Below are 144179 nucleotides of genomic sequence, written 5' to 3' on the forward strand. Positions count from 1 at the left end.
ACCTCCAACCCAAGCACGGTACTAAGTATTATAGGTTCTAATACTTCTCGTGTTTGGGATTCACATAAAAAAAACAAAAAAAAAAACCAACTCAGCACCAAGGACGACACAAATTGTGTCATTCAAAGTGTGTAAATTTGAATAAAATTATTTTATTAAATTAATTTTTAACAAATGGAAGTTTTATAAGTTCGTATAAGGCTAAAATTATTAATTCACCCGTTAAATTAAGTTAGAGTGGTATCCTGGGCCGTTCAGTCAATATTTTCACGAATTTTCGGCATCAGAACAAAAAGATCGAATTTTTCTTGAAAGGAACATCCAGTATAACTATCGATCTATAATCTATGTATAGGTAATTTCTAAGAAATATCAGCGTTGCCAATTCGCTCGTCAAAACACCTTTGTTTTCAAGGTAAGTGATTCCTCTCCTATTTCTTGTTGGTAACAGTGCGAAGAGGAACCGATGATAATTTCCAGGTTTATTCGCTTTTCTGGTTGTTAAACAAAACAAGGGCATTCATCTGATAACCCACAAGGTTTTCGGAATAGTATATTCGCTACACTTGGAGCGCATAATATACAATAATCGAATCAGATGATGGAAAATAATACACAAATGCTAGTATCCAACGGCCTTAAGTTAAGGAAACGTTAAACATCTTAGGCTCTGTTTTGCATTGCTTGAACAAACTTCAGTGACTAGATCATCGCATGCTTTTATCAAAACGAACTTGAAAACCCTACGGTTTACTGTATTAGTTAGGTAAAAATCAGAAACAAAATCAATGAAAAGTGAATCAGCTAATAACCCTGACTCTTGTCAATTCGAACTGGTAAATCCTAGCATTTACCGAATTTCTCAATGCCATAGCCTCGACATTCTTCAGCCACAGAAGAAAGAGGCTAGGTAGAAGCTATGATTATAGAAGCCTAATCATATACATATTTTTGAGCATGGTGTCACATAATTATCGAGTGTTATCACCGTCCCATGATGTAAAGGATTCGAAAAAGACCATAAAACGATCATTCTTCATCAACAAAGATTAGCTTCAAATTGCCAATAAGACCATCGCACATTCTGCAATTTCAGGAGAACATCCTGAACCCCCCCCCCCCATTAGCTTTGGGGTTCAAAAGTCAAGAACACACTGGGACAAGTGTGCAGATGTAGGATGCAGCTCCACAAGCCTGCCCAATGTGAAACAAGTAAAAAGATTTAATAACACGCTATGAACCCAGATCAATTCCAAGCCAACTGTACACTTACTGCATAAAAAATCAAAACCTTTAATCAGTATCAAGTAGGACCACTTTTTTCCCGAATTACAGCGCGTACACTTACGTCGTTATTCCACTCTGTGCCTAAGGGAGTCTAGCTCTAGATTTGACCATTCTTCCATCAGTATTTTTCAGCTACTGTACTGTGATACAGAGAACTGCAAGCCAAACTGCCCATTCCAAGATATCTCAGAAATTTTCAATTGCTTTGATGCGGAGCCCACGTGGGTAGCACCCGAGTGGATTGCGACATAAAAGGAGAAGCCCTCCACCTCCTTCATGATAATGTTTGTGTTGTAATCCTGACATATGCAGTTGGAGCTTGTGGAAAATAAGTTGAACGCACTCATGTCCATTGCGCTCTTCTCAATGCTCAACGGTTTACTCTTCTGGCCTTGCAAAAACGTAGCTACAGAGCCTTTATGTGTCCTTGCGGATAAATGTGTCCTACCTGCTGGTAGCTTCGTCCACTTTGCGTTATGCTTTGAAGAAAGGAGTTCCCATACAGATGTTTGGTGTCCGATCGTGCCCGGTGGAGACGGCGGCTGTTGTCCCTGATTTTCCATCCCAGCGGAGGAGAATCAATGACGAGTTGGGTTCCATATGGAAGGCGCAATGGACCAGTTCTGAGAAAAGTACGCACCTGTACTCCTTTAAGCCCTCCACACTGTCGACTGACGGCGTAGTCCGTGGTTACAGTTTGGGGTGGCTTCCACCCCCGTCTTGACTGGACATGGCCTGAGATCAACGCTTTTCAGCTGGAACTGGTGACCCAGACCTGTGCTCCTGTGGTGAGCCAGAAACTATCTTCACATCATGCTTACATATCCCTGTTTTGGGGATTTAAGAGCAAGGTTGGAGATAGGGACGTTCGCTCTCCAAGAATCCACTTTGGTGGAGTTATCCATATCAAAGGGCATGTTCAGTAGATTTGCTGAATAAGTCCAACAAGTATTTTCTTGACAAGCACTTGTTGCCAGGCAGTAGCGACTTATCTACTGATGGTGAGGACGGTAACTCGTGCTGGGGGTGTGATGACCCATCCTAATCGCGAGGCCAAATGATCGATAAAAGCTGAATAACCATATATTATCATTTGTATTGAATTTGGGGGTTTGTGTTATTTTGTTGCTTTTACCATTTTCTTTTTGGGTGACAGGTCCTATAGCACAGAACTATTCGCATATGGGAGAAAGCCCAGCTGGCCCAATAGGCTAGCTGTTCACTCGAATGAGAAATGACTCCCAACTGATAGTTCTGCTGGAAATGAGTATTTCTTTGGTAAATTGAATTTTTTCGTCATTTGGTGCATACTAGACCTTTGTATTCTGATCCGCAATCTTTTTAAGTTCCTGCTGTCTCGCTCTTGGAGTATCAACGTTCTGCCTCATTGCTTCCTTTTGGAGCAGAATTCTCTTGTCGCGTTCCACTCATTTTATATACTTTTGAGATGATTGCTTTCGACACCCTAGTGATTTCCTTGTTTTCTCAATTGTGGCTCATGCCAAACATGCTGCAACAATACCTTTCTGACACCTCTCTAAGAATCGGAACTCGCAAAGATCATCTGTCTTGCCCATGGCTGTGCATCGGGAACAAGCACACTTGAATAATTCATGCAAATAAGGACGGAAGACAAGAAATAAAACTATTAAAATATAGTTAAAAATGAATGAAGTACTCATACAGTATAACATCATAATGAATAGAAGCTAAAACATAGAAATAACAACATACATCAAGAATGGAAGCCCCACAAAGGCTTCCATGTTATTAATTCAAAAATATCAATTGACAATTCAAAGGAATCGCAACTGACCGAACAATAAACTCAATTTACAGATACAATACACTGGTGCCTCATAGCCTCAGTTATTCTGGCGCTCAGTCCACACCTTACGTTCAACTGACTCTTCAGATTGGGCGACTTTATCCCCTGAAAACTCGTTCTGGAAGTTTACCAATACTTTTTCAACAGCCCCGTTTATTTTTAATTTAGTTTATTATTATTTTTTATCATAAATTTTTGCTAGAATAGAAAAGGTGAGTAAACGAATGTTTATTTTGATATGTAAATAAAAGAAGCAGTCACTAGGTGACTGCTTTTACTTTTTGGATTTTGTTTAATACTTTAAGGCAACGCACGCCAGTAGAAGTACGTTTTCCAGTGGCATGAAGAAATTCCTGAACGAAGCTTTAGGTTAAGAGAGCGTTATTAATCATCCAGGCTAAAAATAGCCTCTGTGGAAGACTATAGGATCTTTTTTTTTTGAGAACGGGCATTCGACATAGGTGGGTTGTTTAGAAAATTGCTGGTTTTGTTGTAATAGAGTTTTAGGAGCATCAGAAGCTAAGGCCATATTGCTCTATGTGCGCTGTCTGTAAATTGCCTGTGTTCTGAGGTCGATTTTCTGTTTGCTGGACGAAAACCCGGATTTTCCGGGAGGGAAAACCATGTTCTCTTGGCTGAGACCGGCTAACTCAGCCAGGTTGTGCAAAAAGGCCCATGAAAATTCCTCACGTCATCGATAGGACTCCAATTCAGGTGTTTTCCACCAGGTGTTGGAAGGTTGGCGATCCTACCAACTGACCAACGAGGGTGTTTGGAAAGTAAGGCGCCAGATTAAGAAATCGCACATTACAATGTTAAATACTGTTTCATTACTTTTATTGGCAGAAAAGGGACCAGATTCTTTCTGAATTCCACATTAAAACTGCCTTCAGGCGAAGTTTTGGACACTGGAATGAATCCTGACTATTTGTTCTTTGTAGCAGTAACATTCGCTCACGTTTTGTTGCCATTTATTTCAAACGCAGGCTGTATCCTTGAAACTTATCAGTAATCTCCTGAAATACAGAAGTTAAGAATGTATTTGGTCACCTGCGATAGGGTTGTGTCAAGAAGAGACCAGCATAAGATCCAAAAAAATGGGAAAAGCGGTGAAAACAAATTCCAAGTTCTGATTTATGTATTCCGATCAACGACGCCTTCGCGTTACTTCAAGGTCTTTCAGCCTTTTAAACCTTGATAAATAATAATTATGCCTTAATCGTTTACCATATCACGCACGTTTCTTGTAAATCTTCCAAAAAAAAAGGAATTCTGCTTTTAAGTTTTCTTCATTACTTCATTCAAGTCATGTAACACCAATTGCTCTTTCTAGTGTAAAAATAAATTACTTTTAGCGTATTAGGAAAATAAACGTAATCCTTGAAATGCGAAGACCAAGAGTTGATTATCGATAATATAATAACATCAAGTAATTTCAGAAGGCAGAAAAATTACTCCATTCCCAGAATTCATTAACTATTCTCTCCATGTCATCATAAGCTGAACAGCCCTTTTCAATATTTCATGAGGTTTGAAATGGAGAAGAATATTGCGAGCTGAATTTGCACTTTATCAGAATATATATAAGTCCTGCGACTATATGAAAACCACTTCTTTCTGTAAAGAACAGAAAGATTCAACTGAAGTGGTACCGCCAACACGAACACTGGACTGTGAAAGTGCAAAAGATCAAGTCCGAAGTGTGTTAGTTGCCTGACGGCACCAGGGGTTTCCCCCATCTCTGCGTTGTGTACTCTGTTTGTGTAGCGCAGAACTCTATGAAGGACAAAGATTTAAAAAGTGTGTGGGGAATGGACGGATGTGTAGCGTTGTGTACCGTTGTTCTTTTGACCATTTAGCCGTTGGGCCCCTGTTGGGACCCACCGTTACCGCACTTGGCCACGGGGAGGCAGGTCGGGTACCCAGTAGATTTTTTGTACTCTGGCAGGCCCTGACCTAGTTTCCAAAGATTTCTGTGGCAAGGGCCTATGTGAAAATTAAAAATAATAATAAATAAAACGCTAGAATATAAAAGGCCAAAAGAGATTTATGTAAGCACGGTTTAAATTTGGACGTTATTAATTGATAAGTTGTGTGGGGTGTACACTGCGAGTTAGACAGAGTAGGGGGAAGACTGAAGGCTGGGGGAAAAGACAGAGGTATCACCAGGCGGAAGAATGGGGTGGCAAGGGGGAGACAGGGACAAATTCCGCCTCCCCCAGCCAGGAAGGAGAGTAAAAGAAAACCAGGTTAGGGTGCTCTGTTTGATTGCCAATGTGGCTTGTGGCAGAAAAGCTGCTGGTGTCTCCAGTGTCTGGGTTTGGAGTCTTGAGTGGGATCAGGCACTGGTCAGGCGATGGAACTTGAATGATGGAAGTAAATTTCAGTTCAACTGAACTTCCAATAAATTGGCTGTTGATGCTACTGGAGAAGGCGCCCAGAAACTGTCTCAAGTTATTGGTCTTGGTGGTTTAGACTCCTTAATGTTCTTCGTCTATTGAAGACATCCTGTGCAAAAGTGGTGAAGTATTTATAATTGTCGTGGGTATGAATTTGTATATGTTCTTAGTTCTTTGGCAAATTAATAATCTTTCTGATCAGAATAGATCTCAAGTCTTCATAGTTAGGACAGGCATACATTATATGGTGCCAAGATTCGTCAGTGCCACAGTGGCAGCGTGGATCAACATCGATCCATGACCTGTGAGGAGGTACGTTATTTTCAGGCTAGGGGAAATCAGCTTGGGGCTTTTGGGAACGTGAACGTTACTTCAGGGATGAATTTCTTTGTAATTGCTCTCTTAGTGGATGTCGTCCATTTGTCCTGCTATGCCTGCTGCAGGTAAGGGAGAAGGCTCCTTTTCTCTGTCTTGCGATTGATTGCTGGGTTGGTGGTGAATCCAATGGTGGTAGTGGAGATTCCTTTGTATAGATGATACAACATGCCGCATATAATTATTTCAAGGTCCAGAGGGAGGACTCTAGCTAGGATTTGAAGAGCAGGAGTGCCCACCGTGCAACAGGCTCTGGTGATATTAAGTAGTATTGCTCTTTGAATGGTGACTAATTTCTTCTGATTTGTGACAATAGTTGTCCGGTGATACTAGACCCCTGCAGCATATGAGATGGCTGGAATAAAAACTGCTTTGTAAAACAGGGCTAGCGTACGTTGGTTTAGACCTCAGTCCCTGCGGGTGACTCTTGCCACTAGTGCTGAGTAATTTCTTATCTTCTTTTGGACATACCGTAAGTGTGGGAGGAAGGACAGTTTTGAGTCCAGGATTACACCAAGGTGCTTAAGCTGGGTGCGATTCTTGATGATTGTGGCATTTATTTTAATCTGTGGTGGTCTGGTTGGGCTTAGGTTCCCTTTCAGGAGGATGCTGGAGGTTTTCTCAGCCGGGATTGTCAGGTTGTGCTGGGTAGCCCACTGCTGGAGGAGCCAGAGTGCTCGGTTAGCAGAAATTTCAAGCTGGGCTCTCGAGCTGGCAGTCACGGAAAGGATCAAATCGTCTTCATAGGCTTGGGACATAACATGCCCAAGATCTTGATTTAGGAACTCATTCAGGACCATGTTCCAGAAAGTTGGTCCTAGGACCGAGACCTGTGGACATCCCCTGCGGATCTTTCGGATTACCCTGGAGTAGAGAGTCTCTCCACTGACGGATCTGTCACATAGATAGCTTTTAATGCAGTAGTAGAGATTTAGAGGAATCTGTGCTTGCCTGAGCCTGCCAAGGACGTTCGGCCACCAAAGTAAGTCGAACGCCCCGGCGAAGTCGACTGCAATTACAAGGAAGTGTTTTTTGGTGTGGATTGAGCAAATGTTATCAGGTTATTTAGTGCGTCTACTGTCGAGCGCCCCTGACGGAATCCATACTGGTTGTCGGCCTGATATATAATACTTGTGAATTCGGAAGAAGATGAGTCTCTGAAAGAGATTGCTGAGAACAGTTAGGAGGGCGACTGATCTGTATGATGTTGGCTGTTGTGGCGGATTATTCGGATTCTTGAGGAGAAGTCGAAGATTAGCTGTCTTCCAATCAAGTGGAAAGGATCCTTTTGCCAGACAGTGGTTGAAAAGGTTCAGCGGTAAGTATGGCTCGTGGTCTGCTACTCTTCTGACAATCTCGGGCTCCAGAACGTCAGGACCTGGGCATTTCCTGTCCTTGAGTTTCAATACTGCTCGATGAAGTTCCTCCAGCGGTAAGAGCTCTTCGGTTTCCTGCGTGGTGTAGCACTCATTGGAGGCACACAGTTGGGCTTGCATGAGTGTGAGGTCAGAAATTGGTGGCTGGAAAATGGTATTCAATATATTATTAATTGACTGCTCCCAGGTAGTGGTTATTGTGCCTTGTGGTGTGAGAGTGGTTGTCAGAACCTCTCCCCTGGGGAGTCTATTGATGGTAATTTTATATACAACCCCCCCCCCAAGGGTCGGTATTCCCAGTCAATGCCACTAGATGTTCCCAAGTTGTCCTTTTCCTTTGGCGGATTAGAGCCGTATAGGTGTTCCTGGCTATTCTATATTGTCTCAAGACCTGCACCTCTGGCTGCGGCCATGGTTTCCTTGCTATTTGGAAATCTTTCCTTTTACTATTTACTTCTCTGCGGAAGCGCTGCACTCTGGGGACAACCAGGGAACAGTGCTGGGGAGCAGATTTTTTTCGTTTAAAGGTTATATATAGTACAGACGTTTGTAATGACCCTGGCAAAAGTTCTCTCTAGTGCACTTCTGGATCCAGCAAGTTACAATTTCCCGCTGAGAGTTGCACGAAAGAGATGTCCAGAGCTGCTATGAAGTTGTCCCCGTTAGCATTTTCTGTTTCAAATCTGTTCAGTGTGAGTTTGGGATTCAGTGGTTGCTGTTGGATTCTAGACATTTGGAAGGTTATGGCCCAGTGGTCTGAGGTGGTCCAGGCCTCCTGGACACACCAGCCAGAGTGAAAATGATAAAAAAAAACTATTATTTTTAGGCACCCGAATAATTAAATTCATCTGCCGTGCTGTGTCTTATGTCTGTTAATTACGTGTGTTCTTTGATCGATTTTTCTGTTTTGCTGGACGAAAAACCCCAGTTTCTGGGGGGAAACCTTGCTATTTATGCCTGAGACCGACTAACTCAGCACGAAGTGAAAAAAGCCCATTAATGTTCCTCGCGTCATCAACGGGATTCGAACCCGGGCCTTTTTCACCCGGTATGGGGAAGAAGGTGACGATACCACTGTGCTACCGCGGAGACAGTGAAAAAGATCATGTGGTCTCAGGAGTATTGATTTACAATTTTTTACACGTGCGGCGTGAACTTCATAAAGTCATGCATCCAGAGTGTCTGGTATCCGCCACTCAAGCGGCTGGAGGGTATCGTGGTATGGGGTATGTCCTGTTGGTACAGACTGGGTACATCTAACTGGTATGTTCTGTTCTGTTGGTACTCCCGCTCTTGACCACCCGGCCTGCGTAGCCGAGTGGTCAAGGGCAGGAGTGCAGTAGAACACGCTCTTTGAGTAGACCGGGGTTCAAGCCCCTGACTGCTAAATATAGTCGATCTGCCAACCCGCATTGGACCAGCGTGTTAGATTATGGTCCATTTCCTTCGAAATGAATCGTTGAGGAAGCTTTCATCATGCAGTGGGTTGATAATGACTTCCTTCTGAGTAGAAATCGCCAATATGGATTCCCTCAGTGTCGATCCACTGGTGATATACAGATTTAAGTCACCTATGTGAGCAAAAATTTGGTGAAACTCAAGAAGTTGCTCTTGGAATTTTTTATATGAATGACCATCTTCCATTGACTGGAAATCCCATCCATTGTTTTGCTTATGATAACATGTCCTGCAAAAACAGCTTCGACTTCTCAAACATCCGCCACCAATTCCTTAAATGCTGATCTCCAGGTAATTCTCAATCGGGGAAAAGATATCTTAGTTAAATGCAATAGTGGCGCCATCTATTGAACCTAATACCAAGTATTATATATCACTTAGGTCACATAAGATTCTAAATAGGCGTTTATTGGAAATGCTTAAAAAACAAAGGATAAAGTAGGAGAAATAAAAGCAGATAACAAAAAGATATTTTTAACCGGTTTTCTGTTATAATGTACCTACGTAATTAGCAAATAGAAAACAATACGTCCATTTATTTCCATAGCTAAAATTTTAGGTGAGACACTAGTGCCATCTATCGAGCATAATAGTAAACATTTCTCAACCCACGTTTCGTTAAATATGTTAAATAACAGATAGAATAAATGTGCTACAAGGAGAGCTAGATATGTCAAGTTGTTATGCTCGAAGAGGGTGCTCTGAAAGCCAAAGTTGGGAAAAAGAAGAAGAAATGACAATGACAATGAGTTATATCTGAAGAATGCGGATGGGAGGGGGTTGGGCAAAAAAAACCATTATTTTTAAAATACACTCGACAAGCTTTTTGACCAAATCTCAAGCTGGTCATAAAGGATATTATTGATTTAGCAATAATATAATAACTCAAATTCTACAGACTCCCGGAAAGAAATGGGTTATTGGCATTGTTATCAGAAGTTTAGAATCTTATCAATATTTAGTTCTGTCTTTAGAAATTGTGTAAGTTACAACAGCTTCGAGCTTGTCAGTTGAATTCTGACATGCGCACGATGGACTGTCTGCCTTAGATTGCTTGGGGTTGTTCAGGAATCTTTGTGAGTCAGTAGGAGTGAAATTGGATGATTTAGTTCATTAACTCTCCGTTTCCAAACAAAGATATATATTAATAATAAATAAATGTCTTTTATTATAAGTCAAAGATATATAAAGGGACATATTTGCAGTCGTAGATGCTGTGAAATGCAAAAGACCAGAGTGAGTACTCACATTCCAGTTTCCACAACGTTCAAAGACAATGACTGAATTCAAGGAGTAGTGCTGATGTAGTACCAACAGATAAATGCGATTCCAAGCGTAAAGTGGGTAACTACAGCCCGGACAATTTGAACTCAGTGGTAGGGAAAATCGTGTAAGCTTGTAAGCTGTTATAGTAAGTTTTTAGGAGCATCAAAGCTAAAGCTATATTGATCTGTATATACATTCTGTAAATTACGTGTGCTCTTTGGTCGATTTTCTGTTTTCTTTTGCCAACTGAAAACTCTGGAAAAAACAGAGGTAAAAAACTCAGGTTTTTTCAGAGTTTCCAGTAAAAAAACCCATGCTACACTCGCCCGAGACCAACTAACTCATCCACCTTGTGAAAAAGGTCCACAAAAATTCCTCACGTCAGAGACGAGACTCAAACTCAGGTCTTTTCCGCCCGGTGTAGGGAGCATGGTGATTCTACTAACTCTGCTACGCGCGAGTGCATCACGCAAGCAATGATACAGCGCAATACAGAAAGGGTGCAAGAATATTTGCTGATGCTATCGAGGCAGTGTTAGGTGGGTCGGAAAACTGCTAGCTTGGGGGGAGACAAAGACCAATAGATTGACAGTAGCCACTGGCAGAGGTGAAAGAGATTCTTGCACTGCTTCTATTAGAATGAGCAGAAGCCTGAAAAACAAGATGCATGGTATTTCAGAGACTGCTGGGAGCCATTGCGGTACAAGTAAACACATGGGTTGTGTTAGGGTAGCTAAGAATAGAAACAGGTGCATGCATACTTGCGTGTACACCAATGCTAGGAGTTTAGTAAATAAATTTGATGAATTTGAGGTATTGCTCAAAACATCAAAGGCAGATATTGTTGGGATATCAGAGACGTGGTGTCACACAGATATAAGGGATGCAGAACTGCAATTTGGGGAATACAACGTCTACAGAAAGGATAGACAGGATAGGAAGGGGGGAGGGGTTATGCTATTAGTTAAGAAATACATAAAATCCAAGGAAGTGAAGCCAGCCGACATCGCTGGACAGTGCAGTGTGGAGTCAGTTTGGTGTGACATAAGCATTGGGAGATCAAAATTGAGAGTAGGAGTGTGCTATAGGCCTAATGACTCTGATGAGTATAATAAGGAACTGTACAGGGAAATAGAGTGGGCCAGTAAATCAGAGTGTCTTATAATGGGAGATTTTAATTTCCCAGATATTGACTGGAATTTGGGGGCTGGTTACTCACACACTAGCAGGGCTTTTGTGGATTTATTGGATGATTGTTTTCTACATCAGCATGTTCGGGAGGCAACTAGAGGGAGGAATACTCTTGATTTGATTATCAGCAGTGATTCTTCATGCATTAAGAATCTGCAGATAAATGAACCACTAGGTGGCAGTGATCACAGTGTGCTGAAGTGGGATTTACTGAAAGAGGTAACTACCATTAGGGGTAAAGGGAAGGCTTATTGCTTTCGTAAAGGCGACTACGATGGACTGAGACAGTATTTAAATTCTATACAGTGGGACCAACTGATGATGTTACCAACAGCAAATTCAAAATGGGAAGCATTCAAGGAACTAATCTTGGAAGCTACCAGGCTTTACATACCAACTAAGAAATATTGTTCAAGGTTTAGGCCAAAATGGATGTCAGATGAACTAATGAGGCATATGGCAGAGAAGAAAAATGCATGGGATACTTACAAATTAACACATAACACAGAAGCCTATGATAGATACCAGTTGATATGCAACCAAGTTACAAAGGAGGTTAGGCAGGCGAAGGCAGATTACGAGAAATCCTTGGCAAGGGATGCAAAGAAAAACAGCAAAGAGTTCTTTACTTATGTAAACTCTAGAAGGAAGGGGATGAATCAGATTGGTCCACTTGATATTGATGGGTCAACTGTTGATGATCCTGCTCAGGTAGCGAACAAACTAAATGAATATTTTGCATCGACATTCACACATGAGGAGTTATTCAGCGAGGGGAATGCCAGAGGTGTATTCAACTCTAGCAGTAAGCTACAGAATCTTGAAATAACTGGGAGTAAAGTGGAGGAGAAACTGTTGAAGATAAACACAAGAAAGGCACCCGGGGTGGATGGGATCTATCCAGTTATATTAAAGGAGGCAGCAAAGGAAGTAAGCAAACCCTTAGCCATAATTATGAGAGCTTCCTTGGACTCAGGGGAGGTACCCATAGACTGGAAATGTGCAAATGTGACCCCAATTCACAAAGGGGGATCAAAGGCTGACACAAGTAATTATAGACCTGTGAGCTTAACTTCTGTTCCAGGAAAATTAATGGAGGCACTGGTTAAAGAAGCACTGCAGGATCATTTAGACAAGACTTCAGTTATAGCTCAGACACAGCATGGTTTTGTTAAGGGGAAGTCTTGCCTGACCAACTTGATTGGATACTATGAGGCAGTCACAAAAGAACTGGATGCAGGGAATAACTTTGATATTATATACTTGGATCTTAGAAAGGCTTTTGATACTGTTGCACATGGAAGATTGCTACACAAATTGGAGCAGTGTGACATTGGAGGCAAATTGCTGCTATGGATAAAGGGGTGGTTGAGGGGGAGAAGACAGAGAGTGGTAATCAATGGACACTGCTCATCGTGGACTAATGTTATTAGTGGAGTCCCTCAGGGCTCAGTGTTGGGTCCATTATTGTTTTCTGTATTTATAAATGATATTGATGATTGTATATCAAGCTTAATGTCCAAGTTTGCAGATAATACAAAGGTTGGCAGGGTTGTCAAGGACACTACTGACACTATGCTGCTGCAACAGGATCTGGAGAGGTTGAGCAGATGGGCTGAGAGGTGGCAAATGAAGTTTAACATTGACAAATGTAAAGTACTACACATGGGAAACAGCAACCCCAGAGCAACGTATCAACTCTGTGGTACTACACTGACAGTGGTAGAGAATGAAAGGGACTTGGGGGTAATTGTGCAGGCAGATATGAAGTTCTCTGAGCAGTGCAGACGGGCTGCAAGAGTAGCTCATGGAGTATTGTCGATGATATACAGGAATTTTTCCAGCAGGGATAAGGAGGTGATTATTCCATTGTATAAGGCAATGGTCAGGCCACACCTAGAGTACTGTATACAGGTCTGGAGGCCTCATTTCAAGAAGGATGTAGAGCTGCTGGAACGAGTACAGAGAAGGGCAACAAGATTAGTGAATGGAACAAAGGGGTGCTCTTACGAAGAAAGGCTTAAGTTTTGCAAATTACAGTGTCTGGAGACTAGACACCAGCGAGGTGATCTGATTGAGGTGTATAAAGCCTTGAATGGATTGAGCATGCTCAATGCTGATGGGATTCCTCGTCTTGCTCAGAATAATCACCTGAGAGGGCATAAATTCAAATTGAGGAAAGACAGATGTAGGATAGACGTGCGGAAATTTGCCTTTAGCCAGCGGGTGGTTGGTTGGTGGAACAGACTGCCATCCCTTGTGGTGGAGGTTGATAGCCTAAATAAGTTTAAGGCTCAGCTGGACAGGTATTTTGAACGAACAGAGGGGTGAAGTGGAAGTGGGTTTTTTTTTTTTTTTTGGCTGATGCTGCATAAGCTTGCTTTCTTGCATCAAATGCCTCTACTAATGCTAATGCTAAATACAGGGACAGATAGATATAAACGAAATTCTGAAGGATAACTAGCACGGTTTTGTTAAGGAAAAATCATGTTTAACTAACCTGATCAGCTATTTTGACTGAGTTACTCATGAGCTGGATGTAGGAAATAATTTCAACAATGTTTATTTGGATTTTAGCAAGGCATTTGACTCAATCCCTCAGGAGAGGTTAATATACAAGTTGAAACACGTTGAGATCATGGATAAGATTCTAAAGTAGATCGCAGGTTGCAGAAGGTTGTGATTATGGATCTTAATGATCAGTTCCAAACAGCGCATAACTTAAGGACGACTTGAATGGCCTTCAACGATGTTAATGAAGTGTCAGCCATGTTTTAATGAAGGATTTTACAAGATCTCACAGACCCAAAATAACTTCATGCACTTTGTGGGATGGCAAAAAGTAGAGGAAGAAAGGGGTATGGGAATTATGATACCTAAAGTTGAAATCAAATTCGAACAGCGTAGACAGGCGGCAAGGCAGGCCGACGGTGTCCTATTTACGATTTATGAAACATTTGTTTGCGGAGGTCATACTCTCGCTTTATAAAGCAATTGTAAGAAAAACATTTTGAATATTGTGTTCAAGTATGTAAGAACATCGATCTTCTTGTAAAGGTCCAGAGATGGGCAACCCACTTAGTGAGATCTTATAAATCTCACTAACAGATTTTTCCTTTCCAGTATATTAGTGAATATCTCAATATTAACACCCAGAATACAAACAACAAAAATTATCTTTAACTTAAAAAAACACAAACACGAATAAACTTAATATTATTAACTGTTGCCCCACTGCCCCATTGAGCAGTGAATTAATTGATCAAAGAAGCAAAGAGCAAAGCACGAACCATCCTGAACAATCCCATGAAAATGCAACTTCTATATCTTCTTCTTCAAACAGAACCTGATCGTCACAAGAGAGAACCACTGTGAGATTAAAAAAAGTTATAAGGTCAAGAACAACTAAAGTCCCTGGAGTAGAAGCACTTTCTTACTATAGCGAATATAAGAGAATGGGTGAGTAGGAATTTCTTCGGTTAGAAGAGGAAGTAACGCTTGTTTGAAGTAATTCGAACAGAGAAGAAGCTATAGAGGTTTATGGATATAGAAGTAGGTTTAGAGATATAGAGGGTCGTGTAAAGTTCTTAGACACCCTTGGTATTCTTAATTTTAAAGTAGATAGCCATTACAAAAAGCCAGGTATCGGGTAAAATATCTGACTTTTAGAGATTCATTAAAATGTGAGAAAGGAAGTCCTGAATTCTGAGTAGGACTGGCAGGTCCACATTCCCAGTACTGGAATGGTCTGGGCCAAACATAAAGCTGGACTATACGGTTTCTTTAAGTAGATGAAGTAGTTCGCTGCTTGTGTTGAAATTTCTCCACCCGAATCTGCCCACAATAACAGTCTTCCTTTAAGTGACCTTGTCACTGATCCATCATACTAGACAATTCAAATATGATAAACGTTAGGTTCGAACTTACAGAAAGGTTGAATCTGATGTCCAACTCACCCGTAAGACTAAATTACGAACAATATTGTTGACAATTCCGGCAACGTGATAAGCGTGCTTAGCACAGGATATTTCTCACGCATTGATTTCGGTTGATCATGAACAGCTTCGATTATCCGGTCGCCAATTAACTGATGTGCGGTAGATGGATTTCAAATTAGCAGCGAGCAGGTTGTTTTTGTTATACGGTTGAAGTGCATCAGCAGCTTAGGCCATATTGCGCTGCATATAATATGTCTGTAGGTTGCATGTGGTCTGTGGTCAGTTTGCTGTTTGCTGGACGAAAAACCCGAATTTCCGGAAGGAAAACTATGCCACTCTCTCCTGAGACCAACTAAATCAACTGGCTGCTATGCAGATTGATAGTTGAAAGCCATTTTACGAATAGCTTGATGGAATGATCGTTTTATTATTCGTAACAAGAAAATCTCTTGTCTTTATCTGGTTCCTTTAAAATTACCACACTCTTATGCTGTAGGAGTTAAGTTTTTTTTTTTTTAATTTATGCGCTGTCCATAATTCAAAGTCTGTACTGGGAGAAAAGATACCACAGTAGCATCCCTACTTTGAAAATGCAGAATACGAACATCCTTAACCGACTATATAGAAATGAAATTAATTAACAATTTCATTCTCAGCATGCGGATTTGATATCATACCTGTATTGCTCTCAATGGAGATGACACACACACCCACTTATGGTGCCCCCATGGATAATCGAGATGATATCTTTGAATGTTAATGAACTGATTTGCATAACTTTATAAAAATATGCTTTTGACAGTTGGACCAAAGTAACTACTGCTGAGGGAAGTGTATTTGTTTTCTTAAATTGCGTGTTCTCTGGTCGCTTTTGGTCTCCAATCTCCAAAATGCGCAAATGTTTTTGTTCATCCATCGGAAATTGGTTGGCATCTTTGTAGAGATTCCTGCTTTGAGAGTAGATGCCAAAAAACTAATTAAATTTCAGCTATAACATCTCAGATATCAAGAAAAATGTACATGAGTACTCATGGATTATTTTAAATCTTTTATGGAAGAGAACCCTATTAAAATGATAGTCATATTGAGAGTGTAAAGCAATATGCCTATGTTTCCATAAACCATAACTGTAAATAAATTACTATAGTAATTTATTCACAATTATGGTTGTCATCAAATTTCATCTTATGTATTCATGAAAATGTTCAAGTTATTCAGTATAAATAAAATCTTTAAATTGATGGGTTTAAATATGATTTAAAATCTTTAAATTCAACTTGTGTAAAGTTAATCATATATAAATTAAAACTTAATTAAAATTAACCCAAAAATGACAAATGACAATTTCAATTCAGTTTTTAACGAAATCCTTTTTTGTACATTCCTAGGATTCTTATTAGTCTCCAAAACCACCAATGTATAAAATGGTGCTTTTATTTTTGGGTCTGTGTCTTGTAGAACCAAACGGAAAAGCATTTCTGTTTGGTTCTACAAGAAAAGCATTTCCTCACGGACAAGAATATAGAGTATGTATCTGTTAGCTGTCCGAGAGCAGTATTTGCAATTCCCCAAGTGCTGAAAAATACATCCTGTAGAGTATCGTGTGAGGGGGCGAAGACTGGCAAGCAATCTAAGAAACTTTTACTAAGTTCACTTACGTTAATAACCTTCTCAGAAAGAGAGAGAGAGAGCTACTCAAAACAACCGAATCTCCGAGCTTCAATTTAGGATGCCTAACTTTCTGATGGTTCTTGAAAAGTTTCCTGTACAAATCTTCGTTGGCCAATGTAACACTTGCAGCAGACTTCCTAATTGTACGATTTGGGATTCAGTTCAAGTATCAGAAACATAAATGTATTCTGGACTCCCACAATATGTAATCCACCTATATATATATGTATATATATACAACGTTTTTTTCTGATCTTGCAGTGGATAAATTAAAGTTTAGAGATTTTAATATTAGCAAATTCTTTCCCTTGTTTTGTTTCTTAGCAAATTCTTTCTCTTGTGTTTATTAGTAAGTTTCATCCCTTGGTCTGTATTGACATAGTAAGGAATTTCTTCTTGTAAATTTATTTGAATCCATCAACCATTCGTCCTGAGTTTCTTTATTTTAAAGGTCTCAACCAAAGCAGATGTTGAGTAACAATGAATGCAAACCTGTGGTATTGAACACTATCATTAACTTCAGGCAGAGTCATTTTTCAATGTGACTTAGATGACATTGTGATGTCATCTAGGTCACATTGAAAAGTGTGATGCAAATCTCCAACTATTATTTGGTTCCGTTAAAATTTCATCCTTTAAAATTTATGACGTACATAAGTAGGCTGGCTTTCATTGGCCAGCCTGGGTAATTTTGTATAGTTTTTGAACTGCACGGATGCTGCTTCCTACTGCTGCCCGATTTTAATAATCTTCTAACATATTTCTTTCCTCATTCACAGAAAACGAAAACGACGGTGGAACATCGTTTCGTATTAGTAACTATAAATGACTAAAATTGCTAATACTGTATTCAGTTTTAAATGTATTAAACAAATTTTCATATAAAAATTTGAATTAAAATTTTGTAACTATTCTGTCAATTTAAAATCTCCTAATAGAACTAAGGATGCTTACCTTTATTTTAATTGAGCCAGAGCATACACTTGGTTATTCTGTTCTTTTGAATAATTTGATTCGAATAAGATTTAATCACGAATTTAAAAATAAAAGCAGGGAACTTTATCTCAAAGGATTAATTAATTGGTAATAATACAGTTCTACCTTTTTTTCTCACCCTTGTTAATTTTGTTGCATTATCCTTTCGTGTAAACCCTGGCTTGCAGCCGTGAAGAGTGTTCAGTATGGCGGTGTGCCTTGTGTGTATAATAAAGAGTTCTTCTTTTGCTTCTTCTAAATAAAATGTTTCCACACCCAAATGAATGTAAAACATCACAAAGAAATAATTAAACACGCAAAGATTCCCCCTCCTTCCCTTGCTTTATACCTTATACGCTTCAGACCCTCGCTGCTACCACATCTGTTTATATTTCTATACACCTGAAGGCCTACGGTTCGGATCCGTTTTGGTTTAAGTCACGTGGATCCGTGACCTTGAGTTTGTTTATTACGCGCAAATATCCACTAATATTGATGCAAAGTGTCACATGTGACAAAGATGGAAAGAGGCCACAATATTATGGACTTTGAACAATGTATGATCCTTGTGGAAGGTGAGGATTCGTATCCATCTTCCAGAGCGTGTTTAAAGTGTTGGTCGTGACCTACTGTTATGCAACTGTACTGGACCTATCAAATAGAACAACCAACCTATTCCAAACATATGTTGAGGAAGTGGTAGATGAACATTGGTCCAGTACCAATGTAGTGGACCTGGACACGAGTCATAATGCGAAACTTATCGCACGGTACAGCTCAGCACAGTCCAAAGCACTTCAGAACAGGAGTATTCATCAGATACTCCATTATCTGAGCTGAAGAGCGGATCATCATTCCTGTGCAGGAAATCAGCGTCAAACCGGATACCGCGAACACGAGTATAATTTTTAAAAGTTTAATGGATATCGGAAACTGTATTCTGGTCACAATATAAATATAAATATTTTATTATTTCCAGTAGCATGAGAATGTACATGAAATCTTAAGCATGGCACATAAGTTGGAACAATCATTTCATTATAGAGAGACTTATGAAAAAAGATTCGCAACACTTCTTCTTTCGGTCAAAGATTATAAACGGTACCTTGATAAATAGAAGTAATTTCGATGTCTAAATATCTCTAAACGCTAACTGAACAAGGTCGACCAAAGGTGTCAACACCAGTACAGATCACTTAACTTAAATTGATAATCTACGTTGTTAATAGATACTCGAGAGAAACACTTTCTACTAATTTCTGGAGTGAAATTTAAAGGAAGCGAAACAGTACTTCACTCTTGCTTCAAAACAACTGTGAGTTACACTAACGAAAAGCTTCCCCTCTTTCTGCATTTTAGTCTTTCCCAAAGATCTCAAAGATACGCTGTTTTTAAAGAGTGTATAATAGTAGCTTCTTGAGGTACTTTCGGCAGTATAATTGAAATGGAAGATGAAATTGAGTCTTTGGGTTTTTTCTTACAATGACAAAGTGTTCATCGGGTTTTTTTTTGGGGGGATAGTATTTTTTCAATGCCATCCAGCTAAACAGGTTGGGCAGAAACTTAAAATGACTTCTATTACAAAAGGAAAGTAATTTAGATGTAATTTTATTCGCTAGCATGACGAGGATTAAAGATATTTGTATTTAATGGTGGCTGAGTTAAAATAATAATCTTTATTGGCATTTGAAAGAATCAAACGATGTACAAAGGATGTTGTCACACTATTTAGCTTGTCTTCATTAAAAGCAAACAAACTTCTATTGATTATAAAATAAACTATTACTGAAAGCAACCGATTACAAAAAGTATAAGAAATAAAAGTAAAACTGTATAATAGACTCCTGATAATAGAATGTCGATAACTCTAATTATATTCGATGCTGTTCAGGTAATTCTGACTCAATCCGCAATTTATTATTTCGGATTGAGTCAGAATAAACTCAATCCGCAATAAGTAACAAATTGTTAAGTGCAGGTTATCGAGACAATTAAAGAAAGTGGTCTTTTCAGTGACATGTGCCGTGAACGTAAGTTTGGTGTCAAATATTATTAGCATTAGCATTAGCATTAGTAGAGGCTTTTGACGCAAGAAAGCAAGCTTATGCAGCATCAGCCAAAAAAAAAAAAAAAAAAGACCACTTCCACTTCACCCCTCTGTTCGTTCAAAATACCTGTCCAGCCGAGCCTTAAACTTATTTAGGCTATCAACTTCCACGACAAGGGATGGAAGTCTGTTCCACCTACCAACCACCCGCTGGCTAAAGGCAAATTTCCGCACATCTATCCTACATCTGTCTTTCCTCAATTTGAATTTATGCCCTCTCAGGTGATTTTTCTGAGCTAGAGGAAGAATCCCATCAGCATTGAGCATGCTTAAACCATTCAAGGCTTTATACACCTCTATCAGATCACCTCGCTGGTGCCTAGTCTCCAGACACTGTAAATTGGAAAACTTCATCCTTTCTTCGTAAGAGCAACCCTTTGTTCCATTCACTAATCTTGTTGCCCTTCTCTGTACTCGTTCCAACAGCTCTACATCCTTCTTAAAATGAGGAATCCAGATCTGTATACAGTACTCAAGGTGTGGCCTGACCATTGCCTTATACAAGGGGATAATCACCTCCTTATCCCTGCTGGAAAAATTCCTATATATCATTGACAATACACCATGAGCTACTCTTGCAGCCCGTCTGCACTGCTCAGAGAACTTCATATCTGTCTGCACAACCACCTCCAGGTCCCTTTCATTCTCTACCACTGTCAGTGTAGTACCACAGAGTTGATACGTTGCTCTGGGGTTGCTGTTTCCCATATGTAGTACTTTACATTTGTCAATGTTAAACTTCATTTGCCACCTCTCAGCCCATCTGCTCAACCTTTCCAGATCCTGTTGCAGCAGCATAGTGTCAGTAGTGTCCTTGACAACCCTGCCTACCTTTGTATCGTCTGCAAACTTCGACATTAAGCTTGATATACCATCATCAATATCATTTATGAATACAGAAAATAATAATGGACCCAACACTGAGCCCTGAGGGACTCCACTAATAGCATTAGTCCACGACGAGCAGTGTCCATTGATTACCACTCTCTGTCTTCTCCCCCTCAGCCACCCCTTTATCCACAGCAGCAATTTGCCTCCAATGTCACACTGCTCCAATTTGTGCAGCAGTCTTCCATGTGCAACAGTATCAAAAGCCTTTCTAAGATCCAAGTATATAATATCAAAGTTATTCCCTGCATCCAGTTCTTTTGTGACTGCATCATAGTATCTAGTATCCAATCAGATTGGTCAGGCAAGACTTTCCCTTAACAAAACCATGCTGTGTCTGAGCTATAACTGAAGTCTTGTCTAAATGATCCTGCAGTGCTTCTTTAACCAGTGCCTCCATTAATTTTCCTGGAACAGAAGTTAAGCTCACAGGTCTATAATTACTTGTGTCAGCCTTTGATCCTCCTTTGTGAATTGGGGTCACATTTGCACATCTCCAGTCTGCGGGTACCTCCCCTGAGTCTAAGGAAGCTCTCATAATTATGGCTAAGGGTTTGCTTACTTCCTTTGCTGCCTCCTTTAATATAACTGGATAGATCCCATCCACCCCAGGTGCCTTTCTTGTGTTTATCTTCAACAGTTTCTCCTCCACTTTACTCTCAGTTATTACAAGATTCTCTAGCTTACTGCTAGAGTTGAATACACCCCTGGCTTTCCTCTCGCTAAATAACTCCTCATATGTGAATGTCGATGCAAAATATTCATTTAGTTTGTTAGCTACCTGAGCAGGATCATCAACACTTGACCCATCAATATCAAGTGGACCAATCTGATTCATCCCCTTCCTTCTAGAGTTTACATAAGTAAAGAACTCTTTGCTGTTTTTCTTTGCATCCCTTGCCAAGGATTTCTCGTAATCTGCCTTCGCCTGCCTAACCTCCTTTGTAACTTGGTTGCATATCATCTTGTATCTATCATAGGCTTCTGTGTCATGTGTTAATTTGTAAGTATCCCATGCATTTTTCTTCTCTGCCATATGCCTCATTAGTTCATCTGACATCCATTTTGGCCTAAACCTTGAACAATATTTCTTAGTTGGTATGTAAAGCCTAGTAGCTTCCAAGATAAGTTCTTTGAATGCTTCCCATTTTGCATTTGCTGTTGGTAACATCATCAGTTGGTCCCACTGTATAGAATTTAAATACTGTCTCAGTCCATCGTAGTCGCCTTTACGGAAGCAATAACCCTTCCCTTTACCCCTAATGGTAGTTACCTCTTTGAGTAAATCCCACTTCAGCACACTGTGATCACTGCCACCTAGTGGTTCATTTATCTGCAGATTCTTAATGCATGAAGAATCACTACTGATGATCAAATCAAGAATATTCCTCCCTCTAGTTGCCTCTCGAACATGCTGATGTAGAAAACAATCATCCAATAAATCCACAAAAGCCCTGCTAGTGTGTGAGTGACCAACCCACAAATTCCAGTCAATATCTGGGAAATTAAAATCCCCCCATTATAAGACTCTCAGATGTACTAGCCCACTCTATCTCCCTGTACAGTTTCTTATTATACTCATCAGAGTCATTAGGCCTATAGCACACTCCTACTCTCAATTTTGATCTCCCAATGCTTATGTCACACCAAACTGACTCGACACTGCTCTGTCCAGCGATGTCCACTGGCTTCACTTCCTTGGATTGTATGTAATTATTCCTAGATCTTTATAAGTTTTGACAATTGGGACAGGTGTCCCATTTAGTTCTGGATGTACGAATGTAGGTGATTTTTTGAGAGATTACACAATTATTACAGTCTTCTGTGGATTTAGGGCTAGGAAAAATTTTTCTAAGTGTATTAATAGCTCTATAGGACAGCGACTGCAGTGTGATCGGATAGAAAACACGTCTCTGGAGGTACATCAATTAGACATTTACCTGAAGACATAATCAGGTCTAGCCTATTTTCACCTCTTGTAGACTGGTCATTGATAAAAGAAATGGAGCGTGGCTGCGACTTATTTAACATGGTGTCCAGCAGGTTATTGAGCTGTGGTGGAACATTGAAATCTCCACATATTATATGTGTGGCTGACACATGTAGTTCGTTGCGAAGCCAGTCTATTACGTTATTTATCAATTGTAGATTAGGAACAGGAGGGATGTAGACAACTGCTATATCCACAAGTGCAGTGTGAACTTTTAATGTGACAAGTACAGCCTCATAAAGCTCTGAATCCGAGTAGGAGGCAGAGATCATCTGAAATCCATTATCACGTAAAAACAGGGCTACTCCTCCACCCCTCGTACTAATTCTCGATTTGAAGTAGGCCTTGTATCCAGCAGTGTCCACAGCAGGTAGGGACTTTTGATTTGGCTGTAGCCAGGTCTCGGTGAGACAGACAATATCCGCAGAACACGACAAGGGTATTTGTTCTAATGTGTCTGACTTGTTCCGAATGCTTATAATATTTTGATAGAATATCTTCCTCATGGCTGCTGGTTTTAGAGGTATAGGCTTAGGATGTGTCATATGTCGTGTCGTGACTATTTTAGGAAGTTCACTGACATTTGACTGACGATCAGACAGCGGATGATGATCCTGCATTACTGACAGGGCATGGATATTCTCTGATGGCTCAGTTTCATGCCTGTGGCGTCATTCTTGCGAGTTTATGGTAGGTTTACTGGGAAATACATAGCGTGGTGTTTTAATTCTTGGGGACCGTTGTGATTAAATTGCCTGATGAGAGGTCCCTTCGACCAGAAGGAGGGGGTGGCAACATTATTAATATCTTTTGCACCACAAATAATTTTGAAGGACGCGTATGTGGATGTCCTCTTCAGTACGGTGACTCTTACGGTTATATTCATGAGTCGCAAGGATTCTGACCTAATTTCTTATAGGTCTTGAGATCATTAGCTTTATTCGAGAGGCGACTGATGCGCCCGACATCCTACTGCAGCTCCTATTGGTAGGGTGTTGTGTATTGGTTGTAGAGCCAGCGTTGTAGTGGCTTTTATTATTATTATTATTATTAAATCCTTTTATTAAAGTAGCAAATGTTTGCTTTCACCCCTTATACACAGCCGACCGGCTAGAAGGGTGTACAAAAATCAAGAATTACAATTATTTACAGTATTTACAATACAAGAAGGATGTGCAAAAATGCACGATTACAATTATTCTTCACGCTGTACTGCTTGCTTTCGTAGTATTTCACAGGGTCATCTATTACCAATGAATTGAAAATATTGACTAAGTTGTTTGGGAAGAAATTCTTCAGACAACACAGGTTGTACAGTATAGTATGCAACGGTAGGTAGGGGTTGTCATTACTGCGTCCAGCACGTGGAGTAGAGATAAGTCCTCGAAGACTGGAGTAGTCAATCACACCGGTAAGCATCTGAGAAAGAAGAAGAATATTCCTGGATGCAATGTGAACTCTCCAGGAGTGATATTTAAGTTGGGATATAAAACAACTCTGGAGATGGTGAATGCGTTGCCCGTGATCCTGTTCATCCATCGCATTACTGCCTCTTTCTGGCCAGTGGGAGCTCTCATCAGGTCATTTTATCACAACGGCCATCCGAGATTAAAACCAGCTCGCTATGTATTTCCCAGTAAGCCAACCATAAACTCACAAGTATGACGCCAAATGAAGGCCATCGCAGAATATACGCGCCCCGTAAGTTACACATGATAATGATCGCTAGTCAGATATCAATTGAATTTCTACAATAGTCACCACCCGACACATGATACAAAGCAAGACTATACCCAGTAAAAAAACCTACTAGGATACAGATATCCATGTCGAAGATTTTTTATCAGAATGTTAGGAGCATACGGAACAAGTTGGACAAATTAGAACAAATGCTCTTTTCGCGGACTGCTGATGTTATCTGTCTTACCGAGACCTAGCTCCAATCACATCAATGTCTCTAGTCGCTGTTGATACTGATGGATGCAAGGTCTACTTCAAATCCAGATTTATTACGAGGGGTGGAAGAGTAGCCCTGTTTGTACGTGACATAGCAGTTCAAATCATCTCGGTCGCCTACTCGGATTCAGAGCTTTATGAGGCATTACTTGTCACTTTAAAAGTCCACATAGTACTCTTAGATATAGCAGCCGTTTACATTCCACCAGTCCCTAGTCTAGAAATGATAAATAATGTAGTAGACTGGCTTCGCAACAAATTACATGTGTCAGCGACCTATATAGTATGTAGAGATTTCGACCTTCCACCACAGCTCAATAACCTGCTGGACACCATGCTAAATAGACTACAGCTATGCTCCATCTCTCTTATCAACGACCAGCCTACAAGTGGTGAAAATAGACTTGACCTAATTCTGTCTTCTGGTAAATGTATAATTGATGTACCCCCTGAAATGTTCTTTCCATCCGATCATAGCCCAATTGCAATGCTCATAATGCTACCGTATATGGACATCAATGCCAAGGACAAAACTAAGAGACAGCTTGTGACTTCGCCAGCCTTTCTGGACCCAAATAAATGCTTCTTTGCTGCAAAACGTATCCCGTGGGAATGTCTACTCAAATGTGATGCCTTATTTGCAACAATCTCTTAACTAGTTGGATCACATCTATTGCAGAATTTGCTGATTCCAAAGTTGTAAGGATATCATCAAGATCGAAAACCTGGTGGAATTCTAGCCTAACCATCTCCCTCAACAGTTAAGGACCACCCAGCTTTCTGAACAGCGTAAACTACAGAGTTTACCAGACATCATTACCTGAAGACGAATAATAACTACAATAAAAATGATGACTGGCATGATATCATCACCATGCTTCTGGCAGCTTTGTGAGTGGCACATTCCGCCATCTGCCTTAAGAGACACAAAATCCTTGAGAATGAAGACCAACAGACTGAAGATGGCCGACAGGTTTATACCAGCCAGTGCGTTGGAATCAGTTCAGTGCTTAACACATATTGGAATTGACCTACAAAGGCCCATAGAAGATCCAAAATATAGGAAACAAACCACAGTGTGATTCGCTAAGGCTACTGCTGCCTAGTAGTTGTGTACATTTCTGTCAAGAACTGTGTATACGCAATTGAACAAGTGTATATCTCCACAAGTTGTTTCAGTGGATGTGATGTTAAGATGACAATCCGACTAAGCGAATATATTAATTCAGTTTTTGAAAAACAATGATTAAAGATTTTACCTGAAACATATGACATAAAGAATGGAGATTACTGTAAGAAGGGTACAATACGTCCTGAAGACAAGCAAACTTTCAACACTGTTGGTGACCTAGATTGTTCCAAAAACTATGTGGATTACGAAGCACTGAACACGCGCGGCACACAACCACCCCACGATTAATACTAACAAAAATAATACAAATATAATTTCTAATATTAATACTAATATTAACATATTAGTAGGTTTTTGAGGGATTTTGTTTGGATAATTGTAATGGAAGAGGAAATAGAATCTTTGTTTGGATTTTTGACGTTAAAAACATTTTTACTGGCGTTATTCGAAAAATTTTGTAACGAAAAACCGTCACGCTAAAAGCGTTACGAACATTTATTCAAGTTTAATTTATCTTTTACCGTACCAAATTTAATGAAATTTTGCACGGGGCTTCATCTCAGCTCTGTACTAGAGGAAAAACTTTCAAACCTCCGAAAATTGCAGTAGTTTTTCCAGGATGGTGGAAAATATGAACTTGTGAGCAAGAAAAGTTTTTCACGTAATAAACTGGATAATGTGGACTTATAGCATATCGTTGGAAAGCTAAGGAATTTAGAAAATACTACACATAATGGAACAACTACAGATGGTGTATTTAGTCGTGAACTCTTCAATGTAAAAATTATATATCCTGCTTTAGTCATCAGAGATCAATACTTTCAGCAACCCATATGTAATTATTAATAAAATCAAAACATTGTTAATATTATTATCCACGAATTTTATTAATATCTGAAAATTAAAACGTTTTTAACGCCTGTTGATGACTCTTATTTAAATATAAAAACGTTAAATATGCTAGCGGCAGGACACAGTGAAAAAATGTTCATCCCGCGTTTACTTTTTTATTTTTGTTTTGAATGCCATCCTGCTAAACAGGTTGCTCAGAGATTTCAAATGTCATCCATTACAAAGGCTAGCAATTTATAAGCAATTTTATTCGCTAGCTAGCACGAAAGAAAAAAGTATTCACGTTCCATGGTAGCTGAGTTAAAATAATAAAATTAATCGACCTTGGGAAAAATCTGAAATATAATAAGTGTAATTACTAACATTATAATAATATAAAATTCTGATGATTTGCCGAGAATTTACCAGTTTTAGTTTTCTGAACTGGTAAATTGAAACTTAAGTTCTAAATATTTATTCACCTCACCAACCGTGTTGTTGAAACTCAAGTTCGATATTCAACCGTTGGCAAAAGATCCGCCATGATCAGCTGACTTCCATCCCACTCAGGACTGAAAAGAATACACTTCGTTTCTGTAAGTCTTGAGTGGAGTGGGATGGAAGTACGTGACCATGTAACATTTTGCCTACTAACGAAGCGAGCTTCTAGTTCGATTGCAGAGTCAGCAACCATAATTGTCGGATGTGGAGAAGGTCACCTCCTCGTGTCGTGTTGAAATTTCAATGCATTTTCATTGTGTATTGTATGGTGTGATTTATTTGCTAATTTTATCGTTATATTAAGCTTTTTCGCGTAGGTTCTTGTTAGTGTTGCCACTGCCATGAGAAGTACCGCATCCCGTGCAAGTTGTGGATTTTTAAAGTAGTGTTATTCTTAAAAAGCTGGCATATTTTTATCTTTCGTCTTACATGCAGGTTTTTTAATACCTAACGAGCGTAAAAATTCATATTCATGTTATCTTATGAAAGATGATAAGATACTAGGAGATCACCACTCATATGTAAACCAATACAACCAGGAGTCGATGTGTAGCCAGGGGGTAGAGAGAGAGAGAGAGAGAGAGACGGAGGATGTAACAGAAGATATCCTCCGTAGATTAGGTAGGAGAAATCCCACCTAGGCGGAAAGTGGAAGAAGAGGGCTCTCGAGAGGGTGGGAAAGACAGTCACTTATCAAGGGAGATACTAACTATTATATTATATTTACCCCCCCCCCCCCCGAATAATAAAAATCATCTGCCGTGCTGTGTCTTATGCCTGTTAATTGCGTGTGTTCTCTGGTCGATTTTTCTGTTCTGCTGGACGAAAAACCCCAGTTTCTGGGAGGAAACCTTACTATCTAAGCCTAAGACCGACTAACTCAGCCACAGAGTAAAAAAAAAAAATGCCCATTAAAGTTCTTCGCGTCATCGATGGGATTCGAACCCGGGCCTTTTCCATCCGGTGTGGGGAGGACGGTGACGATACCACTGTACTACCGCGCAGTGGTACCGGTTTAGGGTTTGGACATGTGTTTTTGTAAGGGGCGGCTCCTAGAACTTGAGTTCTTCTCTGCCTCGTATCTCTGTTAAGAACTGTATCATTACAAATGGGACAGATGTGTGTGACGTAGGTTTGTGTGTATTGTGTGTGTGTTCTGTTGTTATGTTCTGGCCTCTGGCTACCCAAAAGCATCAGTCACCTGGACAGATGATTCTGGATACTCATCCACACCACGGGATGGTGGGCCAGTTCCAGTGGAGCACATACTGTCTCGAAACGACACTTTGAACCACCTGTAGTTGCCAAAAGGTGGGCCAGATTTCTCTGGAGGCCCACTCCAGAGAGGGGAAAAAATAATAAATAAAAATCCCCGTGGTGAAAAAAAAAATAATAATAATAACTAAAAATAAATAATAATAAATAAATTCCCTGTGATAAAAAAAAAAAGCGAGCTGTCTGGCACCAGTGATAGCCCAAGTCCCAGGTATCAGAACAGAGCGCGAGTAAAAAAAAAAAAAAAAAAAAAAGCTAAATAAATCAAAAATAATAATTAATTAAATAATTTTAACCCCACACCCTGGCTACAGTGAAGAGGAAGATGTAAGTCGGGGTACCAGCAGAGAAAGAGAGAGAGTGAAAAAAAATAGGAGAGTGGTTTTCTGTAATACACGGAACAGAGTGAGAAAGTAGAAAAAGTGAGCCAAGGCTGCTCCTAGTTCCAGGGCAAGCCCCGGAAAAAGTGCAGAACGCAGGTTAGGGGAGGGGGGGGATTTTGCACTGAAGTAACAGTCAGTAGAAGAAGTGACTTTCAGTTGACAGTGGAATTGTTAATGATCGGGATTTCCACGTCGGTGAGTGGCGATCAGTGTCCTCCTCGAGGCAAATACCTCAGCTGCGAAGGTCTGGAAGGCTTCGAGGTTGTTCTGGGTACATATCAGTTGATGCAGATCTGCTGGTGGGAAGTCCTGGATCTTATTCTGGAGACGGTTTCTGATGTCGTGGTAATGTACACACTCGAGAAGCAAGCGGAAGAATTTTCTGGTAGAATTCTACTCAAGGGGTAGAATTTTTTTTTCAGCCTGGTCTGTACTTGTTAACAGGCGCCTCCGTAGCCAGGTGAGAAGGAGCAGCAGTGCGTAGCACACGCTTCTTGATTAGACCGGGGTTCGAGCCCGTCAACCAAATACGGAGGATGCGGAAAGGTCAGGGAATGACCACTGCATATCCCCGGAGCAATATGGCCTTAGTTGCTAATGCTCCTAAAAACCAAATAACAACAACTTGTTAATAGGAGAGGCTGCTTCTACAGGGATGGGATACACTTAAATAGAAAGGGTGCAAGAATGTTTGCTGATGCTATCGAGGCAGTGTTAGGTGAGTCGGAAAACTGCTAGCTTGGGGGGATACAAGGACTAGATAACAAGGACTAGACAATAGATTAACAGTAGCCACTGGCAGAGGTGAAAGTGATTCTTGCACTGCTTCTATTGGAATGAGCAGAAGCCTGGAAAATAAGATGCAGGATATTTCAGAGACTGCTGGGAATCATTGGGGTACAAGTAAACACATGGGTTGTGTTAGGGTAGCTAAGAAAAAGAACAGGTGCATATATACTTGCGTGTACACCAATGCTAGGAGTTTGGTAAATAAATCTGATGAATTTGAGGTATTGCTCAAAGCATCAAAGGCAGGTATTGTGGGGATATCAGAGACTTGGTGTCACACAGATATAAGGGATGCAGAACTGGAATTTGGGGAGTACAATGTGTACAGAAAGGATAGACAGGATAGGAAGGGGGGAGGGGTTATGCTATTAGTTAAGAAACACATAAAAACCAAGGAAGTGAAGCCAGTCGACATCGCTGGACAGTGCAGTGTGGGGTCAGTTTGGTGTGACATAAGCATTGGGAGATCAAAATTGAGAGTAGGAGTGTGCTATAGGCCTAATGACTCTAATAAGGAACTGTACAGGGAAATAGAGTGGGCCAGTAAATCAGAGAGTCTTATAATGGGGGATTTTAATTTCCCAGATATTGACTGGAATTTGGGGGCTGGTTACTCACACACTAGCAGGGCTTTTGTGGATTTATTGGATGATTGTTTTCTACATCAGCATGTTCGGGAGGCAACTAGAGGGAGTAATACTCTTGATTTGATTATCAGCAGTGATTCTTCATGCATTAAGAATCTGCAGATAAATGAACCACTAGGTGGCAGTGATCACAGTGTGCTGAAGTGGGATTTACTCAAAGAGGTAACTACCATTAGAGTTAAAGGGAAGGGTTATTGCTTTCGTAAAGGCGACTACGATGGACTGAGACAGTATTTAAATTCTATACAGTGGGACCAACTCATGATGTTACCAACAGCAAATTCAAAATGGGAAGCATTCAAAGAACTTATCGTGGAAGCTACTAGGCTTTACATACCAACTAGAAAATATTGTTCAAGGTTCAGGCCTAAATGGATGTCAAATGAACTAATGAGACATATGGCAGAGAAGAAACATGCATGGGATACATATAAATTAACACGTGACACAGAAGCCTATGATAGATATAAGTTAATCTGTAACCAAGTTGCAAAGGAGGTTAGGCAGGCGAAGGCAGATTACGAGAAATCTTTGGCAAGGGATGCAAAGAAAAACAGCAAAGAGTTCTTTACTTATGTAAACTCTAGAAGGAAGGGGATGAATCAGATTGGTCCACTTGATATCGATGGGTCAACTGTTGATGATCCTGCTCAGGTAGCTAACAAACTAAATGAATATTTTGCATCGACATTCACACATGAGGAGTTATTCAGCGAGGGAAATGCCAGAGTTGTATTCAAATCTGGCAGTAAGCTAGAGAATCTTGTAATAACTGAGAGTAAAGTGGAGGAGAAATTGTTGAAGATAAACACAAGAAAGGCACCTGGGGTGGGTGGGATCTATCCAGTTATATTAAAGGAGGCAGCAAAGAAAATAAGCAAACCCTTAGCCATAATTATGAGAGCTTCCTTGGACTCAGGGGAGGTACCCATGGACTGGAGATGTGCAAATTTGACCCCAATTCACAAAGAAGGATCAAAGGCTGACACAAGTAATTATAGACCTGTGAGTTTAACTTCTGTTCCAGGAAAATTAATGGAGGCGCTCGTTAAAGAAGCACTGCAGGATCATCTAGACAAGACTTCAGTTATAGATCGGATATAGCATGATTTTGTTAAGGGAAAGTCTTGCCTGACCAATTTCATTGGATACTATGATGCAGTCACAAAAGAACTGGATGAAGGGAATCACTTCGATATTTGGATCTTAGAAAGGCTTTTGATACTGTTGCACATGGAAGACTGCTGCATAAATTGGAGCAGTGTGGCATTGGAGGCAAATTGCTGCTATGGATAAAGGGGTGGTTGAGGGGGAGAAGACAGAGAGTGGTAATCAATGGACACTGCTCATCGTGGACTAATGTTATTAGTAGAGTCCCTCAGGGTTCAGTATTGGGTCCATTATTGTTTTCTGTATTCATAAATGATATTGATGATGGTATATCAAGCTTAATGTCCAAGTTTGCAGACGATACGAAGGTTGGCAGGGCTGTCAAGGACACTACTGACACTATGCTGCTGCAACAGGATCTGGAAAGGTTGAGCAGATGGGCTGAGAGGTGGCAAATGAAGTTTAACATTGACAAATGTAAAGTACTATATATGGGAAACAGCAACCCCAGAGCAACATATCAACTCTGTGGTACTACACAGCCAGTGGTAGAGAATGAAAGGGACCTGGGGGTGGTTGTGCAGGCAGATATGAAGTTCTCTGAGCAGTGCAGACGGGCTGCAAGAGTAGCTCATGGTGTATTGTCAATGATATATAGGAATTTTTCAAGCAGGGATAAGGAGGTGATTGTTCCCTTGTATAAGGCAATGGTCAGGCCACACCTAGAGTACTGTATACAGGTCTGGAGGCCTCATTTCAAGAAGGATGTAGAGCTGCTGGAACGAGTACAGAGAAGGGCAACAAGATTAGTGAATGGAACAAAGGGGTGCTCTTACGAAGAAAGGCTTAAATTTTGCAAATTACAGTGTCTGAGACTAGGCACCAGCGAGGTGATCTGATTGAGGTGTATAAAGCCTTGAATGGATTGAGCATGCTCAATGCTGATGGGATTCCTCGTCTTGCTCAGAATAATCACCTGAGAGGGCATAAATTCAAATTGAGGAAAGACAGATGTAGGATAGACGGTGCGGAAATTTGCCTTTAGCCAGCGGGTGGTTGGTTGGTTGGTGGAACAGACTTCCATCCCTTGTCGTGGAAGTTGATAGCCTAAATAAGTTTAAGGCTCTGCTGGGCAGGTATTTCGAACGAACAGAGGGGTGAAGTGGAAGTGGTTATTTTTTTTATTTATTTATTTATTTATTTATTATTATTTTATTTTTTTTTTTTTTTTGGCTGATGCTGCATAAGCTTGCTTTCTTGCATCAAATGCCTATGCTAATGGTAATGCTAAGTGTTTCCAACTTTCACTTTGTCCGCAAAAGCAGTAGGGAGTGTCAGTGAGTCCCAGTGTGTGCAGTTTCTCATTTAGATAACCGTGTCCGGTAATAACAAAAGAAGATTCGAGGCTGAGGGAGAACCATCGGGCTTTATGTTTAATGGTTGCAAAGGTTACCTCCGGAAGAAAACTCGAATTACCACCCCTACAGTAGAAGAATCCCATCTGGTCTGCCATACATCGAAGAGTTTATTGAGACATCGACATTTCTCCTGCTTTATATCTGTAGTTAGTGAGATTTCTATATCCAGGATGGTTGCCCGAATACCTTTTTTAATTCGAAAGCAGAGTCCCTTGTAGATTGTAAAAAGGTCGTTGGTCGTTCTGCCAACTCGTCGTTGGTCATTGAATTGGGGACAGTATCGATGAGAGGGAAGGTGCCTGCTATAACTTTGAGAGCTGCTGTAGAAACTGTACGGCAGATTCGATGGGTCGCCAGTAACATAGCTGTTTGTATAGAGTTTAGCTTTACTTTCATCTTAATGATGGGTACTCTGTGAAACCAGGCCCCGGCAACGTAGGTTACTACTGGGAGAAGGACAGCTTTATAATAAAGAAAGAGGGTTCGTTTTGAGAGTCCCCACTCACTTCTTCAGATCCGTATAATTGCGGCAGAGAACTTTTTGGTCTTGGGACTCAGATGCTGTAGATGGTGGGGGGGTTTCAAATCCTACCCTGGAGTCAACTGAAACTACCGGGATTAGTAATTCAAGCGACCTGTCAAGTCCAGTAGGTTGAAGTGGTCGCCATCTAGGTCAAGGTGGTCATAGTCGGATTAAGACCGACGAATCTGGTGGAATGTTCAATATCTGAAAAGAGGACGTCGATCAGTGTATATTGGTTCCAGGACGCTGTACCAGTGATCTTCTTCTAGTGAACAGATCATGGGCGAAGTCAGAGAAAGTGTGGTACTGCTCTTCCTCATTGATCAGAAGTTGTTTATTTCCTCGAGGCCAGGCATATAGTTTTGTTAGGAGCAATGTTCGCAGGTCCTCGTAGAGCGGTCAAACATAGAACAGGTGATCACCGCCTTTGTTTTCACCGGAAAAGCAGTGAGGGTCATCCACGAGAGTCATAGAGGCAAGTTTGTGATTCCTGGATCCATGGCCTGTTATCAGAAATGTGGTGTGTAAACCTAGGTTGTACCATGCAGGAGCGTTAGGATATATCTGGGCTATTTGAGGTAAGAATTTTTTTAGTGATGGAGCCTTTGGGGATGGTATTCCATCTGTTTTGCCAGTGTTAAGGTGGACTGCAAGGCGTTTTTTTTTTTTTCTTCTGCGATGATGTTTTCTGGGTTAGCAGTGAAAAAAAAAATCAAATTACTATATTAGGGTTACCCGTAAATGATTACATTAACCCATATTCGTGTCTGTAAATTGCATGTGTTCTCTGGTCGATTTGCCTGTTTTGCTGGACGAAAAAACCTCAGTTTCTGAGGGAAAAAACCTTGCTATCTGAGACCGACTAACTCAGCCACGGAGTGAAAAAAGCCCACTAAAGTTCCTCGCGTCATCGACGGGATTCGAACCCTGGCCTTTTCCACCCGGTGTGGGGAGATACGGTGACGATACCACTGTGCTACCCACGCAGACGGGTTAGCAGTGAAATCCAGGATGGTGATAGGGAACCCCTTAGAGAGCGAGTGATGCACGGCTTGGCGAATTACCTCCTAGTCGAGAGGGAGAACCCGCCAGAACTTGAAGCGCCGAGCTGCTGACCGTGCAGCAGGCATGGGTGATGGTGAGAAGGATATTACGCTGAATTGAGGTGCGCTTTCTTTGATTACGAACAATGAGTGAACGATGATACCAGAGGCCTGCACAGTAGGTTGCAGTGCGAATGAATACAGCTTTGTATAGCATTTGCAGTGAGCGCCGATTGAGACCCCATTCGGACCTGCTGATCCTCACTACCATGCGGCGTAGTTCCTGACTTTGCGATAAACGTGTCTAGATGCGGGTAAAACGTGAACTTGGAGTCGACAATGATCCCAAGATAATATAGCTCACTTGCCAGTTTGATGATCTTACCAGCAATTCCCCACAGCAGACCGTACATAACCCTCGCTGAAAAGAAGAAAAGACTACCAAAATGATCGATATAGTGGTACCTAACTCCAGCAGCCGCCAGAAAACCTATGAGGAGATGATTAAGAAGTACACAGACCTAAGACAGGAAGTCATAGAGATGTGGTATGTAGAACAAGTAACGACCATCCCGATAACCGGGTGAACCATCGACATGGTGCCAAAGAGCTTACATAAGATTCTAGTAGCAATTGGCCTTCCAGAGAACACGTACATGGAACTCCAGAAAATGGCGGTACAAACAGCTGTAGGATAATCAGAAAATTCCTCGACCAATAATAATAGTAACGGCCGGGCATAACAACTGCCCCATGCATTTCGTGCTAGTACCCGTAGTGGGGATGCGAAACACCCATAACGAGATAAAAGAAGATAATAATAATACAGTAAACTCTCTGGCACCCTCGCGGACTGAGAGACGTCAGTTTTTAGAGAAGCATACTTAGCAGTTGGGCAGTTTCAGAGGAGCACCTTTCGGTAAATATTAAGTACCATCAACTGGACTTATTTTCGTCTATAAGCGTTTATATTGACTAAGAGAGATTGACTATGACTTTCACAATAAAATTAATTGTTCTTCTTAAGGTATAATTACTATAACGAGCAATCTTTATCACTTTACATGACAATTTGCTTTTAGTAATGTACTGTGAAAAATTTATTCAATTTCTCGACTGAAAACCAAGTTCTCTAAGTTTCGTTTTTACAACCATTATAACCATAACATAAAGGAAAAACAACAAGAAGGAGGTGAAGGTCAGTCACTAAATTGCATTAGTATGGAGTGGTAAGCCAAGTGACTGATCTTGTGCAGCCTCTTGTTTTTCTCTCTACTTTAGGCATGCACCTGACGAGCTGTATGACTGGTTATAACTGCGGCAAAAACTTCGGGTTGTGTAATTACCTCTGTTGCCACAGGCGAGGGTAGAATTGTCTTTTATCTTAGAAACTCGGGTTTTTCGTCCAGCACACAGAAAATCCCACACCGACCCTGTGACCCACAAGGGTATGTGTGTGTGTTTATTCCGGATTTGAAATAATTTTAGACTGTAAAATGCCGGATTTAAAGAATTTTCGACTGTGTGATGTCGAATTTTACAGCAACTTGTTCCAGCAATTCCTGATTTTATACTTTACTTTGTAAGATTAATAATTAGAATGAATTTAGTGAAGAAGAACGAATACAAGGACAATGAATACGTACCCTTGGTGAAGAGCAAAGTGTTTCAAGGTTAAAAAATACATAAACTCGAAAAACAAAGAATTACCTTTGGTGTTAGTTGTAACAGGATTAGCGAACCACAACGGTTGGCTAAACACTGTACGTCATGGGTCCAATTTGACTCTACATGAAACTAAAATGGAAAGCGACTTCACCGGCAATCCCCATGTTCAATCCAACCATTCTGAAACGTAAGTGGGACACGTTTTACTTTCTTGGCACCTGACTAACCGGTTTCAGTGATTGTTTATAAATCCGAACTGTCTATTATGTCTTTCTCAATGCCACGTTTTTCATCATGGTCCCTCGAAAGAAGTAACTGTCCACATTGGTAAATCTGATAGTAATTTTAAGTATTGAAATTTAGCTGAGAATTCCATTCTGTTAAAGTATAACTCCTTTCTATCTTTTCTCTCCTACCCGCTGCATCCTTTGAGGAACAATTTTTCTTTATCAGTTAGAAAACACTGCTGTTCTAATGCGAGCAAGTTTTTGGACTCTCCTGAAGATTTTAATGTTAACAGACTTAGTGCAGTAAACGTATTTATGCAAATCTCGTAGGAAAATCCTTATTTTAAATGTTATCTCAGTTGGTCCAATATTAGTTGATACTTAACAGCACATCGGAATATCAGGTGAGTTGGTTCTTCCTTTATTATTACTGACTTTTTTATACCTGTAAACTGGTGTATAAAATAAGATAATTTGCATAATGTAGTATCTCCATCCAGAGGATAAATTGCGTGCATTTCAAAGTTAAAAGTATTTATTTATTAAATACCAATGAAAATACGAAACTTGCTGTATTATAGTACTGTTAATTTTCTTTTTCGATATTCACAGATTATAATTATTATGATTATATAAAGTTTAAATAGTTGTGTTCTAAAGCTTACTGAGCTGATTTTTTCCATAAGGCTTAGAAAATTGTCAAATCTCGACTTTAAGAAATCTGTTTCTCTGTTCTTAAGATATTTACATTTATGTTTTAAAGAAGTTGTCTATATTTCATTCTTGTTAAGAAATTTATGTTTATATTTCATGCTGTTTTTTTCATGAAACTTAGTTAAATTCATAATTTTAGAAATTACGAATTTCAAATTCAATAAACAAAAAAATAATATACGCAGGTTTCATGATTAACTGTTTCGATGAATAAATATTTCCTTTTATTCATCGAAAACAATTGCTCATATATCTAATTTGGTAATAAAATATATTTAAAAGTTGTCAATGAGTTTTTAGAAAAATAAGTTGTGAAAAGGAAACATCGCACAATAATCTTCAGTGTTGGAGGTAAATGAGCGGAATCTTCAGTGAAGGAAGTACTGCTTTCAGCAATACTGTAAGCTGTACCTCTGAAGTCTCCCTATTCAGTTCGAATGGATTCGTTTAACATATAGATTATATAAAGTTTTTTGATACAATAGAGCCTAATAATCTTTCATCCAGTAGAATGCTTAACAACTACAACTCCTAGAAATTCTACTGTAAATTCTATCCATAGTTTGGTTGATGATAGCACGCTGCATTCAGTCTTCAAGTTTGAGAAACTTTATCCTGCACAAACAGTTTCAACTTCTCGAATATCCATCACCAGTACCTTAAATGCTGATCTCCAGGTAAATGATTGTTAGTCACCATGCATCTACGAAGACACCATACCTTCAAAGAATTGATCTCGAACTAAGCCCAGTAAATTTGCACAGTTAACCTCCAACAAAGAAATAAAGGACCTTGGTCTCACTTAACAAACAATGGGACCTTTGTCTCCCTTGGAAAACAATGGGATCTTCGTCTCCCTTGGAAAACAATGGGATCTTCGTCTCACTTGGGATGAGAATATCACTTTTATTCACGTGGCCTTTGCGGGTTGCACTGTCGGTAGAATCGCCATCCTCCCCACAACGTGGCGAAGAGACTTGGGTTTGAATCCCGTGGATACTGTGAAGAATTTTATTGGCCTCTTTCACAACGTGGCTCGGTTAACTGATCCCAGGCGAGGGTAGGAAGCATGGTTTTTTCTCCCTAATTTGATATTGAAATTGTAAATGAAAAGCCCGAAAACTCAGTCTTTTCATCCAACACACACCAAATCGACCACAGAACACACAAAATTAACAGGCATATTATATATGGTACAATATAGCCTAAGTCGGTGATACATATAAAAGCCTACAATTAACAAACATTTTCTCATGTGGTGGTGATAGAAAACTTAAATTTTTATATCTCTATTTTTTTTTTAATATGCATTTCCTCTATTACCTTTTACACTTCCTAGTTCATTTCACAAATATACGTGGTCTCGGTTCTAATCTCAACGATGTCCATTTCCACTTTCAGACTGCCAAACCCCATGCACGTTTTCTGACAGAATCTCAGTTATCGGTTGATTCAACAACTGCTCATCTCAGTTGCCCATATTATTCGCTATATGATTCCTTTCACCTTAAAGGTGGTACCTGTGCATATGTCCGTTCTGATATCCCCTGTCAGAGACTTGGCAATTTGGAATCTCCTCTCTTTGATCTTCTCTGGCTTAAAATCTCTCTACCTCATTGTATCAAATTCATCTGTTCTCCCAACTCCACTAATCACTTGCAGCTCTTTGATTTCCTCTCTTTGCAACATGACTTTCTCCAGTCCAACTTTCATAATAGTGAGATAATTTTCCTTGGTGATTTTAATGTTCACAACTCCAGCTGGTTTCCGTTTTCTAGTCACACCGACCCAGCTGGTAGAGATGCTGAGGCTTTTGCAATTACTAATGACCTTGCAGAGATTGTTCATTTGCCTACAAGAATACTGGAAAATGCTAACCATACAGCCAACCCACTTAACCTTTTTCTCACAAACAACCTTTCTAAGTACGCGGTTAAAGTGAATGGTCCTTTAGGCACTTCAGATCACAACATGGTGATTGTCTCTTCTCCAATGGAACCTTTATCTCATGGCTATTCCCAACCTCGTATTGTTTGAAATTACAAGAATGCAAAATGGAATGACCTGCGAGATTTCTTTTCTTCTTTTCCTTGGTCTGATTACTTTTCAAAACTTTTGATGTCAACGTTAGCTCAGATAGTGTCAGTGAAATAATTCTTGTATGAATGGAATCCTTTATTCCACACTCCATTTTAAAATTTTGTCCTTTATCTAAACCTTGGTTTTCCAATAAATGTGCTAAGGCTGTTCAAGAGAAAAATGTTGCATATCGTAATTGGCTTGTTTCTAATTCTTCAGTTTCATTTTCTGCCTACACCAAAGTCTAGGCAGAAAGTGTAGGTTATTAATCAGTCCAAAGTAGATTTTGAACAGGCTAAGAGTAGAAAACTTGCTTCTTGCCCTAATGGTAGCCGAGCATTCTGGTCTCTTGCCAAAGCTATTGGCCGCAACTTTTGCCCATCTCTGCTCCCACCTCTGTCCAAACCAGATGGTTCTGTTGTCACTTCAGCCAAGGATAAAGCTGACCTGCTAGCATCCCATTTTTCTTCAAACCGATGTGTTCATAATCTTGGTAAAACATCTCCCACCATTCCCAACATGCTCCATTCAATGCCTCCTGTGGTCTTTCGTCAAAAGGATGTCAGAAGGATATTGACGAATCTTGATACTAAGAAAGCTCCAGGTCCTGATGGTATTTCTCCACTTATTCTCAAAACCTATGCTCCTGAACTTACTCCTATTCTTTGCCGCCTTTTTTCACTTTCATATTCCGAAGGTATTTTTCCTTCTGCTTGGAAATTTGCTGATATCCAGCCAGTTCCTAAAAATGGTGACAAATCCCTTTCATACAATTATCGTCCCATCGCAATTACATCTACTTTTTCTAAAGTAATAGAGAAATAAATTCACCGCCAACTCTTAAACTACCTAGAAACCTTCCGTCTGATCAACGATCGCCAGTATGGATCCCGTCAGTGTCAATCCACTGTTGATGTTCTGGCTTATGTTACCCATTTAAGGAAAAATTCAATGGAAACGTTTGGTGAAACACAAGCAGTTCCTCTTGACATATCAAAGGCTTTCGATCGTGTTTGGCAAAAAGGACTTCTAAACAAGCTTCCATCTTTTGGTTTGCCAACTGTTTTTTATAATTGGTTATCCAGTTTTCTCTCTGATCGCTCACTGAGGGTGATGGTAGATGGCTCTCTGGTTCTAACTTTTCCACTAATGCTGGTGTCCCGCAAGGCTCAGTTCTTTTCCCTAACTCTGTTCCTCTTGTATATTAATGACCTTCTTCCATTGACTGGAAATCCTATCCAAAGTTTTGCCGATGATAGCACATTGCATTCAACTTTCCATTTTGAGAAACCTTGTCCTGCTCAATCTGTTTCAACGTCTCGAAAATCTGCTACCAATTCCTTAAATGCCGATCTTCAGGCAATTCTCCAGTGGGGCAAAGACAACTTAGTTGATTTCAACCCTTCTAAAACTCAGTCTTGTCTTATATCTCGCAAAAAGGATTCTTCTGCTCCTATGCTTATCTTCGGTGACATTCCGATTTCTAAGCAAGTTGATATATCTCTTTTGGGATTACCCTGACTTATAATCTCTCTTGGCACAAGCACATTACAAATATTGCTTCCTCTGCATCTAAAAAACTTGTTTTTCTCTTTCGCTTTCGATGTTACTTTTCTTCCAAACAGCTGCTCATCCAAACAGCTGCTCACTCTGTATAAATCGCAAATCCGCCCTGCCAGGAATATTGTTCCCACATCTGGGGTGGTGCCCCCAAAACCTTTCTCAGGCTTCTTGATTCCATTCAGAAGAGGGCAGTTAGGTTAATTAATGATTCATCTCTAACAGGGTCTCTCCACTCGCTGTCTGATAGACGTACTGTTTCTGCTGCATGCCTCTTTTACAGATACTTCCATGGGCACTGTTCTTCTGAATTGGCTTCTATAATTCGCGCTCTCTCTTTCAAAACAGTCCGAACACGTGCCGCCACCAGCCAACATCCATTTACTGGTCCAACTTCAACCTCACAGAACCAACTTTTCATCTTCCTCGTTTATTCATTCAACTTCCGTTTGAATGAATGCAATGCACCTCCAACCCAAGCACAGTACTAAGTACTATAGGTTCTAACACCTCTCGTTAATGTTCTTTGATCAATTATTGTAATTATGGTGGCGACGGATTTCCTTAACGGATTAAGCCCACAATTCTTTCTGTTATCAAAATATCCAAATGAAATTTTCTATATAAGTACATATATTTGGCTAAAATTGGGAAATAGTCATGAGCAAATGAGATGTACAGAAACAGAAAAAAAAAGAAGTGATTCACACATAATAATAAATGGTATACAGCGCACACAATAAGGAGTAAGTGACAGACTTGATACACTATCACTTCATTCAATTTTCTAAAATCAATAGGACAACAATATGAAAATAGATTAGTCATTCGTCTTAGATTCCTATTGCATTTTATGTCAAAATATAATTTTTTTTAGATTCAAGCGTAATTAATCATCTCCAAACTGCCCTTGCTTTACATTCAAATTCAGAATATAAAATTACCGTTTTAATCAACGTTGCCCAGTTCAAACAAAACCTATATTTTTGTTCACTACCAAAACTGAACTCAGATAATTTCTTTCTTATTCAAACTTTCATGGCACTGCGAATAAACAATAACTGAAAGTAAATAAATGAATTAATTTCCTCTTTATATCGCTACAGTTAACGAGAAAGAAAAAATACAAGAACATCATATTTAAAAATCATGTTAAGCTTGAATCATATGTTGTAATAGGGTTTTAGGAGCATCAGCGACTAAGGCCATATTGCTCCATGTACATTGTCTCTAAATTGCTTGTGTTTTCAGGTCGATTTTTTGTTTGCTGGAAGAAAAACCATGCTACCTGCACCCAAGTCTGACTGATTCCGCCACGTTTTTAAAAAGGCCCATAAAAATTCCTGATATCACCGACGGGACTCTAACTCAGAACCGTTCCTCCTGGTGTGCTGGAATAAACTTTGAAAGTTACTAGGCATTTCTTACCAACCAAGAAATATTGTTCAAGATTCAGACCTCAGTGGATGTCAGATGAACTAATGAGACACGTGGCAGAGAATAAAAATGCATGGGATACATATAAATTATCAGCGACACAGAAGCCTATGATAGATATAAGCTGGTCTGTAATCAGGTCACAACGGAGGCCAGGCAAGCGACACCAGATTAGGAGAAATCTTTGGCACAAGATGCAATGAAAAACAGCAAAGAGTTCCTTACTTATCTAAAAACTCTAGAAGGAAGGGGATGAATCTGATTGGTCCACTTGATATCGATGTCGACTGTTGATGATCTGGTCAGGTAGCTGATAAACAGAATGAGTATTTTGCATCTACATTCACACATGAGGAATTCTGTGGGGAAGTGTAGGCTGGAAGTTTATCAACCTCTAATAGGGAGCTAAATTATTTTTAATAACTGAGAAGAAAGTGTTAGAGAAATTGTTGAAGTTAAACATAAAAAAGCGCGGGGTGGACGGGATCTATTCCCGTTATATTAAAGGAGGCAACAAAGAATTAAGTAACCATTAGCGATAATTATGAGAGCATCCTTGGATTCAGGGGTGGAGATGTGCAAATGTTTCCACAATTCACAAAGAGGGGGATCAAAGGGTGACACGAGTAATTACAGATCTGTTAGTTTGACTTCTGGTCCAGGGAAAATAATGGAGTCACTGGTTAAAGAAGCATTTCAGGATCATCTAGACAAGACTGCATTTATAATTCAGACCCAGAATAGCTTTGTTAAGGGAGGTGTTCTCTGACCAATTTGATTGGATACTACGATTATGGTCACAAAGTAACTGGAAGCAAAAAATAATTTTGATATCATATACTTGCATTTCAGAAAGCTTTTGATACTGTGGCATATGGAAGACAGCTGTACAAATTGAAAAAGTATGGCATTAAACTCCTCCTAACACCGGATGTAAAAGACCTGAGTTCGAATCCCTTCGATGCGGTAGAAATTTTTATGGGTCATTTACAAAACGTGACTGAGTTAGTCGGTTTAAGGCGTGGGTAGCATGGGTTTTTCTCTCAGAAACTAGGGTTTTTCGTCCAGCAAACAGGAAATCGACCACAGACACACACGCAATTTAAAGACAATATACACGGAGCAACATGGCCTTAGTCGCCGATGCTCCTAAAACCCAACAACAACTTCAGCATATGGCATAAGAGCAAGTTGCTGTATAGATAAAGGGACATTTGAGCGGGGGAAGGCAGCGAGTGGTAATCACTGTTCACTACTATTCGTGAATTAATGTTATTAGTGGAGTTCTCCATGGTTCAGTATTGAGCCCATTGTTGTTTTCTATGTTTATCAATGATATTGATGAGGGTACTCATTGATGACCAGCTGAACCATGAGGCCGAAATCAAAAGCAGAATTGAACAAGCCAGGCAGGCATTCACCAAATGGAGAACCCTCCTCACCGACAGAAGCTTGAACATCATGCTCAAATTACGCACATTGAAATGCTACATCTGGCCAATACTGCTCTACGGTGTAGAAACCTGGACTCTAACATCAGCCACTACAAAAAAGCTCCAGGCCTTCGATATGTGGCTCTACCGAAGAATGCTGAAAATTCCGTGGACAGCCAAGATAACCAACGCACAGGTCCTGCAGGACATGCACACGGAACGGGACCTGCTCAAAACCATCATCAGCAGGAAATGCAAATACCTAGGTCACATCGCTAGGAACCAACAAAAATATCACCTACTACCACTCATCCTGGAGGGAAAGATCGAAGGCAAGAAACGCCCAGGCAGATCGAAAATGGCATGGCTAGATAACATCAACACCTGGCTTCACATGACAACAGCACAAATTCTACACGCTGCGCTAGACAGAGAACAATATCAAAACGAAGTCGCAAACGCCATTCGGCAGCATTAAAGAAGAAGAAGAAGAAGATTGATGAGGGTATATATCAGGCTTAATGTACAAGTTTGCAGACGATACGAAAGTTGGAAGAGTCGTTAATGACAGTACCCTGCAGCACCAAAGGATCTAGAAAAGTAAGGTAGATGGGCTGAGAGGTGGAAACTGAAATTTAGCATTGACAGCTGAAAATTTGTCAGTGTTAAACTTCAGTAAATCACTTTAGTTAAACAGAAGTTTAAATTTAGCTAAACCTCTCTCAGTTTTACTTCATATGGATAATTGCAGAATAACGTATCAACTATGTGGTACTACACTCAGGGAGATGGAGAATGAAAAAGACCTGTGGTAAGTGTGCAGTCAGATATGAAATTTTCTGAAAAGTACAGACAAGCTGTCCGAGCAGCTCACTGGGTCTTGTCAATGATATTCAGAAATTTTGCTAGCGGGGATAAGGAGGAGATTATCCCCTTGTACAAAGCAATGGTCAGCCACACCTTGAGTAATGTATACAAGTCTGGAGACCTCATTTTAGGAAGGATGTAGAACTGCTGGAACGAGGACAGAGAAGGGCAACGAGATTGATGAGGAGAACAAAGGTTTGCTCTTACCAAGAAAGACTTAAGTTCTGTACGTTGGAGACTACGCACCTGCGAGGCGTTCTGATTGAGGTGTATAAAACCTTGAATGGTATGAGCAAGCTCAATGCTGATGGGATTTTTCATCTTTCTCAGATTACGCATTTGAGGAGGCATAAATTCAAATTGAGGAAAGATAGTTCTAGAATAGATATGCGGATATTTGCCTTTAGCCAGGGGGTGGTTGATTGCTGGAAGAAACTTCCATTTGTCGTTGTGGTAGTTTAAGTTGATAGCTAAAATAAATTCAAGGAAGAACTAGACAAACTTTCGGACAGATTCCTTACTTCATATGCCTCTACTGATGCTAATGCTAATGATTTGTAATAGCATAATTCCATTGCATCGAATCACTATCCAGTTCTCTTAGATTACGCCAAGTGCCATACATTATTTTGGCACCCTAGCAGCATTATAAATACAGTGTATATGCTACGAACCCAGTATTTATCTGGCGCTATTGCGATGTCTAAATAATATATGAAAAGTGTTGCTAATACTTTGAATTCAGAAAGGCATTCTACACATGAAATAGGTGAAAGGATTCACTGTAATCAGTTAAGAATTGCACGTTTATTATGACAATTATCAGAAACTGGCAGTCTACACAGAAAGAAAGAAAATGGACATCCACGAATATGTTTTGAAGCGCGAGACAGATTTCTTCTCTGTGTGTGTGTCGGAAACAGGAGATCACATCGACAGTTCTTAAAACAGCATGCGAGGAAGATACAGGAGTAAAGTCAAGTATTGCTGCAGTAGACGCCTTTTCCCATTGGGATTAGTAGCAAGTCGCCCAAGATAAAAGCCACTCTTGAAGCAAAAAATGAAAAAATGAAAGCCCAGCGTGTAAAGTGGGAAAAAGAGCTTGCTAGTTGGATTGAGGAAATGTTTTATTTTCTCTGATGAATCAAAGTTCAACTTTCATGGTTCGCACTACCAGCAGAAGAAAAAGAGGAGAAAACTTTCATCCTGATTGTATCGTCTCCAAAGTGATTGCATCTCAAATGATTTGGCGCTGTATTTCACGTACAGGAGTTGGTCGTCTTGAATTTGGGAAGGATACGGTGAATGCTGAAGCGTAAAAGGACATTCTTGAGACAAAATACTTCCCACAATTAAAGATCATTATGGAGATGTGCCAGTTGCATATTCAGGAAGACATTGATCCAAGTCATAGAGCCAAAACTGTAAATACTACATCATAAAATTAGCAAAAGCTTTAAATTTATGATATGTCGCACTCTTGCTTAAATAAATGTAATTTATTTCGCTGTCTTTACTGTCCACAGGTGCAAAATGGTTGAAGCATAAATCAATTTACACAATAACATGGCCTGGGAACAGTTCAGATCGAAATCCAGTTGAAAATTGTTGGAAAAAAATGAGTGTTTCAATAATGCAAAAGAAACCAAAAATACTTAGAGGGCTCCAGTAGACATTAATCAGTGTTTGGTACCATGAGATTTCTCAGGAATACTTTCAGAACTTTATCCAGTCGATGCCACAACGATGTGCACTAATCAACATCAAAGCAAACCAACGAAATATTAGTATGCGTTTTATTGTGTTTCTTCGTTATTCATCTGTCTTGGTTATATAGTGCGAGCAAAGCAGTGAAAAAAATCACCGCTTTCATGATTTTTGTGCAATTAATAGTGTCATATATGTACCGATATTATTTATGTTCTTTCAGCTATTTCTAAAAGATTTCTATTTCTAAAAATTGTTTTGAGCACGACTGTCATTATCAATATACACTGCCCTACCATTAATATCCGGGCATAGCTCCATGGATGGGCAAACAAGTACTATGCATGCAACACGTCTATAAATATGCACACCGGGCTTCGAACACGCAATTGCAAAAATGAACATGCAAGATGACACGTTCAACTTAAATACCTTAAGAGTTCAACAGAATTTGATCACGTCAACAAATGCTAGACGCCGATTAACATGGTGTAAGGAGCGCGAATCCTGGACTGCAGAGCACTGGAGACAGTCCTATGGACAGACGACTTGACGTTCGCAATTATGAGTCTGATGGCCATTCCTGGGTGGGGCGAATGCCAGGAGAACAGTTTATTCCTGATTATATCGTCCAAACGACGAAGTTTGGTGGAGGCAGTGTCATGATATGGGGCTCCTTTCATGATTTAGCTTTGGCCCATTAGTCGTTATCGACAAAACCATGAATGCAGTGCAATAGCAGGACAGCCTGGACAATTATGCACTTCCGACATTATGGCAATACTTCGAGGAAGACTCATACCTGTATCAGCATGACAACGCGCCATGGCATACTGTTCGGGTCGTAACAGAGTGGTTTGAGGACATGGGTGTGGAAAAGTTGGATTGTCCAGCCCAGAGTGCTGATTTGAACCCTATCGAGCACCTTTGGGATGTATTGGATCGTCGGTTACGTGCACATCGAGATCGCTCAAAGAACAAGGCCGAACTAGTAGCTGCTTTAAAGGCCGACTGGAGGAACATATCACCTGACATTTATTAAAAGCTGGTTGAGAGTATGCCGTGAAGATTGAAGGCCGTCATGAAAGCAAAAGGTTTCAGCACAAAATATTAAATGGCACAATGAAAGCTCTTTTTTTTTGTCTAAAGGCAAGTGTCCGGATATTAATGGAAGGGCAGTGTAAATCTGCTATATTAATTTAAATTTAAGAACTCATTTCAATCAACAATGACAACAGTCTAACCTAGTATTCTCCTTCAAATATTTTTGAATATCTTATATTAGCCTCTCCAGGTTAAAATTATATTTCAGCTATTGTTTCAGCTATAGTGCTAATGACACTTTTCAACTTATGTTTCTTGGTGGCTTCTCTCTCTGCATGATTCGGGCATCCTCCGCTAATAAGAATACTTCTATTTGTGGCAGACTATTATATTTTTGTCTCATTTCCCACTTCTTCTGCTTAATAAAACTCGATATCTGACCTTGATTATACTGAGGGAATGGACAGCTGCATCATGATACTTTTTGCCTCACCACCGTCCTATTGTCACCGTTCTCCCCACACCGCGTGAAAAAGATCCTGGTTCGAATCCCGTCGATAACGCGAGGAACTTTAAAGGGCCTTTTTCACTCCGTGGCTGAGTTGATCGGTCTAAAGCGTAGATAGCAAGGTTTTTTTCCCCCCAGAAACTGGGGTTTATTCGTCCAGCAAAAACAGGCAAATCGACCACAGAACACACGCAATTTACAGACACATTACATAAACGAGTATACAGAACAAATTCTGGGTGAGTCTAATAAAATAATTTTAACTGAGGTATTTGCCAAATCATGCGCACTGCTCTGATATACCTCAAGATCTAAGTTTGCTCGAGTTTCTTTCCATTCTGCCCAATCTAAAGCCGCCAGTTTGAGTTATCAAATGAAGTGAAGGTCTAACTTTAATAATTACTTTTTTAGGGAAGACGGCAACGATGTCTTTCAAAGAACAAGGCTTCCTGGAATCGATATTTGGAACTCCTGGTAAGTTAAATGTAACCAAAATAAGGAATATTATTTTATGTAATGCATTAAAATATTAAATATATCTAAATAATAATGAAATAAATAAAATAAACCACCTTTTTGACTCCTTCCCTGACTGACCTCTGAATCTCAATCTATCAACCTAAAGCACACATGGGGGCCAACTTACTAGTTGTTGTTGTAGGGTTTAGGAGCAACAGCTACTAAAATTATATTGCACCTTGTATATTTCCTGTAAATTGCTGATTACTTTGTTGATTACTAAAGATCTCAGAGGCTCCATTTTATCATTACCTCCATTCAATATCTCCCATAAATCTTCATAAAAAGGAAACTGCCTCATTGCGGTTGTGGTAATGCTAAAACTACGATCCGTAGTTTCAGCATTACCACAACCACAAATGATGTTCTGCTCAACCCCTTCTTTCCCAGAACTTAGGTTTCAATCCATGCTAAAACAAAATTTTGCATGCAAATATCCTTAGAACATTTTTCCACACATCATGTCTACCCTTGGGAGAAAGACATAGGTGACCTGACCCTTCACAGAATAGACCCACCTGCCCGCCACTTTTCCATTATCTCCTTTTGCAATGTTTCATTTGCATATTCACCTTTTAGCAAACAATTAGAAGGAACGTTTCAATCCATAAGAAATAAAGAGAGCACTGTTAGTAAAATCGCCGTCCACCCCCCACACCGCGTGGGAAAGACTTGAGTTCAAATCCCGTCAAGGACTTGACTTTATAGTTCTTTTTTGAGACATGGCTGAGTTAGCTGCTCTCAGTCTGGAGTAGCATGCTTTTTCTCGGATGAACTTGGGTTTTTCGTCTACATACCCTAAGTTGTTGATTTGTCTAAAACGACACACTGACCAACCATCCATATAGGACATATTGGCTTCATAATATCCCCAAAACGGCCATGTCTAAATGTATCCTAGATACCTTGCGAAACATTATTCCAAGCGATCTGCAAGGTTCCCATACGTTTTGTGAAGATGAGCAGACATTATGGGCTAGATGATCCCATTAAAACTCTATTGGATTTAAGTCAAGCAATTGGGGTGGCCACACAATAATTTGTAATACACCCTCCTGTTGTTTATTGGTTCGATAGTCCCTGCAGTTGGAGCTGTTCTTTGGATCATTGTCTGGTTGTAATATAAAGCTTATTATACTAAGTCGAGATGATGCTGCATTTATGTCCAAGATTTATAGTCCTCTTTTATTAAAATTCCTCCATTTCTGGCGATGTCACCTACTCCAGAAAAACAGGAGCAACCCCAGATCATCATAAAACTACCACTGTGTTTGACTATAGGCAGTAAAAAATGTAGCACCATTTTTTTTCTCAGTTGATCGTCTCACATAAGCTCTATGCTAGGATCCAAAAACGTCAAATTTGAACTTCCACTCTACAATCGTCCAAATCGTGCAAACGGGACTAGAACTGAAGTCTTTTCCACTGATGTGGGAGGACGGCGATTCTACTAAGTGTGTTACCCACGAGGACCTATATTCTAGAATCATCTACAACGTTCTAAAGAATTCAGGAGTCTTCTGCACCTCTTTGGAATATTCTAGAAATTTCTTCAATATTTCTTAAACATTATTTAAGTTTTTTGATATTTTATATTTTAATAAAAATTGATAAACAAAGTGGTCCTATCTTAATGCTAACTTTGAAATCTAAGAAAAATGAAACGTGATTCAAAAACTTTTAGGAGAGATTGTAAGCCTCCTCTATCATTTTACTAATCCCCCTGTTCCTTTATACTTTAAATGTTTCCAGTGAATGAAGCAGTTTGTTTTCTAATATTTTGTAAGATATTACCAGAGAAATTGCAATGGGGGCGTCTAAATTCTATATTTTCTCTTATTTCTAGATCCCACTACAGAAATCTTGCCTCTAATAGGTAATCCAAATGCAGTGTTTCTGATCGCATCTAGCTATTTAATCTTCTCCAAAATCGTAGGTCCAAAATTGATGGAAAACCGAGAACCTTTCGATTTAAAAAGTATCATGTTAACCTACAACATATTAATATCTGCTTTAAATTTTTATATGTTTACTGAGGTAAGTGTACAGTAATTCCTAATTTAGTCATTTTTTCCCTTTCATCTTATGTTAGAAGTATCTTATCATATAGCATAGTCTTGTTCACAGAAATGAACACTTGTTTCATGAATCAACAGAGACAACATTTAGTCCACACCTCCAACCGTCGCATTATAATCCCGCTTCCATTACTGTGTGGCCTTCGTGGACAGTACAGTTGAGATAATAACCTTCCTCCCAGCACCCTGTGGAACAAACAGACCTCAGTTCGAATTCCATCAATCGGGCGAGGAATTTTTATGTCTTTTATACAACTTGGCTAAGTTAGTCGGTCTCAGGTGAGAGTAGCATGGTTTTATCTGCCGGAAAATTGGGGTTTTCATCCAGAAAACAGAAAATCAGACAATATGGATTAATGATCATAAAAACCCTGCAACAAACTTGTATCCTACGGACTAGTCGTTGATTAAACAGAGTTTAAAAAAGAAAATGTTGCCAAAGGTTGTTCATATGTGTTTCTAATGTTTATCCTAAAACCGTATCTTGTTTATTATAGATCCCTTAGTTTTCTGCAGATTCAAAACAGTGGTACGAATCATGAAACTGGCGCTAAAATAACGTAAAATGCATTCTCAAAGTCATGCAGTCGAAGGGCCCAAAAGATCTATGGCCAATTTCAGTTATATGTTCACTCCATAAGAACTTTCAGAATGTTCTTCTTTCAAACATTTTCCAAAACAACTTCGTCTCATTAACCACCTAACCTCCAAACAGTGTTCTGAAAGAGATCAACAATTAGCAATAACCTGGACACGCTCTTCTAAAATTCAACAAACATTTGACAAAAATCTCGACATGACGTAATATTTCTCGATATTAATCTGATTTAATATCGAGAAATACTTCTCGATATTAAATCACCTTTCGGCAGACTATATTCCAGCTCGTATTCTCATCCTGAAAACTCACTTTATTAGAGGCATATTTAAAATAATACTGTATATATTATGTTTGTAAATTATGTGTCTTCTATGGTCGATTTGCTTTTTTCTGGATGAAAAACCCCTTAAAATGTAATTGCGTAAGTTCATTCATAAAGTTTGAAATAAAAATTGCAAGCAAAATATATACAGGACATGATTTAAAAATTAATGCTGAAGGTATCAGACTGTCGAATGATGCCATAATTTGTGGAACAGTATCAATGATGACCTCGCTTTTCTTCGCCTGGGCAGTACAAAACCAGCGACTTAGATCATATTATGTCATATATATTACTGTAAATTGAGTGTGTTCTTTAGTCGATTTGCTCTTTGATGGACGAAAACCCCGAGTTTCCGGGCAAAAAACCATGCTGCCCTCGTCTGAGACAGATAACGTAGCCACGTTTTGAAAGAGTCCCCTAAAAATTCCTTGAGTCATCAGGATTCCAACTCAGATCTTTTCCATCCGGTGTGGGCAGAACGGTGATTATTCCAACTGTGCTACCCACAAGGGTTAACATAAATATAAATATAATAAAACATAATAATAATATAAAATGAAACAACAAATCAGAATACTCATACTATTTCCATTACCACTAGGTACATGTACACATGTACAGTACTTATATGTAAGAAAATAATAAAAACTAGATAAAATCCTGTCCATCGGTCAGCCCAAACCAGCAAAAATAAATAAGTAAATAAATACAAAAAAAGTTTAAAAAAATATAATAATAATAAAATAAAATAAAATAAAATATAATAAAAAAATGATAAAATAAAAATTAGAAAAATAAATAAAAAATAAAATTGTAAAAAAAATAAAAAGTGAAAAGAAAAAAAGAGGGGGAAAAAAGTATATATTATATATCTGAGTCCGCACTGGCCAAAAGCCAGTGCCAGCAGGGGTCTCCACTAGAAAGGCTAGGAGGTATTCCGTAGTTGAGTGAGAAGGAGTCTCCGGCGATCAAAAGCATGACGAGCAAATTCTTGCAGGGACTGGAAATTTTCTGTGGTGCTCAGGAAGTTCAGCTCATTTCCGGGGACAGTGATACTGGTGGAGAGAAGAAGGTTCTGTCGAAGATCTAGGTACTGATGGCAGTGGTATAAAATATGTTCCCAGTCTTCTGGGTCACCACAAGAGCAGAGAGGTGATTCAGCAAGGTTGAAAGTTGCAAGTTTCGCATTAAGGGAGCCATGACCAGAGAGTAAGTAGAGTGTGTACAGACCAGGATGAAACCATTTCTGAGTGGACTCTAATGTGGCAAAGGTGACGTTAGGGATGAACTTTAAAGTGACAAGACCCTTAGAGGTAGCGGACCATCTGTCTTGCCAGCTCTGCATCAAAATATTCCAACAGCGTCTTTTCTCTGCCTTGGGATCCACAGTGACATCGATGGTAATGCCAAGAAAGGTGACAGGGACAGCGTGCCTAATGTAGAAGCACAGGCCTCGATACATAAGAAAGAGATCGAGGGGCAGACAGCCGTTAAGGACCTGCAAAGCAGGAGTAGACACAGTCCTACAGGCCCTGCACATTGCTAAAAGCATTTTACGTTGAATGCTGTGAAGTTTAGTCTGTACTGAAACCTTCTTAACATGCCAGAACCAGGCGGCCGCGCCATAGGAACAAATTGGTAGAAACACAGCTTTGTAATATAACAGTAGAGAACGAGAATTAAGACCCCAAGATTGTTTAGAGAGACGCAGAAGTGAGAAGGTAAGTTTTTTGACTTTCTCTGAGAGATCTTCCAAGTAAACGTAAGTTTATTATCAATGATCAGACCAAAAAAATTTAGAGAAGAAACCATGGAAAGTGATTTGTTTTGAAGTTTAAAACAGGTCGCCGTGAAATATTAAGCAAACCCTTAACCAGCATCATTTTAGTTTTCGATGAGGATATGGATAATTTATTTGTGGTGGACCATTGAGAGAGATCTGACATGACTAAGTTGGCAGTACTTTCAAGGGAGGCACGGGAACTGCCCTAGATCAGCAGGGTGAGATCGTCTGCATAAGCCAGTTTGGAAGTATAAGGAATAGTTTTAAGGAGCCATTCGTCAAGAACGATGTTCCAGGCAAGTGGTCCAAGAACACAGCCTTGGGGAGAGCCCATAGTGACAGAGCGGGAGATGGAGTTAGATCCAGAAATAACAGAAACTGTACGGTTTTCAAAATAACTTCTTAAAAGGTTATGGAGAGGAAGAGGACAATCGGCAACACGTAAGCGAGCAAACAAACTAGTCCACCATAACAGATCAAACGCCGCAGAAAATTCGACAAAAATAGCAAGAAGGTATTTAGAGTTTGCAGAGTTAACTCGAGAAAGGAATTCAACGACTGCTCTTCTTCACTTCCTCGTCCAGTTCGGAAACCATATTGATCGTCTGATACAAGAGAGGTGTTCGTGAATAGTGAAGTGAGTCTTATAGCAATCAGCCTTTCAAGTGTTTTGGCCAAATGCGATAACAGAGCAATAGGACGGAAGGACTTGCCACTTTGGGTGTTTGAAGGTTTAGGAATTAGTTTAAGAAGAGCTGTCTTCCAGATAACAGGGAATGTGCTTTCATTCAGACATTTGTTGAATAGAGTCGGAAGAACCGTTGGACGTAGCTTGTGGAATTGTTTGATAAAGATGCCCTCATAAAGGTCGAGGCCCGGACAACCACAGTTGTTAATTTTTAGGACAGCTGTGTCCACCTCCAGCTGCGTAAATGACTGAGATTCAGAAGTAGTAGTGTAGGAGTTATTGAGCTGTCTTATTTGTTGATGAGTAGTCAAGTCATCCTCTGAGCGATCAGAAGGAAGCAGATTATCCAAGATAGTGTTGATGGTGTCCTTCCAAGTGAGAGTTTCGGTGCCGTTTGCGGGTACCGACCAATAAACATAGTATGCATAGTATTAGGGTCAGGCGCCCAATGTGGTTTCCCGCATCTGCGCCATATGTACACTATGAAGAAATACAGAACTACTGTAACTGCCAGAAAAGTGTTCTGTGTTGAATACGTAGTTTTGCGTTGGGTTCTGTTGGGTGTCCTAGCATTTGGCCGCAGGCCCCTGATGGAACCCCACGTTGCCCGCACACACCGCTAGGAGGTAGCCAGGCTGCCCATTATTCTCTGGCTAGTCTCTGCAGGGTCGCCTAAGCTTCCTGACAAAGACCGATGAAAAAAAAAAAAAAAAAAAGAGTTAGAGCGGGTGGACTTTAGAGTCAGGAAAGCGGGGGACAGGTAGAAATATGGGGATGAATAAGGCATCCCCCAGGTATAATGAAATACATCCATCAGGCGAAAGTAAGGGATGGAAGTGGGACAAAAGTTGCCGTGCAAGAGAGCACAAGCCTGATCGCCATTTGGCAGAATCTTCCTGCTCTTCTCATTCAGATCCGGTTGTGATGTTAATTTCAGTGGTGATGTCATCCGGTGATCTGTGTCTAAGTCAGGAGGGATATAAATAGGAATGTAGCTGTGGTTGTCCTATACTGGATCTTCTTAGATTTGGTGGCGGTGTAGTCTCATTTGCTGGTAGGCCTTTGCATTGATTCCCAAAATATAGGTGGTTGTCTTCTCTTGGTTTTGACGATGATCGGAATAGTGACTATATCCATGGTAGGGTCTTTCGTCGTGCGAATAAATCTTGTGCGTAGCGCGTAAAGGCGACATAATCTTCTTCTCTTTCGAGGATGTGCTGTTCTTGGTTTTTAGGAAGGTAATGTATCCTAGTCAGGAGGAAGCATCTCAAATCTTCATATATTTCGCACTCGTACATCAGGTGGTCCCAACTTTCGAGGGAACCACAGAGGCATTGTGGGTTTTCGGTAATCCCGAGTGTAGTGAGCTTTCCTCTGATAGATCCATGGCCAGTTAACAAAAAAGTGACGTATAGGCCAGGGGAGAACCATGTGGGAGATTTTGGGTATACTGTTGCTATTGTAGGAATGAATTTTCTAGGTGACTTCTCCTTTTGTAGACTGTGTCCACCTAGACTGCCAGACCAATAAAGATAGTGGCATAGTGTTTTGTGAAAGGTGCCACCTGTGGTTTCCCACATCTGCACCATGGTACTTTGTGAAGAAGTACAGAATCTCTGTAAAAGCCAGAAAAAGTGTAATGTCTGGTTTCTGTCAGAGCAGTGTTATGTTTTATTGTTGTTTCTCTGGCTGTTTGGCCGCAGAGCCCCTAGCGGGACCCCACGTTGCCCGCCACCACCACTGGAAGGTGAGCCAGGCTGCCCATTATACTCTGGCTGGCCTTTGCCAGGGTTGCCTGAGCTTCCTGACAAAGGTCAAGTGAAAAAAAAAAGGGGGGGAGAGAAAACAGAGCAGGAGTACGAGTTAGAAGGAACACAAAGAGGGAAAAGGAGGACGGACTGAAGTTGAGGAGCAGTCCGCACTTTGTGAGGTGAAAATAGGAGTCTGGGAGTGGGAGTTAAAGTAGCAGGGGACAGGTGCCCCTGCATGATCACCAGAGGCCAATGGACTTTGTATCCCGCACTCAGAAGTTCTCCAGAGTGCTACCAATCCCGCACCAGAACGGTGCCGGCTATTCCTACCCTATAAGGGATTTGCAGCACTGTCCCGCACTCGATGAGTGCCAGCAGTCCCGCACCAGAATGGTACCAGCAGTGTTCCTACCATTAAAGGATTAGCAAGTTGTCAAGGCAGTGTTCTCTAGCGGAGAAGGAGCTAACCCACGCCAGTCTCATTCAGGCCTTGGGCAGCATGATCCAATGTTGTTCTCATTTCAGCAATCTTGGCTAGCCTCAGTGCAAAGATTTCCTGCACATACACAGGTAGTGCCCTGTACGTGTTTTCATCGAGCGGCAGCGAGGACTCTTGGTTACGTGGATTCCTTTGAATTGCGGTAGCAAACTTGATTCTACTGTTGTCATAGGCAGGGCACTCATACATGAGATGCCCCCAGGACTCTTCTTCTCCACAATGGCACCGCGGGTCTCTTTCAATTCCCATAGCTGTGAGTTTCTGACGGAAGGGGCCGTGTCCAATGATAATAAACGTCATGTGCAGACCAGGTGAGAACCAGGGAGGGGGCTCTGGGGGAGTATGGTTTATAGTTGGGAGGAATCGCCTCGTGATGTCTCCTTTCTGCGTGGTTTCCCAGCTCTGTTGCCATATCGCTTGTAGGTGTTGGGTGACTCTCCTCTTCTCTATCTTGGGGTCATTTGCAAGATCCAGCTGGAGATTTACTATTTCAGCTGATGTTCCTGTCCTAAGGTGGTAATATAGGCCTCGCCTGACTACTTCTAGGTAGAGTGGCTGACAACCTGTTAGAACTTGCAAGGTAGGGGTGCTAACAGTGCGGCACGCCCTACTAATTGATAGCAGCATGAACCTTTGAATTGTATCCAGCTTCTGTTTGTTTTTTGTTAGTATAGCTTGTCTATACCAGGTGGAGGCACCGTAGCAAACAATCGGGACATGTACTGCTTTGTATATGAGGGTCAGAGCTTTGTGCTTCAGGCCCCAGTCGGCTCTGCTCACCCTCCTGATCATGGCGGCATACTTCCGGATTTTGGTGGCTAGATATTTCAGGTGGTTATGGAAATTAAGACCCGAGTCAATGTAAATACCTAAGTATTTAACCTCTGTGTACAGTCGGATGGGGGTGAAGTTTAATTTCATCGTAGGTGGTCTTCTAATTTGTAGTCTGCCCTTGAGGAGAATGGATTTTGTTTTTCTGCCGAGATGGTAAGTTTGTGCAAGGCTGCCCAGTTCTGGAGCTTCACAAGCGCCGCATTTGCAATAATTTCCAAGGACGACCTAGTGTCCGCACGCACCAACAGGACAAGGTCGTCCGCAAAGGCCAAGGGCTCAGCCCCCCCCCCCAAGGTCCAAGCCCAGGAACTCGTCCAAGACAATAGACCAGAGGAACGGGCCAAGCACAGAGCCCTGCGGACATCCCCGGTGGATGAATCTGGTAACTGTCTGATATTTGTTAGTAACTCGTACTTTTCTGTTGGTTAGATAAGACTTCAAACTGTTATATAGATTTTTAGAAACATTTGATTGCCGAAGTCGCCGAAGAACCCTGGGCCACCACAGGCGGTCGAAAGCTCCAGCAAAGTCCACCAATATAGCAAGAGAGTACTTGAAAGCTGAGTGCGTTGCTTGGGTGATTAGATTGTTGATAGCGTCTTCAGTGCTGCAGCCTTTTTTAAAGCCATATTGTTTTTCTGGGGAGAGTTGGTGTTCCTCGTAGCAGGCAGAAAGTCGAAACAAGAGTAAACGCTCCAGTAGTTTGGCCATCACGGAGAGTAAGGCAATTGGGCGATATGAGGCTGGGTTCTGTGGTGGCTTGTCCGAGTTTTTCAGAATTAGTTTTAAGGTTGCAGTCTTCCATGAAGCTGGGAAGGTGCCCTCTGCCAGGCACTTATTCTGTAGGCTTAGAAGTATAGCTGGACAGGCCTCAGCGAATTTTTTGAGAACTTCTACCTCCAGCAGGTCTGCACATGGTGTTTTTCCATCTTTCATCTTGTTAGGGGAATAGGATTTGTTCCTCTTAAGGCGATAAACAAGGCCCCATGGGTCCCGATTGCCAGTAGAAGTAACCAAGTTCTGCCGCCAAGATTTTATTTTACAGGTAGCGATGGCATTACCACCAGGTAACTATCCAAATCTGTTTAGAACTTAACCACACTGATTGCCTCCACCATGTTGTGAGGCAACTTATTCCAATTTTTGATAATCCGCTATTCATAAATGAACTCCCTGGGATTTATTATTTGTAGTCTATAGTCCTTCCTATGAGGGAGAACAGATCTTCCCCATTCCTTTAAATCAGTGCTTTACACAACCTCAATCAGATCTCCCCTAAGATGTATGGTTCTCAAACTTTGTAGTGTTCCACATTTCTGTATATGATCATCGATTAGTAGTCATCACTAATCTCGTTGCTCTTCAGAAGTTCTCTGTCTTTTTAGGTTCAGTTTCCAGACCTGAATCCAATATTTAAAGTGCGACGAACGATCATCTTATATACAGAGAGTCCAGTCAACCTCTTTGAAATATCAAATACGTGATGTAATACGTTGAACTACACTTCATTTAAGAAGTCAAACAGAGACTATCGCATTTCATAAATAAGAAACATTTGGTTCTAGTTTTATTGTTTATAGCAATGCACCATAATTTCGTTAGATAACTTGAGTGCGTGCTGATCACAGATAAAAAACAAAGGGTATCTGGAGACGAGAGCATAATTTCACTTCGGCTAGATTACTACCTTAGATACAGCAGCTCAACCAAAGGTAGTATGCTAGTACCTCTAGTAGTTCTTCTTCCACGGTCAATAAATTACCTTGAATCTGCTGTAGGAAGGGGGAAGTTTGACAGGATTTTTCTGTTATGCTGTGGCAGCCAGTTTCCGGGGAAGGATCTCATGTTCTTTCAAAAACTCTCAAAGTACGTGCAACGGAGAAACATTTCCTCTTCCTGGGACCGCCCATGCTTGAGAAACTTACCACTACATATAGTAGTCATGACTTTCAAGCGTGATGTAATAAAACGGCCTGTTCAGGATTACAAATTGGACATTGTTTTCTTGAAGAGATTAATGCAAGTTATTGAATACAATGTAAAGCCATTATAGCTGTAATTATCTGAAGCATTATCTATGAACTGTGTTTCACCATATTTACCCATCTTCATCCAGTAAGGGGAAAACTATGGGTAATTACTGAAGTAAACTGGCGCATTTATCGTGTTTCTAGAATGTTGTGACCTTGGGCCACTTTATTGCATGCTAGTCAAGAACTTCATGACAGACCAGTTACAATACACACAAATTATTACGCATTCTGACGTGACACTCTCTAGAACGAGAGTAGTTGATTGCTGCCGCCTGCCAATCATAATTTTCCACGATCTCAAGGGCATTCTATTTGACAAAATCATGAAGTGGTAAAACAAAAGCAGAAAGTGCCAAAGAACGTTACACAAACTAACCATTTCAGAGTTGGCAAAGGCTCTCGTTTTGATTCGGGGATTCCTCTAAAATTTAAGTGGTAAATGTAGCCTGTTCAGTTCCACTAGCTGAAATAATAAAATTAACGAACGCAGTGAGTTATTTCAGATGCGTTAGCAAATAGTAATCATTCATGATTTATAAACATAATGCAATAACTTTTATGCTCGAATATATTCGCTACTGCGCAGCTGCTACGTTGCCTATTCGTTTCTCCACCCAGCGCATAGCAACAAACCTAATATCCAGTGTTTCCATGTTGGAATGTGAAATAGTCTGAATATTCTGCTTATTTATTTTTATTTATGTTATCATTATTTATTTATTTTTAAGGTAGGTTTCTCTCCTCAGTTTGTAATATTTCTGTCCACTCATCAACAATACAAGAAGGGTCCTACCAATCTTTTGATATATGTTATCAGAAAGCGGGAGTTTTGATAAACTTATGATCTCTCATTGGTTGATGTAGTTAAAGTCCTCTTTGCATCATTTGGATTTACTAATACTGCTAGTGTGAACATCCGAAAAACAGATGGTACCCGTTTTTTAAGTTCATTGCCAATTTTCCGCTTGTAGTTGTAGATAAAAAGTGGAAAATTTTCGTCACAGACAAGCGCAAAATTAGTGATGAGCTTCTAAAAAGAAATAATACTACTAATGTTATTGAAAATCAGATAATATCAGTATTAGTGTCAACAAGGCCAAACGATGCACTGCATAAACTGGTTTAAACAAATTTGGCTAACGATGGCATAAAATGGAGGAACAGATAATAACACAAAACACTTAAGCAATAAAATGATTTATAATTCTAACATGAGATCTGAAGAAAAATAACATCGTAATTATGAATTCTACTAATTGAAATACTACAGCAATTAGCAGAAATTAATATGAAGGAGAGGTAGTTATGGTAATTTTTCACGTACTGAGATCCGTATCAACTAATTAAGCGATCTCTGCATAATCATTTTTAACCTATATCGTTCTTTAAAAAAAAAATTAAATTATTGCACAAAAATTATCAGAATCTGGAAACTGCTAGTAAAGTTGTCCATGGGCAAAAAGCCAACTTCGTTGAAATTCTGATCCTAATATTCGTTGATTGTGATGACAATAGCTAAGAAATTGCCTTCTCTTCAAAGTAAATGACAAGGTGGTTTCATAGTGTGTTTCAATAGGAATAAAATCACTTCTAGTGATTTGATTTCCAAAAAAAATGAATCCCATTCTTGTTACGGCCACCCTTTCGTTCCGTTCGCCAATCTAATTGCCCTTCTCCGCATCCGTTCCAGCAGATCTACATCCTTCCGGCTGCCATAATTTCTTTCGCGCATTTAGTAGCTTTAAATGGGCTTGATTTCAACTTTAGTGAGTTCTATTCAGTTACTTTCACAGGGTCCAGTCGACGAGAACTGTTGTTAGTAAACCACTTGTACTATCAATCGGATCATGGTTCCCAGAGTTTTTCAAGCAAAAGACTTGCGAGTCACTTTTACTCCAACGGCAGACACTGATTCAGGGAATCCTACAGTTCCAACGTTGGAGTTTGCTGTTCTTGTTTGGAACCTTCACAGTTCAACTTTGATAAAGCAAATTGGATGGCTTCAAATTAAGTCTATCCATTGCGCGTCTAGATGCAGTCCAAGTTGGTTTTGTGTCCGAAAGTGCCGCTTAGTTGGAAGTGAAATCATTGGAAACTCTCCAGTGGCCCACGTGGATAGCACTGTTGGTAGGATTGCCGCTCTTCCCCACGCCGGGTGGAAAACACTTGAGTTCGAAGCCATCCATGACGTGAGGAATTTTATGTGCCTTTTTCACAACGTGGGTGATTTAGTCGGTCTCAGGCACGGGTAGCATGTTTTTTTTTTTCTCCCGGAAACTATGGTTTTTCATTAAGCATTCAGAAAATCGATCGGAGAATACGCGCAATTTACAGACAGCATGCAAGGAGCAATATGGCCTTAGTTGCTGATGCTCTTAAAAAACGCTATTATTACTGCTACTACTACCCTCCTATACCTTAAGCTTCTGTACTATATTTTCAGAGGATTTCTTCTCTGCCAGATCTCCTATGTCATTTTGCCTTCCATACACGGTGGCAGAACTGAACATAAGATAAACACGAATAGATCAGAGTAAGAAGCATTCAAGATTTTCTTCTTAAAAGAACTATGGGATGTATAAACAAACATAACTTGGGTTTAGCTTTGGGCAGTAAAGAGTTTAAAAGGGTTCTGGAAGAGCTTTCATGATCATAATTAGTACCTCAGTTAAGCTGATTTCACCTGTCTATGGCGTGTGATTTCTAATGAATCAGCCTCGTGTGGCATCCTGCTTACGTGGGAATTTTACGGGATATTAGATTAAAGAATAATGAAGATAATGAAGTTAATGAGAATTTAAGGAACTCTCCGTCTCTGATTTATATCGTTTTCCTCGTACTGGATTTTGAACGTAGCTGTTAAACTTTCCTCACCCACTTCATTGACTCCAGAAGCAAGTACTTCTCTGCCACGTGAGCCATTCGGCAAGAGCTCACCGGTTTTTGGAATGCAAGTCTAACCGTTCAGTATGTCCAGAGATATATCGTCCCAGTCATCATGTACGCATCAGTGATTTGGTCTTCAGCTCCATCCTACTAAGTGAAACGCCATCTTGAATTAGAATACTGGTACTTGCGATACAGGTACAACGGAAAGAGAAAAAGAGACACCAAAATTACAAATTTACCATCTACAGCAACGCAGTTCAAAACCTCTTATTCCACGTTTTTCTGCACCATCCTTTAAAGAAGCCTAGGTAAAATATGTTTCGAAAAGAAATACAGAAAACGAATCCTGGCTGAAACCTTCTCCCTAATTCAATTCTGACGCAGCACGAGAGATACCAGAAACTGCTCTGAATATCTCTACAAATCAGAAAACCCACTTGGGTGGCTGACAGGGCCAATTCGGGATGTACTGTTTTCTACCTAGGATTTTGCCAATGGTCAATTTTTACGATGAAGTTCAAAACGGACCTCAGACTTTTTCCTACTAATCGCGCTGATCCATTTCTGTTCATTTTTATATAACTAATTTGATTTAATTTACTCTTACTGTTGTACATTTATTTTCATAATTTTATATTTTTGGTAAGTTCTGAATTTTTGGTATCTCAGTAAATTGAAATAGTGTTCTTGTGTACGTATACAGATAATGTGCCTTTAGTGTATGTTGGATTGAATAATAATTAGAATAAGGTCAAAAAGAACAGACAAAATATTGATTTGTATTGGAAAGTTTTGATTATGTAACCGACTTTATTATTTACGATTTTAGTGATTTTGTTATTTTATAATCTTCTGTTTCTTTTCTGTAGTGTGTGAGTGTAGCAGTGCCAGAATATCGGATGTTTTTCTGTGCCCCAGTTTCCCGTAAACATCCTGTGGCAGTAGCGAGGGTAAGTAAAGGGGAAACAAAAATAAATATGAACTGGAACTTTTGTTAACATAATGAAAGAGTTTTACAAAACATATAATTGAACAACTTTCGCTGGGTGGAATTCTTTTTGAATCGGTGTAATTTAAAGTGGAAACTTAAATTACACCCAATTAAATTAAGCCAATAATTTAATGCTTGAATCACTTGGACCAAAATTTAGAATTAACAAACGTAATTTTTTTTAAATATTACATATTTTTTATTTCAGGGAAATTTCTTTGGTTGGCTGTTTTTGTTCTCAAAGTTCGTTGAAATGTCAGATACGGTAGGTATTTTTCGTTTAACGTATATCACCCTCCAAAAAGTATCCAGACAGACGTCGGTTTCACAATGGCATTACTGGGCGTAGATGCAACTTTCCATCGGCATCCTGCATCGGTTTTTTCCCCCCTTCCAATGAACCATAGGCCCCAATCGTACAATCCTCCACTCTTGCAAAATAATGACCACTTGAGCTACAGATGTAAGAGTGTTTGTCCGGATTCTCTGCACCGGTCATTCCAACCTTTGTCCATGACTTATTGTCGAACAGCACTGGCAATATAACTTGGAAAATCATCCTCTTGAAACAAAGATGTGCCTGTAGCAAAGTTTTGCCCCGTCTTAGGGAGCATAGAAGTGTCCAAAATGTTAAGGTAGGCACCAGCTTTTATAGTTCTCCCGCACAATCACGAAAGAAATCAGGCAATACCTCGAGATACAGTGCCACCATAACTTCATTTCACATGCAGACTTCTCTGACGAGACTGTCCTACTTCCGTGCCGGGTATTTTCTCTCTGATCACATAAAGTGAGCTTTCGTGGTTTTCTTCAGCGTTGATGGACAGTAATGGTACTATCTCGCTTCAATTTCATGGTAGCATTCGGCACTCGACTTTTGCACGTGGGACATCATCTATTGAAACCAATATGGGTCGGTAAGCTAGGATGAGTCATATATTTATCAGGGAAACTCTCATAATGAACTATGAAACGGAGGTGTGTCCAGATACTTTTTGGTTAATAATATTAGCATCATTAGTATTTGCCGTAAGGTGCACGGAAGCCCTAAGCTTCTAGTACAAAACTGAAATAAAATTTGAAATAATAAAATAAAACCCTTCTTGCTTATTCTACTCACCACAATAGCTGCTTATGCAGGTGACCTTTGAATTTTCCCAAATTATCTGGCCAATCATCCACGAATATTACTTATTCCAACTTGTTGGCTGTAAGAAAGCTTACTACAACTCATTCTATTGACTCCCATTTATGCTACCAAGTTCTAGCATCATTCATATATAACCGTTAAAATTGCACCTTGATTCTTTTACTGTTCCCTCTCAGAGCCTTCTAGACCTCAATCAGAACCCCTATAAAATGCCTTTTCACCAACCTATGGAACCGGCTTATTCGAAATATTTCCTCATGTAGGCGCCCTTTTGGAGATTTCACTATGCGCTTCGTCTATCGATTTTTTTTATGAAGTTCCACGCCAATTAGTTCCAATATAAATTTTCATGTATACTCCCCATACCTGGACACATTACTCCAAGTGCGATCTCAACACTGTCTTATAGTAGGATGAACGCTTTCATATCTCTACAAAAAATGCCTTATAAATCATTGAAAAGACCTTCTTGCCTCCAGTCTACGGTGCATAGAGAACTTCATATCTGGCTGGGTGTAAACCTCCAAACTCTCCTCTTTTGCTGCCTTTAACTAAATTCCTCCTAACGTACAATAGCCATTTTGAAATTACTATTTCCCAAGTATAAGGCCTTACTTTTTTGCTGTATTAGAACATAGATGTCGCTTTTCTGACCATTCCTGAACCCTGTCCAAGTGGTTCTGAAAGAGTTCTGCTCCTCACTGGTCTTTGACCACTCTTCGATCTTGATGTAATCTGCAAATTTTAACATCAGTCCCTGTATCCCGTCTTCAATGTCATTTAGGAAAATTAGAACCAACAGCGCTCTCAGCACCTGATCCTTAAAGAACTCCACTTCCAATACTAACCTAATTTGAAGAGTACCAGTTATTTACCACCATCTGATTCAGCGATGAGGTTGACTTTAGTTGAAGATTACATCATGGAGTTGGAGGTTACAAATACCAACATATTCTGACGTCTCAATGAGAATGGTACCCTTAATGAATCACAGCATAGTTTCATGAAGGAAAAATCTTACCTGATAAATTTACTTAATTATTTTCACGAAGTCACTAAACAGTTGCTTGGAAACAATAACCGTCATTTACCTTGACTTCAGGCTGGGTGGTTTACTACCAGAAAGGCCACGTTGCTTCAGAATGAATAGAATCACGTGGCAGGTATGGTCTGAAAAATTGTAACTTAAGTTTAATCCTTCTAAATATAAGGTTTTGCACCTAGGCAACTGAAATCCAGGATTTAGTTATAAGTTGGGAAAGGGGTGAAAATCGTTCAGAGAGATAATGAATTGCCAATTATTATCAGTAATGTATTATCCTATGGTGTAGGGAGTGTAACTGCACAAGTGCTCTCAGGTGGGTGCCCAAAATGAAATAAAGATAAGACTTTTTAGACTAATAAGAAAATGGTGCACCGCAGCTCAAGATCGTGGTGTTATGGCAATGATTGCGATTGAACCAAACGTGAAATTGTAGTGGGTTGTGGGTAGGGCGGATTAATTGAAGTGTATAAGGCATTGGATGAGGTGGATATGACTAGACTGGATTGTCCGAAATACCCTCGGACCTAATTGTTTCGGATAACTGGAATTCTAAATGTACAACATTTTTCAATCGTATTAATTTTCTTTCCTACTATTTCTTTCCTACTGATTAATATATTTTATTACCAAGATTTTCTTTCCTACTGATTATTTTCACAATATTTACAGGTTTTCTTTGTTCTCAAGAAAAAATTCAGCCATGTCAGTCACTTACACGTCATTCACCACTCCAGTGCTTTTGTTACAGTGTGGATAGTTGTGCGATTTGCTCCAGGTAACATTTAGATGCTGATTAATAATACTTTCCTTCTAATTTGGTGTATGTACAATACAGTAAATGCCGTATTGTACATACACTTTCTAAATATATCTGATTATATCTAAATTTAACTTCCTAAATATAACTGTTTTTTAAAGGTAAAATTGCTTAAGTAAACTACAAATTTACTAGGCTATTTCAAGTATACTCAATAAGTAATCCGTTCCTTCGCGAAATGGTATTTTTTAAAGAGGATTCATCTCTGTGATGTGCAATAAATTTATCTTTTTTGCTTTGAACTAAAGGTTGAAACACTGATGAGAATGTGATTTCTTCAATTTCAGCATATTTTCAACCACACTCTGCTGAAAAAAACTCACTTAACGTCCGCTGAAAATGATTTCGGAAGGAAATTGGAAGACGTTATTAGTAAATGTGATTCATTACCCTTTGATGAAAGCCCCAATTTGAACCATTTTCATGATGTGAGGACCTACTCTCCATCTTCAAGAGTTATTAGTCGCGGTCGCAAGTCATCTCCCCAAATTCAACAAATAAACCAACCTTACAACAACGTTGTTTGCCTGTACACTACAATGAAACCTCGTGGCGTTCGATTCCCCCGTGGTACACCACACCGCATCCTGGTGGTGTGGTGTTCGTCCACACCACCAGGATGCGGACCACAATTCTTCACGTACTGTCTTATCATACAGATAGGAGTATTGGTATCCCAAACTTAGAAGAAAGCAGAAGCAAATCCTGTGATTGGAAGCAATCATTTGTCTCCGGCAACCAAATTCGGGACACTGGAACACTTGCCTTAAGAGGCTTGCAAATCCTACTCCCAAATGGGCCAACAAAAAGAATAAAATCAAAAATAAAACAAAATAAAAATCCCTCCCACCATCAACGTAGCTGATGAAACAGCAAAATTCCGTCTCCAGGAGTAATAAAAATAAATAAAAAGAGAAAAAAGAAATTTAAAGAGAAATAGATTAAAGGAAAAAGATGTTACTAGAGGACACAGTCCTGCGCTATAGTTGCAGCGCCGAAAGAAAGCTATCTGTCAAATTAAACAGATCACATCCAGTCTCTTTTGATTCAGATACTCTGATCTCTGATAATCAGATAAAAAAAAATAGAAATTAACCACTGAATTATTAGCCACAAATTAACTATAATCATATATAAATATTCACTAATTACTTTTATAGACTACCACAAAAATCAGTTATCCTTTACAACTGTAACATTGGATGGTAAATTGAAACACGTATAAACAGGGTGATTGACCTCGGAGTTACCTTCATCAGTTACGCTACACACCAGCCGAGAATATTTTAAAAATTTTAGGATTTTTTAGGATCTTTTATAAAGATTAACAAGCCGTCCCACATTTAATGACAGTCAGAGTATAGAAATTCCCCATTTTCTTTCTTTTTAAACCTTAAAATTTCCAGTTACTTCTCTGGAAAAATAGAAGCATATTTGCCCCTTACTCATCAAGGAAATATTAGATGAAATCAAATTTTCAGTATTTGTTCTTTTGTACAAGAAATGGTTAGAGGATCAACTTCGATTCGGCAGCGGCCTCTCCCCCACTTTACAAAAACCGATATTAAATTCAAATGATCGGACATTACTGAAGAATGAAAAACTCGGATTGATACCACATTTCATTTTCAGAGTATGTGGTCTTGGTCCTTTGGAGCTTTTTAACCCATAAGGTATGATAATTCATTATCGAACACAACATTTAGTTTCTGTGCATCAGTTACTTTCCCCATTCGTTTCTCCAACCAGCGAATGGAAACAAAAATACTAAAAGAATCAATAAAAAAATCTGTGGTGTAGTTGCTGGATTTCTAGGTCTGATTTTAACCTTGGGATCGATCGAAAAATCGTTTTAACAGAGTGAAATATAATTTCATGAAAATCCATCCAATTTAAGTCGAGTTCTTACGTGCGGACGGACGCACATAAAAATACAATTGCCAGATTTTTATCGGTCCGATTTTAATGAAATTTGGAAGTTCTCGAGATGGTGATGGTAGTGAAATACCTATTGGTATTTCAACAGGAAAAAAAAAAATATTGAACGGGTTGACAACGAGGAAGCCACCTGGTGTGATAAGTGGACTTTTACATCATTTTATGAAAGATAGAACTATCGAAATAGAATATTTAAAAAATATGAAAAAAGAAAGACAATTAGCCATGGAAAGAAAAGTTTCACAAACAAAACAAACAATGCTCTAGTGCCCAGAACAAATTATAGCCAATCTGCATTCAGAGTTTTCTTGAATTTGTTTTGTTTTCGAAAATGCGCGCTCAGTAATTTTCTGTAAACTGGAAATGATATATGTGAGTAGAAGTCTTGTTGGAATCGCTGTTTATGCATACTGTACGCACTATTTCGTTTCCCTTTGTTTTATTTATGCCTTAAATAAAATGACGCTGTGTATTCTATAATTTGTGTGTTCATTAATGTGTTTATAAAGAACCGTCTAGTTACAATGAGTTAACTATGTGTTTAATGAGTTTGTGATGTGCTTGTGATAAGTTTATAATGAATTGCGTGTTCATAACGAGTTTAAAGATTGAAAATATCTCAACATAAGCTACTTTTACTAACATAATTTCCTACAGGTGGCAGCAGTGGTCTTGTTCCTCTTCTGAACACTTTGGTGCATACTTTTATGTATATTTACTACGCATTGACCGTAGTAGGACCAAGTATGAAGAAATATCTGTGGTGGAAGAAGAATCTCACACAATTGCAAATAGTAAGTGAACTCAAAATCTTTTAATTATCGAATTCGTTTTCTACCTGTTCTTTCTTCACCCATTAATTGCCTCTAATTTACATTTTTCCAAAGCCAATATATGTGGAAGAACCGCTTGCTTTCCACTCATTAAAAACTCTTGAGATGGATGCTTTTGAGACACCTTTTATATCGTTTGTTTCTCGCATCGTGTCTCTTGCCAAACGTGTACCCATGATAAGACCTTTTTCAACGTCTGATCACTCATCCACATTGTAAAAATAGCCCTATAAAAATCCCTCGCGTCACGGACGGGATTCCAAATCCGGTCTTTTCAACCCGATGTGGAGAGGACGGTGTTTATACCAAGTCTGCTACCCACGAGGGCTTTCGAGGCGGGACACATGACACTCACCTCTGGTGTGGACCACATATCCCTGTCTCTCATTTGACCTTTGACTGATCATACGACCGATGTTCAGCTATGATGTTAGACTCGTGTCACCACAAAACGGGAGCACTTAACCATGTTGGCTGTTGTCGAGATTCTGGTACTGTTACCCCTAACGCATTGCCCCCAACAATCATTCCACGCTCAAAGTTGGAAATATCTTGACGAGGATCCATTCTTTCTCGCAGACACTCAAATACTCATCACGTGTGGGAACTGCGATCTTATATCAACCCTGTTTCCGACTTTGAGTCTTCACCACCGTCACAGACCTACACAAGGGGTTTTGCTAATGAAACTCAACTCAATGTAAACGCTCTCGTGTTATCTGTCTTTTACAACAATAAGATTGCTTTACTTTGGATTTTGTTTTTTTCTTTTCAGTTCCAGCTGATTCTCATCGGTATCTACTACTTCCAGATTGTTTATTATCAAAACTGTGGCTACCCGACCTCAATATGCGCACTAATTTCGATAACAAATGGAGTGTTCATCGTATTGTTTACCAATTTCTACATTCAGACCTACGTTGTAACCAAGAAACCAGCTCTTATCGCGAATTCAGTGATGAAATCGCATGATCCAGATTTGACAGAGGAGAAAGGCACTGCGGATAGTCCTAGTGTCATCCATAAACATTCGAGTGCAATACAGCGAAAAGGATCACGCAGTATGTGAGTTCCATATTACAAAATTCGATTGCGCAATTTCAGGGAGTTACAGTCAGAGAACCTTGTTCGATTTAACGATAAAAAATATGTATTTGTGCAAAATGTATACAAGTTGAAATAAAGAAATTGTGCAATTGTATTTTATCAGTATATACACAGGTACTCGAAAGTAAGGGAACAAACAAAGCATTAAGACATATTAAAACGAATATCTCAATATTTATTGTAATCTAAAACTCTTATCATGGGTTTGATTTGTTTAAGTTGTTTATGTTTATTCTTTAGCCTTTGCGAATGTAAATATCTTATAATGTTTTGTCAGTGTCTATAAAACAGGACTGAATTCTCAAAGTTAATATTTGAATGGCCCTGCTGTTCCACAAATTTATTAATGATAATAGACTGGAAAATGTAAATTAATTTGTTTATTTTGATTATTAACAAATTCAAATTTCTTTCCATTCCTTCAGACCCCCAGATGAAAGATGTTACAACTAGAAGCGTTAAACCCCATTTGCGTTTACCGAAAATGTTTGTAAACGGGCCAAGCCTTTAGAAGCAACACGTCTTGGTTCTGGTCATTAACCAATGTCCCAACTTTCATATCATCATCAACAACTAACAGTTTCTCACGCCCACCTCAACTCCTCTCTTATCAAAAAGGGACAGTCCAGAAGCCCGCATCGTTTGATATACTAGTCCATTCTGAAGAATGTAAGTTCCTAACCATCTTATCATTAAGCCAACCTTCCAGGTTGGTCCTGTATATCCTACTAACACAGAATGAACTCAATGTCACCATACACAGTCTATTTAAGAAGGGACTGGTGCAGTAGATATTAAATTTGTACTACAAATCTGGATTTAAATGGATTTACAATCGATTCTGTACAATATTTGTGCATTTATATGACTTTTCTTTTTTTTTTTATGAAATTTTTTAGATACTCTTGAATAATTCTGTTTAAAATTAAAATTAAGAAAAAACTAACGTATCATGATCTGAATTTATGATATTTTAAGTAATGAAATAAAATTTACCATTTTACCGCCCCTCTATTTGATAAATTTCATTTTATTGTCACTCGGTATGGTTATAGAAAATAGATCCCACTTTAACCCAGAGAATAGGCTAGATTCATTGCGGATGGATTCAACGAAGAGGCAAAAGTGTGCTATAGGAAAATTGGTGTTGACTCAATTGCATTACACACATTTCGAAAATTGGATGGTTGCAATTCTCTATTCCAAAGCGCTCGTTCCTTTTTGTCCCACAAGCATTCAATTGGATTTAGATTTGCTGACTGGGAAGGTAATGGCACTAGACGGAATTCATCTCATGCTTCTGGATCCAGTTCTGTCTGTCTGTACAATTCTTACCTCATGAAAGGTACTATAACTTCAGATGCTGATGCACCATAAAAACCCTAAATAAAGCTTTGTGATATGACTCCTTACTCTGTTGAAAGAAACCCCATTTCTAGATGGAAACACTCTGTCCGTGAAAAAAAAAATGCCTGGTCGGAAACGATATCCAGATAACCTGTGGTATCCAATGTTGCCTGAGTGATACCAAGAGACTCAACTCAATGTGCACCAGAACGTTCCCCACACCATTACACCGAAACCACCAGAAACCTGCATTGTTCACAAAGTATGAATCCACGGATTTGTACTGTTTTCGCCATATTCTGGTCCTTCCATCATCGTGACATAGCTCTACCTGGAATTCGTCGTCGGACCACATAACGTTTTTCCAATCCTCCTCCTCCGCTGTCCATTGTTTCACAGCGGACCGTAACAGTCCGTTACTTCTTCTTTAATGCTGACAGGGGTAAATTCAGTTCGATCTTCAGTTGCAATAGCATACTCGCGACAAGGTTTGTTTGTACCGCGTTGTCATTTGGCTGCCTGTAGCCTTTATGGTAATCTTTACATGTGTTGTCAGCCTCTGTTTGCCTTTCGCATAAACGAGATGTTTCTATCTACAGGATTGCTGTTGGCTGATCCTATTTGCTCATTGGACACGTAGAAATCTCATTACGGTTGCAGTTTATGAGATATTCATACCTGATCGTATGGCATAGACTACCATAACACGTACAAAGTCATTTAACTCTTTTGTCATGCTCATTCTCACTCACACTGAATTGCACACATATAACATCCATACGTATCTCTTTGCAAGCTTCTATCTTTTCCGCTCTTTCGTCAGAAGACAGAATTTTCATATTATTACGGTGGCGATGGTTGCCAGGCAGGCACTTAACCTACCTCCACTAGCCCCACTTCTCTGTGGCTAGCCCTGTCGGCAATATTGCTGTACGTGAATTGCTAGGAATACCGCTAGGTCGCGAAGGTCGGTTACTGAATTATGTGCTCCTAAAAAGCATTCACATATCTAAGTTAACCCGAAAAGATCAAACATGAATTGCATATTGACAGACAGCTTATGAGAAGTGGAATCTGGATATAGCGTCTGCTAATGGAAATCTGAAGAGGTCATTTGTTAAATTAATCTTAATTTTAAGCTTTCATACTTAATATAATTGAAATAAGCAGACGGTTTATAGTGGTTCAGCGCAGCGGAACGCGGCAATAATCTGCTTAAGGCAATATGTCACTTAAGCTCTGGACAAGGTCAAGTGTCGACAATGTTAGGGATTATACTTCCCCCACTCCCACCTGCATACTTTATCGTCTAGTCATCGAGCGAAAGAAGTGCGCTATTTTGTTGTGCTAAAGGCTACCTGACACGAAATTACAGGAAGAGAATTTTCTTCTCAAGGAACAAAACAATAGAATATTTCACACCCTTAAACGACTGGAGGAAAAGCCGGGTTGCTTTGAATCGGTCCTCGTTGCACAAGGTGCCTCGGGCGGGTCTCGTAACCGACGAATCGTGCTATATGAGGCAGATCTACACAAAGAAGAATAGAAGCGAAATGCATGGATTGCAATATGAGGATAGAAAGTAATGAAAATAGTAATAGTAATAGTAATAGAGGCATGTGATGCAAGAAAGCAAGCGAATGAGCTTATGAAGCATCAGCAAAAAAAAAAAAAAAAAAAATTCACACAACCATTCCCTCTAAAAGTTTGTCCATTTCCTCTTTGGATTTATTTAACCTACCAACTTCTACAACGACAGATGAAAGTTTGTTACAGCAATTAACCACACGCTGGCTAAATGCAAATTTCCGCAAATCTATCCTACAACTAACTTTCCTGAATTTGAATCTATGCAGCCTCAGGTTCTTAATCTGAGCAAAAGGTCTTGTTTGTCCCATCAGCATTGAGTTTGCTCAACCCATTCAAGGCCTTATACACCTCAATCAGATCGCCTCGCAAGTGCTTAGTCTCCAGCCGCTGCAATTTGCAGAACTTAAGCCTCTTGGTAAGAGGACCCCCCCCCTTCGTTCCCCTCACCAATCTTGTTGCCCTTCTCTGTACTCATTCTAGCAACTCTACGTCCTTCCTAAAATGAGGCCTCCAGACCTGTATGCAGTACTCAAGGCGTGGCCTGACCATTGCCTTATAAAAAAGGAATAATCACCTCCTTTTCCCTACTAGCAAAATTCCTGTATATCATTGACAATACCCCATGACCTGCTCTGGCAGCCTGTCTGCATTGCTCAGACAACTTCATATCTGACTGCAAAATTACCCCCAGATTTTTTATCATCTGCAAACTTCGTCACTGACCCTGATATACCTTCATCAATATCAATGATAAACATATAAAACAACAATGGGCCCAACACCGAACCCTGTGGGACTCCACTAATAACATTAGTCCACGAAGAGCAGCGTCCATTGATTACCACACTCTGTCTTCTCCCACTCAACCACTCTACTCTACCTTTTATCCATTGTATCAACTTAAATCACACACACAGAAGACGAGAAACTAATGGAATCCGGGAGAAAACATATCAGAAAGAATAACAACTCTACTGGATCTCGCAAGGAATAGCACCAAACCCAGTGAAACTTTAGGGGTAGCACAAGAAAGTGACTTCACAGATTCACACTAGGAAAATTAGAAACCAAAATAAAAGTCTCGGAAATATTAGGACAACAGGAATCCACTGAAATGATCGGGGCATGCATGTGTTCCGAGAGTATGAGCGCCAGAGTTACCTCTTCCCCAGTTCCCCCTTAGATCATATTCCTGCAAACCCACTCACCTATGCGCACATCGCTAAGTTACCTAAAGAGCATAACACTTCCGAGGGTAGAAACACCCGCCCATCCTAAAATTTCAATCCTGCTCTCGCCGAGGATGAAAGCCAGTTCACAGAGAACGTATTAACATGTCTTCCTGTAACACACCTGAAACAAACAAGCGGTTTCCTTAAATCTACAATATTTCTTCTGTTGCAACCAGAAAGCAAATTTTCGTATGAAGGCTGGTCCACAACACAGCCTAGAAACATTAAAGCCATGTGTAAGGGTGAACATGGCATAACTGTGGAAGTAAAGCAAGTGAAAACACGACACCCACCTTACTCCTCCTTTATAATCTCTTGTCGACCAGATAAAGCAACTCGTCTACAAGACCTAAGCGCCTGGCCAGTACCTTTAGACAACCCCTACAGAGACAGATGGGCCAATCGGTGGTTAAAAATGATGCAAGGAATCGGGCTCAATAGCAATCAAAAATACTACCACCAGCTGGGAATGCGGACCATCACATCCACTTGTTTGCACAAAACGTGAGGAGCATCTCAAATAAGCTGAACACCTTACAAACGATGATGATGTACGAGGCTCTGGATTTCATTTGCCTAATCGAAACCTGGTTGGGAAATGAAAAACAGTTAGATCAGCTAACTGCGGCAGCAAACTACAAATGTGTGGGAACCGGAAGAACAGATAGACAAGGAGGGGGAGTTATAATTTCCTATCAAAATAAACACCAGTCTATAAGAGAACGAACAACCAATTCAAATAATTTTGAAGGGATTTGCGTTACCCTTTTAAAAGAGTACGTGAAAATACAGTTGCGCATCATATACCTCCCACCTGAGCACACTAAGGAGACAAGAAATGAGCTCTATGCCTGGCTTGCTGCAAATTTAAATCCATCAGTCGACACAATAATAGTGAGAGATTTTAATATGCCTCTCCCGAAACACAGGGAGGTCAAGAAAGAGCTGGATGCTACACTAGGCGCATTGCACTTAACGCAGCCTTCTGCACCAGAGACAAGAGGAATGCAGCAACTTGACCTGTTGTACCATAGTTCCTTAAACATTAAAGCTAACGCAAAACTTGATAAAATTTAAGTCGAACCACAACCTCGTTGAAGTAGAACTGAAGATCCATAAATACACGAAGAGTAAGCAGACGAACTGGACAAAGCAAAGTATCTTTTCTCCGCGAAGAATATTAATGCAGAAGTCATTCTCAGTCACCCAACTTTGGATTCGACTACAACTGTAATGACCTGCAAGTAGACGAAGCTTCAGAAATTATCACTAAACAGCTGTACCAAACAGCATTTGGAAGAAGCAGCAAAAGAAATCAAAATATCTGAGAGAACAAAAGAATGGTTCAACCTACAACCGAAAGCAAGTTTCCTCAGGAAGCAAAAACTGTATAGAAAATGGCAAAGAACGGGTCATCCCACCGATCTAGTTCGTTATAAGAAGGAAAGAGCACGTTTCATCAAATCAAAAAGATAAGCACACTGCAATGTTGTTCGTGACAAATTAAAACAAGCAAAAAGAATTACTAGCAATAGAAATAGTACAGAGAATATGACCAAATGCATTTTGAAGTAATGGGCTAATAACACTTTTGGTACCCTCCCCCTGGACTGAATCAAATTGACACTACTGATAATAGGAACAAAATTTTGGACCTCCTGAAAGATTTAAACAAGCGAAAATATTCGACACGAGAGGAACCAACACGACCTCCTTTGAGTGAAATCCAAATCACCAAAGAGTTTTTTGGATATCTCTGCGACTACAACAACGTCTCAATTCCAGCGCTTATTGGGATTTTAATGAAATATTTTAATATAAGAGGAAAATTGTTAAACATAATAAGCAGCTGCTCGAACAAACAAAACTTACTGTTAAGCACCAAAAGCTACATTCTTGCTTTACCATCTCGAGAGGAGTGCAACAGAGGAGAATTCTTTTGGCTACCCTCTTCGCGGCCGCCCTGGAGCTATTTCTTGCTCGGTATTGCAATTTTATAAGGTACGCTGACGATGTGAAATTCTTTATCACATCCAAAGACCACGAATCAGCAGAAGGTATTTGCCAGATGGCGAATAGCACAATCCGAGAATTTGAGAGCTATCTGGATTGCATTGGGCTCCGTATTAATGGAAAGAACAAATGACTATAACTTACAGGCAGAATAAAAAATGATATCTCAAGCTCTATAAACGGGTCTAGTGTGGCAAAAGTACACTCTCAACTGGACCTGGGTCTTAAGTGGGATGACAGACTCACCTTTGCTCAACACTTTGCCCATATGAAGACCAAAATATACGCTCCTTTATGGGCTACTAGACAAGAACTGGTACCAAAGAGGGATCCTCAGCTAGCGACCAAAGTACATTTTAAAGTGTGTCCTACCAATTCCAATGTACGCCTCTCAAATCTGGTACTGAGCTCCCGATTCGCATTATAACTTCGTTCTTGGGATCGAGTACTGGTTCTTGAGATGGCTTAACAGAGTTGCTGGCCACCCTTTTACTATCTCAAGGGCCATTCTCTACTCAAACCTTAACATCATACCCTGGATGCAGCGGACAATTAACAGGCACACACACACACTCTCGCTCAAATGCACACAAGCAGAGTGAATGCGCCAGCCCTGGATAATGTCCCAGTCAAATCACGTGCCACTGCTAGACGTTGCGGAGGAGTAAATCATCCACTGCGTCCAATCCTGAACAATCTTAGCAGCCGGCAAAGATTCTTCCCATCAAATGCACCAAAAATATTTAACTCCTTGCACACAGATGCCGAAAAACTCTGTGAGGATGCAACGTACCGGAAAGAGATCTTCCAGAATTCTTACAGACTTATCGAAATATGAATCAGCTACAAAGTGACGACATACCAAAGAATTGTGAGTAAAAGTGAGACTTTCTGCTTTAAGAACAATAATAATTTGGTAAGCTATATACTGGAGAAATATACTTTCACTAACAGTTGTGTAAATATATAATTTACATATGGAATTGCTAAATTGTAAATACGGTATATGATTTGTATAACGTATGTACAGAATTATTAATGTGTAAAAATATATTAAATATAAAATGTGTATATAATATTTCGGGACGAGACTACGTGTTTAGTACTGTATTATTATTATTCATTAAATATTAAAATAAATAAAAAAATACCGAGGACGTACAAGAGATGAGAGACTGGGAGATTCGGGAGGAACAAGTAAAACAGTCAATCAGGAACTCCCAAAACTGGCGAACCCCAGCAATAGAAAACGTCCACAACTACTGGCACAAGAAGCTCACCTGCACACACAAGCATCTGACAGAGCTGTTCACCCCAATGGTAAGGCACTCAGATACAATTACGAAGTTTCTCACTCAAGGAATCGCATATCTGAAGCCTGCACACCAAGAAACAAGAAACCGGGAGGAATTTAGGCCAATCACCTGTCTCTGAACAATGTACAAGATCCTGACCAGCTGCATAACCAAGAGGATATCAGACCACTTGGAGAGCTAGAACATAGTGGCCGAACAGCAGAAAGGATACAAGCGGACGAGCAAAGGATGCAATGGGCCATTAAGCATAGATGCCGCGGTTATAGAGCAAGCCGACAAGAAGCGCCGAAACTTGTACACGGCCAACATCGATTACGACAAGGCCTGCAACTCCATGCCTCAGAGATGGCTAATACAGACGCTGAATATCTACAAGTCAATCCGACAGTGACAAATTTCCTAGAAGCAACGATGGCGAAATGGAGTACCACCATTAAGGTCGAAAAGATCACAACTAGGCCAATCCCCATCAAGAGAGGAATCTTTCCGGGAGATGCCCTGATCCCACTGTGGTAGTCTGCGCGCGTAGCACAGTGGCATCACCACCGTCCTCCCAACCGGGTGGAAAAGGCCCAGGTTCGAATCCCGTCGATGACGCGATAAACTTTAATGGGCTTTTTCACGTGGCTGAGATAGTCGGCCTCAGGATTAGACAGCAAGATTTTTCCACCAGAAACTGGGTTTTTCGTCCAGCACAAATCGACTATAGAACACACGCAATTAACAGACATAAGACACACAGCATGGCAGATGAATTTAATTATTCAGGCGGCCTAAAACTAATAGTTTTTTTTTTTTTTGTTTGTTTTTTTGTTTTAGCCCACTGTGGTTCTGTTTAGCACTCAACCAGCTGTCCACCATGCTCAACAAGTATGGATATAAGCAAGTATGGATATAACCTCAAAGAAGGAAGGAAAAACCTGTACATCCTCACCCACCTGATGTACCTGGATGACATCAAAGTCTAAGCGGCAACCAAGAAGCAAATACTGCGGATCACAGAAAATTTAGTAATAATATCAGGATGGAATTTGACCCAGACAAATTCAAGACCCACGGATTGCACCAGGGGATATTAGTTGGCCTTCTGCTGTAACTACTGAGCCTGCATCAACCCAGAAAACACAGCAGCACTCTAACAGCCCATAAGGAAGACAGACAAGCGGCATACCCCACTCAACCTAAACGAGGAACCTCCTCCTGCCCAGACGGTACAAGAAACGAAGCTAGAAAGATGGGCAAAGAAGGCACTACATTGGCAGACACTACAATGATCTCCATCAAGATAACATCGATAACATTTCTTCCAATGCATGGCTCACAAGCGGGACGCTCTTCCCCGAGCCTGAAGGATTCGTGCTGGCCATCCAAGACCAGGTAATCAACGCCGGAAACTATAGAAAATACATCGCCAAGGACCCCGGAGTGTCCGATGACACAAGTCGACGATGCCATCTGGCCTCAGAAACAATCCAGCACATCACTGCAGGGTGCAAGGTGATCACCCAGACTGAGTACACTCATAGACACGACCAAGTAGCCAGGATCATACATCAGAAGCTAGCAAGGAAATACCAGTTGATCGAAGAAAGTATACCATACTACAAGTACGAACCCAGGCAGTACTAGAGACCCGAACACACAAGCTGTACTGGGACCGCGCCATAATAACGGATAAGACCATCCCGCACAACAGACATAACTCTTTTGGACAAGAAGGAAAAGGCTAACCATCTGATTGTTCCCAACACTGGGAACAATCAGATAGGATTGTTCACTGGGAACCAACGGTTCCCAATACTGGCAACCTGCAGAAAACAAATGGGGAAGAAATCAGGAAGTACACGAACCTAAGACAGCAGATGAAAGAGATATGGCATATGCAACAAGTAACGACCATCCCGATCACTGTGTCAACCACAGGTATGATGCCAAAGATCCTACATAATAGCCTTGCAGCAATAGGTCTCCCAGAGAACACCTACAAGGAACTCCAGAAAGTCGCAATCCGGAACACCTGTAGGAAAGCCAGGGAGTGCCCGAACAACAGTAGAAACAGCTGGACATAACAACCACCCTGTGTACTTGGTAGCAATACCCGTTACGGCTTGGATCCCCCAATCAGGGCGAAATAATGATAACTAGGAGACCTCCATCCCCAGCTAGCTTTGCTCGCCAACCCCTGCACACGCTTTTCTACGTAATATGTAGAGGTATGACGGAGAAAGTCAAATCATTTTTACATAAAAGACACACCTGTCGAAACGCACTGACAATATCTAATCAGGAAATGACCTATGTAATTATTTACCTGTGCATTTGTAGTGTATGGAATTCTCAAGGTCAACTAAATATCACTATGTAATTATTTACCGGCGCTTACGTAGGTCACTTAGGAAAAGGCCAGAAAAAAATTCAGTTCCACACTTTGACTTAAAGCCAGGAAGAAGGCTCTGATTGGCAGGGGCCACTGACTGTTTAGCCCCACCCCTTGCTCCTAGGTTGACATGTCTAGGGTGTTTATCCCCTCACTTGCCACTGTTTTAAAATGGGAAACTCGTTTTCCGATTTTAAAACAGTGGGTTAGGGGATAAACACCCTACCTAAGCCAAGCACCCCCCCATTGGACTACACAAAACGTTTAGAAACAAAATGCCTTCACAATAATCACTCAATCACAGAACACGACCGTAAAATCACTCCATTCTACGACTACGCCCAATGCGCGAAGACAAGTAGTACCCAATTAACAGATTTTAGCCAAGGCCTTTTGCTCCGGGTTCCAAATTTTAGTCCTACTCTTTCAGATGCAACGGAATATCCGTTGCATCTGAAAGAGTAGGACTAAAATATTTAACTGAAATATTTACAAACTATTGAAATATTTAAACTATTTACAAATACAGTATAAAATATTGATCAATATACAAAACACGTTACAATGGAGCATCAAAGGTTAGACTAAGAAGCACATGCAAGAGGTTGGTGAACGTTATGGAGGCAGCTGTCAATAATTAATTGCATTTGTGGTGATGTAATTGGCTCGAATAAATATTACGAGAAGAAAGACATTTTTTAATGTATAGATAGATAATATAATTTAATTTGTTTAATTTTTAAAGAAATAAATTCCCCATTTTATTAAATTTAACTGCAGTTTTTAATTATTTTGTTATTTAATTTTTATGTTAATTTTATTTTGCAATTATTTAAACTGAATAGGAATTTTAAAGAAATCTAACTTGTATTAGAAAGATAGGAAAAATTAATAAAAAAGTGATGGAAATAAAATGAAACAATTGAAAAAAGACCACGCATTTGTCGAGGTTAACACGAACACACAAATCGCGCGCGTGAACTTTCAGCGAGTATATGAGTAAAATTCAACAAAATCAGTGGCTCCATCTATCGAGCTAAATAGTAATCACTCATTCCTTGGTGGTGTCCATGGTTTTTGGAGTTATCGATTTGTAAAAATATATAACGATTGATAAATACCCTGTACCCTATACCTTCTATTTGAAAATTAAGAAAATATGTTTAAACATGAACTGCTCACGTGAGTCGAATATTACAATAACGGTAATTGATGCTAATTTGATTCCTGCATTAATTCAATGGAAGAATAGATGAGCTACTGAATAAGATACACTCCCCACCCACTTGTTTTTTTACTGCTCAAATACTCAATTCTGGGTCGAACTTGTTTAATCTTAAACTGAAATAGGACAGATCCGTAAATCTGTAAGTAGGCTAGTTTCTGCAGTCATTCTTCATCTTCAAAACACTCAGCAAAATCTGGCCTATAATTTCTTGAAATACTCCTGCTGAAAGGTGAATACCTTTCAGCTCAAACACCCTGTTGAAAACTCTTCCTCTTCTAAACTATCGGATTTCTATATGTATCTCTTGATCCTAGTTCCATCCCCATAAGGCGCATCCAACAACTTAGGCCATATTGTGCAGTAAATTGCGCGTGATTTGCTGTTTTCGGGACGAAATAAATATATATATTTCCTATATCAGTTGCTGGATGAAAATCCGCATGAAAGTTTTGGATTTTACAAAACCCAGGTTTTATATCTCAGCTCCTAGTCACTAGATGGAGCTGAAAAATATCTAAAAAAAAAAAATAAGTAATTGGTCAAAGATTTGACCCTCCAAAGATGAGTTCCTCAATCCCAATAGATAAGGAGATATTCAATTTTAAAGTTTTGCCAATTTCAGCCCAAAACAAGCCCACTATAAATCCTATGTTAACCTATGGGAAAATATTCATCCATAGGAAAACATTAATATTCAAATATTTATGTCAAAATTCCACTTAATATTGTGTAAATACCACAAGTAGGTGTCACTATCCCTGTTATGTGGTATCCCTGGACACATAAAAAAGAATTAAAGCCAGGCAGCCATCTTGTCCCCATGTAAAGTCTATGGGCCAATGCTGTTCCTATGGGAAAATTCACTATAGGATTTCCACAATGTTATTTCTATGAAGTAATGTTTCTCTATGTGTGATGACAAAGTGAATTAGTGAAAAATTTAAATCAGTTATTTCTGAGAAAATACACAACCCCAACTGCCAAAACTTAACTCCTAGACTCACCACCACTTATATTTTCTTAAGCACATATTTTCTACTGTTGGGGGTTGCTAAAGACACACTTTTAAATCCAAAACGCAGGAGCACATTTCGACGGCACTATTACACTATAACACAGTAAATAAATTTAATGAATTTGAAGTGTTGTTCAAGACATCAAAGGCGGATGTTGTTGGGACATCTGAGGCGTGGTGTCACGGATATAAGGGATGCAGAATTGCAATTTGAGGAGTACAATGTGCACAGAAAGGATAGACAAGATAGAAAGGGAGGAGGGGGTTATGCTGTTAGTTTTTTCTTTTAAAATCAACTTATTTATCCTTGTCCATTTATACAATTCCGTTAATACAATATCAGCACTGTTCTCTAATTGGGAACGTGAATTCCCTTAAATCAGAATTGCTCGATCATCAGAAATGGCAATATATCTTGTTTTTCAATGTCCTTATTTAAAAATTCATCTAAGACGATATTCCAGACGAAGGGACCTATCACCGAGCCTTGAGGACATCCAAATTGTCCATTTCTCTAATTTCAGTATACTGTATAATGTCTTGACCACAATTCTTCGATCTCTAAAATAATCTCCAAATACTGAATATAAAGTGCCAGAACACTCAGTTATTCTTATTCTTGATATTTTATTTTCCCACGAGAGTCGGTCGAAAACACCCTTGGAATCAACGTAGACTGCTAGTACATACTCGAATCGCTCTCCTCTACAGTCTGGACTAATCCATGTACTATAGATGGTTAGATAGTTATTGCTATGGATAAAGGGTTGGTTAAGTGCAAGAGGATAGACAGTGGTTATTAATGAGCTTTGCTCTTCGCGAACAAATGTTATTAGTGGAGTCCCCCTGAGTTCAATGCTGAGCCAATTGTTGTCTGATGAATTTATCAATGATATCGATGAAGGTATATCAGACTTAATGTCTAAGTGTGCAGATGATACAAAGGTTGGCAGAGTGGTTAACGACAGCCATTAGCGTGAGCTTCTGCAACAAGATCTAGGAAAATTGGGTCGATGTGCTGAGAAATAGCAGTTTAAGTTTAACATTGAGGGATGCAAGGTACTGCACATGGGTAGCAGTGACCCAAAGTAACGTACCAACCGTGTGCTTCTACACTCAGGGTAGTGGACATTGAAAAAGACCTGGGGGTGATATGAAATTCTCTGAATAGTGCTGACGTGCTGCCAGGAGAACTCATGACGTTTTGTCAATGATATACAGAAACTTTGCTAACAAGGATAAGGAGGTGAGTATCCATCTGTATACGGTCCTGGTTAGGCCGCTTCTTGAGTGCTGTATATAGGTGTGGAGGACTCACTTGAGGAAGGATGTAGAACTGCTGAAACGGATGCAGAGAAGGGCAACCAGATTGGTGAGGAGAACAAAAGGGTTCTCTTACCTAGAAAGGCTTCAGTTCTGAAAATTGTAGCACTGGGAGACTAGGCATCTGCAGGAAGATCAGATTGGGGTGTTTCAAGTCTTGATTGGATTGAGTAAGCTAAATGTTAATGGCATTCTTCCTCTTGCTGAGACTACACACATGCGGGGGAATAAATTCAAGTTGAGGAAAGATGGTTGCAGGACAGATATGCAGAAGTTGACCTTCAGCCAGCGGATGGTTTATTATTGGAACATGCTTCAATCTCTTGTTGTAGATATGGATGGTTTGAATAAATTAATGGAAGAACTAGACAAATTCTTGGGGTCTATAGATGAGTAAAGTGTGTAGGGTTTTTTTTTTATGCTGTATAAGCTTGCTTTCTTACACCTTTTGCCACTAATACTATTATCGCTTTTTAGAATATTGTAGCCAGGTCTAAAATTTAGACCTGACTACCTAAAAAAAAGACAGAAACTTTGGAGATGGTTCAGAAAAGGACTACCAGATTAATGATGATTGCACATCGATGCACCTGTGTAGAAAGGCTAAGAAGATATGGAGTGCAAAATCTGGCAACCATGCGTCTAAATAGGTTATCTAACTGATGGGTATAAGGTCCTGAAGGGATTGAGTAAAATGGTTGAGGATGGTCTCCTCTCACTCGTAGGCGACACATAAATTGCTCCCAAAGTGGTGGATGCAGTTAGCCTGGCTAAGTTTAAAGGAGAATCGGATGATTACCTTGTAGGATTGCGAACAGTATGAATATTCTGTTTTCTGCAAAAAAAGTTCTCTATCTTTCATCATTTGACCTTGCTGATACTAATTCCTGTGTAGAACGTAAGCGGAAGATGGGTGGCCATGGAAAATTTTATGAAGAGACCACCAACCAGGTCAATGACGTTTGATTTATTGCTTTACTTGACCACTTAAAAACAAGTACGTTACACGTTTTATGACCTCAAATTGATTTCAGTTAAAAATAACAATGCTTTCATTTTCCGTGCAGATATAGTTGGTTGGCCTTAATGGCGTCCCTATGGATGCTGTTTCTTTTTTTGAAATGAATAAATTATATCTATATTTATACATTGCGGCTTTCAATGCACATGTCTGCCCCTCGATAAATTTCTTTGGACAGTTAAAAACAGGAAATGTCCTACAGTTCAAAGACAGCGAAAAGGAACTCCCCATATCTAGGCCACACGCATGACAATAATCCTCATTAGACGTAGACTACAAGGCGTAAGAACAACGGGAACTATATCGACGATCTTTTTCATCTCTGGGTCTTTTTCATCTTAAAATTACATGTCAGAACTCTCTCAAAGTCAGGGTTTTGGAAATACGGACTTTCAAGAAGCCCCATTTCGAAGGAAATGAAGTAGCGCTCCATCTTGCTGGAATACAATTCTGTCGAGACCAACATCTTCATATAATTCTGGAAATCCATGCCTTTAAAACATTCCAGTGTGTGAACCAATGATACATCTGAATGCAAAGCAAAACCACACCATACTTTCCTTTTAGGATTATCCCGGTGCTGAAAGATATCACTAGATTTCAAATGTGTAAACTTGATGTAGAAGCAATTTCTTGAATAGTTGGGGATATTTCCCTCCTCTTATCTCATCAGTGGATCACTGACGAAATGCTTCTAGTCATTATGAACATTACTCATCGTTTCAAATTTATCAGGAAGAGAATGAAGCGCTTTTGTAAATCAGAACTCTCTCGCTCTCTCTCTCCTGTAAGCCTTAAGACATTTCAGGACAGGATTATCTTTTATAATAAGAAATAGGAACAATAGACTCTTCAGTCAGTGGTTTTTAGAGTGCTTAAATTGGAGACTGAATGTCTACCCCGTGTACCAACTACATTTCATTTAAAAGTGTCCCTAATCTAAAATTTGTATTTCATACACGATGGTCAGCTGATATCAACTTTATAGATATGAACGCATAACGGGAAGTAATTTTAGGTTCATCGTGTTCGAGTATTTCCTGTTTAAAAAAAGAAGCAAAATTGTCTACCTCACTGTTCGTAAGAAGAATAACAAGGTTCACAAAGAGAGTGACCTATTTTGGTCAAAACAACATAAAAATAATTTTCACTGACATTTTCTTACTTTGTCTCGATTTAGATTTTTGTGTCTAAATTTTTGTGCGTGAATTTTTTTCTGAAGTTCTAACCAGATGGGTGATGCATCCGATGCAGGAAAGAAAGGGTAGTAAATCACAAATTTACCACTCTCTTAATAAATTTTAATTCTGGACCCCTTGTGGTCATACTTAAGTATAAACAGAGAATAATTAAATAAATTATTTAAATCTCGGTAATAAATAAAAATAAATTATACCGGACGACCATATAGGATCACAGGATTTTGCAATATAGGTAGAATACGAGAACAGCGCTGTATTTAGCAGTCACGTGTGCTTGAACCGTGGTCAAGTGAAATGCGTGCGCTACTGCATCCTGTAATTTTAAAATTTGTTCCTGAGATTGAGAGAAAGAAGACTAAGATTTCAATTTAGCACGCAATACATAAAAGATTTCGTACATTTTGTTTTTATCATCATTAACCTATGGTAATGACTAAGGAAAGTTTGGATGTGAAGGGATTTTGAAGATTTTGAATAGGTAAGAGGAATCTCGGACTATAAAATTCACCCATATAAGAAGACGAATTTGACACACTCTTCAACGAGTGCCATCAAAAGCATTGCTAATTTCCACGTTTCTCCAACAGCTTGAAATTTCCAGAAGATAACATTTTATTGATCTTTTTCTTGGGTGTATATGACGAGGTCTACTGACACATGCGTAAACTCTCATTTTGTATGCCAAGCAACAGCAACCTACAATCCGAGGTGGAGGGGGGGGGAAGATCAAAGTTCCATCAACGTGCTTCTAATGCATTGACTGTAGATAGCGCAAAGAACTAATAATTCCTACCTCTTGATTGATTTTAACATCAATTCCGGTGTCTCCATTACTTTTACAAGAATTTCCTCCAGCCAGCAGACTTGTTTAGAAGCGTTTGCAGTGAAATGGTAAACTTCCCTATACTGGTGTCAGTATAGGGAAAGCTGCGCCGAATAATAATGAAAATTTAAAGCGCAAAAGTTATTAGGCGAATACTAAATACGATGCTGGAACTAGTGTAATGATAGTCATTGCTGTTGATGTTTAACCACATACTTTTTTTCAGTGATATTAGGGGAGTTTCAGGGAAGTTGCCGATTTGTCACGCGAAGGAATAAAAGAAAACGAGCATTTCCTTATCCGTTTTTTATAGTCGAACTTTCCACTTAATACCTTCTCTGGTAATTATTACCAAGTTACGCCCACTGCAAATTTTTCTTGCTTCCGCTTCAATGCTTTGATTGTATTCTTCCGCAGTGAACTCAATTCACTTCAGATTGACCCACAAGACAGAATGTTCACAGAAACAACTTTTTGCCAATCAGTTATTCTAGACTTCCGCTAATTTTATGTGTTCTGCTTTCTGTTATTCGCTCTGTGTTGGAGAGGTCTGGATCCGAATATTGCTGGAGTGTGGAGGGATTCTTAAAAGCCTCTTCAATCGGGGGAGTAGTTAGCCGATCTCAGGAGGAGCAAAGTCATTCCCCTTGAGTTATTTCGGGTTTTTCATCCCACACAGCATAAATGAAAACAGCAATGAGAGTGACATTTCAAATTACATTAAACCTTTTCTTTACAGGATACTCAACACCCCCAACCCCAGAGTCTCGCTGTAAAGGGCTGCTTTACATATCGTTTTGTACAATAAACATATATTTGTATTTCTAAATTACACGGGCAAAATTATAGCAGCATTTCTATATGCCAAAAATAAAAATTTTAAATAATAATAATAAATGAGAATAAGGCATCACAAGTACCTCTGATATTTTCATTAGCACATATATATTATGAGTCTATTGTCTTCATTTGTCCATCCGTCCGCATGTACTAACTAGATTTATAACAGGCGGATTTTAATAAAATTTTATATTCGGGCCTTTTAATAAGATTTGTCGAACCATTCCAAATTCTATTGAAATCGGACTAAAATAAATCCGGCAATTATTATTTCTTTTTCTTCCGTTCTCATATAATAACTCGATGACCAATAGATTGATTTCCCTGTAATTTTATATTTCGCTCTTGTAGAATGATTTGTCAAGCCTTCCCAAATTTCATTAAAATGGGACTAATATAAATACCGCAGTTATTATTTATAATTTCCTATATATCATAAGGGTACCCATATACCATAATTGAGGCTGAAGCACTACACTATATACTATGTTTGCTGCCATACCCTGGTTGGAAGAATGGACGGACGTTAGGGGAAAGCCCTCGTGGGTTGCACAGTTGATAAAACCAACTTTCTTCCCACACTGGATGGAGAAGAGGACCTCAGGAGTTTGGATCCCGTGACCACGAGAGGAATTTTTATTGTCCTTTTCCACAGCGTCTCTGAATCTATCTCAAGTGCGAGTAGTATGGTTTTTAGTCCAGTAAACAGCAAATCGACCACAGAATACATGCAATTTACAGGCATAAATTAGGGAAATATGGCCTAAGTTTCTGATGCATCAAAAACCTTGCAACAACAGAAACATTGTGGCGGATGCCTAGAAAAGAAATTTTCCAATCCTTCATATTTTTAGACTTTTCTGGTACTGACGTAGTTTTATGGGTATTTCAAATTTTATTTTATTTTAAGGATTTTCCTAAAGATCTGTTTTGTCCATTTTAGAATAGATCAAATAGATATCACTCATAGATGGAAAATATCTGACAGTTTTATTATATATATTTGTTGCAACACGTAAGTTTGTTTTTAATTTTATTACATATATTCTTAAGTTAATCTTGCCCTTAGCGCAAACTATCTTTGGAAGGCTTAACTAAGCAATGTAGACCTAATAAATACGTATGTTTGTTGGCTCTGGGATGCTATATCCAAGAGGTTGTTAATTCTCTGTAAACAGTGGTGGATGGAACTTAGGTGCCAGCGATAAGCAATATCGCCAGACACCAACATAACTTATTAAAAGTGTATAACTATATGTTAATGTACGTTTAACTCGTTAAAACTACATTAACGTATTATAGATGATATAGAATTGGTTTGCTAGGCTGACTTCGGATAAGCGGGAGTCGGATTAACAAGACTCGAATATCGAAACTTTTTTCTACCTTGATGCTATGTTCTCGTGAAGCATAATGGTTATAATGAACGTCCTCCCCCCACCGGGTTGAACCTTGATGCCACTGACTGTACTCCCCATACCAGGTGGAAAAGGCACGGATTCGAGTACCATCGTTGACACCAGGACATCATTGACATCACGCAATTTTCAGACATATATAATATGTCTGTAAACTGCGTGTTTGATTTGTTATATGCTGGACGAAAAACCCAAATTTTAAGGATAAAAACAATGCTACCCTCGACTGAGACCAACTAACCAAGCCACGTTTCAAAAAAGACCCATAAAAATTCCTCCTGTTGTTGATGGGATTCGAACTCAGGTCTTTTCCACGCAGTGCGGGGAGGACGGTGATTACACCAACTGCGCTACCCTCCAGGATAATCGAATAATCTGTTTAACACTGTTAAACAGATTATTCTCTCGCCTTCTGAATATTCCATTATTTTACCTCTAAACAACAAGAAATCTTCTTCGTAATTACATTTCGTTGTTCAACGTTGTTGTTTCATTCCTAAAAGTATATGTTGTCCTCTAAGATATAATTTACTACAAAAACAGTAAGTAAAAGAACCCCAAGAGATTCAAACTAACTCATCTTCAACAAATATTTTAAGCCCTTAGTCCCCGACGAACGATACATTTCAAATGCTATATTCAGACCAAAGAAATAACCTTAAGTAACATTTAACGAGTATCAGACCAAAACGAGTAGCGTTTTGTTGTTGTAATGGAGCTTTAGGAGCATCAGCGACTAAGGCCATGTTACTCCATGTATACTGTCTGTAAACTGTGTGTGTGCTGTGGTCGATTTTCTGTTTGGTGGACGAAAACCAAAGTTTCCGGGAGAAAAAACAATGCCATCCTTGCCTGAAAACGACTAACTCATTCGCCTTGTGAAAAAAGTCAATAAATATTCCTCACGTCATCGAAGGAATTCGAACTCAGATCTTTTCTACCCGGTGTGGGGAAGACGGCGATTCTACCAACTATGCTACCCACGAGGGTACCATCTTCTGATAGATGAATATTAGAATATGACCACAAGATCTGAGGTACAAATAAGATGTACGAATACTAACTACTAGCAGATCAGATTTGGAAACGAGTTGATCCCGAAGAGCGGATACAGTTTATCGTAAGAAAATTAGCAAATCATAAGGGGACAGCTAAACAGGTTAAACTGCCCATTATGAGACCTGCTGGACTCTCTCTCTCTCTCTGACATTTTTGAAACAGTTTTGGTCACATTTAGGAATAAAAACGAACTCATGTATATTGCCGTTGTGTATCATTCATCAGGTCCAGGCTCCATATTCTGAAAAGCAGCAGATGAGATCCTTAATTATTGAACAATCTGCTCGCATTAATCCAAGACCAAGATGCCAACTTGTGCATGTGGATATTTTGATCTTCTTCCTTCCTTGAGTTGAGAACATAATGAATCGACTCGGTATCCGACTGAGCACTATGGAACAGCGTTTGCTGGATGACATGTAGAGTGAATCACCACCCGAATCAGTATTATTTAGTCAGACTATGACTCCATCCTCCGTCTAGAAATGTATCTGCCAATTATAATCATCCATCATGTAACTAACAATCACAATGCCCAAATACACTACTTAGATCTCGCGAGTTGCGTCTAAAGCTAGTTCCGTCCCTGTCAAGTGTCGCATAGACAAAACCTGACCTTCAAACATGTTCTCATTATATGGGTAATATTTGTTTCCCAGCATGCTTCAACGAAGATTTTGTAGCTCACAGAGTACCCCAGACAGCTTCAGGGAAAAGTAGGAATTTCACAAAAGATGAAGAAATCAGGATTAGTCTCGGACCGAACGGCATTCTCCCGCCTTCATCAGAAATGGAGAGTAGTCACTAGACAACTGGAGACCTTCACCAGAAATGGAGAGTAGTCATTAGACAACAACTGGAGACCTTCACCATAGGAAACATTTTCATTAGAACCAGTCACAGAGTGCCCATCAACTCGTATGACCTAAGCAGCTAGCACGAACATTTTCATCTCAACCGTGAACCTCTGTACCAGTGTAGTTCCGTAAGAATCAGGTTTTGAAGGACTCTGTCAATCCGTCAAAATTACGAGGGATAAACGTGCAATAAACAGCCAGTCCGCCACCCCCACAACTGGAGCAAAATGGATTTGTCAGCTAAAATGTCCCAGTGTCTTCCTTGTTGACTCATCCCTATTTCTGCTCAACAGAACTCTAATCAAACGTTATTTCTCCCCCGACATGGAATAGCTACGCGCTGAAACCACTTCCAAAGTTACAGCTGGCATCACATTCAAGTTATTTCGGACAATCTTGTTTGCATTCAGTCTTCCAAAGCTTCTTACTAAAATCCCTTCTTCAGACTCTTGCTGATCAAATATTGTCACAACAACACCACAATTTCACTATTCCATTCCAGGCAGACCAACCACCACGAACATGGAAGCCCCTATCCCCAACATTCTCCTTGAACTTAAGAAGATCAGTTATATTGTAGATGTTCAGGCCGCTTTGATATTCTTCCCATCTCTTACTCATTAGTTTGCTTCACAAATAGTGAACTCATTTCAAATTTAAACTCCTGTCTTGCAGCTGTGAAGGAATTTCATACTCGAATGTGCTGCAGTTTCATTTATACAATAACAATTCTTCTTCTATAAATAAAACATCGTCTCTCAGTTCATTTTACCCCTTCTGACAAGCTGACACAATTTAGTTTCTCCGCACTGGACCAACCGGTTTCAGATGTTTATAAATGCTCATTTTTCGCTTTTTTTCCTCCACACGTTTCATATGGCCCCCTTCAGAAGAAGCACTTGCACACCTTGGTCTATTTGACAGTAGTTTTAAAGCATTGAAATTCAACTGGTGACTTTCTTTCCTTTGAAGTATAACTACTTTCCCTGTCTTTTTTCTCTCTCTCTTCCAAGTCGGTACATTTTCTTTAAGGAAGAACTCTGCTTCACAGATCGTGATCACTCTATCATGATCACGCTTCCGATGTGGGCAAGTATTTTGAATTTTTAGAGTTGAGTCCTCTGAAGTTTTTGCTCTGAACATCCGTTATTTGCTAAGAGCACAGTAGATGAATTATAACAGAACTTGTGCCACAGGACTGAAATTTCTACGTTATTTCAAGTGATTAAACATCGGTACGTATCTGGAAGTACTGTAAAATACAAGGTAAGTTTTATCTTTTAATTATTATCATTATAATAATAATATTTTTTGCAGAATTCGTGGTATTTAACTAGTATTCAACATGATTCTGTTTGCGCTGGAAAATATTCTCTAATAGTTTTTTTTTTGAAGATTAAGCAAGTAGTCTCTTATGTATTCCTGAGCAATTAATTTTATGAAGATTCGGTTCATTTTGAATCAAAAAGTCACTTTACACATCATTGTTTCGTACATATGAAATCCATAAATCGAATTTCGAAATTAATGCATTTATTTTATCATTAACTTTAAATATATGAATTTTAGTTCCTTGGAGGGATAAATTTACTTTATTTAAAATTTAAGATATATCTGTAAGGTGCGCCATAATCTGAATCCATATGGTGTCATGTAATTTTGAGCAATAACCATGTTTTATTTGAGTTAAAAATTTTTTTCACCTCTTCTTTCAGCTCATAAAACCTGCTCAAAAATTTTCCTCGTGATAGCCAGCGTACCTCTGCGTGTAGGAGCAGCGTTTTGTGAGAACCAGATAGCTCCTCGCAGAATAATGAGAATAATCTTGAGTTTAGCTCAAGGTTATTCTCATTACTGGATTCGATAAAATTTATGATTTTCACAACGTCATCTAAAACATCTTTTATTTTTTCTGGAATTCGTTTCACAACGAGAGCATTGACGGTGCAGACAGCAATGAGAATGTTGAATATGTGGGGCTACTGTTTTTATACTTGATATGACTCCTTTTTGGCATCCAGTAAAGGTTTTGCCTCCTCAGTACAAATGTGAAAACATAAATCCAAAGATAGTCCATGTCTCTTCCATAGTCCATAAAGCCCAAGATAGTCCATACTTCTTCCATAGTTCAAAAATCCCAAAATGGGCCATTCTTCCAAGATAGTCCAAACATCAAAAATATTTTCACCAGTAGCTCTATTTTTAAGATGCTTGCACAAAAGAATATCATCTTGGACAGTTAAATTAAAAATATAGCGCACCAGACAATTAAAATAGCCAAACCAGCAACGTCTGAAGATTCATCCAATCACAACGTAATTATATGAATCTTCTTAATTTCGTGGGATTTAGACTACTATTGCTTACAACCTTTTCACATTCAACACATATTCCATTCAGCTCGTCTTCATTTCCGGTCCAAGTAAATCAAAAACTTAAGTAGCTTTCATCATATTTTCTTTTTGTAGAACCATCTTCGTGTAATTTCTGTTTTTTAATAGGCGTTTCCGAAACGGCTGTTTCGCATGTCAAGTTTCCAGAAGTAGATGGTGAAACAACTGCAGATGCTTCTGAACAATTTTCATGTTTTTTTTTTTTCTGTTTGTTTAGCTTTTTGTTTAAGTTTTCCGAGGTTTAACTGAATGTCCATAGTGAAGGGCAAATCTAATAAATTAAAATTCTTTAATTAGTTTTTAAAATTCTTTAATTAGTTTTACAACTATCATCGATCACAAAATCTATTCCATTGCATAAATGGATTTAAAATAAAATAAATGAAGACCTTACCTTGTCACAGACCTCTCTCTTTTAAACGAAACAAAGGAATGCAGATTTTGCAATTTCACTGTAATCATAAGAGTAAACTGTCGTGTTGAGCTGACCAGAAACAACTGCTTTAAAAAGGGCAAATATGTAGTGAAATGTGGGAGAGTGAGATTAAATCGACCTTTAAGGTCGATTACGGTCGGGAATATCTACCTGTTTGGAAAAGGGCACGAATTCAAAAATGATATTTTTAAAATTATTTGACGCAACCAAAACGATCAATTTTTATTAGTGAATTCAAACTGTGTTCCGCGGAAACCCTGAATGATTCTCACCAAACCCCGAGGTTTCGTGGAACACAGTTTGAATACCACTGCACTAGGTGATCCATCAGAATGGAGATTCTTGATTTACAACTCAATGGTGAGCTGTAAAGAAGAGGATTTAGTGTCAAAGAACGTTAATTACAAAATCATTTTGTAGTTGATGTTTCTGTAATTAACCAAAAAAAAGTTATTTGGCTATTTCTTGAAAATCAAGAAATGGCCAGCTAACTTGTAAAGTACTAGAGAGATACAGTTCTATGACATGACATGCATTGTTATTTGCATAAATTAAAACTAAAGTTATCCCAAAAAGAAAATGCAAATTTGTAGTTAACGTTGTCTGACACCAAACCGTCGAAAAGAACAGAATTCTTCCACCAAAATAGAACGTCTCCTCCAGAAGGATAACGAATAAGGTCAAATCTTCCCAACATAGCAATCAAACAATAATATTCCGGTAGGTTTAACCACAACATGAGCTGCCGCAAATCAAATCTTAACCATTTCCTTCGTGAAAAGAAACGTGAGAGTGTTTGTTGTATGCTAAGCACCCAAGAAGTAAGGCTATTAGACAGTATAACTAGCCATTAGATACACAAATTTTTGTCAGATCTAACCGAAAATCTGAAGATGATAATGTTACAACTAACTACACCAAATGTCCATAACAGAGAAGCGAATGAGGAGCGATATCCAGGTCATTATGAAGGGGAAAAAGTACAAAGGTACTTTTTCAAAGAACAAAAGTACTTTCACCTGGGATGAAGATCTCGCCTTCCAGGAACACTTCAAGGACACCAAGAAGAATAATACATACCGGTAGTATTTCTGAGCCATTTGCCAAGAACTAACATGTTGCTCGAAGATATGGAGTGATTTACTACCCATACCACTGTATGCCTTTGAGATTTCGTCCTCAACACACATAAGCTACCAGAACAAATAATCCAGTGATCCTAGTACCATAGATTACTGGATCTTACGATGGTCGAACAACAGGGGTAGCCCATTCGGCATTTCCATATCCGTCTTACCGACAAATACGAAGTCCTGTAGGTGTACTATTCTCACCACGATGATGTCCACTCTTGCAAAACTTCTATATGGACGAATAGAATCCCCTTCCCTTCACGCCATTATTTACGGCAGAAAACCAAAACCAAAGAGACCAAGTGGTCCATCAAAATGCCACTTATAAATTTGTCAGATCTGAAGCACATGCTTCCAGAGAGTGCGCAACTGTATTTCAGTAGCCTTGAAAAATATCCTGATAAATTTAATAATGACATTATCTACAGACGACAAATACTAACGATATCTATTATCAAGCAAGTCTGCCTGTAGGATCCCATGGATTTTAACGTCTACTTTGTATCTCCAATAACTCAAAAACAATGGAATGAACATATGCCGTGTAATTCTGAACTGCATAAAAACTGTATACAAACAAAGTAACAACTGTAATGATAGCTCCTGTCACCATGCCTCATTATTATACAGCTCTGCACTCACTTTCCAAAAAATTACACCTCTTGCAGTTGGCGTCAAAAGATAATTAAATGTATATTATGGAGGAAATATGAGTTGTCACATGGTATCATCACAAGTTCCTTAGACTGACTTCACCCTGAAATGTTACATTTTACCCGGATTGCGATGGATTCTTACATGACGACAACACAACTATCCACGGGAAAAAAATGTATCTGATTGGTTCGAGGATAGTTCCCAAGGTTTTCAACGTCAACCCTGCCCACCTAATTCTTCAGATCGAAATCAGTTGAGAATGTCTACAATGTGTTTAAAAGGGCAGTTCAACTTCGAAGCTCTGTACTGACTGTAATACAATAGTTGGGAAATATCCTGATGTAGAAATTATCAAATCTGAGGTTCGGGAAAAAGGTGGTTCTACTACATACTGAATAAAGGTTTCTAATTTTTTGTCTGGTGATTGTATTATGGTTGCACTGTTATTAGATCTGCGTTCACAACACTGTAACCAGTAACCAGTAGAATACTTAGACGGTGATTCAAAATACTTAATAAAACAGATTTAATAACTATAACAATAAATGTATTCTTCGATCGGCTTGCTGGATGAAAACCTTGCCTGAGGCTGACAATTTCGGCTACTTTGTGAAAAACATTTCTGCAGTGGGATAAGACATGGTTTCATTTCTAGATGCGGAAGAGTAGCAATTACATGCACAAAGAAATTCCGTGTATTTCAAACAAATTCTCACCCCCCCTCCCCGACCATCCAAACGATTCGTAACGCGGAAAAGGTAGTACATACGAGTACAGTAACTGTTAACCTCAATTTCCGCCATGCTGACCAGAGGCATTCAATTTAACCTAGTCTTTCTTCAGAAGCCGAAAACAGTAAGACAGAAACAAAAAAAATATTCAGATTGGACTACACAGCTTTCTCCTGCAACACCAAGATTAACGTATCAGATATTACAACGAGGACTCTTTCCTGTAAAACTTTCGTTAAGCCTACTGGTCACCTTTAACCTAATTTTGAGGCGCGTAGACTAGACTTGTTTGACGAGGATGTGGAAGTTAATTATCCAGACAAATATCCGCTTTGGCGATATTTGATCTCAATGTAAAATATTCGTTGATACTACTGATACTTCCTGGTGCTATTAATGCTACCGTTGTGCTTGGAGTTAGTTTAAAATCGGTCGCTACCAATCCATTCTCTCACCTAGAATTCTGGAACCTCATTATTTCTGGCTAATTATCTATATTAGCAACAGAAAGCATACTATGATCTTCCACCGATCCAACTAATTTGAGTTTATTCCTCAGTGTAGCGTTCCCCAAGGCTACTCCATAGAATCTTTACTATTCAGCATTTTAATCAGTGACCTTGGAAGTATCAACATCGATGCTAGAGCGTCGATGTTAATGTTTGCATACAACGTCAAATTCCATTCATCTAATAATATTAAGTCAGACTCAAGGAGAATGTGGAATATCCTGTAATTTAGGTTTTGAACAGCAAAACAGCTAGCCTCGATTTTCGTTTTAGCTATTCACAGCACTAGTGGGTATAAACTCGATTTTCACTGCCAGAATTGGTGTCCATTCAGAACTAATCGACCAGATTGGAAAGGTACAGTGAGGCCTTTGTTAGGGACTCATTATTTACTTCGTCACTACAATGTTTATAATTAAAAACACGCAAGCAATAATTTCAGGACACAAACTGGTAAAGGCAGTTCACTAACTCTACTTGTCTACTGCATTAGAATTTTAAGTAGGAAACGGTTGTTGTAGGATTTAAGGAGCATCTGCGACTTAGGTTGTATTGCTCGTGTATATTGACTGTAAATTGCGTTTGTTTTGAGGTCGATTTTCTATTTTTCTGGACTTACTCCCGAAGTTTCCGGGAGTAAAAATTATGCTACTCTCGCCTGAGACCGACTAACTCAGCCGCGTTGCGAAAAAGGTCCATAAAAGTTCCTCCCATCATCGATGGGACACGAACTCTCGTCTTTTCCACCTTATACTGGGAGGACGGCGATCCTACCAACTGTGCTATTCACGAGAGCTGTTGCACAAGGAGAAACTTTTGTCATGTTCTTATGTCAAGAAAGAGACAGACCGGAGTGCGTTTTAGAAGAACTGAAGTTAACTAGGTTTGGTTTTCTTCGTCCCATTGATGAATTACCTGGAGATCAAGTACGAAATTTCTCAAGCAGGAAGATGAAATGCAATGTGCTGTCATCAGCAAAACTATGAATACGATTTTCAGTTGGTGTAAGAATGTCGTCAATATGGATAAAGAGTCGGAGAAAAAACTAAATCTTCGAGAACCCCGTCATTGTTTGAGAAGCTAGAAGACAAGAGATCAACGCAATAAAATAAAAGGATCGAGGTAATGAGCTTACCAACTTCCAATGAGGAATCGTCACGGAAGACCAAATTAGTCATCAATCTGTTCCTACCTTTGCAGAAAAATTTAAATTGCCTGAAACAGACCGAAGGGCTCTCCGAAGAGTGACACGAAGATCCTGTCACTCTTCGGACAAGATTGTCAAAGAGTATTTTCAGGGAAGCCTCAGTTACTGATATTACCACAAGGACGAGACGTTAGGAATTTATAATTTAGAGTATTAGCTTATGGTGGTTCTTTGAACACGAGAAGAAACACTTGCCAGAGGGCAGTGCACTTTATTTAACAAGACCAAGGAAACTCCTGGTGACTTGCTTCGTAATATGGAATTACGGAATTTTGTATGAAACTGTTGACTTTTAGCTAAATACTCAACTAAGGTGTTGTTGGCTTTTGGTCTAAATTCGTTGGAATTTCTCTCCAGTCTAAAGCTACATATTTCAGTTTTTAGTTTACTATTTGTCAAATGAGTGAATGAATCTTTGATGTGAATTTTTAATAATTATTTTATTCTTACACTTAGGAAATATGGCAACGATATCTTACATATCACTAGGAAGACTGGAATCGATATTTGGCGTTCCTGGTAAGTTAAATTGGAATAAAAATAAAGCATTTAAGTTTACATAATGTATGAAAATAGGAAACGTAACTTTAATTTTCTATTGAACAGAAAAAAAATATATTACAGATTCTTATACAACCCCTATAAATGTCCTTATACTTCCCGAAGTTTCTATATGTTTCCTTATTTCATCTTATTCTATTGTACACCACTATACCAAATTTTGTCTCCCTTCATCGCAGGTTGCAAGAGTTATACTACGTTTTCTATGTGTTCTGTTAATTTGTCGAGCAGTGTATTATCTTTACTTTTAAAAACAAAGAACTGTTGCTCATGGAGAGACCCTTGAATTTATAAATTGACTATTCAATCATTTCGTTTCATGTGAAGACAATTGCCTATTGTCTCGTATAATTCAAGAAAATATAACACAAATTTTATGGATATTTATTCAGTGGAGATTAGGATCTGTAACTCTGCAAATATGATCACAAGATGTCTACGGCATATGATCCCATACAATGACTAAACAGGCCTGACAGCTGTGAACCATGCTTAATATAAGGGTGTCTATATAATTCTGTGGCAACAAATCCCATTTTTCCACCAGGGCAGACCTTACCTCACCAAGTGACAGAGGAGTTGGCTGTCGGCGGGCAATGCGACGCCCAAGAGAATCCCCCGCATGTTCAATTGGATTTAAGTCTGCTAATCGTGCTATCCATGGCAGTCGTTGGATATCTTCAGTTTCAAGATATTCCCCCACAAATTGAACTCTATGTGCAGTGGTCTTGTCGTGCATGAAAAGAAAATCTGGGCCAACCTCACCCATAAAAAGGCGCACATAGGGTTCGAGGATCTGTTCTCCGTACCTCTGCGCAGCTATGGAAACCCCATCAAAAATGAAGATGGGTGCGGTCCTTGATCATCGTTCCGCCGTACACGAGAACACCGCCTCCACCGTAAGTCCTTTTCTCTGATTTTGGGGGCGATTGTACCACGTTCCTCGTTGTCTCCAGAAGAAATAACGTCTAGAATCTGTTTTTAGGCTAAAACGGATTCCTCAGAGAACAGAACTGTACCCTATTTGTGAGGGCTCTAAGTCACATGTTCATCGCACTAGTTTCGACGAGCTCTGCGGTGCCTTTGGGGTTAATGGGTACAAACCACTGGCTTCCTTGCATAGAATCCACTTGAAAGATTTTCACCTTTGGCTCCAACACCTTCAAAAGACGGTTGATGACGGGACATCGTAGGGTTCCATCTTGCTGTTAGAGCCCGATAGCGGTTTCTATTCTGGTTGATGTAGTCCTCGGGCGACCTTAGAAAGCGCTCCTTGTAATGGTTCTTCCTGGAACTGCTTCCATAGTGCCGAAACGACACCGCGTGATACATTAGGCTAACATGCCACCTTCGCCCGCGACTGCCTGGCTTCAAGTCGTCCAACTCGCCATCTCAAAGAATCATCTAAACGACGATGAATTGATATCCTGAGTGCTGTAGATATAGCTATTCCACTGAGCAAGCCAAAAGACAGGAATGAAATGATGTAGTCGCAACCCGTGTTTTTACAGCCATGAATAATTTGCATAATGTGCAGTTCTGTAAGGTGGTAGATCCATTTCTATTGAATACTCGGAATTTGGATGCCAGGATGTCTATTATATGAAATATTCGGCTTTGGCGACACTGTTCGCAATAAAATATTCATGAAAAACTTCTTGTTCTGTTAATTTTGTCAATCAGTGCAGTAAATAGCGTACCATTGGAACACATAGACACAGTCATCGTTCAATTTTCAATTACTCTGAAGCACTAATGTGGAACCACCGAAATTTCTTCAAGCAAGGGGGATGGCAGGAGATCTCTCGCTGCCGATGACTCGCTTCCTGGACAGTCGGAGACTCCCCTCACTATAGATAAAATTGCAGAGGCCCCGGAGATTCCAGATGAAGACAGAAGAACCATATTCCATCAGCAAAGGTACAGAATTTCGATATCACAAGCTAAGCATTAGAATTTCGGCACATTTTAAGGTGCATACCCTAAATTATCCCGAAACTGTGCTCCCTGAAGAATTTTTTAGTCACATAGTAACCGGGAAGAAACATGGAACACATTCTCCTGCCGTCTATCGGCAATTCTCCGAAACCTAAGTAGTTGTATGGTGGTGCTGCCATTCCGCGAATTAAGTAATCAATCTGTGCAAAAATTCTAATTATCTTACGAATCATACTGTATCATTTCCGAACTGTATAATTTGAATCGTTATTTGTCTCCCCTTTCATTCTCCCTCCCTTTTTTCTGAAGTTTCATTTCTAGTATGACAAAAAGGGATGTCTATTATATGGGACGTCAAATATACCATTATTATTGATTCGAATGGAAGTAACATTGTGGACCATGTTTCTTTAATGATGAAGTATAGTTCCACCTGAATAGGGATTCAACTTGAATTTTCGGCAGGATATGGAAAATATTTATATACAATATAAAACAGCAGGATATTCAAAATACTTATATACAGTATAATATATATATATGTATTTTTAGGTTTAGGATCAAAGTTTCTGTAACTATACTCAATAAATTACCTTGCTGTTAACTGACAAACATAACCTGGATACTCTCCTTAACTGGTTTCTGATTTTCTAACACAATCTAGGACTCATTCTGACAGAGGTAGAAGGATTTTAAGAGGATCAGCAACTAAGGCCATATTGCTCCGTGTATATTTATTGTAAATTGAATGCGTTCTGAGGTCGATATTTGTCTGCTGGACGAAAAATCATAGTTTCCGGGAGAAATAATCATCCTATCTTCATGTGAGACCGACTAACTCAACCAGGTTGTGAAAAAGGCCCATAAAAAAATTCCATCCATCATCGACGGGACTTGAATTCAGGTCTTTTTCGCCCAGTGTGAGGAGGACGATGATCCTACCAAGTGTGCTACTCACGAAGTCTCATTTTAACAATTTTTACTTGAGGTTTGAGACCTGAAGTCGTTGAAGAGTATCTACAATGACTTCAGATCTAAATCCGCAATCTAAAACTTGATAAGATAGTGTTAAGAAAGTCAGGAAATCAGTTAAAAGAGAATAAGCTTGGTTATTTTAGTCAATTAAGACCAATAGAAAATTTATTGAATATAATCTCCCATATTCTGGAGTTTAACTCAACATGGACTCAACTGCATATCGTAAAAGAATATTCAAACTTTTACCATTAATAATTTAAAATATATGTCTTTAGACCTCGTTTATGCTGCCTTAAATTTAACCTTTTGATATAAACTTTGGTTTCTTTGAAGACATGTAATTTTCCCAAGCCAAATAATCAAATTCTATGGTTGGGAAAATTACGTCTTCTAAAGAAACCAAGGTTTGTAATTTTTCAAGGGCAAATAGAATATTTACTCAAGCAAATGTCTTAGTTCCATTTTTTTTTCTTATAGATCCCTCTACAGAAAAGCTCCCTCTGGTTGGGAATACAAGGGCTGTATTTCTGATCGGAGTCATCTATTTAATCATCACCAAAGTTGTAGGTCCAAAGCTCATGAAAAACAGGGAACCATTCGATTTGCAATCTATCATCATAACCTACAACACATTGATGGCTGCCCTCAACGTTTTTATGTTTATCGAAGTAAGTGTGTAAGTAAATGTTAATTCTGTGATGTCTTTAGTGAACAAATTGCCATGTCATTGATGAGTATCTGGTGTGTTTCAAGCTTACAACATTACAGAGGTTTGCCGCGATCACTTAAAGCTGCACAACAATTTCACCCGCACTCTCAATTCACACTATTTTTCTGAATATTCAATATTAATTGTAAAGATACGATTTGCTTTGTCTTAAACCTCCAGAGGATCAGCAACTGTCAGGACCATGTCCTGAGCCATGCTTCATACTTCATTGGACCTTTCTGGATAAACGCGTGACCGATATACAAGGAAGGCGTAGCAGCCACATAGATCAAAGATCAAAATGTAATGGCTCTACGAAGACTAACTTGGGTAATGTTAATAGCATATCCATAAACTGCAGTAGGTAGATTGCTATATTTACTGGCCAAAAAAAAATTATAAATCTTTATTGGATATCTAGAAGACTCACCGTTGTTTGAGTAGATATCTGGGTAATAGTAACCAAACATTCACTGATTGTCTTTCCAGTAAATACTAAGTTAATTCTGGAAGTTATTTTCCTGTAATCTGATCCACTTTTCATCCTTAATGATCAACAAACACTGAAGTATCGGATTCCATTTGAAAGCGGTGTTGAAATTTCGCAAGAGTAGAATAATGAGTCTGATAGGATGTCTGAAGCTCAGAAATAATAGCACGGACTGCTTGGAAAATGATATTGAATTGTGGCTGCTTGCATTTGATCCATTATAGACAATTCCAGTAAACAAAATATATTCTTTGCGGAGTCTAGAATTTCGATGAAATTATCCAAAAACCAAAAATTTTGTTACCAAAGTTTCACTTCCAAGAAGGCTGATGCGAAGATTCAAGCATTTATCGCCTCCTTCCAGAACCAGAGACTAAACTGTAAGTCTTGAAGAACAAAACTACAGCCTAGTCCATCGTGTTCATAATAACGCAACGGCGGTAGTGATAATTGAATACTTTGCGATATCCCAGTTCTTTAAGATTTACCCAAGTTGTTTCAACAGAGCAGATAGAAATAGACATTTGTATCTGCAATGCAAATGAATACCGTCTTCAGATAAAGCGTTCTGAGCTCTCATTCCGAATAACATATTTTGCTCTTTAGTAGGAGCTTGAAATACCGCATGGAACAGTTTTGGTCGTTCCTCCACAGAACCAATGGAAGCTTCCTTAACCAGCAGTTTAAAATCAATGTCGTACACTTGTTGAATGCCAACAACTACTACTGCTTTTGATAGTATGAAAAACTTAGAGAAGTACACGAAAGATTTAACATTCAATTTCTGTAACTATGGACGGGTCTTTTTATCCATAAAGTGCTTCTTTTCTTCAACCCAGTTATAGAGTGTATCGTATTATTTCATTAGTCAAAGGTCAGGTCCTTCAATGGAGCGATGCATCGATGCAGGGTTCGGTGTTGGGTCCATTGTTTTCTGTGTTTATTAATTATATTGACGAAGGTATATCTGGGCAAATGACCAAACCAAGTTTGCAGACGATACGAAGGTTGGCAGGATTGTTAATGATGCTACTGCAACAGGATCTAGAAAAGTTGAGCAGATTGGCTGAGAGGTGGCAAGTGAAGTTTAACATTAACAAATGTAAAGTACTGCATATGAATAGCAGTAACCCAAGAGAAACTTATCAACTATGAGATACTACACTGAGAGTGGTAGAGAATGAAAAGGACATGGGGGTAATTGTGCAGGCAGATATGAAGCTTTCTGATTAGTGTAGACGGTCTGCAAGAGTAGCTCATGGTGTCTTTTCAATGATATACAGGAATTTTCCTAGCAGAGATAATGAGGTGGTCATCTCTTTGTATAAGGAAATGGTCAAGCCAGCGAGATCTAATTGACTGTATAAAGCTTTAAAATGGTTAAAGTAAATTAAATCCCGCACACCTTGAATACTGTATGTACAGTGGCGGACAAAAAAACTGCATCACTTGTGAATTTTGTAAATAATGTTTTGCGCTGCATTGTGGGTTACAGGAATGTTTGAAATGAATTTGTTAGATGGGATTTGTATCTCTGTGAAAGAAATCCAATAAAAAGACTCCACCTGATATACCTAATTGCCATAAATATCTTCCCAAAGGTTAAAATGCGTAATTAATGGAAATATGAGAAATCATGCAAATGGCAATCATGACAACCAAACATACATTTTATTGCATTTACGTGTACAAACTGAAATGACAAATTAACGCAATAGTATTATGTACTGTAAATCAGCAAAATAAGTCCTCAATATTTTGTTCCTCCTCGAGCTGCAATTACAGCCTTGCAACGAACTGGCATATAGTAAATCATCTTCTGGATATACGGTTGCCCAATTTCGTGGTACCACACCCTTACAGTGCTCTCCTGCAGCTCAATTCTTACTTGTTGGCTTCTTCTGATTGATTGTAGACTACATTATGTACCAGCGATCTTCAATAGGGTTAAAATTTGGACTGTATAATAGTGTCAGCCGAACACTGTAATGAACATTTCTGAGGTATGACTGCACCTTAAGGGAGAAAAACGAGGGAAAACATTGGTGTATGTTTTAAGCCTTGTGAGACAAGAAGAAAAACTCATCATTAAATCTAAATAGCATAAAACTTACCAATTTTTTTTGTGTGGGAAGGTGCTGAGTCCTGTTGAAAAATGCAGTTTTGGAAGTCTGTGCGGTGATCCCTAATAACGGGTCTCAGGCACTCCTCCTCCTCCAAAATAGCGGTGTAGGTTTCTGCATTCACCGTTCCGTTGATAAACTTAATTCGCCCCACCCCTTTGCTTGTTCCGCATCCCCACACCATCTGATCGGTGGGGAACTTTACAGGCGGTGTTATGCAGTCAAGATGGTATGCCTCCGATTTTCGTCTTCTGATATATCGCTACCCTGCTAATCATGCACCTTAAATTTTGATTCGTCAGAAAAGACGACGGTGTCCCATTGCTCTTTAGTCCGTGGAACATGCATTTTAGCCCAATTCTTCCTCATTTGTTAGGTCAACAAAGGCTTCTTCTTGGACCGATAGGCATGCAGACCACCTTTCGTCTTTGGATAGCTCGTGCACTTATTTCAACACCAGAGGCCATCTCAAAGTTCAGTTTTAAATCAGGAGCACTAGAACGGAGATTACGAAGGCATAGCCGTTTCAAATATCGATCTGGGGAAGGCGTAGTTACTCTCTTACGGCGTCATCCAGGTCTTCTCTTAACATCACGCTTTAATTTCAGCATCCAGCATACTGTTGACTGGTGGCAGCCTATTTTATCAGCGATAGCACGCGTAGAAAGCCCTTCCTGGAACAAAGCAGCAGCTACACTTTCTTTTCTTGGTGGCAACTGAGCATATGGAGCCATGCTTGTACCTCCGCAAAACAGGATACTACTGAGTGTGCATACCCTTCCAACGCCGTATTTATAGAAACGGCTGATGCAATACCTTGCAATTACTGTCTGATGCAATAGAAACGTTATCTGACGCAATACCTTTGCTTTGCGACAAACAAAATGACTGTAATCAAACAATATCTTATGCGTTTCACTACAAATGTTACTTTTTTTTAAGGTGGTGCAGTTTTTTTGTCCACCAGTGTAGGTCTGAAGTACTCATTTTAGAGAGGATGTAGAGCTGCTGGAACCAGAACAGAGAAGGGCAACGACATTGGTGAATGTAATGTAAGGAATATGTGTTTCCTTCTGTGTTTCTGCACAATGTTGCGCCCAGTGAGTGTTATGTTCACTTGCTGAGGTGGCCAAGATTAGTTGAGAAAAAGTAATAGAGAAAGAGAAAGACCGTACTCACTTGTATGATTCCATCCGCACGTGCATATTCACATCACAATACGTACTAACACGAGTAAAGCAGATTGAACTAGCACACAGCAGATATGACAGTGGCGAAACCTAACAAAAATTTTAAAAATTGCTATTTCGTTCCTACGAAAAGCACAAACGGGTAATATTATGTGCTGTACACTGCTACCAACCAACCACCTTCTTTTTACCTACCAACCTATCACGGCGCGTTAGCATATGTACGTAATGTGCCTATGATCTTCTCTTTGTCTGTCCGTCCGCATGTAACAACTCGACTCCCAGTGGACAGATTTTCATGAAATTTTACATTTAGGCTTTTGAGAAATGTTCCTTAAGACTTTCCAAATTTCATTAAAACCGAATGATTAAAATTTCTTTATCTGTCCGGCTGCATGTAATAACACAATTCTCATCAGCTGGATTTTGAAACTATTTAAAAATTGGCTCATATGGAATGATTATTGAACCTTCCTAAATTTCACTGAAATCATCCAATAGAATTTGGGTAATTATTATTTATTCTTTGGGCAAATGTGGCAGATTGGAAGAAACTAAATTCTGTGTTCGTGCATAAAGATCATTATTCATAAACCATAAATTATTATTATTTGCTAACTCATCCGAAATGATTTTTCTTCATTATTTTACTGCTTTCTTTATACCATAATCATGCACATAATCCTGTTTTATTTTAGTGTGTGCAGGTGCTGTTGAAGGTATATAAAGAGATTATATGTGCGCCAACGGACATCAGACATCCCCTAGGAGAAAAAAGGGTAAGCGAATGGGGAAATTTGAAAAAAAAAAGGCATTTTTCAAACAAAGTAAATTTTCAATTTCTTCCTAATTTACAGATAATCACCCTCATAGATATAATGTTAGCGTTCTGAAAAATCTCGTATCTTTTATTTACGATTAGAAATTGGTGTTCACTAATAGTATTACTATTAGAAACGGCCGCATGTTGCAAGAAAGCCTATGGCTTATGCTGCACCAGCCAAAAAAAAAAAAAAAAAAAAAAATCCGAACAAAACAATGATAAAAACAAAAAAAAAAAAAATAAATAAAATAAATAACTAAATAATAATGATTAATAAATAAAAAGGAAATTAATCCTATCATCCTATACGCTTCCCTTACCCGAAAGTATTATCCAGATGACCTTTGAATTTCCCCAAACTGTCGGCCTCTACCACCCATGAAGGCAACTTATTCCAGTAATTTATAACTCGCTGGCTAAATTAAAACTTCCTGCAGTCCAATCTAAACATTTCCCCCCGTAACTTGAATTTATGTCCCCTAGTTCTAGCATCATTTATAATCTTGAAAATTTCGTCCTCATTCATTTTACTGATGCCTCTCAGAGCCTTAAACACCTCAATCAAATCTCCTCTAAGGTGTCTAGTTTCCAAACTCTGCAACCCACATATTCGAAGTCTTTCTTCATAAGGACGCCCTTTTGCCGATCTCACCAGGCGAGTTACCCTTCTTTGCACCCTTTCAAGAAGCTCGATGTCTTTCTTTAGATACGGTCTCCATACTTGAACACAGTATTCCAAGTGTGGTCTAACAAAAGCCTTATATAATGGGATTATCACATCCTTATCTCTACTTGCAAAAGTTCGATAGATGATCGATAGGACACCATGGGCCTTCCTTGCAACCTGTTTACAATGCTCAGAGAATTTCATGTCTGACCGTATCATAACACCCTAGTCCCTTTCCTCCAGTACTGGGTTTAGTTGAACTCCACCAAGTGAATAAGTTATTTTGGGATTACTGTTTCCCACGTGTAATACCTTACACTTTGATGGATTAAAGCATAGCTGCCATTTTTCTGACCATTCCTGAAGTCTATCTAGGTCTCTCTGAAGAAGCTCAGCTTGACAGTTATCATTAACTACTCTACCAATTTTAACATCATCTGCAAATTTAGACATCACGCCCTCTATCCCTTCATCGATGTCGTTTATGAAAATTAAAAACAACAGTGGTCCTAATACTGATCCTTGGGGAACCCCACTTCTTACATCAACCCAATCTGAGGAATAGCCATTTATCACAACCCTCTGCCTCCTACCCTGAATCCATCCTGCTATCCATCTAAGGATTTTCCCAGTGATTCCAACCCGTTCCAGCTTATAAAGCAACCGCTCACGTGGGACTGAGTCAAAAGCTTTGCTGAAATCTAAATAAACAATGTCGAAATTATTCCCTAAATCCAGCTCGTGAGTGACCCTTTCGAAATAGCGAACCAGATTTGTTAAACATGATTTTCCCTTTACAAAACCATGCTGAGTATCCTTGAGAATTTCAATTCGATCCAAATGATCCTGAATTCCACCCTTGATCATTGCCTCCATGATTTTCCCTACTACTGAAGTCAGACTGACAGGTCGATAATTTCCAACTTCACTTTTAGAGCCACCCTTATGTATGGGAGATACATTTGCACTTTTCCAATCCAAGGGAATCTCCCCAGAGTCTAGTGATGCTCGCATAATTAGCCTCAATGGTTCAATGCACTCGCTTGCCGCCTCTCTTAAGATTATAGGGTATATTCCATCAACTCCAGGAGCCTTACTGGTCTGTAGGCTCGAAAGTTTTTTCATTAAATAATCTTGCGAAATTTCAATATCGTTAATTACATATTTTTCAACTTCGCTCCCACAATTTCCCATTGCCACAGAAGGCTTTTCATTTGTAAATATCGATGCAAAATAACTGTTGAGTTCATCTGCAACGGCAGCTGGTGTATTTATTACTATCCCCTTTCCCTTACGTAAAAGTCCGATCTAGTTTGTCCTGCTCTTCTTGGCATTTATATATGTGAGGAATTCTCTATCCCCCCCTCTTTGCTCTGTTTGCTAGTGATTTCTCATGAACTGCCTTTGCCTGTCGAACCTTTTCTGTGGCTCTATTACAGATCACCTTGTAGCTGTTATAGGTTTCAGTACTTTTTATTGCTCTGTAGCCTTTCCATGCCACCTTTTTCTGCTCAAGTAATGTGGCAACTTCACTCTTCATTTAACTTGGAACCCTCCTCATGGAGTATTTTTTTAATGGTATATATGCATTCAAGGCATCTGTGATTAATGTTTTAAACGCGTACCACAGTTCAATTGTATTCGTTCTCAGCGCGATATCTACCCAGTTAATAGAGGCCATGTAGTACCTTAAGGCATCGTAATTTCCTTTTCTGAAATTAAAACCCATTCCTTTGCCTTTTACTTCTGCTACCTCTCTCGTCATCATCCACCGTAGAACTCCGTGATCACTTCCTGCTACTGGTTCCTCTACTGTCAGCCCTGTTATGTCATCTGATTCATGTGTGATGATGAGGTCTAGGATATTCTTTTCTCTAGTATTTTCCCTGACATGTTGATACAAATAACAGTCATCTAGTTGATTTAAACATTTTGTTCCCCATGTCGAGTTTCCTTCCCATTTACTCCAATCAATTAGAGGCAAATTGAAATCATCCATAATAAGGCATTGACGCTTACTTGCCCATTCCATTTGCATGTAGAGGCTTTTGTCATAATCTTCACAATCACCTGGTCTGTAGATAACTCCTACTCGCATTATACCTTTGTTTCCAAGTATTTCATCTCTTAAGTCTGAAACTATTATGCAGTTGCCATGTACTTTCAGTATAACATACATCAGTAGAATAAATTCTTAGATTATAATATTTTTTGACCCCAGTGTAAGATTGTGCCTTCGAGGCCAGCGCTTTAGCTCCGCTATCCCATTCACAAATAATTTTAGAGTACCCGCCCTGTTGCCCCAACAACATTAATAACACTTTTAAGTCCCCACATAGTTGCCATTCGTGATCTTGATATTTAATTTTCTCCAGAAGCAGCTTTAGATTGTCATAAGTTTTGTTTTAAGTAGACTGAATGAGCAACTGGCCCAGATGTGTACTTATCTCCATTATACAAGAGAACACCTTTTTAACTAGTCTTAGAAGAGTCTATAAATAGTCTCCATTCACCAGGAAGATATGATGGAGCTCCTAAGGGGCTTATTAAACCAGCGATATCACTGCAATCTAGGTAATATTTTGTTAATGAATTGTGCAAAATCTTTAAGTGATAGAAACAAACGGACTTGGGTTTAGTAATCAGTAAACATGCATAAATAACTGCCACGTACTTTTACTCAAACCCCAGATACACTGTAAACCCAGCGTTATTTAATACTTTATAAATTAAGACAAAAATTTGAAACCAGCAGAATTCTTTTTTAAAGAATATATTCTTCCTTTTCAGGGAAACTTCTATGCCTGGCTATATTTGGTATCGAAGGTGATCGAACTTGTAGACACGGTAGGTATTTTTCACTCAATGTTTGGAAATCAGATTTGCAGAAATTTTGTCTATTGGCCATTTCCATTCGTACTTCTATTTTTCCAATATTAAATTTCCAGATTTTCTTCATTCTAAAGAAGAAATTCACCCATGTCACTAACTTACACGTCATTCACCACTTGGGTACCTTTGTTACAACGTGGATCATTGTCCGATTTGCACCAGGTAATGTTAAGATTCTAAATAATAAAACTTTTTTCATAAGTTGCTTGTATACAGCACTGTGTATGTATGACATTTAAATATTTTTGTTCTTTATTTTAAGGGTTTGTATAAAAAACAAAATACACTACATTCTGTAAACGTTGGCTCGATCGCATTTGTCTACAAGGATCCATGCAAAAAAGTGACGAGTCGCCTTGGTCTTGAAGAAGACCAAAGTCTACTTCAAAACCAAGTGGTCTCGTCAAGACCAAGGTCTTGACGAGATCTCTTGGTCTTGAAGTAGGCCATTTATAACGGCCTACTCAATGAAGGCCGTCATAAATGGCCTACTATTTGTAATTATTAGAATTACAAATAGTTGCGATAAACTCTTTATGACGAGAAAAAAATGCAATTTTTTATTTGTAGTTAAAACTGAAAATATCTGAGAATACTTTATTCTTACATAATTTCTCACAGGTGGCAGCAGCGGTTTTGCTCCTTTGCTGAACACTTTTGTGCACTGTTTCATGTATACCTACTATGCGTTGACGGCAGCAGGACCAAGCATGAAGAAATACCTGTGGTGGAAGAGACACCTAACCCAACTTCAAGTGGTAAGATTTCGAAAAATTTTCATCCTTCCAGTACTTTTCTCAAGCATTCTTCCTTGCATTACATTGAGTAATCACTTTAGCAGCACCCTTTCCATGAAATGAATTCTACCTTCAGTAACGCATCATATGCGTACCCTTCCATATAAAGAAGATTTTATGAGCATATACGTAGGAACGCTCTTATGCGCGAGAGGTGGCAAGAAGAAAGACTTCGAAAGATCTGTTGGAGCGAGTGCAGAGAGGGATGAGTGACATTGGTGGAGAACTAGGGGAGTGTTCTTGGTGGGGGGTCTTCAGTTCGAGAGTCTTCAGCGTCAATGATGCTTGATGGAGTATTTAGGGCCTTAAACACCATTTAGGCTAATTTGAGTTTGGACGTTGCTGTGGGATGGATGTGTGAAAGTTTGCTTTCAGTCGTGGAGTGATTGAGCGTTGGAGCAGCTTCCATTTGGTGTGTAGTGGAGGTGGATAATTAAAGTTCGTTTTAATATTTTCATTTATTTTCCCTTATTTTATTTACTCTTCTGTTGATTCAACAGTAAACTGCATATCTGTTTTTAATGTTTTTCGCTTTCACCTTCCTTATTTGTTAAATTCGAAATCTTGCATAACGTTTAGATCAGAAACAAAGGCCAAAATATTGCTATATTTTCTCTCAATTTGGATGGTTGCCTCTTGATAACAACACTGGTGTATTTATTTTTAATTATTATTTTTCTTGTATGTATAGCGTAGATTGACTTTTTCCTTATCGCTTTATATAGTCTTCTTTTATAGCTTTTCGATTTATTTTCGATTCATTATCCTTTGCATTGTCCTTAATCGATAAAATATCCCCTCTCCTTCTTTCTTACTTTCTTTCTCTTCGTTCTTCACAGTACATAGCTTATTCTGCTATTATTTATTAAAATTATAATAAGTAATATATTTCTTCTTTCATTTTTCTCTTCTCCATTTTCACTCACAGTTATAACGCTTCTATTCCGAATTATATTCTTGCTTATAAAAAACAGATTAAATATTAATCTTACATAATCTTCTCTTTCGTGATTATATTACAGTTCTTACAAAACTATTATTCTGTTCAATGTCAATTATGTTGGATTTACATTTCTCCACGGCGTACTCTCTTTGCAGAGTCTAGCCCATCCTCCTGCCACATGAATACTTCGTTCTGTCCATATATTACTATTATATTTTCAATTCTCCAGCTCCGAATTCTACTGACAGTTGGGCCAGCCATCATAAACTACTCCCTTTTCTTTAAAAGCACTTAAAAAGAAAATTATTTGTACTTTATATCATTTTACATCATTTATAAAGATGAAACTGGTTTGCATTGAGTTTTATTTTTCTCTTTTCAGGTCCAGCTTTTCCTTCTCTGTGCCTATTATCTCCAGATTCTTTTATTTCAAAATTGTGGCTATCCTGCCGTAATTTGCATACTAATGGTGACTACAAACGGGATTTTTCTTGGACTATTTATCAACTTCTACATTCAGGCCTACATCAAAGGAATGAAAGCTGCTCTTCTAACGAATTCAGTGGTGAAATCGTGTCATCCAGATTTCATTCAGCAGAACGAAACTGAAGACAACCCTGACAGCATTCATAAACATAAACATTTGTAAATAGTGAAGTACAAAGAAAAGGATTTCGCCTTACGCGATTTACATGTTACAAAACCGCTTGTTTCAGCTGTTTCAAGCATCTGAAGTTAAAGAAAAGCGTAACGATGTTATATGTCACCGTCTAAACATCTAATGTTGTTCAATTTAACAAAAAAATATTTGTAAAATATGTGCAGGTTTAAATAAAGGAATTACAATATATTGGTGAACAAAAGTTAAAGAACTGACAGAATAGAGCGAATATATTTTTAAATGCATACACAAACACAACGAAAAGCAAATTGAACCATCAAAATCGCCATTTTTTAACAAAACAATCTCTGTTTCACCCAGTATTTCGCATTTATCAATTGCATTATCGATTCCAAGAGACCATCGCTGTGAAAATATCACAAGGACAACGTTTGGATTATTCTTTTGGATGCAGCTCAAAAGGAAGATTGGCTCTTCCACTGGTGGCGTCTTTCTCCCGATTTGTGAACTTTGGATCCGGTTCCGAAATTGCCGAGCTTGCTGATCTATTCTTAAACAGCATTTCGACTGGGCCCTGAAGAAATGGGTCATGGTGCGCTTCTCTGAGGTTTTTGTTGCGGTTGTTGGATTAGAGCTAATTTAACCGAATCATAATCTTCGTAATTAATAAAATTCTTTAATTATGGGAGAAGAGATTTGGAATAATATTGAAAGAATAAACTCGGTGATACTTAGATACAAAATGCTGTATCTAATTCGAAAAATTAGTTATAATTTAATTATTAAAAACTTAAGAAAAGTTTTTGAAAAAATAGGTATCATAGCAGACCCAACAGACAATTAAAGAATCAAAGATTACCTTTGATTCTTTTTTGGACAGCGAGGTGATTATCCCGTTGTACAAGGCAATGGTCAGGTCACACCTGGAGTACGGTGTACAGGTCTGAAGGGCTCATTTTAGGAAGGATGTAGAGTTTCTAGAACGAGTACAGAGAAGGGCAACAAGACTGGTGAGAACAAAGGGGGTGCTCTTACCAAGAAAGGTTTAAGTTCTGCAAATTGCAGTGCCTGGAGAATAGGCACATGCAAAGTGATCTGATTGAGGTGTATAGGGCCTTGAATGGGTTGAGCAAGCTGAATGCTGATGGGAATTCTTCCTCTTGCTCAGATTAAGAACCTGAGGGCGCACAGTTTCAAATTGAGGAAAGACAGTTGCAGAATAGATGTGCGGAAGTTTGCCTTTAGCCAGCGGGTAGTTGATTGGTGGAACAGGCTTCCATCCCTTGTTGTGGAAGTTGACAGCCTAAATAAATTTAAGGCTGAGCTGGACAGGCATTTGGAACGAATGGAGGGGTGAAATGGGAGGGTTTTTTTTTTTTTTTGGCTGATGCTGCATAAGCTTGCTTTCTTGCATCGTATGCATCTGCTAATGCTAATATAACCTACAGCGCAGTGATAAGTCCATCTTTCTACTTTTCTTTACTACAAAATACATTATTAATGTATTTAGTAATATATTTTCTCTTTTATTTTTTCTATTTAAGAGAATTTAGGAGTGGAGGAATTATACTATACTATAAAACATGTTTCAAGACAGTTTAGGTGTGTTATTTAACCTATTTTTGTGAAAATCGTGGTGTGGAATTGTTAAGTGAGGACTTTAATAACTCATTAATGATTTGTGCTTTCCATAGACCACCATAAGAATCTTTAAACAATTTTTATTATGACTGAAAAGCATAATTTCGCAGGGGGATGCCATATATTATTTCAAGATTATAATTGCAGGTGAATATAATATTAATTTACTTATTATAGCTATATCTTATTTAACTTTAAGCTTGTAGAGCAACGTATATACAAAGAGCGATTTATATTCAAAACAATATTCATGCGAATAAAATATTAATATTGACTGTAGGGAGGAAATTACTTTATCCTCAGGTAAACCAAAACAGAAGGAAAATAATATACTTATATAAGAGAAGAATAATTACCCAACGAGTGTTAATATATTTTATTAAACAGGATAATACAGTTAATTGACAACTCAAGGTATAACGTACAGAGAAATAGTAATTATCCAGTATAAACATATTCAATGGGCAGAAGGGAAAGCTTTAGTCATCGAAGGTTGAGTGAACCTTGGATGAGTAAGGATAAATATCTTAAGGAGTACAGGAATAATACATCCACAGTAAGATATTATTTAAACAAATATCTGGCACAAATAAACAGTACGAATTTCCCAATATGTTTGCTAAAACAATCTTGAATACGTATAGCTTTAGGAATCATTACTGTCACATTTTTAAAGAGTACATTTCTCAATATTGCAAATTCATGTGTGGTTTTAGCTCACTAGCCAACTAATTTACTTTCACTTAAGGTAATTCCAGTCTATAAAAAAGAGACCATTTATTTTTTATCGATTTGAGTAAATCTTATGATTTAACAGACATTTCTGCAGTGCAATGTAAATTACTGAATTAAGCAATAAGGTTAAATTTAATCAATGATCAGATAGTTACTTAAACAAAAGATAAAAACCGGTGGAAATCGAAAATATAAAAGGTAAACCATTTGTAATAAAAAGAGAGATACCTCGCGATACTCATGCAAGGCCAATAATGTTTAATATTTAAAGAAACAATCTATTTGACGTAATCAATAGATCTTTTATAAAAATTTATGCAGATGATATATTGCATACAGTGAACAAACACGACTTTAGATTTATAGAAGGATTTTATATATTTGAAAAACTTTTTTACGCTAACAATTTAGCACACAGTTTTGAAAAAGCTAAACTTTTAATAATTAGAGCCCCTCATGAACGTACAAAAATTATATTTGATGCTTACTTCTTCTGTTATGAACAGGACAAATTAAATGTGAAAAAAAATTACTTTATATCATAACCAAATTGAGTATTAATCAGCGGGTGGATTTGATCCCATTTATGGAAGTTTGGGTAATAAATAACTTAATACATCAATTTTGAAACCGTTACTCTGAAGTGTAAGTTGATTTTTCTCCCGTTTCGTTAGCCACTCTATTTGCAAATCTTTCTCTGTCAAGCTCACATCATTTATCTCTTTCTTCCTGCCTTGCAATCCTTCGCCTCTTTGCTTTACTTGCAATCTTTTGCATTTTTATATTAGTAATTATTAATTAGTATTGGTATTAATATTAGTATTAGTAAGACAAGAAAGCGAACTTTTTTTGGTCAACCAAAAATAACTAAAATAATAAAAATAAAACTGAATATTCACACTATTCCAATTCCGCAAGATGATCTCCCAATCTTCCTTAAACTCCAGATTCACTTCTTCGACATTGCGACAGCCAGCTGACTATAGATGAATTTCGTGAGATCCAATCATCCTTTATTCCCTGAGATTTATCCTCGGTTGTATCACAGTGGTTATAATTGCCGTCTTCCTTCATCCAGTGGAAAGTGCCCAGCTTTTTTCGGATTTTTTTTCACTACGTAGTTAGACGGTCTCTGGCGAGGGTTGCATGATTCTTTTCTTCCTGGTAACTCCAATTTTTCATCCTGCAAACAGGCAAATCGACCGCATAATATACTAAATTTACGTACACAAATAAATTTTCATTGCATTAGTTGCATAAAACACACACACTCACTGAGATGTTGTGTGTCCGCAAAGGAGCACTGACCTTCCTCATTCATTTTACTTAATCCCTTTAGTTTCTTATTCAGTTAGACCGCCCCTTACTCGTCTACCTGTCAAACTTGACATTCCACTCCCTCTAAGCCTTTCTTTATATGTGCATGGGTTTGCACTCATTACTAAATACACTAGTGAAAAATGCTGTGTTGTTAAACCAACCACGACGACTGTCTGCGAACTATCTACCTTCAGAGTATAGGCTGTAATGACCAGCGAGATCTGCAGACCTCAGACCAAAGGAGCATGCCTGGAAGGTTGCCAGCGACCTTGCGCCAACCCTTACATAAAATGAGTTTTGATATCTTCCCAGCACTAATTGACAAAGTCACTCACGTTTTTATTGCTGGCAGCAATCCTACTTCTTATTGGCACGTTTCCACACGTTATCGATACTCCATTTAAGACTGTTCGTGAACACGTTTGAGTGATTGCAATCTCGTTCGAATTCTGTCTTAAAAAAAAAAAAAGGATTGTAGTTGAAATGAAGAATAACCCCCTTAGGATATCTTCGCCATCTCTTGCCTAATTTAACAAAAATAAAAAAAAAAAGAAAATGACAAAATTTGTAAAGAAAATTAGTGATCCCTTTACCCACCTCCCCTACCCTACAAAAAGCGGAAAAGAATAAAAATAATCATTAGTAATGAATACTGTTCTCGTTAATTTGTTTTCAAAACACGTCATAAGGTCAATTTGCAATATTATTATCTCAAAAATTCTAAGATTAGAGCTCTCTCAGTTTCCAAACTAAAGAAAAATATATATTTAACCTTTGAATTTCTTGAAATTGTCCCCCTCAACTACCTGGGGAGGCACCTCCCTCCCTTCCTTCCTCCCTCTGCAATACGCCCAAATAATAGATGCCAATGTAGCGCCTTAAAATGCCAAATCACCTTTCTGAAATTAAAACTCATGCATTTACCTTCAACTACTGCAACATCTTTCTTCATCTTCCAACTATCGACTGCTTGGTCTCTACGTGCCAATGGTTCCAGTACTTTAAGCCCTTTGACGTCATCTGATTCGTGAGTAATGACGAGATCTAAAATATTTTCTCTCTCGTATTTTCTAGATCAGTATGAAAATATAAATCATCTAGTTTATTTAAAAATTTTGTTCATCCTAGCGAGTTTCCTGCCAACCAATCAATTTAGGGACAAATTGAAGTCACCCAAAATAAGACATTTACCCTTGTTTGTCCATTCCGTCTGCATATAGAAACTCCAGTTATACTCTTCACAATCGTCTGGTCTATAGATTACTCCCACTCTCTCCTTGTTCCTTGGCTTCCAACTAACTCACACCACACAGATTCTATGCTGACAGGCGTAACTTCTGACTCAACAAAACGCCTTTTCGCACTCAAGCCACTTTTGATAAGAGGCATGACCCCACCATCCCTTCTATCTTTCCTAACATACCATTATGGAACTTGTTATCCCCAATTTCAGGGTGGCACCGGATATCTGTTAGTCCTATTATGTCAGAGTTAGTTGTCCTAACCAGGAGTTCTAATTCAGCCATTTTATTGGCAACACTCTTGACATTAAGGTAGACACACTTAAGACTAAGCATTCTTCTACAGTTTACAACCCTGACTCTGTCAAGTTATTTAGGTTTGTTTCCCTAGTTTTATTTTCCTCATTTGACATCCTCAGAACATCTTGCCAACATCGGCTGTTGCGGCAACAAACAAGAATTTTGAGATGTGTTCAAGCATCACCCGACCCCTATCATCAGATAAACCCTAGTCTATATTACCCTCCTTAACCCCCCTAACTAGCAGTCTTCCTCAACCCTTAAGGTATCCTCAATGAGAGTGGCAAAAACCCTTGCACTACCTTTGTTCAAACGAATACAATCTGTAAAAAATAGATTCCTTCTACCTACAAATATTTCTCCCCTTCCCTAATTAGAGCCTTGCAGATTCTCCCAAGTCTTGAGTTTTTCCACAAGGATTTCAGCATATAATCCTTCCAGTCGTGTCTAGGCAGATTTGCAGACATACACGTTCTGACCTAATTTTCCGAATTTTTTCAGCAAGGTCCTATATTTATCCAACAGATCATCAGGGCCTATTCGTTTAATCTCTTTGTAACCACATGAATGATAATGCTCTCTTTAACCCCTTTAAAATCAAAATCTTGACAGCCTGTTGGTAACATTATGAACTGTTGCTCCTGGCAAACACACCCTGGCTGTGGTCCACCTATCTTCATTACAAAAAAATGTTACCAGTTTCTCTGACAATAGAATCGCCCAATAAAATTAAATCTCCTTCAACCACGCACTATGATTACGATTGTGCAATTATAGGATACATATAGGTAACTTGTATTAATAATTACGATTGCGTAATAATAATAACGCGTGGATAATTATAGGACAGATTAGTGAGGTTAAAAGTATTAAAAATATCGTTCGTCCGAAAGAAATTTAAATATTATTTGTGACTCTGCATATGCGTAATCGATGTCCCACTTCTTGCCCTACTACACCCTTCGTCATATCTGATATAACCTGCCAGACGACCACTATTATTTTTACTTTCAAAAGAACCCGACCTAGAATTTTTGCACTGTGAACATAATTCTTCACAAAGCTCCAAAATTCTTTTTATACACTGCTTTTCAATAAACCCCACAAATAATAATCTGGCAGCATTAAATCTGTAGATCTTAGGGGCCACATTTTTTTAGAAATAAGATGATCACCGAAAAAAGCTCCTCGACACCACATCTAGTTTTTAAATTTAGGCTGGGAGACCTACCTTCTGGTTCTCTCTCGAATTTTGGTTATCAAAGCACACTACCCTACAAAAATTACGAGAACACCATCGCGTTTGGAACACGATTTTTTCCGAAAAACACAAAGGACGCATGTAGTCATAATGCCCATGGCCTTATTTCACACTGTAAGTGAATATGTCCGCTCAAAGAAAAAAAGCATTTTGCTCTCTTCTTTGAGAGGACATAGGTTGTCTAATACAGAAGAAATAGAACCTAAATGTTGTTTTCGTTTTCATTAATAAGAAGATTAGCGACCCACAACGGCCAGATAAACAGGGTAACCTGCTTAGCTGGCCGTAGCAGTTCAGTAGGTCTCAGAATGAAACAGAAAACAGCGCCGCCTCTCGGTTCAATCTTCTGAAACGCGTGACACATTTCTCTTTCGTAACTGCAAGTGGTTCATAAATACGAACTGGTTTCTTCGTGTTTCTCTTTTATCATCTCTGCTTCTTCATACAGTTCCTTCCGAACGAAAAACCAGCCCATCTTGGTCTTTTGAAGGTAATACTCAAATTCAACTGTTCTCTTCCTTTCAGTTAAACTCCACCCTCACCATCCTTCCAAGCCAGTACATTTCTCTGAAGAAGTGTACTGGCTTTCTCTGAAGAAGTGTACTAATTAAAGATCAGTGCTTATCTGGCAGCGCATCGTAACAAGGGTAAGTTTGTTTTTAGTATCATTATTATGAGATAATTGTTATTGGTCGAAGAACTCTGACTATTTTACAGGTGTTCCGATTGTGGCTTTTTAGAATTCCATGTTAGTGTTGTCTGGTAGACTTACTGCTGTTAGGTTATTAGGAAGGCGCTTTGGTACATCAAACCATGCCACTTGTTACCAACATTCAGTAAAAGTCTGAGTGGGAGAAGACAGAGTGGTAATCAATGGACACTGATCTTCGTGGATGGGGTTTCTCCCCGAGAATTCCCGGGAAAAATCCTAACTTTAAAATTTCCGATTCTGGGGAAAAGGAAAAACATTTCCAGAAAAAGAGATTTTTTGTTTATTTTTGTTTTTGTAATATTCAGCCTGCTGCGTAGTTTATTTTTAAATGCTTAATTTTTGTTTAAATACACTGTAGTTGCAAATAACCATTTCATTAGAAAGTGAGAGATTTTTACTTCTGGCTTATTTGTAACTAAGCTAAGATCCAGGCTTTCCGACCAAGCAATTAATGCACTGTGTTTTTTCAAATTTCATTTTAATAATAATTGTAAATGTGTCTGTTATGGAGTGTCTTCTTTGCAAAGAAGCCACCCGATGGCAGACACTACAATACAAAAATGGGGAAGGAAGAAATTCCAAGGCAGACAATGTCTTCCTTTCCCATTTTTCTAGTTGACGTTTTTTTTCCATCTGGGCTAGAGGGGAGTTCCCTATCTGATGTAGATTGGGGTATGTCGCTTGTGTATCTTCCTTATGGCCTGGCACAGTGGCGCTGTGCTTTTCTGGAAGTAATCCTTTAGGTTTGCTATCGCTTTCTTCTAATTTCTATAAATTATGATTTCTATAAAGCCCCTTCCTCCTCCTTTACGAGCTGTGGTCAGTATCTCCACGGCCAACTTCGGGTAGCGTTGGCGGCTCTTGATCATTATTATCCTTTTCTTTCTCATGATACCCTCCAGCTCAGTGTTAGTCCAATCCGATCCAAAAGGAGTATGTTAGCACTGGGACTGCATAGGTGTTTATGGCTTTAACTCTGTTCCCTTCGTTCAGCAATGCTTTGAGCAGACTTCTGAGTCTGTGATAGTATTTTTCAATCAAGTGGCCTTCATCTTCTTGTGCTCTAAATGCCTGCATCATCCCGAGGTATTTGTAGGCATCTCCTTTTGTCGCGGCTTCGATCTCTTTACCAATCTGCAGCTGGTAGTTTCGGCCGACTAATTTCCCCTGATGCAATCCGTCGGTTTTGCGTTTGTCTAGTCTAAATTCCATCCTGATATCATTGCTTAATTCTTCGGTGATCCAGAGTAGCTCTGGAGTTGCTTTTCGGTTGCCGCGTAGAGCTTGATGCCATCCATGTACATCAGATGGGAGAGGGTGTACAGGTTCTTTCTTTCTTCTTTGAGGTTATATCCATACTTGCTGCCGTTAAGCATGGTGGATTGCGGATTGAGTGCTATTATTATTATAATTCTATAATAATAATAATGTCACTGTCATTTGCCTACATTTCAGAGTTTTTTAAAAATATAGAATTACACGATTTGACACAAATCAGATCTTTAAAAACCCCAAGTATGATCGACTATTACGTTATAGCATAACTGGCTTAAAAACTCGCTTTATAGTCACGATTTTGACCCGTATTTATCACCTAGATATGACTTCATTGTGTACTTGACTGGAAAATTGTCGCTTCAGGCTTCTCTGTATTTTGCAGAAACATTGGATCCGCTTCGTGGGTGGAAAGGCAATTATACGCTGAAACAAATTCTGCGTCTCTTTCTCTAAGCCATTTCGATAAAACAAAAGTTTTTTTCACATAAATCACACTTCATATTTCAAAGCAAGTCACCACAAGTTACTTGCTGCTGTTGACCCACAATATGTTTCTTCCATCATTACTGATAATGAATCGTATTTTTTGGCTCACAATAAAGTTCATTTTGAATCCGTTCCACACGGACAATCAGCGAATCAGGAACACTACTAAGGCAGTTACGTGGTGCTGTTCGAAGAAAACGGCTGGAAAAGTGGCCTTTAGAGAATTAACGCCCCCTACACACTGGTACTTTCTGCTGGACAAAATAGAAAGTTCGCATCTCCATCACCAAAGGGGATGATGGAGATGCAAACCCAAGAGAAGGGGTCAGAGAAGTGGTAAGATCTGGACAGTGTGGATTTAAACCATTGGTTTTCTCTGACGATAAGAAGGGTAAAGCACTCTATCATTGCGGATCTGCATCCGCCGCTTCATCGGATTTAATTCCGTGTGGTTTTTATATCTTTCCAAAGATTAAAGCTTCCTTGAAAGGTAACAGATTTGCAACGACTGAGAAAATTATTCAAAATGCTACCTAGGAATTATTGGCAATTCCAAAAGAAGACTATCAGGAATGCTTCCAGAAGTTCCAGAAGAGTTCCAGTTGCCTGTAAAGCGTCAAGAGACTACTTATCACACCTGTCTTAAATTTCTGTCATATTTTTTTGTGTCGGTTTATTAAAATTGTAATAAATAAATTGTTTTAAATAAGTTACTGCACTTCAAATAATCAAACTGCTTTACAATCCCTTCGCTCTGTAGGTAATATCGGTCACAGAGTCCTGAATATTGGATAAAATATTAGATTATTCACAAATGGAAAATCAGACATTTTATGAGTATTTGGATTTCAATGAACAAGTACAGAAATGTTTTTTTTTTTTTTAATTCCAGAAAACTGGCGTTTGATCACCTGATAGACTGGCTTCTGGTTTATTAATTGAAAGGACAGTTTCATCAACAAAGGTATTTGACGTTGGAGGAAGGAAAACGGAATATTAGTGAGTCTTAATAGTCGGAATATGAGTCCGAATAATAGTTCCTAAAATCCTACTACTCATACAAAAAAGCGCCTAGCCAGCCACGTTGTGGCTGGCTAGGCGCTTTTTTACCTTCGGTCTTAGGCGAAGGTAAACCATTTTACCTTCGCCTAAGACCGACCAACTCAGCCACGTTGTGAAAAAGGCCCATAAAAATTCCTCCTGTCATCGACAGGACTCGAACTCGGGTCTTTTCCACCCGGTGTGTGGAGGACGGTGATTCTGCCCACGAGGATCAGCAGAAAAGATTGAAGAAGAACGAACACGGCAGACATGTTGATAACTACAAGCGCGGCCTTTAAGGTATTTCTTTCGGGGTGATACCACTGAGGAAAGTGATCCACTTGACCCAATTAAGAAGAGCTCCTGGATGAATGAGTATGTTCAAGCTGTGTAACAGAGCTTTAAGGTTTTAGTGTCAGCTTCGTTGTATAACTTATTATTAGTATTAGTCTTGTTGCAAATGCGTGCTTCTTTGTTCTCTATAGAATCTTTTTTGTTGTTGTTGTACACATATGCCAAACATGGACTGTTCTTAAAAATCTAACGGAATCGATAAGTGCACTTAGCGTATTATATTTCTACTAGTGTGAGTCTCAAGATTACTTGAGTGGGATGTTCATTAGTTGTCTCTTTGGTTACTTAGACAAAGTGGATGGATGCAAGAAAGAATAATTAAAAACAATGGTCGTCTACGTTTCGTCTACATATATTAGTTACCGGAGTAAATTAATCGGAGAAATTGATCGCAGAAGGATGCATGGGATCCGAACAAAAATGGACATGAATAACGGGGAAAAGAATCTGTACAAAACAGGGGCTGATGGAGATGCAAACCAAAGAGGTTTGCATCTCCATCGCGTGTCTTTGTAAGTGGTTAATTATTTTTTTTTTAAATGAAACTTTTGCTTTCTAATTTTGTATTCAGCTATGTGGCAATTTTTCTTTGACCTTTATGGTGTTATTTTTTATTCTTTGATGAGAAAACTACTAAATTCACATCTTTTCTAATGTTTCTTTTGAAACTTATATTTCGTATCCCTCTGTGATTAAATGAGATTAAAGATCAATAGCGATTCTTCCGCAAACTAAATCTTATTCAATAATAATAAAAATAATAATAGCACTCAATCTTGAAGCTTTCGATCTACATTTACTGGAGTATCTCTCCAATCTACAGCTGTCTATTTTAATTTTAGAAATATTCTTTTTCAAATGAAGTGAATGTCTGTATTTAAAATTATTTCATTTCTTCATTTAGCCAAGATGGCAACGATATCTTACAAAGCAATAGGAAGACTAGAATCGATATTTGGAGTTCCCGGTAAGTTAAAGTGAAATCGAAAGAAGGAATTTATATAGTGTATTAAAATATTAAACGTATATTTATTTATTGAACATAAATGATATATTTTTATAGACTATAATCTCCAGTAAATATACGTCCTTGAAATATATACTTAAAATACGAAATGAAATCATTGAATAATGTAATTTTAAAATAATCTATATCAATTTCTGTGTGTCTTTTTGAACTTACAAATTAGAAATGCAACTTATCAAGCTCATATTTACAGATACAAAGCACATAATAGCACATAATACAATAGCACGAACTGTCCATAAATATTAAACAAATTTATCATACTTCAAGAGAACGCTGTCAGTGGCATGCATAGAAACAGCTAATCCCGGATGTGAGTTTATCAGCAAGTGAATTAAAACAAAAACAAAATCAAAACATCGGGGCAGTGTCCCACACATTTTCATACAGGTCAAACTGGTATGGGTAGAACGTTTGTATCCATTTGATGTAAGAGGATAAGCCCAGTAGTAAGTTTTGATCTTTGTTAATGGATTGTTCGGCTTTACCATTGAGTATTTAAGATTTTCGATGACCTTGGATGGATCTTTGATTTTGGATGGACTCTCCATCATGAGATCATGTTCTTATGAGATCCATTACATTATCCAATATTCGTCGCTGTAGCTGCTCTTTGTTGCTGTAGGTAGGAGAGGTCAGGACATCAATCACGGATTATTTGCGAGTCCTGCCTAACAATTTGGTAGACAGCATCCGATATGTATTTCTTGGTTGTCGTTGCGTTATTATGTAGGCAGTATTGGTCTTCTGTCCACCCTAGCGTGTATTTTAGCTTCGAGTGGAAAGATGAATCAGAATCATTCTTGGATCTCCAAATCAAAGCCATCGTTAGTGTATGAAACGAATATTTGGCAATGTATAGAATAGTATAAGGATTATGTTATGAGTGGTATAAATAAAATACATATTACGTCATTCAATTAAATTTATTTAATTCCGTAGAACATTAAACAAAATTTCCTGTGTATAAAATCCGAACGTCGTCCAAAATCCTCAAGCTTCCATTTTAATTTTTTTCTTTACTGGAACACAACTTGACGCCAAGGAAGCGATCGAGGGCTTGTGTTCAGGCCTATTCAAATAGAAAAATGATAAATAATTAAGGCTACAGTGGTCTACAAACATTGGGCAAGGTTCCAACAGTCGGAGACTGGTATTAGTCCATGAGACTTGGAACTTGAAGCAATAATCTTGACCGAAAACATACACTTTCCACTGCGTCGCAGATTACAGATAATACATACACTGCTTCCTAAACATCAACAAAATCGACAATGGATTCTTCAATAAATTGATAGAGCAATGCGCATGTGTATACGTGTATGCTTCTGCGCAGTTTCTTTTGACCATATTTACCTTGTAATGGTATTTTTCATTAATAAATAATCAAGGAAATATCAGTTGGTACCTACCTTATGTTTTTAAGGTCGTTCTTGCATGGCGATTTCTTAACTTTGGTCTGATCTGCAGATGTCTAGGCATGCCTATTCTTTCTCGCCTAACTGATTAAAAAGTAAGAAAGGATAAGGAGGCGTGCGTGCAGTATAATAGTTCAATGTTTTTGAACTGTCATACTGCAATTTTTGTACCATTATATGGCGTGCACTTCAATGTTTTAAAATTTGGGTCATTTATATAAAATCACTAATTCTGTTAAAAATTCTAAAATATCAATCATTTTGGTAAAATTCAAACAGCCTTCAGCGACACAAAAATAGGTCAAGAGTAATAATAATAAAGTCCATTTTCAATAATTCTCATACAGTTTACGTTTATCATCGTGTAACTCTTTGGTCAATCATAATAGCGTTAAAAGGACATCATTATAATTGGAAAGAAAAAGTCAAATAACCATTGAAGATTTCTTCCTTCAACAGCCAAAAGAATTCTACATGTTTAAATTGTTGTCAAAGTGGACCTTTACAAACTTTGCAAAACGCCTTAAATGTGTTTTACTGAACTGGTCCTCCTCTTTGAATCGGCCCTCTATTCTCTGTTATTGGAAAAGAGCTGCATAAAAAAGATAGGAAAACTATGCCCAGGAACAAAGCTTTTTGGGTACGAGATATACAGAGTGTCACACTAACAAAATTTGTGCACGGGCCAAGTCACAAGATCGAATTTTACTGAACAGGTTCCATGAACATGAAATTGAATTCAATCCGATCCAAGAGGTTGACTTAAATCTATTCCAGCTACCAGATCTCAATCCAATTGAGAACCTGTGTGATGAGGTGGAATAAACTCTTCCGAGTGGAAATCTGCAGCCACCCAATCTGCAGAAACTGTGTGAGAAGCAATTGAATCAACATGGAATTCATCTCTGTAGCTCTCACCCTTTCGACACCTCGTTCAGTTCATGTTATAAAATATTTAAGGCGTTCTGACGGATATAATGGACCTTCTGGCTTTAAGCCAGGTGTACCCACCATGTCCTTGTTTAAAATTAGCAAAAGTGAATGAATAATTAATGTGGAAATTTTATTAAATCCTTAACTTTATTTTCCCAAATTTGAGTAGCCATATCAGAAATCTTTGAATATTTTTATGGACTGTAAAATGCACTCTCAAACCCTTGTAATAGTACATCAAAAATCAGTAGAAATCTGAAGTCAACTTTATTTACCTGCCAAATGTTTCGCTTTCAAAAGCACAGGCCATGAAAATTATGTGAATGTAAGTAAAAATGTACATAAATTAATTTTGAGAAATAAAAATAGAAATGTACTTACCCATATATCCTCGAAATTCATGGATTAGCAACCTATTCAAAATGCACCTGTTAATTTGTGTTTATTTATATACTCATGTGCAAATACAGAGCATCATAATTATAACAGAGCTTTTATCTTTAATAAACTTTGACGAACTTACCATCCGATTACAGCTGTGGGTACGAGCAAACTCATTGCCCAAATATATACCATGTTCTAGCTGGCGACTGAAGGTCCAGAATTCAATCCGATCTCTGAGTGATGTTTGAATCTGAAACCATGAGTGGTTCTGTAAACCATTGTAGATGTCCGATGTTTGTTGGACCGGAAATTGTCAACAATATTTATCAGCTAACATTTAACAATAGAACAAGGCAGTTTATTGTTGAAATGATCCAAAATGGCGCACTTTCTCCATACATCTGCTTCTGAGTAATATCATTTCAATGAGAAGCAGAGAAATAAAAAACAAAGGCAGTCCTCTTCCGTTGAAGAAGAATATCTTCTTTCTATTTTGTTTTGAAACTGAACTGTTGGGGGGAAAATTTTTGAGTTCCAACGGAATACCATTTGAAGGCACTTTGGGTTGCTTGGCATTAGAGGGGCGAATTATTATGTCTGAGTGTTTTAAAATTCAATAGGCTTGATTGTATCTCTGTCATACTTGGATCTTCATTCCTATGTTACATTAACCTAAAGAGAGTGAAAATGTTTGTTCTGATCAGATAAAACTGCCAAATCCATCCTAGGAAGATTTCCAAGATTACGGCTGACCCATTGCAGAATCCAATTTTCGAATGATTATTCTGGGCGGATAGACACAGATAGTTCCTGTTTGACTGTCCATAGGGCATCGTGGGTTTAAATTTCTTGGGACTGGAAGCGTTGGGTGAGGGTAAGATCATCCCCAACCATTCCAAGATCTTCGTGGTGCTAAACTTTGTTGATGGTTTAACTATTTAGGAGGATATTAATACTTTTTTTTATTGATATCTTTTGTGATGGTTATTTGCCCAGGCTTATGTGGTTTGAGTTCCCAGCCGATGGTTTTGAGATATGGAGATAGCTTCGAGATCTGTAGTGATGAATTCTTGGAGAGATATCAACACATTCCGAAAATCCTGTGTGGTGACGTACATCATCAGATCATCTGCATAAGAGATGAACTCCTTATGAAGAGACAGAAAGAACGAAAAGGCAGAAGCGCCCTTGAGGAACACTTCCATTCCGGTGGAGGGGCTTCTCATCAATTCTTCAGAGAATGACCAATTCTGAGCTGACCAATTTTTTAGAGAATTTGTCGTCAATTCTCTGAAGGTTCGGAAACGACTCTCCAGAATGTTGAGAAGGGCATGACTAGAACGTCTCTCAAATGAATTTTTTCCACTTGTACTCAGATATCACACGATTCTGTGTAAACGTGTTTGCGTGATGATATTACGAGTTAGCGGGGTCATTGCTTTCCCAATGATTTGGACTTACACACCAAACTTACTTCACAATCACACCAACACACTGCAGTTTACTTGAAAAGAGCAAACGTTCTTTAATCTATAAATATAACTACAGAACAAATTTCGGAAACAAAGTCTTAGTTATACATTTTCTCTTCCCTGTAGATCGCTCCATGCAAATCATGCCGCTGGTGGGCAATGCAAATGCCGTATTTCTGATCGGAGCCAGCTATTTAATCTTCTGTAAATTCGTAGGTCCAAAATTCATGAAAACCCGAGACCCATTTGATTTGAAAACTGTGATCATAATTTACAACGCATTGATGGCTATCCTCAGTGTTTTTATGTTTAGCGAGGTAAGTACATGAGTGCTAATTCTTTGATTCTTTTTCATTTGGATTATGAATTGTTTCATCTTGTAGTTTAGTCTTCTTGATACAGCTCAGCCTTTGCGGTAGCCTCTCCAGTCACTGGATCTGAAACCAACTGAGGACCTCTTGGATAAGGTGGAACGAAATATACAGCTTACATCGCAACATCAGGAATAATCTTTGGTCATACTTTTGACAGAGATAGATACACTTGGACTGCTGTTTCTCTGTACGAATCTATAATATTATTACATAACAATAATTTAATTGTAAGTTTTATTTTAAAATGAAATTTACAGAGTTTATTATTAAATTTCTAAGTTCTTTAATGCAAATTCTTTTATTGGAAGATCCATAAAATAAGAATTAAAATTATATATTGAGGATTAATGTATTTGTTATCTCGTGATCTTACATATATCCCATTCTATTTCTCTAGTGTATATATGTCATCTGTTTGGAATATCGTTCGTTTCTGTGTGCGCCACCACACCATAAACATCCTCTGGGAGTTCAGAGGGTAAGTATATGGGCAAAATATAAATGAATATAGTGTAAATGGAAAGAAAGGATTCGTGTTGAAAATTTGGATGTAAAATTTGTTCCAGTTAACTTTCAAATTATTTTTATAAGATATTATTTCCTTTTTTTTTATTTCAGGGTAATTTCTTTGCATGGTTATATTTGATCACGAAGGTCATTGAACTTTCAGACACGGTAGGTATTTTTCGCTCAAATCAGAATAGTGTTTGAATGACTCGAGTTTCAAAGTAGTTGTGCAAAAGAGAAATCATTTTTGTCGTTATTTCAATAGTTTCATTCGTGTTATTTATTTTCACGATATTTCCAGGTTTTCTTTATTCTGAAGAAGAAATTCACCCACGTCACTAACTTACACGTCATTCACCACTTGGGTACTTTTGTTACAACATGGATTGCTGCTCTATTTGCTCCAGGTAATATTTAAGTGTTAAATATTTCTCTCTTTTTTTAAATTTTTAAGGTCTTTCTTTTAAATTACAGTCACTAGATAGATAGAAGTAAATTGCGCCTACTAAATAATCAATTTCTCGGAGAAGCAAAATAATTACAGAGGGTACACCCATCTACGCTACACTATGACAGAAGTAACCTAAAAGGTTTCAAAAATTATCACCAGTTGGCGTATCACCTTTTTTAAATTTCCAATTATAAGTTGAAACCGTAATATTGAAATTTGCTTTCTTACATGATAGGCCTTTATTCGTATTCATTTGATCACAAAAAAGGCTGTATTAAGTTCCAGACAATCTGTAGGTAAACAAGAACCCAATCAATTTGCATTTAACTCAATATTTTTATTACAAACATTTACTTTTTGTGTTAAATATAATTCCATGGATGACTTCATTCTTATCTTTTTTCCCACTCTCATAAATCTGTCTGAGTTCTTGTGGGTAGCAAAGTCGGTAGGATCACCATCCTCTGCACACCGGGTGGGAAAGACTTGAGTTCGAGTCCCGTCGATGATGAGAGGAATTTTTAGAAGCTTTTTCACAACATGGCTGAGCTAGTTGATCTCAGGCGAGGGTAGCATGGCTTTTTCACCCGGAAACTCGGAATGTTTGGCCAGCAATACAGAAAATCGGCCTCAGAGCAATATGGCGTTAGTCGCTGATGCACCTAAAACTCTACTACAAACAAATCCGTCTGATCTAAATGTGATACTGGCTACCTACTGCTTCCAAGAACCCGTCCACAACTATACTCATACTGTGGCCAAACTCCAGCACCCACATGAAGAAATGTAAGTCCTGTGGGTGCCAGCATTCCCTTGTTATTGAGGCTCAGTCAAAAGTATCAGCAAAAGATCCCATCACTTCACAAGAGTGAAAACGAAATCAGTAAAAAAAGAAAGATAAATAAATAATATTGTACCAAAAATACAAACCACAGGCCATAATAGATACCCCGACTACCATACTGGACTGTGCCACAATAACGGATAAACACGATCCTGCAAAACGGGCAAGACATAACAATCATCGCAAGAAGTAAATGGCTACCTATCTGATCGACATAGCAGTACCCAACACCAGCAACCTCCAGAAAACTTACAAGGAAAAGATCAGGAAGTACACAGACCTTAGACATAAAGTCAAACAGATGTGACATATGGAACAAGTAATGACCATCCCAATCACCATATCAATCACCGGCATGGTGCGAAAAGAGCCTCCATCAGAACATAGCAGCAATAGGCCTCCCAAAGAACACCTGCATGGAACTCCAGAAAGTCACGATCCTGAACACACTCGGGAGAGTCATAGAGTTCCTCTACAAATAATAATAATAATAATAACTGGACACAACCAACCACCCCATGATCTTGGCACCAGTACCCGTCAAAGGGATCTTGACACTTTTTTACGCAGTACTTTTCTTGAAAAAAAAAACTACCTTTACTTTTTTATTTACATTCGTAGAAGGATAATATACTGCGGGAAAACGACTTGATGGGTAATGTTTAAAATAGTTTATTTACGGTGCAAATCTCAACTCCAATGGGAAGCTATAGGCTCCAGTACGTGTCTGGGACCACGAGTTAGGTTTCACTCGGTAATGGTAGAGATTGAGTAGACCAAAGTGATGCTCAACTGTCAAAACTCCATAAGATAACCACACAAATTTATTTACGGTAAAACTGAAAATAGGATAACAATATTAGATTTGAACAACTTATAATTTCCTTTTGCTTTTCTTAATATCCCGAGTTTGTTATTTTAACAGTACTCGTTAATCGTGAATAATTTTGTCAACTCTGGAGAAATTTTCAGAATGATCACATTTTGATTTTCATAGAAATAGCAGAAATACGTCAAAGCTTCTTTTTGCGGTTTATGATAATTACAAACATGGTCGAATCTACTCTTATTTGAAATATTGAGGCTACAACCGCAAGACTAATATTGTTAGTCAATTATTTGGAGTTCAGATTTACCATTAGTTCCGATATGCGCATTATAGTGAAAAAAATGCTTTCACAGCTTTATTTGTACAGTGAAATTTTAAAATGTATGAGAATAATCAATTATTATTGATATAATTTCCCCGCAGGTGGCAGCAGCAGTTTTGTTCCATTTCTGAACACTTTTGTGCACTGTTTCATGTACACCTACTATGCATTGGCCGCAGCAGGACCAAGTATGAGGAAATACCTGTGGTGGAAGAAGCACCTCACACAACTTCAAGTGGTAAGAACTTGAAATGTTTTAATCCTTCCAGTACAATTTCCAAACTTTTCTCCTTCCATCTTGATTCGTCTTTCGCTTATGAATTGTTAGACCACTAGGTATCATTCATTGCCCACTTTAATATCAATTTAGTTTCTGTGGATTCGAGAGTAAAGGACCAATGTTTCAGATCCTTGCAGTAAGGCTTTCTGAATCCTCACTCAAACTCTTAAATCCTTCTTCCCTTCGTTATATTTTTTGCACTGTATTTTGTCCAGAAAACCATAAATTTTCATTCCGAAAAGGTGGGAGCCATAGAACATTCAATTTTCCAGTGCAAACATTCACTGACAGCTCATGACCTTAGTCACTTCTCACGAGAGACATTTGCAACGAATTTATAATGATCTTTTGTGTTTTGTAAAATAAACTAGTGTACTCGTGGCGAATATTTCTGAAACAGTTTTGGAGAAACTGTTTTTTTTACACAGCATCCAATGTAAGTTGGTAGCTAGAATGACTCACAAATGTTATCAATGAGTTGCAGTATTTTTGAATTTAGGGGCAAGGAGGTTATAGATCCATTTTACAAGTCAAGTGGGGCACTGCGATTAACTTATACATTGGATCTGCGTACATTTGTGTTCATGACAGACAGAAACCTCATTTAAGAAAATACATTGAGATTTTTATTGTATTGTGGTGATAACAACTTGAATTTACAAATGTAAAAAAAAAACATTCGCCTCTCTCCCGGGGACAAACTACCTCTGCTGTGGTGTGAAAGACAGTTTCTTCCATCTAGATGGAACTCGAGCCAAGGGCACTTTCACACGGTGTGGCAGAACAGCCATCGAAACTACTCTATTCGTTAAAATCACTCAAAAATATCATGCAAAACGGTTCTGAGAAAAATGAGAAAAATCACTAGAGCACTTGAATGGCCAAGCAAGAATATCCACAACTTGGTTCTCACCAGACTATATTCCAGACTATATCCAAAATTTGACATCGCAGGAATTTAGGGGGAAGGACACTATGGTCACTGCCAATAAAGGGCAGTGACCATAGTGTCATAAAATGGGTAGCGTCCAAAGAGATTTTTGTATTCAGAAGAAAAGTTGAAGGGAGGCTTTCAGTTTCTTTAGAGAGGACTGGATTGGACTGAGTATTTCTTTCGCTCTGTTAACTGGAAAGACAGCTTTACACTATTGGATACGACTTCCTTGCGGAAAGTATTAAAGCGATTTATCCTGGAAGTTACAAACGTATTTGATCTGATAGAGAAATCCACAAAAAAAACAGATGCCAAAGATGAAAAGACAGGTTAAGCGTTTAATCAGTAAAGAACACAAGACCATCTCGATAGAAATGGTATCCTTAATGGCTCACAGCATGAGTTCCTGAAAGAAAAATCTTGACTTGCCAGTCTAGTTAATTATTATTTCAGCCTTAAAACGGTTAGACGAAAGAAACAGCTTTGACGTTATTTACTTTGACTTCGGTAAAGGTTTGATACTGTTCCTCTTATAACTGGAGAAATTTGATGTTATTTTTAGGAATTTTTTCTTTGGATCAGCAGCTGGCTATAGATAGGGAACAGAGAGTAATCATAGATGGCCATTCCTAAGGAGGAACGCCCCAGGGATCAGTATTGAAGCCACTCCTGTTTGTAATCTTCTTGAATGATATTGAAGAGAAAGTGGTGAGGAAGTTGAATTCAATATACCTTTCGCCCATATAATTCGTGGTTCTGACTGTTGAACGTAAGCGGGGCGTTTCTTACTAGATCAAACTGTTGATCTCGTAGATCAACAGTTTGTTGAGGAGAACAGGGTGCAATTGTAGCGTAAACACGTCAGGGAATAGCTAGTGGATGACCTTGACCCGCCTGCAGAAAGTCTTCGTACTTTACCCAACTTCCAAAGAGGAAACAAAGCTGTCTCATGTTTAATGTTTTCGCCACTACCCGTCGGTGGCGCTGTATGTCTTAGCAACAGAAGACAACAATTAATGGTTGAATAAAATGAAATTTCCATTTTTTTGGATGGCATCGAAGAAGCAAAGTGAGTTAAGTGACAGCGTTCAATGAGTTCTGCAAGTAGAAAAATAAAACATGAAGATAGATTTAAGTGGGGAAATGCTCTCCTCTAAGAATACCCAGGAAATTCTTTCTTAAATGCAAACTAAGTTAGTTTTATTGGAAGTTACATATTGGAACGCATGTTAAAGCCACAAGATAAAGCCTGAAGTTAATAGCCTTCGTGGGAATGTTTCTAGCGAATAACTAAAGGTTTTGCATTAAAGTTTGCTGCCTTCTTGAAGCTTTATGATAATGAGGTAGGGCTTTTCCTTTTCATCCTCAATGCAATATCTCGTCTTCGAGATATTGCAACCATTACCATGAGAATTGATAACGCTACAAATCAACCATATTTAAAGGAATTTTTAAAGCTATAAGCTGATAAAAAGAAAAGCTTACAGCCATTTCATGACAAACATTTATTTACTGTAATTTCTGCTTCTCGACAGGCTATGTTTTTTTTTAACAAAGGTTTACACATCGGAGTTATGATAATGGTAATCTATTCTATACTGAAAACCATAGTTTATTAGTAAGAAATTGTAATCACAAATATAAATCTTAGGGAGACTCAAACTCGTAATGTTTTTTAACTGTTGATTATTGGAATAAATTGCCTCTTCTGTGGTCGAGGGCTAAAGTTTGGTACGGTTCAAAATGGAATTGGATGATGACATTTTAGTAAAGGAAGAAGGTATGAGTGATTGAGATTTTTTCCCTTATGTCAGATGGAGCAAAAAGTGCACTTCTTTTCCATCATTTATCCATCATAAAACTAATACGAATCCTAAAAATATATATTTATACCATTTTTATAACTTTTATAACGATAAATTCGATTTTTATTGAGTTTTGTTTTTCTTTTTCAGCTCCAGCTGTTCCTTCTCTGTGTCTACTACCTACAGATTCTTTTATTTCAAAACTGTGGCTATCCCGCCATACTTTGCGTGATGATAGTGACTACAAATGGAGTGTTCCTTGGACTGTTCATCAACTTCTACATTCAGGCCTACGTTAAGGGCGTGAAAGTGGATCTTCTCAGAAATTCAGTTGTGAATTCTTGTCATCCGGATTTCGTGCAGGAGAAAGGAAATAAGCCCGACCCTGCAGTCATTCATGAACACTCCAGTTAATAATAAGATTAGGGCGACGATAATTTAAAGCTTCCTTCAAAGCTGATCCATTCCCTCTTTGCAAAATCAAATGGAAAACTAGGAGATTTTTTTTCCATCTGTGAATTCAACCAAACAGATATAGGAGATATGCGAATTTAAAGATATCAGTGCAATAAGGAGAAAAGAATCTCGCTGTATGGGATTTCATTAGAAAACTTCTTAATTCCACTATTTCAATGATCTATCATAGCGATATTATATGATATATTTATTTATTTATTAAAATAAATAAACATATTCATTTCGTTCATTTTTATTATTTTAGTTTTTATTATTATATTATTTATATTTTTATTATTTATTTATTAAAATACGCACCGATATTACACGTGACAGTTTCAGCGTTTGATATTGTACAGTGTACAAAAAAATAAATAAATATTATATGCAAAATATGTACCGGTTGAAATAAAATAATTTTTAATTGTTCATGTGCGAAAAACGTTTTGTCTTTGGAAAAATAAAAACACTCATTTTGCATTTTCATTTTGTACAAAAGATAGAAAAGTACACTAAAGATAGTATAAATGATAATAAAGTAACTAAAGATCTATATGGTTGACGTATTCAAAACAAATATAATAAAATAGTTCATCCCCTCCCCAAAGTGTGCACTTTCTAAACTCTGAAGACCTCTTCTTCTAAGGTTGGTCAAACATCTCCTGCAGAGTGCCAAACATTATACTGGAAATGTCGCGTGCCTAGAGGCGAATCCAAAAGTTACCAAAATCATAACACCATTTTTCCTTATTTATCGTCCACGCAGGCAACACGGTGGTTGTAATCACCATCCTACCACGCTGGGTGCAAAAAGCCTAAGTTCGAATCCTGTCAATGATACGAGGAATTTTTATAGATTTTTTTCACAAGGCTGAGTTAGTCAGTGTCAGATTAGTAACATATTACCTTGCCATTTTTCACTCCATAATTGCAGTCAGTCCAAATCGTTTTGAAGCAGCAGCATAGACCGATATCAATCGTTCACCACCCTCCTGATAATTAAATCGTCGGCAAAATTTGATTTGAGAGCTTTCCCTGTATTCCCTCATCAATATAAAGTAGGAAGACAAGAAACAAGGGAAGTCTGGGCACTGATCCACGAGAGATCCCACTTGCTACTCCAATTCTTAATCTAATTTATACAATAATCTCTCATGAGTAACTGAATCAAGAACCTCATTAAAATCCTATAATGTCAATGTTATTTTTCGTATCCAACTGCTTTATAAACTCGTCATACCAGTTTGCAGGTATGACGACATTATAAAGGTTTTGATAAGTCAGGCAAGCAACCATGCTTAAAACTACTCAGGTTTTCCTTCTTCTAGAGATGGTCCTTTTTCATCTTTGATTTCATAATGTAACCATGGAACCATGGATTCCATGGTTACATTACAGTAGCATAACAGGTCAACATAACTGGAGGAATGGAAATGTGGAAACATTTCCATTCCTCCAGTTCAGGAGAATAATCCTTTAAGGTAATGATAATCAGATTAATATTAGTAATGATTGGATCCTTTTACCTTTCGCCTTTTTCATTATAACCTGATGTATATTATCCCACCTCGAGATAATATACATCTGGTTCTCTCACCCTCAGTAGATTTTGAATTCGCTTTTCATAAATTTGTGGCATCTTTCTTTTGTGGTACTTCTCAATTGGAATGAAAATGATTGTAGGTTCCCTGGTAAATCCCATAAATACTTCAAATAACGTATTATGATGAAATAATATACAATAGCTCCGGTTAAAAGAGCTTAAAAAATAATCGAGTCTACCATGGTCTCACTTCTTGCCAATAAATGCCTGACCTTTGATCACCAAAACATTCATACGTATTCTACTCATTTTATTACATTGCAATCACTCCTCGCTATCGCTTGGTAAACCGGCATATTTTTGATAAACTTGCTTTCTTAGTGAGAACTAGTTTACAGATATTTGACTCTCCCGTGCTTTCCCTAACGTTGACATAAAAACAAGCCATGCGGTTGATTCGAGAAACGACTCGCCATGACAACTCACGTTCCAAATATTCACACTCTAACCCGACATTGCTTTGTGTCCCCTGTAAAATTTATCTATGCAAACAGTTTTTTATTTTTTTGCCAAGTTTTCTCCTATACAACCTTGTAAACAGTATAAATATTTTCTTAAAGATGTTATAATTTTCCTCTGTACTGTCATTATCTTTTCATCTGACATAGAATTTGTTTTGTTTTGCGCAATTTTTAGGTGAATGAATTCATTTTCTTTTGCGACACAAAATAAATGGTTTCCCTGTTGTGTATAATTTTTTGAAATAAAACGAAAACTAGAAATTATAATCATTTTGAAAATGAATACAGTCCTGTATTCAGCAGTCACCTGGACTTTGATCATTTCGACTACCGCATTTATTGCTGCAACCTTGCACTGACTGTTCATCTACTTCAGGCCGATGTTTATGCTAAATAATAATAACAATAATAAGATAAGATGGCTTCCAACGCTTTGCTCACGAACGGAAGTCTCTTCCCCAGGAAAGAAGGATTCATGCTCGCCATCCAAGTCCAGGAGATCAACAGCAGGAACTACAGAAATACATCCCTAAGGACCCCGCAGTAACAGATAACACACGTTGTCGATGCCATCTGGGCACAAAAATAATCCGGCACATCACCGTAGCATGCAGGGTGATCAACCAGACAGAGTACACTCATGGCCAAGACCAGGATAAGATATCAGAAGCTAGCACAAAAATACCAGCATATTACAAAAGCCTTAGGCCTCACTAGAGACCACTACTCACAGACTGTACTGGGACCGTGCCATAAGGACGGACAAGACGATTCCGCATAAGAGATCTTACATAGCCCTCATCGACAAGGAGGAAATGGCTACCTATCTGATTGACATGGCGGTGCCCAACACCTGCAACCTCCAGAAAACCTACGAGGAAAAGATCAGGAAGTACACAGTGTAAGTCAGGAAGTCAAGGTGGCATATGGAACAAGAAAAGACCAACCCCGATCATCGTGTCAACCACCGGCATGGTGCCAAAGAGCCTTGATAAGAACGTATCCGCCATCGGCCTCCCAGACAACACTTAATGGAACTCTAGAAAGCCGCAATCCTGAACACCTGTAGGACAGTAATTGAATTCCTCGACTAACAATAATAATAACTAGACACAACCAACCACCCCATACACTTGGTTCCAGTACCCGTCACGGGCAGAAAAACTAATGAAGGAGGGAAAAAACAATAAGAAGAAGGACAACAGTAAATTGATACCAAAAGTTAATCGGATTCATGTGATCGAATGAAAAAACTACTGAATTCAATGGAATTTTATAAACTGGAAAATCGGTAAGAATTGCCCCTACAGTGAATCAAAAGTTAACGAGACGTAGGTTTAGATATATATATAGTCTATTTCTCAACAAAATTGCGAGAACATTCAAATATTTAATCCCAACATCTGATGAGATTTTCGAACTCTATTGTAATGTGTCATCACACTAGTAACACGGTTTTCCCTACTGGTACATTCCTTTTTGTTCTGCGTCTGCGAAACCAGTCTGAGGCTGTTTCATTCCACCAAGCTATGGCGACAAACACAACACCCTCTTTTCCTCCTGCAACCATTCAAGCGTACGTAATTACTGACTCCACTTTCAATAAATTGGCCAATTTCTTTACGACCGAGTGGTCGGCACTTCGTGATTGACAATTCAATGAATAAAAATACGTTTGGGCTTCAATGATTGTTGGGTTTATATTTAAAAAATAAATAGACAAAGATACTTTTCATCCCTGATTGTCTCTCGCGGCTAAAATAATGGCTCGTGATTTAAATCCATTAACGGAGGATTAAATGAATTATTGTGATTGTAACTAAAACAGGCTGAGTTTTGTGATCTAGAATGACAGAAAATTTTAAAAATCTCATAACGTTTGTGTTTTCAATTCCACGCGTGCATTAGCCAGTTGACTGATTATTGTAACAGTTCAGTGCATTTCCTAATAAAATAAAATCCTTATTTTAACAGATGGATTGGGTACCTCCTGTTTCTAATTTTCTTAAATGATGTTTACAAGGGTAACCAAGGAAACTGTCAAATCTGATGATTTTAAAGTGGTAAGCTAGGAGGGCATAGGGTGGCTTGTCCATGATTTATAGGACTGTTGCTAGAAAGGGGGAGAAGGACGACATTGTGACTCTGTACTAGATGATGGTTAAACCTCATTTGGAATATTGTATTCTGGTCTTGAAACCACACCTAAAAAAGAAATTAAACTTCAATAGAAAGTTCAAAGGACTATTGGATTAGTCACTAATCATCGTGATAAATGCCGGAACGAGGTTTATAATTCCAAATCTCGCTCGATTATTATAAGGAATTTTGAATGAATCTTGATGAGCATGGATTTTAGGCTCGATATATAAAACAACTTTTAAAGGCTAATATTCAAATATTATTAAATGCTATCACAGAAGTGGTAATTAGTTGTAATTAACAATGAGATATGAACTAGCGGGAGGGGACACAAATATAAAATTCAGTCTTCAGCTAATCCTGGGGACTAGCTAAAGACTCAATTTTATATTTGCGTGAGAATAGTCCAACTGACCCAACTGGTGAGTTGTCATATCTTCACTCTTATCCCTCCTACCTAGTTCTGTACCCTTCTTTCCCTGGCTGGCGGTTTCTTTTCTGTGAATTTTGTGTTATGTTTGTCCCTGGCTTTTCTTACGTTCATTCTGGTGACTGCTACAGTCTCAAAGTAAATGGCTGCGCGGATGGTGTCTAGTGTCACTTTGTTGTTGTTGAGATAATCCGGTATTATTCGCATGTCGAGGTGGTCGGTGATAACTCCAACTCCTTGTGCTGCTGGCTTTCCAAAAGACTCTGAACAGACTCTTTGCGATGAAGTTTGGACTTTGTCTGAAATTTAAATATATGTATATTTATTTTTATGTAATTTGATTATCCTCAGTTTTTTTCATATCTATCTTTTTTGGTCATGGCAAGTGTTCCCTACCTGTACTTGGGCAAACAGAACAATCGTATGTCACAGTACTGCTAAATTATGTGTAACTGACAGCAGGGTTGCCATAGGTTGGCTGGGATCGCTTTAATTAATAAATAAATAAAAATGTGACTTGCCACCGGATTCTGTTGGGTCTCTGCTTCTGTATGGCGTATGTCTTTGTGCAGTTCTTTTCCTGGAATTCTGCTAAGGCTTTCTCCCATTCTGGATACTACGACCGCGTCTGTTTACCCTTCGGCTGCTACGGGTTGTAATTCTTCTACTTGCTGTTCCTCTTCCAGTTCTGGTCCCGTTGTGCCCGTATTCATTTTTCTTTGTAGTCGGTCACTCACATTTCAGGAGCTATCAGGTTCTTCTTGACGATGGCCCGTCTGTGGTCAGCTTTTCGCTGTTCGATGACCTGAACAGTCGGGAACCGTTTCAACCATTTGACGTGTAGTTTCGTCCTGTACGTTGTAACTTGCTTCATTATTTCGTAATATTCTCGAATGATGAACGTATTCATATGGATGCTCCATATTATGCATTGGCTTCTTCTTCCTTCCTCGGTGGTCACTAGCATAGTTGTGCAGGAAGCACTTCCAGTTGGTTGAGTTGGGTAGTCTGTCGTCCTCTGGAGACTGTCTTCGAATTTCAGAACCGACCTCTCTGCCTAAGACTTGAACGTGAGTTACTTTACCCTGTGCCACACTCCATACAGCATGTTCAATATTTCAACTTCTCATCTTCATCCAGCTATGGAGGTGGACCTGTTTAGCTTTGACTTTTGCATTCAGTGGTGGTTGGTAGTTTGGAAGTTGGAAGTTGGTAGTTTTTCACAGTGACGGCTGAAGCAGATGGCGCTACGCTCTGCTTCAGCCGTCACTGCGACCATGGTGAGGTAGGTCTGACTTTAGCGATTTTTTTTTCTCTCCGGCGATTCCCTGCAAATTTTGAACCAGTTTCATCTCGTCTGACTTTCTCGTGCCAAGCAGCCTTCTTATTCCAGGGAAGCCTTGCTTGATAAGAGACTTTGACCGTCAAAGCCCAGGTTGAAGAAAAATATCCAGATTCCCCAAATACTAAACGTCAGTAATTAGTAACCAGTTTCCATGAAACTGGTGGCGCTCGTTTCATGAAAAAATAACTCCAGTTCCCTCACACTGGATGAATTGAAACCCAATATCGATATATTCACGAAGGGCGTGGACATTTCTAAAGTTTAATGACATTTTTATTCATTACTTTTATCATTATTATGATAACTGTGTCACATCAACCATTGTCCACTGGCTTATTTTCCAACCCACTTCTCGACAAGTTCTGACATTGAAATCCAAGACTGAATTTTTCTTCATTATGTGACAGAACTGGATCGGTTTCGTTTCCTCACCTTCCTGCAGGCTCTGAGAAAAACCTTTGTGTCCCTTAGTTATGTTCTAACCGTAATGAGATTATTACGAAACTAAAGTACCAAGGACATTTTTAACAAGCAAGGATGTGGGGTTTATGCAATACTTCAGTATGAATATTTATCATTTTCTTTATCTTAACAAATTATTTCCTTTTTACACTTTTCTACGGGGAAAAAATAATTTAAACAATCTTCCTGCGATTCCCATTATTAGAGATATCACAAGGCAAAATCAAAAGTTATACGCATGTTGAATATTTTCTGTGAATCACGAATTTAAATCCCAATGATCTCCATTTTGTTAAATGGAGATTCCCGTGCAAATTCAATTTATTATTTTAACTGGACCGAAACTTCTCGTTCAAATCCGTGTCTGTGGAAGCGTGTATTCACAGGCCAATTTGCATGTTCTGTGGCCTGAAATTCACTTAGAAACTCACTCACTTAGAAATTCTCTTCCATTCGCCTTAGATCAGCTAATTATATTTCCAATGGAAACGCACTTGAGAAATTCCCCCAGTGATATGGAGGAATCCTCAAGAAGAACTCGGACCCAGACCTCTCCAAATGAGACAAGTGGCAAAACCAATATACTGTCACTTAGGTCATTCTTGGACACATCACCTTGTTTCTTGTTTTTGTTTATATTCCGACACGACCACCAGGTTACAGAAGTTTACAATAATTGAAGAATGCAATTTTAATATCGTATTTAGCAGTCATGGGCTTCAACCACCGTCCACTCAAAGAGCATGTGCTACTGCACTCCCTCCTGACCACTCAGCTATGTCTGGCCTAAATGTGCTGTCACAACTGCTTTATATAGTGGAATAATTACTTCCTTATCTCTACAAGAAAATATTTAATAAATAATCTGAGGGACAATATGGGCTCTTCTTGCTGTCTGGCCTGTCTGCACTGCCAGAAAGTTTCATATATGACTGTGCTCCAACTACCGCGACGAACCAGCATTGTGCTAACCAAATTAGCAGCTGGAGGTTTACCTTGGATTACCTTGTAGGTTTTTACCTTGCTGGAGGTTTACCTTGGATTACCTTGTAGGTTTGTACCTTGCTGGAGGTTTACCTTGTTCCAATGTGCCTCTTCTTGAAGTAAAGTTGACTCCTGATTGCGGAGGTTTCCTTGAATCTCTGTGAGAATTGAAGTCTGGCATTCTCGTAAGCGAGACACTCGTACATAAGATGTTCCCATGACTCCTCTTCATCACAGTGGCAGTATGGCTTATTTAATATATTCCCATGGCTGTTAATTTTTGCTGGAACGGTCCATGGCCTGTAAGCAGGAAGGTGACTTGCAATCGAGGCGAGTACCAAGGAGAAGGATTTGGGGAAGTCCGACTTATTGAGGGAATAAACCTTTTGGTGATTGCACCTTTCGGCGTCGTATCCCATGTTTCTTGCCAGAGGTTTTTTAAGTGGTCTGCAATTTTTCTTCTTTTCTTTTTAGGGTCATTTGCATGGTCCAACTGCAGATTCAACAAATGCATCGGGATTCCCTTCTTCAGGCGCTGGAAGAGACCCCTATTGACAACTTCCAGATAGAGAGGTAGGTATCCTGCAATGACTTGTAATCCAGGTGTACTGACAGTACAGAACGTACTGGTAACCGATAGTAACATACATCTTTGAATGGAGTTAAGCTTGCCTTGTTCCTTTCCAGAATTGCCTTTTCACACTAGATGGAGGCTCCATAGCACACAATTGGGACATATACTACCTTATATATTAATTATAGAGCTTTATTCTTTAGGCTCCAATCCGCTCTACTAATCCGCCCTATCATTGCAGTGTATTTTCGGATCTTAGCTGGCAGGTATTTTAAGTGGGGGTGGAAGGATAAGTTGGTGTTTAGATACAAGCCGCCGAGATACTTCATTTTTATGTAGAGACGGATCGGGGTGATGTTAATTTTCATTACTGGTGGCCTTCCGATTTGGAGCTTTCCTTTTAGAAGGATTGACTTTGTTTTTTTACTTGAGATTGTTAATTTGTGCATGGCAGCCCAGTTTTGAAGTTTTCCCAATGTAAAGTTGGCTTGTACTTCCAATGTGACTCTTGTACCAGAATGAACAACCAGTAAGAGATAATCAGCAAAGGCCATGGGCTTGATCTCGCCAAGATCCATCCCCAGGAACTCGTCCAAGGCAATGGACCAAAGAAATGACCCAAAGACAGAGCCATGAGGACATCCTCGCAATATATTCGAGGTGACTGTTTGGTATTTGGTGGTTACCTACACTGTTCTATTGCTGAGGTAGGACTTTATACTGTTATATAGACTGCCAGATGTCCTGGCCTGCCAAAGTCTTTGAAGTATGCTGGGCCACCATAGTCGATCGAAGGCTCCATCAAAGTCCACCATTATGGCTAGAGATTATTTAGATTCTGTCTGGGTAGCTAGAGGGATTAATCCGTGGACAGCATCTTCTGTACTGCAGCCTGTTTTAAATCCAAATCGATGCGGAGATGGTAATTGTTGCTCTGTGTAGTAGTCGGTGAGCCGGGAGAGCAAAAGTCTTTCTTGGAGTTTGGCCAAAACAAAAAGCAAGGCTAATGCCTTGAGGTGGTTTTTTGGTGTTTTAGGATTAACTTGAGTGTTGAAATTTTCCACAAGTCAGGAAATGTTCCTTCAGCAAGGCATGCAATCCATTCGTTTCTCTCATGTATTTTCCTCTCTACGCATCGTCCATTTGGTCCTCTGCCCTGAAACTTACCTGAAGAAACACTATAGCGCCGAATACTGGATCCATCGATGGTTGAAAAGAGTCGGAAGAAGGTCCCTTCACTATTTCAAGTGCTATTCTCCATACTTGTCTGCTAACCAGTCGAAGTGCAAAGGAATCTCTTTCTCTTCCGGCAGATCTTCACAACTAATAAATACGGATTACAGTATTAACTCTGTGATAATCGAAAGGTGTAAAATTGTGACTATTTGGACGAAACTAGAGACAATCCTACAACAGACAAACCTTGACTGCAAGCAGGCCAAAGCGAAACTCCGAGGCCCTCCAGTCTGGGGAAGCAAATCAAATGCTACAGCGCGCTCCCTCATATGCACAAGCGCTGAGGACTGCACCTGATGCTGCATGGAACAACAAAGAAATTGCACCTGCTAGCAAAACCAAAACCTTACTGACGCAATCCAACCGGGTTGTTCTGCGACCAACATCCACGAACAACAACAACTCAAGTGAAGAGCTAAAAACCAAAATAATGAGTAAATTGGATGAGGAGTTTAAAACTATCAGAATAAAATCAGCCCGAAAGAACAGGAATGTAAGCATAATAATAGAGATTGAAACCAAAGAAGAAGAGCAGGAAATTATAAGAAATCCTAAAATACCCGAACTGGGACTTAAAGCGGCCACTGATCGAAGA

At 38.8% G+C, this 144179-nt stretch overlaps 2 protein-coding genes across 2 annotated transcripts; both read left to right on the top strand.

The window, feature by feature from the left end:
- Nucleotides 1-36319: 36319 nt before the first annotated feature.
- Nucleotides 36320-111969, top strand: LOC150091697 (uncharacterized). The gene is made up of 17 exons (XM_090369311.1): nt 36320-36656; nt 48013-48075; nt 49967-50157; nt 62471-62551; nt 62801-62857; nt 65457-65562; nt 68200-68336; nt 69151-69440; nt 69723-69733; nt 89946-90083; nt 97666-97728; nt 101164-101354; nt 105897-105977; nt 109479-109535; nt 109637-109742; nt 110202-110338; nt 111703-111969. Exons 2-17 carry the CDS (start codon nt 48027-48029, stop codon nt 111967-111969), a joined length of 1962 nt encoding a protein of 653 aa, XP_090225437.1. The 5' UTR covers nt 36320-36656; nt 48013-48026.
- A 6907-nt stretch (nt 111970-118876) lies between these two features.
- Nucleotides 118877-134347, top strand: LOC150091698 (very long chain fatty acid elongase 7-like). The gene is made up of 8 exons (XM_090376477.1): nt 118877-118930; nt 123216-123278; nt 127672-127862; nt 128317-128397; nt 128538-128594; nt 128728-128833; nt 130974-131110; nt 134042-134347. The coding sequence occupies exons 2-8, from the start codon at nt 123221-123223 to the stop codon at nt 134303-134305; spliced, it is 894 nt and encodes a 297-aa protein (XP_090232603.1). The 5' UTR covers nt 118877-118930; nt 123216-123220; the 3' UTR covers nt 134306-134347.
- The last annotated feature ends 9832 nt before the right edge of the window (nt 134348-144179 follow it).

This window comes from Mastigoproctus giganteus, chromosome 1, assembly GCF_048544385.1.
Source record: "Mastigoproctus giganteus isolate SK-2022 chromosome 1, ASM4854438v1, whole genome shotgun sequence".
NCBI lineage: Eukaryota > Metazoa > Arthropoda > Arachnida > Uropygi > Thelyphonidae > Mastigoproctus > Mastigoproctus giganteus.

Bases quoted from the DNA above. Each gene is read 5' to 3' on its own strand.
- LOC150091698 (XM_090376477.1), top strand. From the start codon at position 123,221: ATGGCAACGATATCTTACAAAGCAATAGGAAGACTAGAATCGATATTT. The intron at 127,863-128,316 runs GTAAGTACATGA...CTATTTCTCTAG, and splicing joins GTGTTTTTATGTTTAGCGAG to TGTATATATGTCATCTGTTT. The intron at 128,834-130,973 runs GTAATATTTAAG...ATTTCCCCGCAG, and splicing joins TGCTGCTCTATTTGCTCCAG to GTGGCAGCAGCAGTTTTGTT.
- LOC150091697 (XM_090369311.1), top strand. From the start codon at position 48,027: ATGTCTTTCAAAGAACAAGGCTTCCTGGAATCGATATTTGGAACTCCT. The intron at 68,337-69,150 runs GTAAGTGAACTC...TTTTCTTTTCAG, and splicing joins ATCTCACACAATTGCAAATA to TTCCAGCTGATTCTCATCGG. The intron at 109,743-110,201 runs GTAATGTTAAGA...AATTTCTCACAG, and splicing joins CATTGTCCGATTTGCACCAG to GTGGCAGCAGCGGTTTTGCT.